This window comes from Haliotis rufescens, unplaced genomic scaffold (genome assembly GCF_023055435.1).
Source record: "Haliotis rufescens isolate VD_foot unplaced genomic scaffold, xgHalRufe1.0.p SCAF_68, whole genome shotgun sequence".
Classification (NCBI taxonomy): domain Eukaryota; kingdom Metazoa; phylum Mollusca; class Gastropoda; order Lepetellida; family Haliotidae; genus Haliotis; species Haliotis rufescens.
Window position 1 is genome coordinate 32,499 of NW_025964359.1, and position 144,179 is coordinate 176,677.

General features: G+C 41.3%; 8 protein-coding genes across 8 annotated transcripts; 2 read left to right on the plus strand and 6 right to left on the minus strand.

The window, feature by feature from the left end:
• Positions 1-9,432: 9,432 nt before the first annotated feature.
• LOC124146128 lies at positions 9,433-30,521 on the minus strand. Its single transcript, XM_046516255.2, has 9 exons — positions 30,424-30,521; positions 23,289-23,627; positions 21,635-21,731; positions 20,841-21,014; positions 18,862-19,044; positions 15,598-15,818; positions 14,213-14,364; positions 13,221-13,387; positions 9,433-11,098 (listed from the first exon to the last, which is right to left on the minus strand). The coding sequence occupies exons 2-9, from the start codon at positions 23,571-23,573 to the stop codon at positions 11,046-11,048; spliced, it is 1,332 nt and encodes a 443-aa protein (XP_046372211.2). The 5' UTR covers positions 23,574-23,627; positions 30,424-30,521; the 3' UTR covers positions 9,433-11,045.
• Positions 30,522-49,496: 18,975 nt separating this feature from the next.
• LOC124146097 (protein starmaker-like) lies at positions 49,497-54,001 on the plus strand. The gene is made up of 3 exons (XM_046516181.2): positions 49,497-49,506; positions 50,218-51,312; positions 53,847-54,001. Exons 1-3 carry the CDS (start codon positions 49,497-49,499, stop codon positions 53,999-54,001), a joined length of 1,260 nt encoding a protein of 419 aa, XP_046372137.2.
• An 8,901-nt stretch (positions 54,002-62,902) lies between these two features.
• Positions 62,903-63,433, minus strand: LOC125376014 (E3 ubiquitin-protein ligase XIAP-like). Its single transcript, XM_048387185.1, has one exon. The coding sequence runs from the start codon at positions 63,431-63,433 to the stop codon at positions 62,903-62,905; it is 531 nt and encodes a 176-aa protein (XP_048243142.1).
• Positions 63,434-63,963: 530 nt separating this feature from the next.
• On the minus strand, positions 63,964-64,950 carry LOC125376019. Its single transcript, XM_048387196.1, has 2 exons — positions 64,790-64,950; positions 63,964-64,691 (listed from the first exon to the last, which is right to left on the minus strand). The coding sequence occupies exon 2, from the start codon at positions 64,595-64,597 to the stop codon at positions 64,274-64,276; it is 324 nt and encodes a 107-aa protein (XP_048243153.1). The 5' UTR covers positions 64,598-64,691; positions 64,790-64,950; the 3' UTR covers positions 63,964-64,273.
• An 870-nt stretch (positions 64,951-65,820) lies between these two features.
• LOC125376015 lies at positions 65,821-68,718 on the minus strand. Its single transcript, XM_048387186.1, has one exon. It carries the CDS (start codon positions 68,716-68,718, stop codon positions 65,821-65,823), a length of 2,898 nt encoding a protein of 965 aa, XP_048243143.1.
• A 1,746-nt stretch (positions 68,719-70,464) lies between these two features.
• Positions 70,465-70,923, plus strand: LOC124152374 (baculoviral IAP repeat-containing protein 5.1-like). The gene has a single exon (XM_046525299.2). It carries the CDS (start codon positions 70,465-70,467, stop codon positions 70,921-70,923), a length of 459 nt encoding a protein of 152 aa, XP_046381255.2.
• Positions 70,924-80,600: 9,677 nt separating this feature from the next.
• On the minus strand, positions 80,601-96,054 carry LOC124146127. Its single transcript, XM_046516254.2, has 4 exons — positions 95,801-96,054; positions 89,735-89,806; positions 86,720-86,836; positions 80,601-86,278 (listed from the first exon to the last, which is right to left on the minus strand). Exons 2-4 carry the CDS (start codon positions 89,793-89,795, stop codon positions 81,495-81,497), a joined length of 4,962 nt encoding a protein of 1,653 aa, XP_046372210.2. The 5' UTR covers positions 89,796-89,806; positions 95,801-96,054; the 3' UTR covers positions 80,601-81,494.
• Positions 96,055-105,375: 9,321 nt separating this feature from the next.
• On the minus strand, positions 105,376-125,848 carry LOC124146126 (alanine aminotransferase 2-like). The gene is made up of 2 exons (XM_046516253.2): positions 124,173-125,848; positions 105,376-106,445 (listed from the first exon to the last, which is right to left on the minus strand). The coding sequence occupies exon 1, from the start codon at positions 125,629-125,631 to the stop codon at positions 124,177-124,179; it is 1,455 nt and encodes a 484-aa protein (XP_046372209.2). The 5' UTR covers positions 125,632-125,848; the 3' UTR covers positions 105,376-106,445; positions 124,173-124,176.
• Between the last annotated feature and the right edge of the window lie 18,331 nt (positions 125,849-144,179).

A 144,179-nucleotide genomic window follows, 5' to 3' on the forward strand; every position in this document is an offset into this window, starting at 1 on the left:
ATGTACGTGATGATGAGCATTGTTATGTATTTCCTGTTCTTATGCAGTCGCTCCATCAGTTAGTTGAACGTCAAAACATAAAACATTGATATCGTCTGTAATATTGAGACACTGTTCCTGATACCATTTAACAAATCCAGTTTTCGCTTGGTGGCTAAGTTGAAGGTCTATGGGCACAGAATCGTTCAAACAATGTTAGGTTTAATTTCTATTTTCAATAATGGGTGGTTGCGTATACAACTACCCCAATGTCAACACGATTAATCATAGCACATTCTCCCTCCCAGCGTAGACAATATACTATTCAGTCTTACTATGGCCTTCCGTGGATTCCAAGTGATCATATTCAGTAAAGCCTTGTTATCCGTTTGTCGGAAAACTCTCCTGAACGATTCCGGCTAGAAATCGCTGTGGGAAATGAGTTTCCTTATCGATTTAGGTGTGCGGCTTTTCTCACGCAGAGGTTTGATCTCTTAAAAATAATGCTCATGACATCAATCACTGTCTGGCCTAGACTCGATTATTTACACACCGCCGTCATATAGCTGGAATATTGCTGAGTGCGGCGTTAAACAACAAACCAACCAAACCAAATCTTAAAAATTATATCTTAAGTTTACACATCTGTTTCAATGTAAGACACTTTTTGACCACAAACAGGTCCCTAAATTCCTCAATCATGTGTATAATGCAATTACTTGTAGTAACATTAATTAGTTTCTACTTATTCTATTTTCATTATTCCTGTTAAATACTGCCATGTTTACATGTTAAAAATAAGTATTGTATAAAGTTGTATCTCATGTACCACCTTGGGTGTTTTTTGAGAAATAAATGAGTTGAGTCAAAACGTCTATAATCAAGGGATATATCTCCAATTGTTAATCGGACCGCCTCCGTGGTCTAGTGGTAAAGCGTCCGCCTGGAGAGCGGAAGGTCTAGGGTTCCATCCCCGGCCTCGTCAAACCAAAAGACGTTAAAGGATGGTACTTGTTGTTACCCGTCTGGCGCTCGGCATTTAGAGGCTAAAACAAGGAATGGTCGGAACGGAGTCAATATACTGTGTCTGAGTGTTAAACTGAGGCATGGTCTCTCAGTGGGCTCGAACTATAAAAACGAAATTAGTCCCAGTTAAAGCACACACACACGTGCGTGCACGTCGCTACATAACTGCAATATTCTTGGATGCCATGTCAAACCCCATTTCACCCTACCTCACCAATTGTTAATCAGCACTATTTCACTTTCAACGGTACCACCCGGATTAACGTGTTTTTTCGAAATGCCATTCACAGTTATTACTTTTCTTGAATTTGGTTTACATGTGAACTGATTTATATTGGAGAGACACAAAAGACACGAGTCAGCTAATACAGATCGGGCATCAACAGAAATGTTTCCACTCCATCCTATGCATGAAAGTTAGAATATCAGCGAAAATATACCATCCATCTAATAGCCTTAAATGCAGTTGACCTTTTAGCATGTCCAGAGAAAAGCATTGGTTTCGACTGTTGTGTACAGCAATGCTATATGGATGTTATGACAAAATATGTATTCAGTTCGTTTCCAGCATCCCAAAGACGTCGGGGGGCACGGGTGCGAGGGGGAGATTCGCTGTGCAGAGTTGCGTCCCTTGGGCACACCAGAAACTTATGATTGTGGGCTCGAATACCGGTTCGCCCCAATTATGTTTCTAGGTTTGTCAGCACCATACCCGTGCTCGTGGGTTTCACCGAAGTGGTAACGTCTGAGAACTGCATCACTTCGGGCTTTCCTCCCGCCGTGATATAACTGGAATACTGTTAAAAGCGACGTTAAATCCAACACACTCACTCACTCACCCAAAGACGTCGATGCAGCCATAATCACAAGAAACGACGAAGGCCAAATGATACCATTCACTTGGAAATGTGTTGGCTCTCCTTCAGGAACCATTGGATCTTTCCAAAATAAAAACGAGACTATACTCTGTGTCATTAAAGTATAGAGACAAAACCCTTTCAATATCCAATAGCAATCTCTGCATAAAGCAGAGTCGATTGTACGATTCTGATTATATCAAGAGCATGAGTTTATGAATCACTATCAAATAGTAATCATACCAGGTGTTCGCGAAAAGGTGAGTGTATCCTGCCCCACGGGTGGCACCCGTTACAAACACATGCAAAGTCAAGTCAAATGTTCATCCTGAAACAAATATAGTACAAATCAAAAGAGGGAATTTTTCTTGTCACTGATGCGTCAAATTTGTAAACGTCCTCCATACGTCTACCATAACACTTTTTGAAGGCTTCACCGAGGCCTTGAATGTTAATGTTGTAGCCTTGATCAAACAACTTCTGAGCTGAAGGCTCTTTGATATTTTGGGAGAAAGAGCAAGCTCGATTGTACCTCAAACGTGGGGAATGGTAGACCCCAAAGGCTGGAACTGCTGGTACATTGCTTGACATGAAAAGAATGTTGACTCTTGGAAAGTTGACGTCATCCCTCTTGTCATACAGTCTTGTTGAGAGTGTTTGTGACTCTGAATCTTTATGCATCGATCTGAACATGAAACAGATAAGGCGATCTCACTGGTCTCCTTTATTTCTAGAAAGAAATAAACGACTCCAGCAACGTTTCCTGATAAGTGGTTCTACAAACAGTAAGAGCCCCACGGTATCGACAAGAGAGTATAGTTCTTGATATAGCTTTGAAACTTTTGGCCAAACCAGAAACAGACTCCACTAAATCAGACAAAGACCGCATGTTCTTGAAATTTGAAATTCGCAAACAAGCGGATTGATGCCTAAATTGAAGTAACATTCTCAGACCAAAATCAGTTTCACTTTAATATACCACATTATTTCAAATTTCAGGAACCAACAACAGTTTTATTTTCCTATACGAACACCATTTTATCCAGGTTCTTCAGTTATAGGAACTTGTTGCAGAACGTGATGTAAATTCCACTACTTGTAAGGCACATCATGACAGGTGACGTCATTGTTGACAAAAGCAACCTTCGGCAGTTATTCAAATATGGACCAAAATACCGTTAGCAGCCTCCTACCAATTGGGATCTCATCTGTAAAATCAATATGGATGCTGTCGCAGCATATGACAAAAATGGCAGGAACCTGTTGAAAGTCTTTCAGAGTGGGGGATGTCAGCGCGTCATTTGTGGAATGCATCAAATGAAAATGAGGAAACAGTATTGGAAGAAACCCATTCTGTTCCAGCCACCTGTCATCCAAAATCTGTCTGCCCAACATGAAAAGTTTAAAGTTTGTTCCCAATGACAAGTGGTTCAAATAACATAACTACTATACGTAAGCGTCACTACATTAATTGATCGACCAAAGAACTTGGTATATCAAATAATACCACATATAAGGCTCGACTCCACTGGGTCCAGCAAATGTGCCACCAAATCCCTGTCTCAAACATGAACTATAATCCCTTATACAATCAAGAAGCACTTTCTGTATATTCACAGAAAGTATTTGAGACTAGTGGAATTGATGCCATGTGGATTTTCAAAAACTCAAAGGAATTGCTTGACTTTTTACAATCTCAGAAAAGAGCCAAGTTCAATTCTGTCAAAACATTCAATTTTTAACTTGGTACACCAATATGCCACCCACATGTCGAACTAAGTGGAAATTTCATTCCTTGATCCATGGGGATTTTGACCATAGACACAGTGACATTTCTATCTTCCGAGGTTCAGTTCAATTTGTCAAAATTGAAAGCAAATGCCATCTCAAGTTTACTGAGAAAACAAAATTTGAAATGATGGACTTCCTCATTGAAAACGACCGCCTCCGTGGTCTTGTGGTAGAGCGTCCGCCCGGAGAGCGGAAGGTCCGGGGTTCGATCCCCGGCCGCGTCATACCAAAAGACGGTAAAAGATGGTACTTGTTGTTACCCTGTCTGGCGCTCGGCATTAAAGGGGCTAAAACAAGGACTGGTCAGTATAATGTGTCAGAGTGGGGTATTCATGTTAAACTGCGGCATGGTATCTCAGTGAGCTAGCACTATAAATCGGCATCAGTCCGGACTAGTACAAGCAGCCACACAAACACACACACGTACATGCACGTCGCTTTATAAGTGCAATAATCTTTGACGCGACGTTAAACCCCACTTCACCTCACCTCACCTCACCTCATTGAAAACATTCATGTAAAACTTTGGGGAAAGACATTTAGGCAAGAAGTAGGCATCCCCATGGGCAACGGTTGTGCTCTCCTTGTTGCTGATCTGTTTCTGTGTGCATATAGATCAGAATTTCTGCTCGGATTGGCAAAGTATTCCCTTCCACCGATTAACCCATCTGCTCGGATTGGCAGAGTATTCCCTTCCACCGATTTACCCATCTGCTCGGATTGGCAGAGTATTCCCTTCCACCGATTTACCCATCTGCTCGGATTGGCAGAGTATTCCCTTCCACCGATTTACCCATCTGCTCGGATTGGCAGAGTATTCCCTTCCACCGATTTACCCATCTGCTCGGATTGGCAGAGTATTCCCTTCCACCGATTTACCCACCTGAACTAGATATAAAGGAGACCACGGAGCCAACCTCATCTGTTTCATATTTGGATGTGTGCATTGCAGGTACAATCAAGAATGCTCTTTCAAAGAAGATTTCTGAGCGCGTCATATAAGAACGTTTCATCAAAGTTACAACATTCAAGGCCACAGTAAAGCTTTAAAAACGTTTTATGGTAGACGTGTGGAGGACATTTCTAAATTTTACACATCAGTGATAAAATGATGTCCGATGCAATTCCCTATATTGACTTGTACCATATGTTCCCGTGGTTTTTCAGGTTAGCAATTGACTTGCCTTTACATGTGTTTGTGACGGGTGCCACCGGTGCATACCTTCATCTTTTCGCGAACACCTGGTAACATAATTATTTGATAGTGATTCATAAGTACATGTTCACGACATAGTCGGAATCGTACATCAGCTCTTCTTTTGATGTCTTACGAATATGGAAATGTTTTTGTCGCACTAATTTAAGTCTATGTAGAATTGTTAGATTGTTGAGGATGGGTTGTAATCGTTATAGCATCAATGTTAGCTCATGTTTAAAAGTTAAGATGATAATGCAAACTAACTTGGGTAACTGAGGTTCGATTTACTACTTACAGCTGGATTGTCCAATGTACATTTCCAAACTGTAACCTGGGTGAAATTAAGAGTGAGTGAGTGATTGAGTTGAGTTTAACGCCGCTTTTAACTGTATTCCAGGTATATCGCGGCGTGGCACCTTAATCTGTGAGGAAAGCCCAAAGTGATGCAGGTCTCAGACGTTTACCGGGCGGTCGGGTAGCCTAGTGGTTAAAGCGTTCGCTCGTCACGCCAAAGACCCGGGTTCGATTCCCGACATGGGTACAATTTGTGGAGCCCATTTCTGGTGTCCCCCGCCGTGATATTGCTGGAATATTGCTAAAAGCGGCGTAAAACCATACTCACTCACTCAGACGTTTACCCCTTCGGTGAAACCCACGAACACGGGTATGGTGCTGACAAACCTAGAAATATATTCGGGGCGCCGTAGACGACTTGGCCATCCGTGCCCCCTGATATTAAGAAATTTATCATTCATTAGTTCGCTGTAAAATAATATAACGTTACGAAAAAGGTACTTACTAAATATTGTTCATCATTCTAAATGTAAAAAACACACCCATATGTTTCATATACTAGTATATTAAGTTCATTACTTACATAACACAAGGGCGGTTGCGGTAGCCTGGTGGTGGAAGCGTTCGTTCGTGACCCCGAAGGTCCGAGTATACCCCACATTTGTGCAATGTGTGAAGCCCATTTCTGGAGTATCCCGATCTGATATTGCTATATTTACAGTCAACATGGTCAATGCATTATCTACTTAAAAATATATTTAACATTCATTTGAGTGACACTGTACTTTATGTCTGCTGCATTCACTATTACAAAGGAAGAGTTGTGTTCCCCTTTGAAGACATTAAATGTAAGCTTCAATAACTCATTATTATTAAAACCTTTACCAACGGAAGCTGAAAATCAGTGTTGTTCAAGTATTCGTACTTTCGGTCATGAGGCCTTTGTTCTGAATACAGATAATTGTCTGTCTACCTGGTCCATTTAACCATGAAAAATATATAATGTTTCTCAATTGAAGCTTTTTTTCATAACCACCATCTGGCCTCAAGGCTTTACTGATTTTACTCATTTTGTCTCAGAAGGCAAACAACGCGTGTCAGCAACCATGTCAGAGTAGTTTAAACAAAGAAAGATACAATCCGAGATTGTCAGGTCGATTGAAGTAACATCAAACCTGCTCGGGGTTTTATAAAATATTGACAACCCTCAATCATTACATAATGTTTTCTCGTGCTCTGAAGTGAAGCTCTAATATTATGGCAAATAGGAATTAAATCAGATAAAAGCTACCGGTCAGGTCGCTTTGACATTGTCTCTCGATTAAAATCATTTGGACTTTTTTTAATTGTGTTATCTTTGAAATATTATCATTAGGTAATATTTTGGTCTAAAACGATTTCCATTGGAATTCGAATTAAAAGAGAGAAGAAGGTGTAACTGTAATAGCATCAGAGGTGAGGTGAGGTAAAATTGGGTTTAACGTCGCGTCCACGATTATTGCACTTATATAGCGACGTGCATGCGCTTGTGTGTGTGTGGCTGCTTGTACTTGTCCGGACTGATGCCGATTTATAGTGCTAGCCCACTGAGATACCATGCCGCAGTTTAACATGAATACCCCACTCAGACACAGTATACTGACTCCGAGCCGACCAGTCCTTGTTTTAGCCACTTAATGCCGAGCGCCAGACAGGGTAACACTAAGTACCATCTTTTAACGTCTTTTGGTATGACGCGGGCCGGGGATCGAACCCCGGACCTTCCGCTCTCCGGGCGGACGCTCTACCACTTGACCACGGAGGCGGTCCACAAATGGTAGAACAGGAACTCGAACGATGTCGCCCCGGGAGCGTACACCATTCAAGTTGCTGTTAACAATGATTAGTTGTTGTGCCATCCCATTTTATTGTTTCATGGCAGTACTGCCGTGCGGCTTCAGGCAACAACAATTTACTTAATAAAACTCCATGAAATATGTATCATTTTAACCCAACGGCGTGGCAAGTTCATATAGCTGGAATACTCCTGAAAGTAGCGTAACACAACAAACCAACGCTATGTGCAGTTGTGTCTGTACAATAATACAATAGTAGCGCTAGGAGGTGTTGTCGAGGAGTGAGTGAGTTGGGTTTAACGCCGCTTTTAATAGTATTCCAGTTATATCGCGGCGTGTCAGCTTAATGTAATCACAGCCCGATGTGATGCAGGTCTCAGACATTTACCACTTCGGTGAAACCCACGAGCACAGGTATGGTGCTGACAAACCTAGAAACATAATCGGGTCGAACCGGGATTCGAACCCACAATCATAGGTTTCTGGCGTATCCAAGAGACGCAACTCTGCACAGCGAATCGCGGCGCCTTAAACGACTGGGCCACCCGTGCTCCCCTGTTGTTGAGGAGGAATATATGGCAATATGCGTGAGTGATCGGTGCTACCGGTAGGGCAGGACATGTTTACCCTATTTGCAAACACCTGGTGTCATCATTGATTTTCAGTGATCCATTCATATAATGTTCACCGGTAATTGCTCTTCGCCCAATGGAATGTATTTCGTCGGATAATCGAGACTGGTTATTAAATGACGTTGACGTTTTATATTTACTTGTATTGACACCTATTGTATTTTGAAAAAAGTGATCACGAATACAGTGTATTCTCATCACAAACCATGTTTAGTGGAAGAGATCACCTGACACCTGACACCTGACACCTGACACTTCCACGTATTTCGTATATACCGAAGATTGAAAACCTTGCATCACGAACGCAAGTGTAGTCCATCTATATTCAAATGTCCATCTTGTAAGAAAGTCGTTTAAGAGTTCTTAGATTTCTTCTCAGTATCATATGTGTTATGACCTTGGCGGTTTAATATCCTGTACACTTGAATCGGGTTTGGAAGTGCTGATCTGTTCCGGGGTTATCTTGCGAGTCAATAACTTGTCACGTCGTAGTCACGGTTGGCCCAGCCGTCAAAACCCGGATTTCGCCGTGCAGAGTTATGTCCCTTAGGCATGCCAGAAACCTGTGTCACGGGTATATAGGTTGGCCCAGCCGTCAAAACCCGGATATTCGCCGTGCAGAGTTATGTCCCTTAGGCATGCCAGAAACCTGTGTCACGGGTACATAGGTTGGCCCAGCCGTCAAAAGCGCCGGAATTCGCCGTGCAGAGTTATGTCCCTTAGGCATGCCAGAAACCTGTGTCACGGGTACATAGGTTGGCCCAGTCGTCAAAAGCGCCGGAATTCGTCGTGCAGAGTTATGTCCCTTAGGCATGCCAGAAACCTGTGTCACGGGTACATAGGTTGGCCCAGCCGTCAAAAGCGCCGGAATTCGTCGTGCAGAGTTATGTCCCTTAGGCATGCCAGAAACCTGTGTCACGGGTACATAGGTTGGCCCAGCCGTCAAAAGCGCCGGAATTCGCCGTGCAGAGTTATGTCCCTTAGGCATGCCAGAAACCTGTGTCACGGGTACATAGGTTGGCCCAGTCGTCAAAAGCGCCGGAATTCGCCGTGCAGAGTTATGTCCCTTAGGCATGCCAGAAACCTGTGTCACGGGTACATAGGTTGGCCCAGTCGTCAAAAGCGCCGGAATTCGCCGTGCAGAGTTATGTCCCTTAGGCATGCCAGAAACCTGTGTCACGGGTACATAGGTTGGCCCAGCAGTCAAAAGCGCCGGAATTCGCCGTGCAGAGTTATGTCCCTTAGACATGCCAGAAACCTGTGTCACGGGTACATAGGTTGGCCCAGCCGTCAAAACCCGGATATTCGCCGTGCAGAGTTATGTCCCTTAGACATACCAGAAACCTGTGTCACGGGTACTAATCTCAAATTCACCTTGCTTATGTTTCTTGTATCGACACCAACATATTAGACCTGCATCACTTCAGGACCTTCCTCCCCCATCCAAACTCACTCACTTGTCATGGACAATTTTCGAAAATTCAAAATGAACTAGGGAGTGAGTGACTTGAGTTCAACGCCACGATTATATAACAAAGTGAATGTTTAATGTGGCAAGAAAACCAGGACCGATGCAGCCCTTAGACGTTCACCGGTTTGGTGAAACGCACAATTAGGGTTATAATGCTGATAACCCAGGAAACCCAATTAGAAATTATCTTCGAACTTAATATCACAGGATCCTGGAACGCCTATGGGAAGCAACTCTACTAAGCGCATAACAGCCACTTGAGCCCCCTTTCTGTATAAAATCACTTCAAAATTCATGATAAGTGATTAGCGATGAAGTCGAAAGAAAAGTCAACGAAACAATGGGCAAGAGCGCAATATTTATTCAAGATACCTACCTGATCAAAAGATCAAAAACGGATACAACAGATCATATAGATGCTGGATCAAATAGTCACATAGAAAGACAAATTGAAACTTAGAGACTCAAAACTGAACTGGTACAAATAATATTTATTACTAAAACACTTGCCAAAACAACCTCATCCCCACTTTTTCAGAATGCCCCATAACTTTACATTCCGGAAACATTCATGAACCATTTTAAGTTTATAAGCACTTCTGATTAATGACATACATCAATACCAGTTTTTGCAAAACATATATAACCAATGCAGTTCAACTATGAAAAACCTACTTCCTAATCATATCATTCAATATACACGTTTGTGTACATAAATATAGCAAATCACTGTGAGGATTAGGGGTCAGAATACAAACAAACAAATATATATATATACACACAATGTAGGGCTAAACTTTCATCTAAAACTGTACGAAAGCCTTTTTGTTCTGAGAACATAAAATGCGACCGTCACTGAAACCTAATCAGAGATAGAGAGAGAGACTTATCAGACGTGGCTGAGACTGAAATATCTCACACATAAAAGGCGATCTTGAAAAGGTGGGTCTTCAGTTAGGACTTAAAAGTACATTATTGTTGATGTGATCTGATGTGAAAAGGTAGCTTGTTCCTTGTTCCGAAAGAGCGATTGCTATGCGGTTTTTTATGCGTGTAGACTGAACTTGCAGCAAGTGCTGATCACTGAACCTCAACTATTAAGATGGTTGGTTCTGATTAAGCAGACAGGTAAGTTTGTCAATTTACACATTTGAAGACAAGGACCGACTCCTTGTTCCGTATCAGGTTTTGCACAGGCTGCTAGCGCAGTTCTTATGTGATGAATTGAATTAAAACGTTTTCGTTTTCCTGAAGGTCTTATGATTGACGAAAAAAAACGACGAAAATGGGGATCGGGTTGTCAGGCTCTTTGACTTATGTATCTTCTTAACCCGGGGACGGTCGGGTAGCCTAGTGGTTAAAGCGTTCGCTCGTCACGCCGAAGACCCGAGTTCGATTCCCGACATGGGTACAATGTGTGAAGCCCATTTCTGGTGTCCCCCGCCGTGATATTGCTGGAATACTGCTAAAAGCGGCGTAAAACCAAAACTCTTAACCCAACGCTGGGCACGTTCATATAGCTGGAATACTCTTGAATGTAACGAAGCGGCCATAAAATGTCCGAGTCCCGTGATGCATAACAAACCAACGCAATGTACAGTTTTGTCTGTACAATAATACCCTAGTAGCGCTAGGAGGAGTTGTTGGGGAGGAAGAAAGAAGGTGCAAATGAAAATATGGCATCTATTGGTATCTTAGTGTAATAAATACAAGATGGCTGTCAAACGGCCACTGATTTTCCAATATAGATATTAAGTGCAAGAATATATTAGCAAAGTTGAAATATTTACAAAAGAAACTGAAGACAATGACTTACAACCGAAAAAGGACAACATTAACTGACATGGCTCCTCGGGGGACGGTCAGTCTGGTGGATATGCTGTATAGGTGTCTCTGGTCTGAAAGCAGGCGTGGTTGTGACGTCTTCGGGCTCGCCCATCCAATGACATTACGGCTCTCAAACTAGTCCGACCCCAGCTTCACAAGGATGGCCATGGCATCAGCTTTCTGATATTCTGAAGTATGGCAATAGTCAAATGTCATTTTCTCAGTACTAGAAAGGTCCAATAGGTGGTAGTGGGCCAACCTATTCCGTTTCTTTCTGTTTGTTTTGTTTGTTTGTTTGTTGTTTAACGTCGCACTCAGCAATATTCCAGCTATATGACGGCGGTCTGTAAATAATCGAGTCTGGACAAGACAATCCAGTGATTCATGATGAACATCAATCCACTCAATTGGTATACGATGACATGCATCATCAACCAAGTCTGCAAGCATGTGGGCCTGACCACCTGACTAGTCGGCTCGGAGTCAGTATACTGTGTCTGAGTGGGGTATTCATGTTAAACTGCCACATGGTATCTCAGTGAGCTAGCACTATAATCGGCATCAGTCCGGACAAATACAAACAAACACACACATACACGTCGCTATATACGTGCAATAATCTTGAAACGACGTTGAACCCCATTTCACCAAACATCACCTCTCATATATAGATAGTATTATCCGAGTGTATTTCCGTATCGTAAAATGGCCCAGTCGTCTAAGGCGCCGCCATTCGCTGTGCAGAGTTGCGTCCCTTGGACACGCCAGAAACCTATGATTGTGGGTTCGAAGTACGCGCCCTGATTATGTTTCTAGGTTTGTCAGCACCATACCCGTGATCGTGGGTTTCACTGAAGTGGTAAACGTCTGAGACCTGCATCACTTCGGGCTTTCCTCCCACATTAAGCTGACACGCCGTGATATAAATGTAATACTGTTAAAACCCAACTCACTCACACGTATAGTACATGTAAATATTATTTATTAGGAATACAAAAATCATTATGATTGCATAATGCATATTGTTTATTCCTAATGCACGATATTTACGATAAGGAAATACAAGGGTAATAATGTCATTCTTAAAATAATGACGCAATGAAGACGTAATTTCTCTCAATAACTGTTACTTTAGAAACAGCGTACGAATACAGTTTTGAGTGAACTGCCCAATCAAATAATCACTATTTCATCTAGCGCCAAGCGACAACATTTTGGAAAACCCCATCTTAGTTATTGGTAACATTAGTCAATAGTTTCCTTAGAAAGAAGGCATAGCATTGATATATGGAGCTTGAAAGTACTTTTTACAAGGCGACCTCGTTTGCATATTTATCGGATCATGATACCAAGCTTATCTGATTGAGTGAGTGAGTGAGTATGGTTTTACGCCGTTTTTAGCAATATTCCAGCAACATCACGGCGGGGAACACCAGAAATGGGCTTCACACATTGTACCCATGTCGGGAATCTAACCCGGGTCTTCGGCATGACGAGCGAACGCTTTAACCACGAGGCTACCCGACCGTCCCGCTTATCTGATTGGTTTATCGCATCTGGAACACAAGCCTTTATATGATAAATAGCTTTCGTGGTACAAAAGAGGCGAACCTTGAAATAATACTTCATATATAAATCCTATGTGAAATTGTTGTCACAGAGCTGGGCTAGTAAAATTGTGGACACGAAAACAGTTCTTTCACAGAGTAAACGTTTTACGTAACGCGTTCGTCCTCATTGCATGTAGCCGACGTCGTACTGTTGGTTGGTTTGTTTGTTTGTTTGTTGTTTAACGCCGCACTCAGCAATATTCCAGCTATATGACGGCGGTCTGTAAATAATCGAGTCTGGACCAGACAATCCAGTGATTAATATTATGAACATCGATCCACGCAATTGGAATCGATGACATGCATCACCCAAGTCAGCGAGCCTGACCACTCGATACCGTTAGTCGCCTTTTACGACAAGCATAGTCACCTTTTACGGCAAGCATGGGTTGCTGAAGACCTATTCTACCCCGGAATCTTCACGGGTACTGCCGCAGGCTATATTCGAGAGGTCATAGTTGTAGATTGAAACCGATTGTGCAGATGTGTGGCTCGAATCCCGCGTCCCTAATGGTCATATACCTGGACCGGACTGTTGCTGAGGGCGACGTTAAGCAACAAACAAATCAAGGTGCACACGGGTTAGACTCCGATCTGAGGCCTCGGAATTCGTATGGAGATATTTTTTTATCAGCTAGAAAACCCGGGCAGATATTTTTTAATAAGAAAATAAATATGAAAATATGATATATGTCATCACCTGATGCAATCAAACTTTTCCCAGAAATTGGTGAATACATGATCGTCGGTCCTTTGGGAAACATGTACGAGGAACACCTTGGCTCTCTATCCAGGACTACTAACCATCCGCTGTCTTCTGCACACTTCCCCAGGAAGTAGTTGATGTAGAAGCGACGAGTCTGCCAGCTACAATGGTGAGTTAAGAATCATATATATTGTGACTGAATGGTGGTTTACGCCGCGGTCAGCAATATTCCATCCGTACCACGGTGGTCAAAACAGATTCGAATCTGTTTAAACAGTGATTGATAGCATGAACAATGATTCACGCCGTCGGGGTACGATGAAACGTCACCACCCGAGCCTCATTTTAATCGGTACATTGGATCATCTGGATCTATTTGGACCCGGAATTCCACTGGTCAACTGTCTGATGATCTACCAGTATAGTGGTAACCTAACAATTAAAGTTAGGGCACCTCGTGTAGGGATAGGGCGTACGGGTGGCCCAGTCGTCTAAGGCGCCGCGATTCGCTCTGCAGAGTTGCGTCCCTTGGGCATGCCAGAAACCTATGATTGTGGGTTCGAATCCCGATTCGCCCAAATTATGTTTCTAGGTTTGTCAGCACCATACCCGTGCTCGTGGGTTTCAGCGAAGTGGTAAACGTCTGAGACCTGCATCACTTCGGGTTTTCCTCCCAAAAGCTGAAACGCCGTGATATAACTGGAATAATGTTAAAAGCGGCGTTAAACCCAACTCACTCACTCACTCACTCGTGTAGGGATATCAGGATTATACTATTGCTTGGTTATCCCTTGGCGTTGACGTCTTGTATTTACATAGAAGACACACTGAATTTACTAAATAATATCAGCAGGCACATTTGGCCAAAACATCAAAACACCAAAACAAACTGTGAATCTATGTACCATTACCAATGCTGACGGTTGGCTATTTCTGATTTAGACACAGCGAGCACAAAATCGTACAATCTAGTTTTCGGTACTTACCCAGTTATCCGGAAGATGGTCGAGGAAGAGAGGTCGGACCAGCTTGATGATATCACCCTTTTGGAGTTAAACCAGCTCTCCTTGTTCGAGTTTTTTCCATCAAATACAATCACTGCTTTCACCTGGGTCTCCGCTATCAGTAGAATTTTCACCTGAATGACATTGAACCAATGAAGTAAAATCTCTCATATTTGTAAACAAAACAGATTCACCAGATTTCCATTACATTTAATGGCATTAGCGTTGGCGTAAGTGTCAACAACCTTCTCGGTAACCAGCGGCCTAATTAAATTAAAAACTAGCTGTGTTTACGAGGTCCTGGTCTGATTTTGTATATGACCTCCATGAAAGTCATCTTGAAAATGATTATTTATGGTCTTACATTTTAGTATATGAGTACATGTATATGTAGATAGATTCAGCATATGATTTCTTATATTATTATTGAGCTTTCTTTACCCTTGGTACTTAAACCATGCCCTTCATTATACATTTTCTCAAAATACATTATAGCACAATGGAAGCGCTGGACTGGTGAAAATTCGTGTCTGCGCGCGTGCGTGCGTGCGTGTGTGTGTGCACGTGGCTGCTTGTACTAGTCCGGACATGAGAGGGTTTGATAGTATTAGCCCGCTGAGAAACCATGTCGCAGTTTAACACGGACAACCCACTTATACACATTATACCGACCAATCCTTGTTTAACCCATTAACGCCGAACACCAGGCAGGGTAACAGCAAGTACCATCTTTTAACGTCTTCTGGTAAGACGTGCCCGGGGATCGAACCACCGACCTTCCGAACTCCGGGAAGACGATCTATCCACCAGACCACGGAGGCGGTCCATCAATTCAGATGACGCTTTGCATCAATAATAATCAATGATAACTTCCAGAAAATAATCCCTTAATTAGCAATCGTACACACACGAGTAATGTCTATAAATATCTAGTTTAGTTACTTTACATGTAGTATCGCACAAGGCCAAATTGAGCAATTTTTCAATCTGTTTTAGACCCGTGAAGGTCCGGGGTAGAATAAGTCTTCAGCAACCCATGCTTGCCGTAAAAGGTGACTTTGCTTGTCGTAAAAGGCGACTAACGGGATCGGGTGGTTAGGCTCGCTGACTTGGTTGATGCATGTCATCGATCCCAATTGCGTGGATCGATGCTCATGATATCAATCAATGGATTGTCTGTTCCAGACTCGATTATGTACAGACCGCCGTCATATAGCTGGAATATTGCTGAGTGCGGCGTTAAACAACAAACAAACAAACAAAACAAACAAATCAATCTGTTTTATATCGCAGGGGACAAAAACTCGAGAGACGAATGAACAATAGTTTTCCCTGTCGTGAATACTTTTTAATATTATTTTCATTACCTGAATTATGTTAAGAGAGGTCCATTCGTTGAGGGCCTTGCTGCGGAAGTGAAGGTCACAAGGGAGAGAACTGTTGAGTGATCGACATCCGGGCATGACATCCTTTCTGTCCAGGGGGTGGTCATGGTAGACGGAACTGTTCATCCACACATCATAACTAAAGACATTGATGCCCGCTGATATCCGGAACACAAGTGCCCATCCGTCGATCAGGACCACGTCTTAAAGGGCAAGTAAACGCAACATAGCATTTTTGCAGATTTTAAGTATTTAGGGTATACTTAACCGAAAATGCTTGACCAAAATTAAATTTGAAAAAGGGAAAATAGCGTAAAACAGACGATAAAAAACGCCAGACGAAAAAAAAGACGACAGAACTAATCGTCACCCAAACGGAAAAAATCCGCCACTGAGGCATTTAGACGGGTTCTCGGTGTTTTACGCGCTGCGTAATATCAACGATCCGGCCGGCGCCCAGTCTGCCTGGTGGTTGAAAGGGGGCTCTTCCTACGTCATTCGTCACCACTCGCCCCTTTCCGTATTCGGCTTGTCCCGGAATAACACGAGTTGGTCACGAATGTTCCTACGTGTCCAGCACCTATTTCAATCGGTACAAATTCACCCCAGCGTGGAGATTGGTAAGGCACTAGGGGATTAAGAGTGGCATCTCCCATATGACATGTTCATAACTATGTTCACATACACTGTACTGAGTGAAAACTTAACTGTACAGAATGAAAATATATATCAATAAGTGAGTGAACATATTGACAAAATATTATGATCTGGGGTATAAAAGGAATTACAGACAAGAAACAGTATTCAACTGCGAATAAGCTGATCTACAGTCTATTCCCAATTCTAAGAGGGGTAGGCAATTAGTTTTTGCTGGATACAAGCTCATGGCAAAGACCTGACGTCAAACTTCCATTCACTTGAAATGTTCACACAGAAAATGCCCGACCATCATTAACACCAAATGACTTTGTCACAAAGCACATTAACATGTCATTGAGCAGTAGGTCGGCGTCCACAAATCATCTAGAGGGGTGGCATCCAAGTCTATTCAAATTCATTGAGATACTGCAGGGTGATGGGGCCGTCACACCATGACGTTCTGGTCAGCGTTCTATGACGTTTGAGGAAACGTTGGTAGTCGCCCATGGTCGCTGGGATAGCGCCAGAAGAGCGTTGTGTGAACGCTAGTGAACGTCGGTGATCGCCGGGAATCGGCGGAGAACGCTGGTCCGGAAAAAAAGTTTTGAACATGCACAAAAGTTCTCACTGAGACCAGCGTTCTTCAACGTTTAATTTTAAACGCTGGAGAACGTTTAAGAACGTTCGTGGAACGTTTTACTAACGTTCGCCGAGCGTTGCACGCGTTCGGCTATCGTTAGTCAGTCGTTACTCTAGCGTTACTTGGTTGTTACTAATCATTTGCTTTGCATTGAACGACTCACTGGCGACCTGTCAAAGACCGCTGAACGGTCCCCTAGCGCACGCAGCGTGTGACTAAAGTCAAACACGCCAGCAAGACGCTATTCTGTCGTTATTCACACGTTAGTCACACGCTCAACACGCTCGTCTAACGTTGACAAATCGTTCGTCGCGCGCAAGTGGCACGTTAGCACACGCTAATGGTTTTCAGGGGTATCTTACTTGGTCGCTGTTACACGCTTCTCGTGCGTTAGACACATGCTAGTCATGCGTTAGGCACACGTTAATCACAAGCCAGATGTGTCATCCTCATTCTAGAACGCTCAAAAATTGAACGATTGAAATGTTCAGAGAACGTTGACCAGAACGTCATGGTGTGACGGCCCCTTGAGCAGGATAATACGGCGATCACAATCAAGTTTTGTTTGATGCCACTCAAGAAGAAAACACCTAGCCAATGCCCTTGAGAGGGAGTAGAAACAACTTCTTGCCAACCAGAAACCAGTGAACGATTATCACAATGCTGTTTAACTACTAGTTGGACTTTGTGAATTATGCAAGTTTGATATGAGAAGAAAAAACGTAATTTCTATTGTGTATCTTTGTGTCGGAAATCGTTGTGTATGATCTTGACGCCCGCAGCCCACCTGTGATATTGTATGATGTTTTGCCGCTACTTTTTGAAAGAAATCTTCAGTTGCAATTTAAAAAAGAATTTATTTACTCCAACACTGTGTGTGAAAATATATTTTTGATAATGATTAATTATCCCTATGGTACGCCTATGATATTGTATGATGCTATGCAACCACTTCTTGCAAGAACTCTTCAGCTGCAAATTAGAAGAAGAATGTTTTCGATCCAAAATCGTGTGTGACAATATTGTATGTCTCTTCGGTTATTGCTTGCTATAGTCCGCCTATGATATTTTACAGTCGCTTCACTCAATATGGCGTTAGCCCTTCGCCTGATCATGTTTACAGGTTTCATGTGTGTATGTATGGATTGGTAGACGGATGAAGTATTGTAGGTAAACATGTATATATGTATACACTTTTGTTTTTGTTACAAACGTAGTGACCATAGGTACAGGTACATATCTATCTTAAGAGGTCAAGGGTAATTACTAAAAAAATGAAAGCACCTCTCTCTCTCTCTCTCTCTCTCTCTCTCTCTCTCTCTCTCAATATAACTAATACTGGTATTTCCAGGTATAAACACTGGAGAGTGATCTCCCTTCCACAAATTACTCTTTTCAAAGTCATAAATACTTACTTTAAGGGTATATTAGGTTATACTGAGACTTTGAACATGAATTCAGTTATTTCGCGGCATGTCAGCTACATAAATATTGCTTCAAAATTACCCAAAAATTATTAAATGACATTTTAAAACCTGTACAGCAACATTTCAGCTTAAAAAAATCTCAAATAAATGCAGTTGTCGAATTCAAAACATGAATACCATATCCACATGTACCTAGAAGTCATACAACGTACACAAGTTCATAGCTGTCATCACAAAATAGTTGATTTGTGTTCAAAAAGTATTTTTCTATGTCTGGATTGCCGTTTTGGGGATCCCCATCTCGGACGAAAATGTCTTTCTTATGTAGAGGAGATTAGGGTAAATGATAAATAAGCCTCGCTTTAGTGATCGCAAGACAAACCACAATTGTGTTCTTTCTTATTACAAGGTGTATCACAATAACGTTATTTCTCATAATAAAAATACCCATTAATTGTGCCTGCCTTTTTAAAGCCATGGGCTCTGAGTTAATGCTTGACATTAACTCTTAACGAAATAATATATATTGCCAATATTTACCAGTTTCACATTGCTTTTGGATTAGGATCCAAATTCCAGATTGGGAACAGGATGTTGTTTTCGTCTTGGTTCCCCCAGGGAACGACATCAAGGCTTCACATGTGTACGTAGCCGTGCTGCCGTAGCGTGTTGCAGTGTAGTCAACCGTCGCACCTGTCATCGCTGGTGGAATTCCACAGTCAACTAAAGGAGGTATTTGTCAATAAATGAAAAGTGACAAAATCAACAACTGAATAAGATCACGAAATGAACATGTATTTATGTGTGTTGCACCCTCTAAATACCCCAACGCGGTGGCATATTTACACCGATTGTTAATCCGATCAGAAAAGGCGACAAAGCCAAGATTTCATTAATCATAAGAAATCTCTGCCAAAAGCAGAGTCCTTTGTACGATTCCGACTACACAATATGCATGTGGTTAGGCATCACTATCAATTAGTATGATACAAGATTTTCGAAAAAAAGCGTATCCTGTCTCACCGGTCGCGTATGCTGGCCGAGAGGGGACATCGCTTTCTCGCTTTATCGCTTTCTCGCTCTATCGCTTTATCGCTTTATCGCTTTCTCGCTCTATCGCTCTATCGCTTTATCGCTTTCTCGCTCTATCGCTTTCTCTCCCTATTGCTTCTTTTAATGACTAACCATAGTCATATGAAGGAATCGGGTGTTCTTTAACTTCTTTTGAATAGTATGTGCTGTAAATCTTGAAATTAACGTTAATTATAAATGCAAAAAAATTAGCGTAGACATAATTACCGTATTCGACGTAATAAGTGCCCAGGGCGCTCTCAAGAATAATATTTTTGCGGAAAAAAAAAGTTGAGTTGAAAGATAAATTTCGTGGTTTATGCTGACAGCCTGAAATGTTTATGTACGACAGACATATTTTTCCCGAATTTAATTGCCCATAATTAAGTGTGCATATAACGCACGAGTGCGTATTATACGCGAATAAATAAGTCTGGTGTACATTAATCAATCGCAAGGGGTGCTAATTGGGATTGTTCACTAGCCAATATTTTAGCAAATATCGCCGTGGGCGTTGATTAGAGCGGGGCGCTTATTACTTTCGAATAAGGTAATTATACTTTGCATTTATGTCTCAGAAATGACTGTTGATAAGACGGCCTCACTGAACACTTTGAATAGCGGAAATACCAACTTGAATATAAAACCAATCAACTATCTATTTCCACATTACGGTTACTGAGAACAATATGTCATCCAAAAATTAGAAATTACATAAAGGACATCCGGTAGTATTTACCATTGCTTGGGTGAGGACTTCCACTTTGATGACATCTACTCCGCAAACAGAATAAACGTTGATATAAGCGTTGTTTTTAGGAAAACACTATTGCTTTTTAGGAAGTACGTACTACTCAGCGCTATTGAGCGGTGTTATTTGCTATTTGTTTTGATAACTTGGCCTGGGGGCGGGGGATCAAATAGCTAAATAGGGTCACAAATCAATCAAATTCTTTTTTACGCAGAAATACGTGGATTGTTATAAAAGCACATATGTCTGTACTGTTAAATTATATTTCAGTAGATAGTGAGAAAATTTCAACATTCCGTCCATATGTATAATTTGAAATGCGACTGGAAAAATCTCAGCTCTCTTTTATGATTAAAACCAACAAGAGGGAATATTGCTATACCGCGAGAAAGCGATAGAGCGAGAAAGCGAGAAAGCGATAGAGCGAGAAAGCGATAAAGCGATAAAGCGATAGAGCGATAAAGCGAGAAAGCGATAGAGCGAGAAAGCGATAGAGCGATAGAGCGATAAAGCGATAGAGCGATAAAGCGAGAAAGCGATAGAGCGAGAAAGCGATGTCCCCTCTCGGCCACCATAGTCGCGCCCAATTTCTGCAAAAATAAAACGCTTGCTACAAGTCACCCCTGCATTGTCCCGGTAATCAGTTAATAGTGGTTTTACGAACGAAGCTTTGTAAAAATACGCGCTTGCTACTCACGCTCTTGACAAGTCACCCCTGCATTGTCCCAAGTACCATCCGTTGTGCATGTTCCCTCTGCTGGCCCCGTCACCTCGTAGCCTACATCACACACCAGCTGGCGGCGTGAGAGAACAGTGTTGCCATGGTAAGTCATGTTGCCTTTCTCTGGAGAGGCAGTCACCGGGCATGTTACTACAACAATAATACTATTTTTAATAGCACATGTATGACAACTATACTGTCATCAACCAAAAGTTATAAAGCATAACATTGTTTTTGTTCCATACGAATTCAGAAAACTGTGATTATATTATGCTCAATGGTAGTTTGTGTAAACATATTTCTATTATGATGGATAGAAGTTCTCAGATTACCTTGCCTATCATCAGGGATAACATCATTCGGGATCGCGGTGACTTTTACATATTATTTATGTCGTTGGCTCTATAACGAATCTCTTCCATTTAACGCCACAATGAACAGTATTTCTGTTACATCACGGGTTGTAAAATGAGATGAAGTCTTTTTAGTACGGTGTTTACATACAAAGACTAATATTCATAATATGAGATTCGATCCAACGATCATAGCATCCTTGCACGACTAAGGGAAGCAACTCTTCGCAGCGCCGTACACGACTGGGCAAACCAATATTTAATTATGGCTGTGGTTGGTATGATACGGCCAGGGATCGAACCATCGACCTTCCGCTCTCCTGGCAGGTGCCCTTTCCAGCATACCACGGAGGCGGTTCTGTTGATCAGGAAACACCACGCATACGTGGTCGCGTCACCAATGGATGGTCTACTCACATATGTCCAGACAGATGTAGGAGGTGCCAATCGGGATGCACTGAGCATTGTTTAGGCAGGGGTTGCCGTCACACGGTCCGTGAACAGCTGTTCCTAACTACAACAGAGGGAATTATATTGTAAACGATTACCTAGAATTTGTGTTTTAACGAAATTATAGACTAAATCCATTTTTTGTCTTCCTTTGCACTTAACGTATATTCCGATTTCAATTATATGTTGTCCCATTAGATTGTTTTAAAAAATATTCTAGTTCTAGGTACGTTTGTGAATAAGTAGGTGAGTGGGTGAGTGAGTTAGGTTTAACGCCGCTTTTAACAGTGTTCCAGTTATATTTCGGCGTGTCAGCTTAATGTGGGAGGAAAGCCCGAAATGATGCAGGTCTCAGACGTTTACCACTTCGGTGGAACCCACGAGCACGGGTATGGTGCTGACAAACCTAGAAACATAATCGGGGCGAACCGGGATTCGAATCCACAATCATAGGTTTCTGGCGTTCCCAAGGGATGCAACTCTGCACAGGGAATTGCGTCGCCTTAGACGACTGGGCCACCCGTGCCCCCATGTGAATAAGCGAGCTCGGTTTGACGCCACCTCGAACTGTATATCAGGTATAGCGCGACGTGTAAAGGAAAAGTCCAAATAATGAGGTCTCGTAATTACCGCATGCTGATTTTTTTTTTCAAAATTCGGGCCACATTCGGGAGGGAATTTCAAATTGACCAAGCTTTGTAAGAATGCCGTTCGAATACTTAGAATGCGCTTCGAACCCGCCTCGAATGATTCTTGCACATTCATAATGCAGCTCGAATGTAGTTGGAACACAGTAGGAATATTTAGAATGCAGTCAGAATATTTAGAATGCATTCAGAATGCAGTCAGAAGTTTGAGAATGCACTTCGAATATCCAGGAATAAACAAAGAATTTTCATTCCGACGGCATTCCGGCTCATTCTGCCTCTAGTGTGACTAGGGTTTTACCGCTTAAGTGAAACCCGTGAGCACGAGCATGGACAAAAACAAGAATCGTCATTAAGGCGAACCTGACACTCGAACCTACGATAATAAGATTCTGTCGAGCAAGGAGAAAAACGAGAATCGTCATTAAGGCGAACCTGACACTCGAACCCACGATAAAAGGATTCTGTCGAGCATGGACAAAAATAAGAATCGTCATTAAGGCGAACCTAAAACTCGAACCCACGATAATAGGATTATGTCGAGCATGGACAAAAACAAGAATCGTTATGAAGGCGAACTTGACACTCGAACCAACGATAACTGGATTCTGTCGAGTATGGACAAAAACAAGAATCGTCATTAAGGCGAACCTGACACTCGAACCCACTATACTAGGATTCTGTCGAGTCCACAGGGCGCAAACCTCTATAACACATTCGACGAATACGACCTAATCGTAATCAATCAATATCCCTCACTTAGTTCAATGGTCAGGTTCGTTGACTTGGTGTAAGCATGTCATCGATCTAAAATTGTGTGGATCGATGCTCATGATATCAATCACTGGATGTCAGGTCCAGACTCGATTATTTACAGACCGCCGTCATATAGCAGGAATATTGCGGAGTGCGGCGTAAAGCAACAAACAAACCAAACCAAACCAATTAGTTCAACAATTTTTAACTTAACCTACCTTACAAATACTATCAAAGATCTTTCTCTGAGGTTCCTGTTGTTCTCCTCGCTCAGCGTGTAAGGCGCAGTCCCTTCTTGAGACATCATAGGTCACGGAGTTGCATTTGGGGATATATTTACATACATGCATACACTGAAGCAGGTTGTTTGTCTTGATAGCTTGGTGCAGAGGTTGAGCGGGGGATACTGCGGACCAGGAGACTGTATCGCAAAGTGATGCTGTAGCCGCTTCACAGTACAACCACAGCAATAACAGTACGAAGAATGCATAAACCCCCGCCATCTGATTGTTAGTAGCGATGTTGGCTGGGCCTCTCTCTCTCTCTCTCTTATGTATCTGAAATGATAAATGTTAATAATTCTAACAACATTTTAATTTATAATCGAAAAGAATTAATTGTAACATGCACACTAGATTTTCAAATATATTTGCAAAAGAGAGCAGCTTGTCTTAAGACAAACAGCAAATATATTATTATGATGAAAAAACATCGTAAGCATTCGCTTCCATTTGCTCATTGACAAAACGGTTGGTTGGTTGGTTTGTTGTTTAACGCCGCACTCAGCAATATTCCAGCTATATGACGGCGGTCTGTTAATAATCGAGTCTGGACCAGACAATCACGTGATTAATATCATGAGCATCGTTCCATGCAATTGGGATCGATGACATGCATCAACCAAGTTAGCGAGCCTGACCCAAGATCCCGTTAGTCGCCTTTTACGACAAACATAGTCACCTTTTACGGCAAGCATGGGTTGCTGAAGACCTATTCCATCCCGGATCCACGTAAGAAAATGTTAATTATATAACCATATATTCAGTTGACTGATGTCTAATATTATTTATGCTTAAAACACGTTCAAATAGTGGTTTTATTATAGCTATACATTGCAGTTCAATCATTTTCTCTTTGTATTCGTAATTATCATGACATGTACATGCATATTTTCCTCTTTTGATTTTAGCCATGACGTAATCAAGAAATAATGAAAACATAACTGCTGATTCTCACGCTTATCATTTTCAACTTGCATTTTGAAATCCAGATATCAGTCAGTAGGCATTGGCCAAACTGATATAGTCGATATTGGTTTCATTACCTTGTGTGAATATTAACCTTTTAATAATTGAACATATTTTGACATGGCTGAGTACAGAAACTCGATTGTCTATTGTGTAAACACAAGACAGAATGATGTTTATGTTGATGTGATGGCTATGATATTTTATTCATGTTTAGCATCATGATATTTCTGTTCATGTTATTAATTTGAGGAGGAAATTGTTTTAACAGTTTCATTATAATAATTAATGAGGGATACCAACAGTCCGTATGAATCCCATCCTTAATGTGTTTGTGTTGTTATTGACATATCTATGTAAAGCAAATCAACTCATTAGTTAACGGACGCCATAGTACCATGAAATGTCATCCTCGTGAAGGTCACTCCAAGACACAATGCTTGAGTCTGTGAAATCGAAAAGGCACTGAGTGAACTGAATCAATTTTGCCATAATAATTAAGCGCTGAAACATTAGCAAATGAGAGCGACTGTCAACGAACTGTTTTTGCAAGTAGCATGCATGAAGTATAAGTCCATGTATTATCAAAAGGAGTATTGCTATGGTAGTAGACGCTGGCCTGGGACACGCATTCGTAATATCCTGCCCATTGACTATGTGTGTTGTCGTGTTTGGTTACTTGAGGAAATTCCTTACCATTGCATAACTTCAATCAAAATCACCAACCGGCGACACAAGAGCGGTTTACAGTTACCGCTGGAGCATTTGTGAAACATAAGTTTACAGACATTATTCTTTAAAGATAGCGCCAATACATCCACTATTTAATGAGGAGCTAGGGTTTTGTAAAAGACAACTCATTTGACGATTGAAAAGGTGACAGAATTGTATGGCATTTGGTATAGTTGAACAGATAATAAAAATCAGCAACGTCTCCAATTTTTATTGTCAAAGTGGACTGTAGCTATTTGTTAATTCTCTATTTGATTAATTTTATTTCAACTTCCAACTGGAAGGGCAATAAATAATAAGAAGTCCGGTCTTGAGATTTGTATTTTCTTTTTAACGCCGCAATATCCAACTATGTCAGGGCTGCCTGTAAAAAATCGAATCTGGACCAGACAAACCAGTATCTGATAGTATGTGCGTCGTCCCACGTTGGTATTTGTTGTTACCCTGCCTGGCGCTCGGGACCAGTGTATAAAACGGGCAATGGCTGCCCGACGTCAGTATAATGAATCTGATTATTACACTCTTGGTAATTACGGCAAATGTGAGAAGTACTCTTTTTTGTCCTAAGTGCGTCATTCGAATTGGGCAGTCGGTAGCACTGTGTACTCGAAATCAGTATAATATGTCTTAGTGAGGTATCCATGTTAAACTGAGTGGGGTATCCGTGTTAGACTGTTGTTATCAATTCACATTTTTTACATATAGAGCTGTAGCTGTGAGGATTTGACTTGAAGACAATGATTTTCGGTTGCACCGTCCTTATAAGATGTCGCTAATATAACGCACCCCGTACACCACAATTCGAGTTGTGCAGTGAACATACAATACAAGTAGACACCCTTAAACACTTCCTCATTTGGAATATACAGTGAAAGCTAAATGGTTGGTTTGTTGTTTAACGCCGCACTCAGCAATATTACAGCTATATGACGGCGGTCTGTAAATAATCGAGTCTGGACCAGACAATCCAGTGATTGATATCATGGGCATCGATCCACGCGAGCCTGACCACCCGATTCCGTTAGTCGCCTTTTACGACAAGCATACCCCGGAATCTTTACAGGTCTGAATGATAAATGAGCTAATCCATAATAACCAGTGTTGTTTGGGAGTTTTTGGAGATCCATATGTTTTATTCACGATTATCAGACGCTGAGAATGAAGAATATTTTACAAGATCGATGACATCCCCGTAGCTTTTGCGTTGTCTAGATACCAATGTCGTAAGGACCTAGATGAAGGAAAATATCTAGCGGAACATAATCGGGGTTTCCTGACTAATGGCAACGTGGCAATCAGTTCCAGCGACGCGTTGCAGCCGGGGATCGACCCAAACTTCCGATCAATAATCCGCTTAAGAATAATACACTAACGCTCGAAAACAGAATACAATATGTGAAGCGCATCGTCTTTTTTAGACGGCAGGAAACGTGTGATGTGCATGTACACTTCAAATGTACCTTTGAAGAAGTTACTGTTTTCTCCGAATCTACCAGCGGCAAAGGTTGTTGTGGTGCTGTTTCCTTATTTATTACTTTAAATGGATACTAGTAGGTGAGCGAGTGAAACTTGTCCTATAGGCATTCAGCACACTGCTTTATGACCTTTTCATTTCCGAAATTTACGCCAGGTGATCGCTGTTTATAAACAAAGCCTAAAATCGATCAGTGTCGAAAACTGACACACTGAATGTTATCTTTGAAGCAACGAATGACGTGACTTGCCGTTGCACGTGTTTGTGACGAGTGCCACCGTTGGGGCAGGATACGCGAATCTTTTCGCGAACACCTGGTATCATCACTTTTTGATAGTAGTCCATAAGCACGTGAGTTCATATAGTCGGAATCGTACAATCATTATGGATTCTGCTTTTCGCTGCGTCTATGGCTATGGCGACGTAAATTGGGAACTCTAATCAACAAAAATGAAATATGTTTTGTCTTGGAATTAATAAGGAAATGTACATGTAGGCATCTTTGCGAGGTTACATTGGTAATTGTGACGAGGCTTTGGTAAGCCATTTGGTTGGTATTCTGCGATTTTCGTTTACACTATCTTGACCTTAACACAAACTGATGATTTCACCTGAACATTGCTTATCCGCTAACGTGTGTTTATTGGCCTATAAACGGAAAGTCTTATGAAAACAATGACTTAAATTAGTGTTGTCTACCTCTTATGTAAGACATTCTCAAATTTAATGAACTAGTATGATCCTCAGACACTCACTCACGCACGCACGCACGCACGCATGCACGCACGCACGCACGCGCATGTTCATGCACGTCGCTATCTAAGTGCATTATCTTAAAACCCCATTTAACCTCACCGAAGAATATGATTACACTCACATGTTTCCTCATCTCAACTACGAATGTACATAGTACAAAGGACTCATTAAAGGACCTGGATTGGTTGAACGTAATAAATCTCTGTGGTTTTCTCTCACTTAGATACTTTCAAATAAGTTCAGTAAGTTAGGACCCAAGTCGTGATACCCTGCTGCAAAACCTCATTCTCAACTTGCTCTGCTAATCCTAGACTGCACGATTCCTGCTTTAGAATCGACCAAGTAGTGACATTTCGGGAGTGGTATCAAACCTAACGAGGCACACATAAAACTACATGTACCCCGAGTGATACTGCTACAAAGAATTTATCTTACCGACATGTTTTGATATGACATTGTAAACAAATAAAGATATTCAAAATTGATAGAAAACAGCTGTTCGATTGAGCTGAGGTTAACTTATGCTATGTCAGATGACATTCATTGGGTTTTTTTGCTTCAAAGTGGGGTATAAAGGATTTATTCTGCCTCTCAGAAATCAATGCGCAGCTTGTCTTGTTCGTGGCGGGGTATAAGTGATGTATTTTCCCGCTTAGAAATTTATTTCCCTCCATGGTGGGATACATAGTATTTTATTAAGATCACGTGGACCAATCATATCACATCGTTCTGACATGGAGGTATGATGAAATATTTTGTCAAGATCACGTGGACCAATCAGATCTCATCATTCTGACATGGAGGTATGATGAAATATTTTGTCAAGATCACGTGGACCAATCAGATCTCATCATTCTGACATGGAGGTATGATAAAGATGGTTTATCAGTTCCATGCGCAAACCGGAGTTGGCAGTAAGTAGCCTTGTTCTAATGTTGCTCGTCAGGATGAAGACGACAATGGCACAATGTGTAAAGCGTATGATTGGTGTCCCCAAGCTGGAATATATCCGAAAGAGGAAGAAAACACAAGTCACTCATTTAAATCTTAAACATGTCAAGGTATAAGATGACACGAAACTAACTAGGTGATATAACTACCTATTGTGAGGCTAACATTAAACTTGGAATCTTGGTCATTCTCCAATCACCATTTTAAATGCACCATGTATTTCGTAAAATCAATATTTGAGCATTCTGGAGAATAATAATATTTATTCCGATTTTAACTGATCAAATGTGTCTTTCTTCAACGTGTCCGGGCAAATATTATATTTAGCTGTTGACAGATATATATAGGAGGAAAAAGGTAAAACAATACCAAAAAAGTGACCCCTACACGACATATTCAACACTAAATAGAAGACTTTCTTTGACTGACCGGTGGGTAGCATAAGCTCACCTTTTTACGAACACCTGGTATAATCACTATTTGATAATGATTCATAAACACATGCTCATGACATAGTTCGAATCGTACAGTGGACATACGTCTGTCGGCAACTCGGCAAGACTTCCACGAGTGGCGGAAGTTGTGTTTCTGTTTCACGTGTATTTTACAGCGACCATGCCAAATTAGGGTCTAAATATTTACGCCCTCACAGTTGGCAAACACTGATCTCAAAAACGGAACTCCTTCCACATGTACAGGAGTCCATCATTAAGCCACATTTCTTGCAATCTGTAATTGGTCCAACACTTATAACACAAACAAAACCATTTCCATATTCATGAAAAATCTCTGTCAAAAACGGGGGCACGGGTGGCCCAGTCGTCTAAGGCGCCGCAAAACGCTGTGCAGAGTTGCGTCCCTTGGGCACGCCAGAAACCTATGATTGTGGGTTCGAATCCCGGTTCGCCCCGATTATGTTTCTAGGTTTGCCAGCACCATACCCGTGCTCGTGGGTTTCACCGAAGTGGTAAACGTCTGAGACCTGCATCACCTCGGGCTTTCCTCCCACATTAAGCTGACATGCCGCGATATAACTGGAATACTCACTCACTCTGTCAAAAACAGCTTGTACGATTCCGGCTTTATGATGAGCATGTGGTCATGAATCACTTTCAAATAGTGATGATACCAGGTGTTGGCGGAAAGGTGAGCGTATCCCCCCCCCCCCCCCCCCCCCCCCCGCTGGCATCCGCCATAAAACAAAACAAGGCAGTTGGTACAAGGCGAGCGAAGACCTTTGACCTTCATTATACCGCACAACAGGGGCACTAGTGGCCCAGTCGTCTGATGCGCCACAATTCGCTGAGCCGTTACTCGTGCCAGAAACGCATGATCGTTGTTTCGAATCCCGGTTCGCCCTGATTAGGTTAATAGCTTCGTCAACACCATACCCATGTTCGTGGGGTGTCACCAAACCCCACGGTAAACGTCTAAGACCTGCATTAAGTCTGGCTTGGCCTCTCACAAGTAGCCGTCTCATCATGGTGTGACTGAACGTCCTCTAAAAGTGACGTTAAACCCAACTCACTCACATATTCGACCATGACGCTGTGATTATGAGCGAGAAAATGTTGTTTCACACTTATTAACAGCGTTTCATTATGACGACACAGTAAATGTTCGTGTCTGGACCAGGCAAACAAGTGGTTGATAGCATGAGTAACTTTCCATACAGTAGAGGCAAGGTCACATCCTTCATTTCATTTTTAAAAAGTACAAGCCCCCGGTAAAAGAACATGAGTGTCAAGTTCAATATTAGATCAAATTGTTGACAATGTGCTTTCGAAACGGTTAGGTTTTTCATATAATGTATGGAAGGTGGCGTAAAAACAGATAAAGGGATCTAAGCACTCCCGGTATTAAGCGTTGTTCTGGAGTAAGACGCATAAATATTTTCGTTATTTTAGTTAACGTTTGGTCTCCAAAACTGAACTGGCGAGTGCTACCGGTAGGGCAGGGAATGACTACCCTAGCGAACACCTGGTGTCATCACTGATTTTCAGTTGTCCTTTCATATAAATTCCACAGCTATTTGCCCTTTACGCCAAGTGGAATCTTTTTCGGCAGATCTAGGCTTGTAATTATCTTGCATTGACAATTCATGCTTAAGCATTCTAACTAAACTTCAACCGGAAACCATCGTAATACTAAGTTATTTTCTGTAGTGTATGATTATTAAAATATGGCACTTACCGCGATGTGTGAAGCACCAAACTTCAAGAACAGAGAATCGCTGCTACCCGCAGGACGTAAGTTTGCATTATTCTTCCCAAGCCTTCCCTGTGCTTCACGCTTCATGATATCATTGATTTTCTCCGTACATTAAAATGCTCTACCTTGTAACATAATAAATATCAGATCAAATACACTATTATCGCACTAATGGTAAACCCTGCTCGCATTCTATCAACATACAAGTGTTTATAATTATCCAATGCACTTGAAAACCTTGATATTGATGAAGCAATAAACAGGGTGGAGCAAATACTTTGACTTCAGTCAGGAAAGAAGTGACAAGATAATCAATCTTGTATACTAAAATTGATTATTTTCTTTGCTAGAATTTCAACAGATTGAGATTGAATAATTTTTATAGGTAAGGTGTCATTTCGTTTCTTATTTTAGTGACCGTCCCTATTGGTTGCAAGGAAAGGGTTACAGTTCTTGTAGGGGGGGGTAGAGAAGTCCAAGTCGCCGTAATTCAATTCCTAGCCCACGATCGTGGTCGTGGGTTTCATCGTTACATTAGAGTGACACGCAGCCAGTTTACTTACATTGTTCGCAAAACCATAAACACTAAAGGGGACCTCTACATGTTATTTTGCTGTTACCAATCACGTACTCAAATCAAAAGTAAATGTAACAGTGAAAATATTTGGACTAAGGACAGTTAATAATGCAGATGATTATACATGCATTACTGTCGCTGTTTATAACAACAAACCACTTTCCCAAGACAGACCTGGGCACCGATGACGTTTACTGCGCAAACAATTTTAAAATATAAACAGCCGTGAGAAAATGTTCAGTCTTATTGAACCCCTGTAAACATTAAATATTCAAAGGAAAGGAGAATGGTCTTGAGTGATAGGATAATTTAGATCAAGACCTGTTTCATTTGCCCCTGTACATAAATAGTTATTGATCGACGTATCTAAGAATGTCAATGCCCTTGGCCCCATGACAAGACATGGGGATCGTTTGCAAGATACAAATCAGTTGTAGACATTGATTACGCTTCATCATGTGAATGGATGTACTGAAACGAATCAACACCTCTAGTAACTAGATCTTGGCATCGAAAATGTACCCCTTTCTAAACGAGGGTTGCGTTCCTCTGGCGCGCAAGGATTCGATGGTTATAAGGGTCGAATACACGATTCACCACCATACGAACATTTTGGGTTTTCTTCACCATACCCGCGCTCTTAGGTTTCACCAATGTGGAAAACATCTGAAACATGCGCCATTGTGCGCCTATCTTTCCTGTAAGAATACCCTTGGAAATAGTGGACAAGCGAGACATAAACATCTTTTTGTGAGGAATGTTTAAGAAATTACTATGGTTATAGTTATAGCAATGTGCGCATGCGCAGTTGGTACAAGCACGCCGTATTTCCTCTATTAAACGCTTGGGCGTCTATTAATTTCGCGCAAGACGTTGAACGGCGTCTTTTATAGGCCGGCGTCTATTACAGTTCCGGCGTCTTGTCGGTTTAATGCCGGTACAGACACGGTGACCGCTCACTACCTTACCAAACACAAAAGGTACATTTGCACGAAACGGTCATTATTAATCTCCAACATATCACTGTGACAGTATTCTATTATCTGGACAGATCGTATGGCCCGGCGTCAATTAGAGGGCAGCCGTGTATTGGATGAAATACGGTACATGTATACACACTATTATAAAATATGATGCAACATTTTCTCAAAATGTTATTCGTTTCTATTTCACTGGAACTGAAAAATAAGTACACAAATAAGTAGTTAATGACATGACACTCCTGGATCAGAGGGGTGGTCGGGTAGCCTAGTGGTTAAAGAGTTTGCTCGTCACGCCGAAGACCCGGGTTCGATTCCCGACACGGGTACAATGTGTGAAGCCCATTTCTAGTAGGATCAGTGAGTGAGTTGGGTGTAACGCCGCTTTGAACAGTATTTCCGTTATATCAAAGAATGGCTGCTTAATGTTGAGGGGAGATACAGATCTTAGACGTTTACCAACACGAGTTGGTGCTGACAAACATAGAAACCTAATTAGATCAACCTAATCATTGGATTCGAACACACTATCACAGGTTTCTGCCACGCCTTAAGTGAGTGAGTGAGTGAGTTGGGTTTAACGCCGCTTTTAACAGTAGTCCAGTTATATCACGGCGTGTCAGCTTAATGATGGAGGAAAGCCCGAAGTGATGCAGGTCTTAGAAGTTTACCACTTCGGTGAAAACCAAGGGTATGGTGCTGACAAACCTAGAAACATAATCGGGGCGAACCGGGATTCGAACCCACAATCATAGGTTTCTTGCGTGTCCAAGGGACGCAACTCTGCAAAGAGAATCGCGGCGCCTTAGACGACTGGGCCACCCGTGCCACCATCACGCCTTGCGCACGGCGACTTGCGGCGCCTAAGACGAATAGACAGACTATCCATGCGCCCGACTAAATTATGAATGATGACATGGAATTCCATCCTCAGCTGAGATATCTTCGCATTCTTTTACAATAAATAAATAATGAACCATCCATACATGTTGAGGAAACTGTGCACGGAGAAAATATATTCTGGATTGAAATACAACACAGCAAGAACAAAATGATGCAGACACTGTAGCAGCTGAATGATCGGACCATAAGAAAATGTCAACGGGACCTGAACAACATCTGTTACGATGACGTCAGAAGATCAAAATGGAGTAGGGGGTCAAACGACAAAGTCACAAAGTCAATAACGGGTATGACCACCCTGTGCGTGAATCACAGCAGTGCATCGGCGACGCATTGAATCCACCAAATGGGCATGGAAGGCCTGGGGAATGGCCTGCCATATCCTCCTCAAATCCTGTGCCAAGTCACGGACGTTATCTGGAGGATGTGGAAGACGACGCAGACTGCGCTCCATTTCACCCCACACATGCTCTATTGTGGAGAGATCTGGAGAAATTGCAGGCCATGGCAGTAACATGACATTGTTATGGTGAAGGAAATCCATTGCGACCCTAGCCGTGTGAGGACGAGCGTTGTCCTGTTGAAATGTCAATCCCGGGCCATGAAGTTGCAGGAAAGGAATGACCACAGGCCTCAGAATCTGATCTCTGTAGCCAACACCGGTGAGATTGCCCTGAACAACCACCAAAGGGGTTCGGTGCCGTGCTGTTATCACACAGCCACCTCCAAAACGATTCCTCTCCTAAATACAGTTGCGTGCATAACGTACTCCCAAACGCCGGTAGACACGTTGGCGCCCGTCACTGTGGGAAATGTTGAACCTCGATTCATCCGTAAAGACAACATTTATCCACCATATTCGAGGTTAGCGAACATGATTTCGACCCCATCTTAGACGGTTGACTCGATGACGGTGTGTCAGGATGGGACGTATGGCAGGGCGTCGTGGTCGAATCCCGTACTGACGTAAACGATTCCTGACAGTGTTGGGATGGATACGGCGCAGTCCAGGAATTGTCTGGGACGTCGTTACTGCCGTTTGGAACCTGTGTCGGAGATGTGTAACTCGAATCCATCTGTCCTGTCTTGGCGTCGTTACTCGGGGACGTCCTGAACGTGGGTTGCCGGCAACGTCATTTGTGTTCTGATAACGCCTCACCAATGCCGATATCGTGTTACGATGGCATTGGAAATGTGTTGCCACCAGTTGTTGCCTCATTCCCGCTCGGATCATTCCAATGGCTTCATGACGCTGTGCAGCTGTCAATCTTGGCACGATTTGCTTGTGATATGCTAGTGTCTGCGCCTGAGAAGTTTTGAATTTTTGAATGACCACAGATCATGCTTTCCAAAGTGACAGCGAATTTTGAGTTGCACATGCTGTGTACAGCTGCACAGGATGCACGTGCAGTAACACATTGCACGTCCATAGGCCCCCATCAATGACGTCATATCGCATGACACCTGCATGAGCGTTTGAATGTCTCCAATAATTGCTGTGTTCAAACCTATCTTTCATATATGGACGGTGTGCCCTTATATCTATATTTTCTCCGTGCACAGTTTCTTTATGTGGCAAGTATACTATATTGAATCTGACTAGCCATACAATTTCATTCCACCTAACGATTAAGGTATGTATTTCTAAAATTTCATTTTTTTAACAATTGACTTACCTTTGCGTGTGTTTGTAACGGGTGCCAACGGTGGGGCAGAACATGTTCATCCTTTCGCGAACACCTGGTATGAACAGTGAACACTTTTTGACAGGGATTTATAAACACATGCTCATGAAGAAGTCGGAATCGTACAATAACCAAAAAAATACCCGGGAAGATATAGTACAAGTCAAGAAAGGGAATTGCATCCTACGTCGTTTTTGAAACATGCGTCAAATTTGGAAATGTTCTCCACATAAAACGTTTTGAACGCTTTGCTGAGGTCACATATGTTGATACATTGTGTGTAGTTAAGAGGCGACTTACGGGATCAGGTGGTTGGGTGCGCTGACTTGGTTAAAGAATGTCATCGATTCCAATTGCGTGGATCGATGCTCATGATATCAATCACTGGATTGTCTGGTCCAGACTCGATTATTTACAGACCGCCGTCATATAGCTGGAATATTGCTGAGTACGGAGTTAATCAACAAATAAACAAACAAACATAACACACTTACTGAAACAACAAACCAACTAACCAACATCGCCCAAACGCATCGTTTTGTACTTTTTTCACATTTAAAACGGATATTTCGAAATTGTCACGAATTAAGGGTCGAATAAAATCTGCATGCACTACTTCGCACGTGGTTTTCTGGGAAATGACGTGTAGTTGTGTTGGGTATAAAAGGATGGTATTCTTTCGGTAAACTGTCTACTGTTGCTTGCCAACGATATGGATCTGCAAGTGATCGCCCACGATCTGGCAGACCAGGGATCACAAGTGCAGCTCAGGACAGGCTCATCCGGGTCTTCCATCTACGTCATCGGAATGTTACAGCGACTAACTGGTCTGCGTAGGGTGTCGTTGGGTGTCGGCGCAATATGTAATCGTCTTCGTGAGCTTGGACTTCGAGCCCGAAGTAGTATTGCGGTGCTATCCGACATCAGCAACGGACAACTAGTTATATATAATAAATATACGTAAAAACCTAAAGTGAAATTAAAACAAATATATACAAAAACTACATCGGCCACAGTAGTGTCATGGTTTGTGTGTGTGTATGTGTGTGTGTGTGTGTGTGTGTGTGTGTGTGTGTGTGTGTGTGTGTGTGTGTGTGTGTGTGTGTGAATTAAATTCCTTTCAATCATTGACCACCAGAGGGAGCTGTTTCAACAGGACAACGCTCGACCGCACACAGCTCGTGTCACGGTGGACTACCTTCATAGTGCCAACATCAATCCCTGCCCTGTCCCCTCGAGATCTCCAGATCTCAACCCAAGCGAACACCTCTGGTATGAACTCGATCGACGTGTACGTCAACGTCAGAACCTGCCGCAGGCACTCCAACAACTTGCCAACGCGTTACAAGCAGAATGGCGCAGAATTCCGCAGGACAGAATTCGTACACTTATCCAGTCAGTGCCGAGGAAATGCAGAGCCGTGATACTGAATTAAGCGCAACCTTGTGGCTTTATGTGACATGACAATGAACAGTTTTCAATGCCTTTTTACGACAACAAATGACTATCGAGCTCGAAAATTTCCTGTTTGTATCTATGATATCAAAATAAATATATCGATTTTATTAGGTACAATAAATTTGATGAGAGATGATGGTTGATGATGAAGACGATTCATGACGATGATGATGATGATGATGATGATTGACGATGGTAATGATGATGAAACAATGGCCACAGGTATGGTGTCAATAGTTACAATCACTATTGCAATATAGGCATAACTCTGATTTGTCATTGCGTTCGTTTCATACATACATTTGTCGTCATACAGTGTGGAAAACCTTGCTTCTTTCGACATAATTGCAAAAGTAGAGTTCTTGTGTGGAATATTTTACCCCGAATGCCACATCATGGCCCATTTGAAAGCTAAAGATGTCTAATTTATCATAAACCCACGTAGACATTACTTTGAAAAAATACGACACACTTTCAAAATCCTAAACTATACACGTTCTGCAAAAGGAGAAAGAAACTATATTACATGCTGATTATAAGTTATTAAAATGAAGAATTGTAAGCAAAAGCGACAAAACCCTTCCCATTTTTATAAAACAGTCTCTGTCGAAAACAGATTCCGACTATATCATGAGCATGGTGTTACCAGTTGTTCGAGAAAAGGTGAGCGTAACCAATCTCTGTCGAAAACAGAGTCGATTGTACGATTCCGACTATATCATGAGCATGGTTTTACCATTTGTTCGAGAAAAGGTGAGCGTATCCTGCCATACCGGTGGCTCCCGTCATAAACATACGCAAACGCAAGTCAAAACCTTTAGAAAAAACACGGGAACACATGGGACAAATCAAAACAGGCAATTGCTTTGGACATCATTTTTGTCACTAATGATTTATATTTGGTGATGTCCTCTACCATGATGATTGATGATGAAAACGATTCATGATCTGATGATGATGATGATGATTGATGATGATGTCGATGATGATTGATAATGACGATGATAATGATGATGATGGTTATATAATTGACGATGATGATATGCGACCTTGGCTGCAGCTAAGCCATTCCCGTTATCCTGAAATAGTGTCATTAATATGTAAACGTTTCCTTTGAAACTGAGGTGAATGTGACATTCTCCAGTTTTCATGTGTAGCATGATGTCTCCCTATATTCTGTTAAGCCTGATTCTCATATCATGGACCCTTGCATTCAAAGACTGTCCGTGGAACCTGAGACAATTGTATTCTACTGATAGCCATCTGAATTCCTTCTACAAAGCTGCAAACGTTCCAAGTTTAATGCACTGTGCACATATATGCCTCTCAACAAACCATTGTGATGGAGTGGTCTTCGGAAGGTCAAATTGTGAAATGTTCACAAGCTTGATACCTGCACCCCTCGGTAGACGCTGTGACGTATTCCATGTTAGAAGGAAACAATGGCCATAGGTATGGTGTCAATAGTTACAATCACTATTGCATTTTAGGCATAACTATTAATTTGTCATCGCGTTCGTTTCATCCGTACATTTGTCGTCACACAGTGTTGAAGTCCTTGCTTCTTTCGACATGATTGCAATAGCAGAGTTCTTATGTGGAATATTTTACCCCGAATGCCACATCATGGCTCATTTGAAAGCTAAAGATGTCTTATTTAATATAGGCCCACGTAGACATTACTTTAAAAAATACGACACACTTTCAAAATCCTAAACTATACACGTTCTACAAAAGGAGAAAGAAACTATATTTCATGCTGAGTTATCAAAATGAAGAATTGTAAACAATTTGTATTAACCAATCTCTGTCGAAAACAGAGTCGATTGTACGAATCCGACTATATCATGTGCATGGTGCTACCAGTTGTTCGAGAAAAGGTGAGCGTATCCTGCCTTACCGGTGGCTCCCGTCATTAACATACACAAACGCAAGTCAATTGTTCACCTGACATAACACGGGGACATATAGTACAAGTCAAACAGGCAATTGCTTCGGACATCATTTTTGTCACGAATGATTTAAATTTGGTGATGTCCTCTACCATAAAACCTTTGAAAGTTTACTGAGGCCTTGAATGTTGTAGCCTTGATCAAACAGCTTCTGAGTCATATGACGCTCTTTGAAATCTTGGTAGAAAGAGCATGGTCGATTGTATCTCAAACGTTGTGAAATGTAGACACCAAAGGCTGGAGCTGCTGGAATATTGCTTGACATGAAGGGAAATTTGACTATTAGAAGAAGAATCATCCCTCTTGTCTTACAGTCTTGTGGAAAGTGTCACTCTGAATCTTTATGCTCTGATCGAAATATGATGAGGCGGTTCAGGTGGGTCAATCAGTGGAAGAAAATTGGCTACATTGAATGATATCAGATCATCGATATACCTGAAGCTTAAGGTAAACCTCTCGGGCAAATTACCTTGCTTTGACTTTGTCAATCCGAGCAGAAATTCTTAATCATATTCATAAAGAAACGGATCAGAAAGAAAAAAATGCCCATCGGGATGTCTACTTCTTGCCTGAATGTCTTACCCTAAAGTGTCCCGTAGATGTTATCAATGAGACAAGCATTTCACATATTATTTTCTCAGTAAATCTCAGATGGCATTTGCTTTCATTTTTTAAAAACTTGACCTGAACCTCTCCTCATCTATGTTTACGACGTTTTACAGCAAAATCCCCATGGATCAAAAAATGAAGTTTTTCATGTGGGATAGTGGTGTACAAAGTTGAAAAATCAAACGTATTGACATAATTTAACCTGGTTCTCTTCTGTAAAAAGTCAAGCAAATCCTTAATATATCGTCTCTTGCAATGTGAAGTCTTTTAGATCATGAATTTTTGCTTTGTTTCAGCGATTTATCATGCACCACATACAACTTAAGATGAAACAAAATTCCAATCTGAAAAACAAATGGAGGATACTTGATTATAATTGCAAGGGAACGATAGCTGGTCAGGCATCATTCCTAAATGCGTCTCTGCCTAACAATAAGTGGAAGACAAGTCTTCAAACGACGATAATCTAAATTACAAGAATAAAATAGCCTCTACGTTGTCTACGGATGATAATATCAATAACAAGAGAAAGATGCATAAAAAGAATGATGTGCCCTCCCCAAATAGAAGTTTGAATAATAAACAGATAGAGGTAGTTAGTCTGGTGTCCTCTTCATATGGTATTCATCACACCACCAATAAGAAGAACCCTGATCAGAAGTTCACCTTGCAAGACAACAGGCACAACCACAAGAGCCCGTTTGTCGATCAGGTCTCTTCAAATAGAGATATGAATAATGGCTATATAAAGGTAGATGATCTGCTGTTCTTAGAAAATGACAAAAGATGCAACACAACAAAAGATGCTGATCACAAATCGTCTACCACTAACACCTATAATTACAAAACAAAGACAACTTATCAAGCATCTTCATCAAATGACAATTTGCAGAAGAACCAGAAAGAGGTATCTGATGACGTGTCATCCCGTAATGATTACCTGAATAAAAAAAGAATGGTAGCTAAAACTTTAAGGTCACAAAAAAACAAATTAAAAGACAACCGGAGAAAGAAAGTTGAAAATATATCCTCTTCAAATGACAATCTAAACAATGACCAGAGAAAGGAATCTGAAAATATATCCTCTTTACGTGATAATCATAAAAACAACAAAAGAAAAGAAGGGGAAAATGTGTCTTCTTCTGATGATAATCTGAAAAACAAGAGAAAGGCTAACGACCATATGTCTTCTTCAAATGATAATCTGAATATCAAGAGGAAGGCTACTGGCCATGTGTCTTACTCAAATGATAATCTGAAAAAACAAGAGAAAGGCTAATGACCATGTGTCTTCTTCAAATGATAATCTGAAAAACAAGAGAAAGGCTAATGACCATGTGTCTTACTCAAATGATAATCTGAAAAAACAAGAGAAAGGCTAATGACCATGTGTCCTCTTCAAATGATAATCTGAAAAACAAGAGAAAGGCTAATGACTATGTGTCTTCTTTAAATGATAAAATGAAAAACTACCAGAGAACGGTAGCTGACAATGACAACTTTAATGACAACCATAACATGTTAAAGATGGTTTATGACCAAACAAAGGCAATTGAACATGTGACATCTTCAAACGAAAGGCTCAACAACAGGGTGAAAACTGTTAATGAAGCGTCCTCCCAAAATTTAATTAATTTAATAACACAAAAAAGGTAGTTAATGAAGTGTCTTCTTCAAATGGTAACTCGAATACCAACAGGACGAAAACAGTTGATCAGCGGTTATCCCAGCAAGACAATAAGATAAAGATGGTGGATAAAAAAGTATCTTCAGGTACCAACCTGAGAAACGATGAGAAATCCATAGATGACCACGTGTCCTCAACATATGATACCCTTCATAACACAAAGACGACGACAGCTGATCAGAGGTCGTTTCGAAATGCCAACCTTAATGACAAAAGTAAGTCAGCTGGCCATAAGTCTTCTTCAAGTGACCACATTGATACAGATGAGAAAAACTTGTCTCCTCCGGGGTCTGCTTTTAATGACAAAATCACAGCAAATAATATTTTGTCTCCCGATACCAGTCAAAAAAGACAGATAGAAAGGCTCGGACATGGTCGACATCACAAACTAGAAAACACAATGGTTATGCAGGTTGTTAATGAATCCATCTCCACTGCTCACATTTCTAAATCGATGTTCATCTCAAAGTCAGTAGTAGTCATGGCTACTAATGACATAACAGTATCTACAAAGGCACATTGCCCGCTGATGCCACATAACAAAATACGCCCACAGCCCACACACAAGATGACAAAAGGTAAGGAAAAACAGATTGAAACAACGTCACTGAATAATACATACAATATAAATAAAGTTGTTTTGTTATAATTTGATTTTTTTTAAAACAACTTCAAGTGAACTTCATTAGTCATAAGTGTTCTTAAAATTACGTTTGTTAAGCTCAGATGGTTTTCCCTTTGTGAACGTGTACAACTGATGCACATGTATAACTGTTTTCTCTCGTTATAAAAACAACGTGCAAATGGTTTTCTTTTAATAATGGTAGGCATATATCTTTTCCCAGAGCTATGTTCTCAGCATGATGGATATACCTCGTCACCCTGGAAGCGTCTTCCGCGTAGGGTAGATTTCATTTGCCGGAACAGGAAATAGTCACTGGGGGATAAGTCTGGGTTCGAACAGTGACATCACCCACCCTACAGCCCAGACTTAGCCCCCAGGTGAAAATCCCCAAGTGGCGTCTACAGCTTTGGTGCAACCTTGGTTCCTTTAAACCAAGGAAACTAGAAACCAGAGTCACGTTAAGGGGATCTTGGTACAGCCAACTTGGCGTAGCGTATTTCCAAAATTTCATGTTTCTATGAGGAACCCGTGGCGATGAGATCGTCCACAATTAGGTGAGCTTTGACCAATCCAATAAAGATGGCTGTGTTTCATTTACTTTAGCATCTGCTGGCCAAGATTATAATGCATACAAGAAAGATGGAACTCATTGGACACTGCGGACATTTGATTGTCATACAATTCAGTTTCAATATCTCTAACGCAAATAGCTATGAAAACTTAATTAAATAGCTATTATCGAAACTTGTGATAATGTCTGTTGTTTAATAAGCATGTCTCGTGTTGATCATTTACAGGCAAAATAACCACCTTTGCCTTCCTGATGAAGCGATTCTGGATTGGTCTTCAGGCACTGAAGTGTGGAAGCAAATGGGTAGATGGTAGCGACATGGTTCTAAACTGGTTTCCTAAACACGCGATAAAGGATGCGTGTATATGCGCACGAGCTGATCCTTTCGTTGGAAGGAGATCTTGCAAGAAAACTGCAGATGCTTTCATGTGCGAGATTGTGTGAAGATCGTGTACATCGATCTTACGAGGAAAACACGTTTCTGTTTGTATCTAAGCTTTGTTTGTTTGCGTTTAACGCCGTATTCCAGCTATATGACGGCGGTCTGTAAATAATCGAGTCTGGCCCAAATAATCCAGTGATTGATATCATGAACATCGATCTACGCAACTGGGATACAATGACATCCATCAACCAAGTCAGCGAGCCTGACCACCCGATCCCCTTAGTCGCCTCTTACGACAAGCACAGTCACCTCTTTGGGCAAGAATGGGTTGCTGAAGACCTATTCTCCACCCGGATCTTCATGGGTCTAAGTAGTGACCTAAACCACATTCTCTAACCCCTTTATTAGTAAATGGTCTGTCCCTTAAGAAAAACAATGGTGTGATAGTTGTGTATACGTTTCTAAGAATGTGTATTACACATTATACATTTGAGACATTTAACTTTAGTGTCCGCACATGATTTTTATTATTGTTGTATCATGCATACATGTACACTACATATACACATGTATATACTAAAATAACTTCATAGCAATTTAAAGGTCACTGTGATCGGTGAGGTCATTACTAATGCGAGTCATGGTTAATCTTTCACGATATAATATTTAGTCTGTATGTATTTATGACATATATTGCCAAACAGTTTTAATTTATTGTTTGCGACGTATTTGAGTCATTATTTAAACAGGTGAAATAAATGAGAGCACATGCATACATGTTCTATGTTATTTTAACGTATTTGAAAGACAGCATGTATATTTTCTTCTTACTACAAGTACAGAAAGATACCGATGGCAAAGTTGTGTCTTAGGTGTACTTGCGGCATATTTTGATAGTCGTTTCGAATCCAAGATGGTCCCTTGGTTCGTCAGCTCTATAAAGCTCCATAGTAGTAAACGTCTCTATCCCACGTCCCTTGCCCCACTTTACCCCCACGTAGACTTGATACGCCATGACATAACTTAAATACTGTTCAACCCTGACTCAATCTCCGACAAGGGTTAAACTTTGATCAGTTGACTGTGTTAATCATTGTATCGGTTCACAATTCATAGTTGGTTTTTGCTTTATATTTATTTGATTATGTGTTGTCCACAAACAATCTAGCAAAAGGCCAACTAAATAACTGACGTCCATTCCTGGACTTTGTTGGTGATTCAGGATGGTCAATACATAAACTGACAACCTTTAGACATATACCTTGTGCAAAAACGACTCCTGTAAGCTGGATACCCGTGGAATTCCGGGGTAGAATAGGTCTTCAGCAACCTATGCTTGCCATTAAAGGCGACTAAGCTTGTCGTAAAAGGCGACTAACGGGATCGGGTGGTCAGGCTCGCTGACTTACAATTACAATTACAATTGCGTATATCGATGCTCATGATATCAATCACTGGATTGTCTGGTCCAGGCTCGATTATTTACAGACCGCCGTCATATAGCTGGAATATTGCTGAGTGTGGTGTTAAACAACAAACAAACCAACCAACCAATATATACACTGACAACCTTTAGACAGATACCTTCTGCAAAAACGACTCCTGTGACCAGGGCCCACTTGCACAAAGCGACCTTAGCGCTAAGACTTTTGTAAGCCTATGTTAAAGTATGGGAGTTACGATCATCTTAGCGCTAAGATCGCTTTGTGCAAGTGGGCCCTGGAGATATTTCTTGCTACATACATGTTGTTGCAAGCACATTTTTTTAATAAACGTATATTCATCCTCGTTTTTATTATCTACTTTGACAAGTTCCAAAAGGTGTAGCACTAGCTATGCTTCGTATATGTACAGACAATTTCCATTTAAAGAGCCTACTAATATGAATTGTTAAAATGTAGTTCAAAAGATGTCTTGTCGAAACTGTATAGTTTGCCTGAATAGTGAGTGAGTGAGTTGGGTTTAACGCCACTGTTAACATTATTCCAGTAAATAAATAAATCACGGAGTGTGAGCTTGATGTGGGAGGAAAGCCCGATGTGATGCAGGTCTCGGACGTTTACCACTTCGGTGAAACCCAAGAGCACTGGTATGGTGCTGACAAACCTAGAAACATAATCGGGGCGAACCGGGATTCGAACCCACAATCATAGGTTCCTGGCGTGCCCAAGGGACGCAACTCTGCACAGTGAATCGCGGCTCCTTAGACGACTGGGCCACCCGTGCCCCGTTTGCCTGAATAAAGCATGTGGATATGTAAATATCCCACAATATAACTTCTGCATTGTATTTATCTTCATTACAAGGTACATTGTGCTTACATTATTGATTCCTAAACGCGAAGGTTAACACAGAAATCGGTACATAAAGAACTAAATTGTGAAATAAAAAATAACTACACAAGATCAATGAACAATCAACAAATCAAATTGAAATACACAGGGTTAGGTTTACAATCATAAAGATACAACACAACAGATGACTCTGCTAAATGAGACACGTGCTCCGTTCTTGACTCCAGGAATTGGTGTTAAAAACAGGCAGACAAGTCGGTGTTTTCTGATAGGTATCACCTACATACTGGGTAAGTAGATATTACACAAGTCGTGAAGAAGGCCTCGAATCGCCACTGGAGACGGTCCCGGCGATGTCGTGGTGTCAGAATTGGCCCTCGGTGTGGCCTGTGACAGTGGAGGTTTCTGCTCGTCAATGTTCGACACACGATGTCCGCTCTAATGTGTCGCTGGTGAGTCCCCATGGTCTGTCGAGCAGTAACACAGCGAACTTGAAGATGCTGTCGCACAATCTGACGATCCTGACGTCGGGTGGTGACCCTTGATCTTCCACTACGTGGTCGGTCATCTGTAGTGTAGCCTGTATATGGTCCTTACGTAGGCTTTTGAAATGCATTGGCTACTTGCCGGGCGGTTTGTCCAGCTTGCAATCGTCCAAGGGCTTGGTGTAGCTGATTTCTTGTCAATCTTGGCATGTGGTAGCAATTCAGTAACTAATGAATGTTATCCGACCTGGGTGGATTTTTATAGGGCAAGAAATGGGGGAACGCATGTGAATTTCAATTTGCACGGAACTCACGTGCATCGGGTTACCATGGCCGTTGCCGTGATGCGTTTGGGCGATCGGTTTTAATGTCATCTGCTTTGTTTTTTTCCGGACAAATTTCAAATTTCATTTTTCCGGACAAGGTAATGTTAAATTTTAGAAACCTTGTCAAAAGTTATCCAGATATTTGAATGTAAACTCTTCATGCAATGTTACTTGGGGTGACGTTTCTTTTACGGTTCAGTATATTTCCCAGATGGATAAATTACTGAAAGGTTATTGGCAGAATTGGGGATAATTAGAGTTAAAATACGATTAAATTGTTTGATAATTGTTCATGTAAGGATGTGCTCCTTGAGAGTCTTCGGAGAATCATGTGTTGGAATCACTCGATGGAGAAAATTCCAGAATATTAAATAACAAGGAAACCTATGTAGCGCAGTAATTGACATTGTCAGTCTCATTTGAAAGGATATACGTCGCGAAGAATAGTATTACACATGCTATATAATGTACAGATTACTCGGGGACTCCGCAATAGATAACGTACTGATTGCGGCGAGTGTAATTCAAATAATGAATAATAAATAAAGCGACGAAACCCTTTCCATATCCAATAGAAATCTCTGTATAAAGCAGAGTCGGATGTTCAAAGTGTGTCTTAAGAGTGAAAATTATCTCAATTCAGAATTGAAAATAGACGTCGCTGTTGAAAGGGTGGTGTAAAATGGATTCAATGTGAAGAGGCGAGATGATGTTTAGTATATTATTGATGTTCTCATCTTTCATAACGCTGTCAACGTGCATATCGACGCGGGAATTAGTTCAGATTGAAGACGAAGAATAAGATGAGTCCAAACGTCTTAAGTCGGTTATGAAAAAAACAAATGCGATTACTTATAGAAATCATTTGGTGATTCCTACTCTACTACAAGTCAAGTCCAGCAAGCAGGAACAGCCTTCGGAACACCAGACTGTCATACCATACTGATCCAGACTGTCAAGCAAAACTGAATTCGTCACCACTCGCCCCTTTCCATCACCTGCAAGAAGACTCGTCCCCCTAACGATGAATGTTATGTGCGAAAATACGACAAACCAATCAGAATGATTTCAAGTTCTTCGTCAAAGAATCTCTCAAAAATAATTTTTGATTTTACATATGTCTTGCATCTAAAAATATACCAAAGACACAGTTAAATGTGTTCAATCATACTGTATAATTCAGCACGTCCCGGTGTGCTTTAAATTGCATCTGAAATATATATAATATATGGGGAAAATGTGTGAACCATTACGCAACGAGTTGAAAATTGTTTTAGGTATGCCCGTTTGAGCTAAGACGGAACCCGGTCGCAAAAATGGCCACGAGAGGGGCACGAGTCGCTATTCGACTTGTCCCGGAATAACACGATTTGGTCACGAATGGCAAAACTGGTGCGTGCGTCAGTTTGAGCCAATCAGAAGGCAGGGTGCCCTTTGCGGATTTGTCAGACTTACTTCCGGGTTCAATGGATGAGTCTAAAGCGATATGCCTACAGTTTGTGCTGTTATCACTCGCAATATTCATTACGTATTTCTAGGATCAGCTGTATACCTTTACAAAACCCATACGGTCGGGAGAAAAGTGGAAAAGGCGGATGAAGGGCTCACGATCAGTTCATCACCATCTTCTACTACACCTACAAAGAGAATACTACACTCGTTCTAGTAAGATACCATTTTTACGAAACGAGTGGACTTTCTATGGTATCTGACCGAGCGAACTGAAACCGGTTTCAAAATCTGGTTGCGCATGAATATTGATATATGCCCAAATATGGGCATTGTTGATATTTCTATGCATATGAATTAACAACATGCGCCTGCAGTTGTGTTTGCAAACATAACAGCACCGACACTCAGGATCCTTCTTTGAAGAATTTCTGCAACTTATGGCAATTCAAGCGCCATGTTGTTAGTACGCTGGACACCTATAAGAAACTTTGAAAATCACATTAGCGCCGCGCTTTGAATATGGGACCAACAGTCGGTCGCTCGCACGGACGGGGTCCCGGCTGGTTTCCTTGATCTATCAGCTGAATTTATATCATGGCCGTGTCATATTTGAAGAGGGAAATCAGAATGTTCGCCAAAGACGTCCATGTTAACTGTACGACCCTATATTGAAGACGTGAAAATCAACAAACTCAAGTCTGCTTGCCTGTCAGTGACAGCTTCGAACGAAGGGCAAGGTCACCACCGGCATAAGAAAAGACAACTGTGATCTACTCAAAGCGTTTTACGCTGGAGATAGGGAATGTTATCATTCACATTTGGGATAAATTTGGGCCACATAATCAGAAGTCAGGCACACTTCTAAGGAGTTTTCGAATAATTTGTATCGGAAATGTTCCCTTTGAGTGATCTGGTCGTGCAGTCGTGAACAAATAACTCCCGAAACAGCAAACAGTGCCATAAAATACGCTTCCAAGGGCCGGACACTGATGGCAGAATCGGATCATCCCAAGTAAGTCTAGATATCTGTCCAGATAGTTTAAACTGACTTTATTTCACCACGCTTATCCTTTTACGTTAAATCAAATTGAAAGTTGCGAAAGTGGTCGGGTGCGTCACGCTCATGGGGACCCTTGATCTATTGATCGGTAGGCTAGTCGTACATTGTAAATGGATATACGAGCTATCCTATTTGGTTTAATAAAGTGTTTGTAAACACCTCTCGCTTTCATGAGATTGCTTCAGTTCTGACTTGTAGTTGCAAAATGAATGATGTCTCGCAATTTGTTATGAATGAAAAAAGTAGTCCCGGTGTGACAGAGGTCACGGTTATCCAATCAAAACGAATAAAACTAGGTCAACCCTGTACGACACACGTGTGACGTACGGATTTAGTATCCTACCACCTGTATCTTCACCACGTGGGTAATACATGTACGTCTGCTCTTAGGTAAGAATTTTTCGACTTTTCGCACTTTTACGCAAATGTATATTCAATACGAGAAAATCACAAGTAGCAGATTTAGGATTTTGCACATGTTATAAACAAGGATAATGCTTGTAACAACAAAATCATTTGCAAATATCGGTCATTGAGTTAGCACGCCATATAGCTGAAACGGGACACGCGTGACAGTCGTGACCTACTGTAACGAAATATGACAGTGATTTCGGTCAGTGCAGATCAATATCGTTCCATTATTTAAATAAAAGTGCAATCAGGTGTCCGCTCTCTTATATATTATTATTTTTGACACAGCTGTTTAGATATGGTTGGGTTTTTTCAAAATCACAAAAAAATAAAGCTATCTACTATTGTAAATTACTCGAGCACTGATATATTTTAAACATTTAAATATGGTCATTGTCAGTGGTTTTCGTTCATGCTAAAGCTTTTTAATTTAATTCACATAATGTGTCATTAAACTGTATTTCAGCTTTTCTGTAAATGAAAGGAAGCATCCCTTTCAAGGTTAGAATGAAGAGGAAAATTATGTGAGAAGAATAGTGATTTGCTGGAATATTTTAACAGAATAAAATTAAAATATATTTCTTTGTTTTGAGATAATTATTTGTTACGAATGTTATTCATAAAAGCTATTCACTGGCAGTAGATATTTATTTATATACATTTTAATGAAATAATGCAACTGTTTAAACAACTGTATTACTCATTATAATTAAGTTTCTGGCTGTTATTCTTTAAGTAAACATGGTTAAGTGATGATATAAATTATAATCTAATCACGTAATCTTTAATTATTATTGCAGTCAATTATTCAATAGATGCGATATCAAAGTCAGATTAATATTATTTAACTTTAGGACTGGGTAAAGAAATGGTGGTATATTCACCAGGTGAGGAATACATGAGGAGACTCAAAGTGAAATATGTGATACTCTTTTAACCATAAACTCTAAATTGCAATATACATATTTTATCATCCCATTAGGTTTCTTCAACAGACACCGATCCAGCATAATTTTTGCATCATGCCATTATTGATGGTGGCTGTTTGTGTGCTACTCCGGGTGTTTCTAATATCGCTTGTCAGTGTACTTTGAGATTTCCTTGGAGGAAAAGTCACTGTAGTCATCAGAACCGGTGCTTGATACAAATCTATTTTGTTGAGTACCATGTAATAATAATACGTTATCCATATAAAGTGTCATTTAGTCACTCTGTGACAATACCTTGCTGCTTGCGTTACTACAATACAAGGTTGAAAGACGGTACTATACTCGATTTTGATGAATTGCCCAAACTCAAGGACGTCATAAATTCCATTAATGATGGTTTCTGTCTGTGTGCTACTGAGGGTGTTTCTAATATCACTTACCAGTGTCCTTGGAGACTGTCCTTGGAGGATAAAATCACTGCATTCGTCTTTTCGCAGAACAGGTGCTTTCTTCAAATCTATCAACGTTCGTAGTTCGATGATCTGTGTCAACATCTGCCTTTCAACACCGAGTTGCAATGTGCACTTTGTAAACACCAGTTGCAGGAAGTTTGAAGGTTGCAGCACTCAAGGGATCCTTTGCAATATTCCATGTGCGAAAGACAGTATGGTCACAGGTAGGTATGTTAGATAAATAATAATAATACTAATGATAATAATAATGATAAAAAAATAATAATAATAATAATAATAATAAAAACAATAATAATGTAAAATGTGTGTAATAAAAGCGACAAACCCTAACCATATTCATAACAAAACTCTGCCAAAAGCAGAATCCACTGTACGATTTCGACTATATCATAAGCATGTGTTTATGAATTTCTATCAAATAGTGATGGCACCAGGTGTTCGCGAAAAGGTATCCGACCATATCATAATGTGGTGTGGTACATCAGGCACATTTTATCCATGTCGGGAATCGAATCAAATCTTTCAGCGTGAGGAGCCAACGCATTATCCACTGTGTATAGAAATTATTAAAACGTCCTCAATGAAGTTTGAATGAAGGGAACAAATGGTTCAAAATTTTGAGTACGAGTGGGTTTTAACGTCAGGTCATTGTGTTTTCACATTCTAAATGTCTTTTTATATCTTAAGTATTTCAATTTAACATGACTTAAGAACCTGATTATTATGTCGTGGGTATACTACATTACAATGGACATTCATGAAGTGAGTTGATGTTAATATCTTGTTTCTGTTTAAGCAATTTGTATCACAAAAGATCAAACATGAAAGTCATGATACCAAACATGCCGAAGGGAAAGAAACTGTATTCCAATTTCCATTATCTTTACATATGATTAATACTATTAATATTCCAGGTAATTCAGTACCTGACGGACAACTCAAGATTGAGAGTGTCGACAAAGCAGCATTCACAGCTGGATTTAACACGAACCTTTCTAATGGCGACCATGATATTGATACAACCCAACCATTTAAGAACCCAGACTTGCGAAAGCTCAAAGATGATTCCATAACATCAAAGCTCGACCTAACAAATTCAATCAAGGCGTTTGGAGAGGCAGAAAAACCAGCTAAACACATAAGTGATGAGAAGACAACCAATAACATTTCCTTTCATGATGGTCGTACGTCCTCTCCAAATGGCAACCGAGATACGGCCACAGGGAAAGATGCTGATCAAACATCTTCTCCAAATGGTACACAAGATCGGGACACAGAAAAGAAAACTGATCACATGTCCTCTCCAAAAGGCAAACTAGAGGGGGACACGGGAAAAGAAGCTGATAACAGGTCCTCGGCAACTGACAAACCAGACAGTGACAAGGGAAAAGAAGCTGATAACAGGTCCTCGCCCACTGACAAACCAGATAGTGACAAGAGAAAAGAAGCTGATAACAGGTACCCGCCCACTGACAAACCAGATAGTGACAAGAGTAAAGAAGCCGATAACAGGTCCCCGCCCACTGACAAACCAGATAGTGAAAAGGGAAAAGAATCTGATAACAGGTCCCCGCCCACTGACAAATCAGATAGTGAAAAGGGAAAAGAAGCTGACAACAGGTCCTCGTCCACTGACAAACCAGATAGTGACACAGGAAAGGAAGCTGATTACAAATTTTCTGCAATCGACAAACTAGATAGGGACACGGGAAAGGAAGCTGATAACAGGTCCTCTCCAACTGACAAACCATATGGGGACGCCGGAAAGGGGGCTGATAACACATCCTCCTCAACTGACAAACTAAATAGGGACACAGGAAATAGAGCTGATCACACATCCTCTCCATCTGATCATCTCAAGCAACACCCAGGAACCAAAGATGATTTCATAAACCACATGGGAAGGGTTGCTGATCAGATGACTTCAACAAATGGCAATGTCCAGGAAATACGTGGAAATACACCATCAATCATAAGAGCTAAAGATGAAGAATCGACACAGAGAGGAGGTGTGCTATACATTCACGATGAGCCAACACAAGCTATGACTAAAAATAACAAACTAGTTTCGACTTTGAAGCCTGACATCAATGTGTCATGCCCCCTGTGGCCACAAGAGGTCTTACGTAAACAGACTACGAGAGTGATGACTAAAGGTATAAACTAATGATTTACAAGAAGCTTAAGAGATTTTGCAGTTTACATCTGTACGTTCCATTGCAACAGTCAAAGTTGGTTCAAATCCCCTGATATTCAGCCAATAAGGTCACACATATTGATATTTTAAAAGTAATAAACTAAAAAGAATAATTGCGATTTTGTTGCGAATATCAGTTCTCCTACATACCTTTAGTGAATATCCGAGAGAGAGAAATTCGTAGTGTTGTTGCTTTAAGTGTTTGACAGGTCACCTTCTGTCTTAGCAATTTCGGCTGACCTGTCCCTCTTTGGGACTAATATGTCTGAGTAGGGTTCACATATCTATTGTGAGTTTGGTATTCACATAATTTCTGTTTTTGCATTGATATGATTTCTATTTTCGTATATTGATATAATTTCATATTTATCTTTGGCTGCTCTGTTTATATACGTTAGAGTAGCTGTCCATCTCTCAGGAATAGAGTTAGTTTGGCCTTCGCTATTGCATCTCTTGGCTTTAGGGGATCTATGACAGATAGCGTGTCTAACTGTAATTCTTGTTTTAACCGAGCCCGGCCTGGGGCGTGGTCTTGACATTCCAGTGACAAGTGAGCACTGGATTCAGGTTGATTGCAAGATGGACAAACGTTGTCATAGTGCTTTTTGTGACCGAGTCTGTGGCGTGAGATCGCAATTTCAACTTTCATTTCATTTGAGTATGAGTTTGGCTTTTGGTGGATCTTGGGTTGAATTTTGTATAGCCATCTGAGGATCTCCTGGCATTGGAGTTTAAGTACACTTAGCGAGTCTGATAGGACGACTGCCTTTGCTTCCGGTAGTTCCGGTATGAGTTTGAGTGCATGCTGAATTGCCTCCAATCCAGCAGTGAATACTGACTGACCATCAGGCAGGCGAACCGAATGTGCTTAGGGTTTGGAGCTGTGGATATGGATCCCGTAACCAGCACTGTTGTCGATAGGATTCTTGGATCCATCAATGTATATATGGGCCCAGCTGTCCCAGGTAGTTTGAATTTTAGTGATAGCTACTGGTCGTAGTAGGGTTGGGTTGTCTTTTTTAGTGACTTCTGATGTTAAAGCAGTGTCAACTTTGGGTGTTTTTAAAGTCCGGGGAGGGTGTAACCCTTTGTACTGACTTTCTGGAGGCTGAATGTCATCACAATTGTGACTTGGGATGAGTTCTCTTACTAATATCCCAGATGGCTTTAGTGAGGGATTTTCGTAATATTCGTTAAAAGTATTTAAATGTCCAAATGAAAGTGCTGAAATCGCAAGCTCCGTAATCGGCTTCCAAAACAAACATATTCGGGGGCGTGGCCTGAAGGTACACGTGCAGTGGTGCGTGACAAAAGTTTTCATTGGCTGATATGGATAAACTTATACATTTACGGTTTCTGCTATTTCAGTTAATCCCACAAAGTAACAACATTGCGAACATTGTTGAATGTGTCAAGCGTCACATTTGCTTATGATATTGTGAATAATTAAAACAACAATTAACAATCTGTAACTAGCATTATATATCTAACATCAGGTTTGGGTATAATAGACCACTGGCCGTGAAAAATAATCCCCATCGTGTTTGTTTAAGCAGTAACACATATATAACGATTTGCGACGCAAAAATGCACAAAATAAAAAAAAATGGACAGAGTAATCACTAAACTCCAAACAGGACACACCAACCTAAATAACCACCTAAAAAAATTAAAAAAACACACTACAGGTAACTGCCCACACTGCAAACATCTAGAAACCCCAGAACACGCACTCATCCACTGCACACACAACCTAACACATCGAACCGCATTACAAACCACCCTCAATCTAAACAAGGCTCTCACTCTAGAAGCAATACTAAACCCACAAAATAAACTAGAAAACTTCAAGGCCTTAGGCGTATTCTTAATCAAAACGGAACTAATAAAACGCATATACTATAAACACTATAATCTACCAAATCAAAATCACATAAACAAACAAACATCCACCATACCCAGCTCCCTTAGTTCAACTCCCCAACCCCATCGGCATCTATTCCAAATCTCAAAATTCCCAAATTCTATATAAGCAACCCCTAAAGCCCCCTCTTGGGTTGCACAGACCACTTTCGCCCCTTTCGGAAACACATTAAATGGCCTGGCCGGGCCCGTGTGCGAAATACGCATCAGTCGGAAAGCGCACGTTAAATCTCCAAAGTAAGTAAGTAAGTAAAAATACACAATAGGTAGGTTTTTCCTTCACATGTCCAGTTAACATGATTAATAGTCAAACTAAATGGGAGACAGCTTCGGGTGATCGTTCACGGGTTTCTGTTTGGCAAGACGTTGTCTCTTCTCCCACCCCTTTTCCTTCTCCCTCTCCCTCTCCCTCTTCCTCTCAAGGGCATGGTGTAGGTTTCAACACTTCCTTCTTCTTCTGGGGTGACATCAAAAACTGCTTCCACTGTGATCGCAGTACTATCTTGCACAACCTGCAAGATCTCAGTATACAGATTTGGATGCCATCCCTCGAGATGTTGGCGTCGATGCGCTGCTGATCTTCATTGGTTTGGGGACGTACATTTTTTTTGCATATTTCAGCTATCGGGCAACAGTGGGGTCAAAATTGACAATTTAAATTAGATAGAGTTATTGAAAATCATGTAAATATATCCGTTTGAAAGTTATGCAAAATGAAAATATGAATCGCTTCTGCCTCTTCTGGGTAAATCGATACATACTAAATGGTGACACCCCATATTTAGAATTATCTGATTTTTTGGTAAATTTATATTTGGAACAAAGCTGATGTTCACTAAATTGTTTTTCTTTTAGAATCGTGCTCTCGGCATGAAGGGTATACATACCTCCAAGACACAAAGATATGCATTAAGTATATAAAGGAGCGCTATACCTGGTTTCAAGCACGCAAGCAGTGCTGGAAGGAAGATGCTGATCTGGTAAAGTGGGATACAATAAAGAAAAAAAGAAGCTGCCACAAATTCTTAAGAGAAATAGGTACGTATGAGTTGGACATAAAAGCGCTAAAATGCTTTTGATATTCGTTTATCTGTGAGGAAGTAGAGTTTAGTAAGTGTGTTATGTTTGTTTGTTTATTTGTTGATTAACTCCGCACTCAGCAATATTCCAGCTGTATGACGGCGGTCTGTAAATAATCGAGTCCACACAATTGGGATACGATGATATGCTTTCAACCAAGTCAGCGACCCAGACCACCCGATCCCGTTAGTCGCCTCTTACGATCAGCAAAGTGTGTTAAAGAAATGAGGAAGAATCTGAAGAGTATGGGAAAAGATAGAGAGCGTCAAGTTGACAAAAGAAAAAGGATATGCGAAAGGATCACAATGAGTTTAGTTGAACTACGAACTAGTCAGTGGGAAGTGTTCCTGCCAAAGGAGGGGGGGGGGGGGGGGGGGGATCTTGAAAGGAAAACACCAAACGTTCGGTGTAGGGAGGAGGGAAAGTAGAGTATGAGAGTGGAATCGTTCATGGTAAAGGATGGAGGCATAGGTATCCGCGATAGGTATGCAGAGTAGCGAGGTAGGATACAGCATTTGGGTTATTGCCAAGGAATTGTACATGGTAAACCTCGTTCGTGAGTGAGTGAGTGAGTTGGGTGAGAGGGAATTATATTTTAAATGATTACCTATACTAGAATAGTATTTCAACGAAATTATAAACTAAATCCACTTTTTGTCTTCCTATGAATTTAACGTATATTCCGATTTCAATAATATGTTGTCCCATTGGATTTCTTTTAAAAAATATTTGAAGATATAGGTACGTATGTGAATAAGTGAGTGAGTGAGTTATGTTTAACGCCGCTTTAAACAGTATTACAGTTATATCGCGGCGTGTCATCTTAATATCGGAGGAAAGTCCGAAATGATGCAGGTCTCAGACGTTTACCACTTCAGTGAATGGTGCTGACAAACCTAGAAATATAATCTGGGCGAACCGGGATTCGAACCCACAATCATAGGTTTCTGGCATGCCAAAGGGACGCAACTCTGCACAGCGAATCGCGGCGTCTTGGACGACTGGGCCACCCGCGGCCCCACGCCTCAGTAAGTAATATTGGAGTAACATCGACGCGGCCTATCGATAATTGGGATGGGTCGAATGAATCATGGGTAGATATGATGGGTAACGTCTTCATCAATGATATGCAATCAACCAAGTAACCGAGTCTGACCATCTGATCAAATTAGCCCCCTTTCAAAACAGACCAAAGCGTGCTGGGGACCTCTTGTAGCTCTTGTAGAAAAGTAAAGGACAAGGTAACACAGAGTATGGAGTAGAATTGGGTTTATGTTTTCAAAAAATGCCTCCTGTTTTTTTTACAACAAAACATTGTTCGCTTGACATGGTGGGTATAAGAATATTGAAATATCAGCTCCTGTTTCCATTTCATTTGTTCAAGGACAGTCAAACACGTATGTGTCGAAGTTGAAGGGACCTACGGAAATACTTCGAGTTATCCTAGGTTGATAAATAAAGAAGGAAGGCTTTTGTTTCGATAAACCCGGAAGTTCGACAAATCAAAGTTCGACACAATGGTGTTTGACTGTATATATATCATAGTTATTATATAAATATATGAATATATAAAGGGGATCGAAAAAATATCCTGTCACACAAGCACGCACGTACACACGCATTATTATTTAATGGTCGGTCGCTGAGGTGGAAAACTGTGGAGGAGGACAAAAGGCATCGCTCTGATTTGGATTGTAACTATTACCACTGGTTGATTCAGTTTACAGATATGCTTCTCATAGGGCGTGGCATAAACTTTATTTCCGTCTGTTTAGACGAGATCCGTACCTTCGCAATCCCAAAGGTCTACTGGATCGGTCTGCAGTTACAGCCGTGCGGGAACAGGTGGGTAGATGGCAGTCCTTTAGAAACTGATATTTTACCAAAGTACAGCAAGAGAATAGCATGTGCAGGTGCCCTAACTGACATTTTCCAATGCGTTGCTAGGAGATCCTGCAAGATACGGGTTCATGCGTTCATGTGTGAGATAGTGAGTGAGTGAGTTGGATTTACCGCCGCTTTGAACGGTAATCCAGTTTATCATGGCGTGTCAGCTTGATGTGGGAGCGAGCTAATGTCATGAGCATTAATGTACATTACATTACAAACTCATTATGAAAAAGAATAATTAATAACTGGTAAATTGTTGCTGTTTTCTTGTTGTTGATGTTGTTATTATTATGCACAGATTAAACTATAAAATGCAGCAAAGAGGGTTTGGGTGATCCTGGCACAGTCAGGCTGGTTAGGCTCATCATCAGCTCAGGGCCCTTGACCCCTCTACACGCAGCCCAGACAGCGAATGGGACTTCTCCCAGGAAACGCTGCCTAAAGTACTCATGGAAATGGAAAAAAACCTGTTTTGCTGGATTTAATAATCGACACAAAGCATTACGTAGATGTAAATACGAAATAACAAAACAACTGGAAAAGTACTAGTCTGGATTTGCTAGTTTTATCTTAGTGCTCAATACAAAATGTACTTTACAGGAGGTAATTTGTAGGCACTTTCAACATTCAAAAATGAAACTAAGTCCAAATTGACATGGCAGAAACAGGCTATAGGCATTATGCAAATTAGCCTGGAAAAAAATTATCTAAACAACAATAAAAATAACAGCTATGTTTATGTACATAATAATAATGACATGTAAGTTGTTGTTTGAGAAGGGAATATGTTACTTTTACGTTCTTATATTTTGACGATGATTCACTATCCCACAATGCCACTCACAAATCACTAACCACTGACAAATCACATGCTAATGGGTTTCAAGCACCTGTTTTCACCTGTCGTCAAGGTGTCATAGGTCATGGACATTCACCTTGATCTACTAACACCTGGTTATGCTCAGTTTCACAATAATCTGTTTTGTTCATATTTTTACACACTTTTACGTGTAAAAAGACATAAAAACCTTTGATACGCTGTATTTGTGCCAAGGCCCAATTAGTACTAATTGAGTTGTTTGAATATTTATATATTTTGTATATCAACTGCATTTATTTAAAATCTGAGATCGAAAAAACAGGGGTTTTTTTCATTTCCGTGAGTACTTCAGTCAACCCAACCAGAACTTTTCGGCGAATGTGAAGACTCCCCAACCTCTGCATTGCCCAGATTGTCAGAAGGGCTCTATTCCTGGCAGCAAACCCGGGTACTCTCCCAATGTCAGTCTTTTGTCTTTTGTCGTTTTGACATTGATTGTCCTGACGAACATAATGTCAAGCAAAGTTCTATACAGGATATTGCTTTCCTTGTTTCATTTAGTTTAAGTTGGAACCGGTTTTTCTTTTCATGATTTTGTTTATTACCCTTTTGTGGTTCATTGTCTTTGGAAGCTGTATGAAGTTCCTCCAATGTTCGAGCAGCACCATACACGCAACATTTAATGACATGCAAAGAACAGTCCGCATTAGGAGTGACAGAAATAACGTCATTTAAGCTATCAAGTTGATACTGTGGAAATGATTGGTTAAATTGTTTAATTGGCCTCCGTTTCTCAATCGGTAAATCACAGATTTGATTATAGAATACCATAAACAAAATATACAATGGGTCATCAGAAAGATCGTTGACAGAGAAGGGTCGGATTCGGGCGAAAACTCAAAATCTTCGAGGCCGACATCAAGGATTTCATTTGTGAGCCCATGTGTGTGTAATCAGTGACTGCATCAGGTAATTTGTGGAGAATAATTCGGACGTTCATTTGCAATATCGGGTCTGTTACTGTTTGAACTGAGGGTTCATGCAAGGGTGCCTGACGAGTGTTGGCAGCTAGCTCACCAGGTTCACGTCGCAAATATAATTTAGGTCGCCGGAGCTTGTCACGGATGTTTTGTTCAGATATGCATACATTGGCATGGCTTTGTCCTCATGCTGCTGCAACAATTTGCCATTTACTCGTAGTATTTCAGGTCACCTGTGGACTTCGGTTTTTGCGTCCAGAATGTTCTTGGACGCGTTCTGTGCCTCCACTTGGGACAAGTCCCATCTCTAGTTTGGTTGGTTTGTACACCGGAAGGAGGTTGACTGTGCGGCGGAGTTATAACATGAATTTCTTCACTTTCTCTAGTTTTGAACCAGTTTCAGGGGGTTAGCCCTAACTGGGTGATGTTCGTTTAGTTCAGGGGACTAAATACTCCCTATCTAGGCCCACCACCTTATAGTTGTTGTTGTTGTTGTTGTTGTTGTTATTGACCAATGCAGCCTTAAGCTGTGTACCGATGTCTATTTGCTGGAACTATTCCGAAACAAATTTAACTAGCATAACAGCCATATTGAAAATCCCATTTTATGCAAGCCTCCAATGACAGTTGGCTTTTCGTGTTTATACATTTGGTGTTATCTCAATATCCTTTTTTCATTAACTGATCTTTGATTTAATCGGGCAAATATGGCAGCTGATTTGAAAGTGGCCTTTTTGCGTACTACTCCGCAGTTCATTCCTGTATGCATCTGTATTCAGTCCTCGCCCATGTTTGTGTTTAAAGTGTACCTGAAATGATCTAACATAGGATATCAGGCTTTCTTCGAAATACGGAGCGATATTTGACAATGTACAAAGACTGGGTAAAATGTTTTCTCAGAGTAAGTAGCTTTATACATAATTATATAAACACATGATCTATTTCAAATGTTTAGTGTCAGCTTCGTATACAGAATGAGACCCGTGAAGATCCAGGGTAGAATAGGTCTTCAGCAACCCATGCTTGCCGTAAAAGGCGACTATGCTTGTCGTCAGCGGCAACTGAGGGGATCGGGTGGTCAGGCTCGCTGACTTGGTTGATGCATGTCATCGATCCCAATAGCGTGGATCGAAGCTCATGATATCAATCACCCGATTGTCTGGTTCAGACCCTATTAGACCTGTGAAGATCCGGGTTAGAATAGGGCTTCAGCAACACACGCTTGCTGTAAAAGGCGACTATACTTGTCGTAAAAGGCGACTAACGGGATCGGGTGGTCAGGCTCGCTGATTTGGTTGATGCATGTCATCGATCTCAATTGCGTGGATCGATGCTCTTGATGTCAATCACTGGATTGTCTGGTCCAGACCCGATTATTTACAGACCGCCGTCACATAGCTGGAATATTGCTGAGTGCAACCAACCAACCAGGATGACCATCTGTTGACTTGATGTTGTGTCTATCTCAAATGCTATGCTTGTCAAAATAACGTCAGCTATGTTCCTTTGTGTGTAATTGTGGCTTACTTTTCTGAATAAAGCATGGCAGCACAACAACCCTTTGAAAGGCATTCAGAAGTGCTACACATAAGGCAGAGAATTAATGGATGGCGACTTCTTTATTATGAGGAACACAACGTTTCGGAGTTTATGCATACTCCTTCATCAGGTGAATGAATGCTATGAGGCAGAGAGCATATGATATGTGTACATGTAAGAACAACAAAAGTAATAAGATAACAAAAGTCGGACACTTAACAAGGGCAGCGAACTGATAATTGGCGCTGATTGGTTATTAGCAATAGACAATGGAAGCCAACACTTTACAGTAATTGACGCTGATAGCAATGGACTGTTGGAAGCCAGGATTAAATTATCACTGATTGGTAATTGGCAATGGACAATGGGCAAACGGGAGGCCGGGGGTAAATAGCACTGGCATGTCATTTTGGCATATTAGAGTGACATGTGATGTGCAATAACCAGTTCATGGTTCAAATATGTAATACGCCACGAGTATGTTATAAGCATTAAGTGCACTCCTGGTTATGTTAAAAAGTTCTAACGTGAACTAGTCAGCTCGTACATAGACTCACAAAATGGCTTAGGACCCATTTGAACCATCCTCGACTTTCTGTGTATGTCTATATATTCTATTATAATAAATAACATGGACCCATTTGCAACCAAAGCTTCGTTTCTATTTCACCTATGTCTAACGTAGCACGGGATTTCTCTCCGTCATGAGTGTAATTTAACTTGACGTCATGTAATTTGAATCTGACTCAAAACGAAGCTGATTTAGCGAATGGTCCAGGGTATTTATCACAACAGAATGCAGATATAAAAAACATTTCCAATTGATAATCGATGATGCATTTGCACATGTCCGCATTTATTTTGCTCGTATACGTATACTTAAAAACGTAAAAGTAAAATTCTCTTTTATGAAAATATATGCAAGAGCCTCAACACCTTTTCGTCGTATAGTACTATTTCTATACGAGACTCGCGTCTTATTATTTCGATCTTTTTATTGACGTGGATGGTCCTGCTGGTGGAATATCCCCTGCGGAGGCGTCAGGTTGCAAAGCAAGTTTAATTTCCTTGAGCACACGGCAAAACACATGTTGAAGCCAATGAAGAATGAAATTATGAAAACAAATGTAGCTGTTTCACCCTCAGGATTCATACTACATTGACAACAGTCAAACCAAACCGCCTGAGCAGTTTTTGGAGTGGATGGTTAGTGAAAATGAAAACAAAAGTTTCTCTTCATCAATCAGAGTCCAAGATGGACTTAGTGAACGCCATCTTGCACGTAGCAGGAGATATATACTGAGTCAAATTAAAAACTTCACATTTTTAAAAGTAATCAGTAGTAACGTACATCGGTAATGGACCACTCAGATTTCTGGGACCGCTCAGATTTCTGGGACCAAGATGGCGGCACATCCGTTTCCGGTCACGTGACCTGCGCAGTGCATGATGGGTACCTGCGCGCGCATGCAAGATGGCGTCGCATCCGTTTCCGGTGGCGCGCATGCAAGATGGCGTCGCATCCGTGTCCGGTGGCGCGCGCATGCAAGATGGCGTCGCATCCGTTTCCGGTGGCGTGCGCATGGAAAGAGGGCGTCGCTTCCGTTTCCGGGGAGGAGGAGGAGGGATAGGGGGAAAACCCGGAGGAGCGCCCGTACGAGGGGGAACAAGATCGACAGGGTTGTTGTTCTTGTGTTGTTCTAAAAATAGAAATAGACGTGGGGTGGTGGTGGGGGTGGTGAAGGGAGGGAGGGAGGGGAGGGAGGGAGGGGAGGGGAGGAGGGGTGGGTTCACGGTGTGGTGGGGGTGGGTGGGAGGGTCGTCAAAGCAAAGGAGGAAAAGCTGTCTTTCGGGAAAGATGGGTGGCCCTGAAAAGGGCCGTTGGAAAACAAACTGGAAACTGGAAACTGGAAACGGCAGGAACACTGGAACACTGGAAAAACTGCAAACGATGGGAAACGGGTAAAAACAGTGGGGGCAGCATGACCCATGCGTTAGTCACTTTGTTCAGAGGATCTCACTTCTCCATCCTCTACTTCCATCTCATCCTCGGACGGAAGGTGTCGTCGGCGCTTTGAAACGTGTTTTCGTGAGGGGGACCTGTTCCGTTTTCTTTTCTCTAGACGAGGTGTGATGCCTACCCGGAGTTGTGTGAGACATTCTTTTAGGTCGAGGACATCGGAATGCATGTCTTCGATGAGATGAAGCACTTGTGCCACGGGTGTCACGGGTGTCACGGGGGCCACGGGGGTCACGGTTGCCACGGATGCCACGGGTGTCGACGTGGACGGTGTTGCTAACGTTTTCTTTCGACTGGGTTCTGGACAATCTGCAGCGAAATGACCCAGGGCTCCACAGTTGTAACAGCGGTCCAGGCGATGGGGAGTCTTCTTTCGACGGGGTTCTGGGCAATCTGCAGCGAAATGACCCAGGGCTTCACAGTTGTAACAGGGGCCCTGGTACTGCTTCTCCTGCTTCTCCTGCTTCTCTTGACTGTTCAGCTTCGGACAGACATAGTGACGGTGACCTTGAGTGTGGCACTCGGTACATGTCACTTCAGGGCAGTACAGGTAACTGTGACTGTCGGTCTGGCACATCCTACAACTGTATCGAGCTGACATGATGGGTTTCATAGAATGCAGTGTGTGTGAGTGGCTTCGCTCTTGTTTTGTTTTTATAGGAGAGGCACTGACACCCTGCTTCCTGATTGGTTCCCCAGGCAGCGCCCCCGATTGGTTCGTTCCGGGGCCTGGCCCGCACCTCGGTTTTCCAAAACGGACCGACCCCTGTGTTTCTTTTCCATAGGAAATGGATTTTACCATGGGAGAGAAAGCACAACCCCGGTTCGGCCAATCAGAGCCCCGCCCGGTCCGAGCGCCGCTTCTGATTGGTCGACCACCCAGGCTTCGGATTGGTCCGATTTCGATCCGGTTTTTATCGGGGTGTGCATTTCGATCCTGTTTTGTTTTTTTCTTCATCCTACAGACAACATAACACGACTATGCGTTTTTAACAAAAAATTTAATCCCCCTGATCACATGAACCAACACCACAAAACAAAAGTCACAGGATGAGGGGGGACATCCCTGTGATTTTTGTGAACACGAGGGAGGGGTGACCGCGAGGGTAGGAACGTCTGACCACTTTGAAAAAAAAACAAAAAAACGTTGTCACTTGGGGTGAACAAGACACTCGACTCTTCGTTTCCGTGCTTCTTGGGACACCAAACGTCTGTATTTTTCGTTCACTTCTCCATCAGGACAAAACACACACAAGTATTCGCAGGGGACTTTGGCATGCTTCAGATGTTCTTTCCAGGGTTGGTCTGTGGCTTCCCATTGGCGGAGTGCCACACCGCAGCAATAACAGGTCACACAGTCCCCTCGTCCTGGATAGAAATAGCCAGCCATGGCCATGTCATAAGGGGTCTGGGTCATCTGTTGAGGCCACGTTTTAAAAGACCTCAGACGTTCTTGAAATGAATCATAGTGGGGATGAGAAGGTTGACACAAGGTGTAAGAAGGAAAAGGTCTCTCCAGAACGTCACCGAGTCGACACCTGTCGTCCATCAAGAGTGTGTCGTCCATCAAGAGTGAACGTTTTCTCGCTTCTTGTTCTCTCGCCTTTTCAGACACCCACTCGGAATCGGTGACGACATCTCGGGAGGATGACATGGCATTCATAGAACGTCTTTGCTCCATGATGACGGTGACTTCACTGAAAGAAGGTCTGAGGGTTCGCCTGCTTTTATGAAACTCTCCACCCTACACCCTTCAACGGAAGGTCATGACTTTAGCTTTTATGAAACTCTCCACCTCCTCCATCTCCTCACGTGACGTCATCCTGTGTTTGGGTTGACGGACACACGGCATGATCCATGACATGATCCATGACATGGATATGACATGGCACACGGGGAGGGGTGTGGGGATGGATGCGTCCTGGAATGACTGACACCAGGCAGCTGATCTTTCAAGCATGGCCTTTCTCTTTTATCTATTTTTATTTTAATGTTACACTTTGGTGTGCACTGACATGACAGAGGCACAGACAGACAGACGGACAAACAACATCGACGACATCTCAACTCAACCTCTACCCTCGGTTCGGCACTCTATTGGAGTTGAGATCAATCAAGACACAAAGAGTCAGTTCAATCAATCACTGTTTAATCATGAAAAAACCAATCACAACCGGATACAATGGAAATACGAAAAGTCATTGGAGGAGGGAGTGCTTTGCATGTCCCTACAACCACCACAACAACAACAACAACAATAACGCGACAACGTTTTCCTCTTCCATCTTCAAGCTCTTCCATCTTCAAGTCCCTAAGAGGTGGTCCTCCCTCAAACCTGTGAGAGGCCCAACCGTTCAACACGTACAGTCTATGGCCTCCCTGAAACAGACATGACACATCACTTGATCACGGTTGCAGCTGGCGTGTTGACAAAGTTCTTCGAGTGAAGAGGAGGATCACCATAAGATGTGATCCTCAGATGCGATAGGCATGTCATCATGTGTCACTATGCTGTCATAGGTCAACATACTATGAGCTCCAGCTCACAGGCATGACACATCACTTGCCCGCTGTTGCAACTGATGTATCTTAACATGTTGTTGTGTCGGCAAACACGACATTCGCGTTGTAGGGGAGTGAGTTGAGCTTCTCCATAAGGATCCAGGTCAACGTTGTCATCATCATCATCGTCGCAAACCATGGGCGTACCTGTGGAGTAGACATGAACCTCTTCCGGGGATGCTGGTGACCAAGAAGCCTCGAGCAGGGGAAGCGTGTCCAGATCCATGGAAGGGAGAGTGGCCACCTTGAGCGCTTCATGATCATCGAGGTCACCCGTCGCCATCGTCACAGGGGCATTCGGTGAATAGATGGGCTCCCGAGGGGTTTGTTCCCACCACTGTTCTAGCACGGACTGGGCTGAACTGACATCAGGGGTCCTGTCAATCATAAGGACAGAGTCCATTTAGGATAGGCATAGGTCATGCATATGAATCACATCAAGAATGACTGAGACAAAGAAGAGCAGGGTACTTACAGTTGTTCTTGAGGAGAGATCTTCAGAGATAATTTCTTCCGTGATCGTCTTTTTGCAGGCGTTGCAGGTGTGGCAGGTTTCAAAAAGGATGTCCCCCTCGTGTCGATGTCTGTTGTCGCCGCAGTCGTGGTTGCTGTGGCTGCTGTGGTGGTGGTGGTGGTGGGGACTGGCGCTGTGGGGGTGGGGGTGGGGTGGGGGTGGGGGGTGTTGCCGTTGCTGTGGGGGTCACCACGGCTGTGGGTTTGCGTGTCTTTTTCTTCTGGATCTTCTTGATCGTCTTCTTCGATGTGCCTTTCTCGGGTTCAGTCAGCTTCCTCATCTTTGAACGTATCTGGTCGCACATCAGGTTGTCGCCCTTCGCACGTAACTTGGCGTACGCGTCGTCGGTCTTCATCTTTAAACACAGCAAGTCGTACACTTCACCCCACAGTTCAGCAGTCATGTTACCGTTCCCCTCTCCACTGCTTCCTTGGCCACTCATGTCGCTTCGTGTCTTGTCATTCAACCGTTTCGACATGTTGTTCGACATGATGTTGTCCGGATGTTCTGTTCGTTGTTGTTGTTGTTGTTGTTTCTTTCCAAGTCTTCACGGAGGTACGTCAACACTTGATGGTACTCTCTCCAAACACGCGTTTCTTCCAGATAAAACGCCAACAACCAACACAACGTGAGGAACATCAATCAGAGGGGACGATGTTGTTGCTTGGTCCGTTCAGTGAAAAGTGATGACCGGAGAGCGTCGGTCGTATTAAAAGCCACGGAGGTCCTGCTTTCTGATTGGCCCGTTCCGATGTCTGACTTTCACCTTGGTTTTCCAAACTGGACCGACCCTTGTGTTTCTTTTCCATAGGGTTAGGCTTGTAGCGTGAGAGAGAAAGCACAACCTCGGTTCGACCAATCAGAGGCCACCCTCGCCCGAGCGCGGCCTCTGATTGGTCGATCATCCAGGCTTCGGATTGGTCCGATTTCGATCCGTTTTTTTCTGTAGGGATCCATGTCGATTCAGTTTCGATCCGCTGTCATGAAAAATTTTAGTGAAAGTCGTCTCTGTACCCAAAGGGGAGCGTGTCTACAGGTAGCCCTGTGATGTCGTCGTAGACGAGACGTCGCTTGTCGTACACGGTACGATAGTCTTTTCGGGTGGGTCGGGTCACGAGTGCGTTTTCGTGCCGAGGGCCTTTTCGAATGATCTGATGAGGGTAATCCAAACTGATTTTCTCCTCCTCTTTCCCAGGCCGTTGTCCCAGTATCAGTCCTTTCATGGTGTCAAAGTTGAGATGGCGTTGGTTTCGGTAATTCAAAGTGAACCCTCGCACTTTGCAGGTCGTGCGCGTTCCATCGGGTCTGGGGTTCATTAACTCGTAGCCATAGTTTTTGGGGCCTCCCGACACAAACGTCTTGATGGTGTTTCCGTCCAGTTCATCCGTAAACTCACCCAACGAATGACCCAGCTCTGGATTCGCGTCGTGGGGTCGATGAATGTAAATGACGCTGTCCGTGTCAAAGTACAACACCCTGTGGTCCACCAGGGCAAGGGTCTCGTACAGCTTGAGACGTGCTTGGGCGGTGACCCAAGCAGCGATGGCGACGTTGAAATGAGAATGAGGGGTTTGGAATTCTTTCTGCTTGGTATAGGTCACTTCCACCATGTGTTCGTTGACAACGACCACATCCTCGATGGTATTGCGTTCATCCCTCCACAAGGCAAAGTACTGTACAGTATCGTTCATATACACGTTCTGACTGTAGTCTACCCGTTGCCCAAACTTGCCCCAGAGCGAATTCAGTTGCATCTTGGCAATCGTGCGACGTCCTGGATTTTTTTCGATGCGGTCCTTGTCCAACCCAATGCCTTCTTTGTCGTAGATCTCCTGGATGTACGCGTTGTGATCCGTACATCCTTCGGGGTATCCGCTGGCTTCGAGCTTCTCCTTGAAATGTCGATCGATGTAAGTGTCAAAGAGTCCCACTTGCTGGGTGTCGGGGTCATGCTGTGCAAAGGTGTCAAAATGCCAAACGTCGTAGATCTGAAGCACCCGGTAGTCATACTTCTTCACGGCTTCCTGGAGTTCTACGGTGGCGTACGTCCCCACCCATGACCTCTCTTCGTCCGTGTGCTCGCAGGGGGAGTCTGACCGGGTATCGGCACACGTGCGGCACAAAGGACAGAGCAGTTTGCCACCCGATCTGTAAGGCAGTAGCGGATGGTAAAGTCGTTTCGGGGGTAGGACACGGCATTGGATCAGGCCTTTCAGTTCAAACAACGTGTCCACAGGGGGTTGATGGAGAAGGGTCGGGTGTCCCGTGGGAAACGCTCCGGTCTTACAAATGTAGGGATAAAGGGAACAAATATCGATGTACTTGATGGTTTCACCTTCTTGGGCTTCGTAGCATAATCGCGTCGCATTGGTGCGTCCTCCATAGAAGGCATCGCGAGGGTTGAGCGGCCCGGGGACGTGGATACAGCGGGGTCCCTGCAAGAAAGCATGCAGTGCGGAGTCCTCCCGTTGCATTTTCGTAAACTCGTGCTCCCACAGGGTGACGATCCGTTTCACCTCAGGGTGTTGACTCAAGAGACTCAAGCGGTAGTGGGTGTCGGTGTAACGGGCTCCCAACGACGAGCCCAGGACGGGATGCGGTTCTCCACGTCGGGTCTTGTGACAGACCTGGCACCCATGCCAGAAACAGCCCAGGAATTCGTAGACGGTGCCTGTCGCTGGATCGTAGCCATCCACGGTGTACCGATGTTGACCCCCTCCACACGTGAACTCTTTTTCACCGCCATTCCTAGCGTGCTGGAGGTGCAGATGGGGGTGCGTTTCCATCAGATAGTGGAGCCAGTGCATACAGGCCTGGGAATAGTTTCTCTTGGGTTGGTAGCCTTGAGATGGGAGAATGGCGATGGTATTGGGTTTCAGGTCGTGTTTTCGGAAGGATTTGATGGTGAACGCTGCAGCTGTCATCACTTCCACAAAGGGATCCATGCCCACCGAGTGGATGGCGTTCTGTCGGAAGTCGGCGCATCCCCGTCTCAAAATGTCCACATCGCTTTGGCAGTAGGTTAAAAGTTCTCCTTGTAAGTCGAACAAGGCTCCTTCTTGCACTTTTTGGGTATGCCACTGGAGGAAGGCTGTGCGTTCCGCGGGAGACATGCCATCGGGATCGTACGTGACGGCTGGTGGATAGGGACCTCTGTAGGTTTGGTTGACTCTCGTATTAAAAAAGTGTGGAAAGTACCCTTTCTTCATTTCTTTCAGCCCAAAGCTCTTGGGAAAGGCTTTCAGGGGGTAAGGGATGAAATTTAAGCTGTCTTCGAAACATAACCGTCCCAGGGTCATTTGCAAAATTTGTTGGTCATGGCGAATCTTGGTGGGGAGTGTCACCAGGAGGGGGGACAGACCCTTCAGGACTAAGTGTAAATCATAGGATCGTGCATTATGGGCCATCACATAAATGCGATCCTCCTTCGTGACTGTATGGCAGGAGGTGTTCTTGTTCTTTGGCTTCTTTGTTTTCTCCACTTCCATGACCTCTTCCCCCTCTTCCCCCTCTTCCATCTCCTCCCCCTCTTCCCCCAACTCCTCCCCCTCCTGCTGGGGTGATGCCTGTCGTTTGGAAGTGTGCTTTCTTGAGGGGGTGTCATCCCGTTTTCTTTTTTTCCCCAGGTGAGCTGTCGTCCCCTTGCGTGTGCTGCCCTCCTCTTCCTCTGGGTGGGGCTTCTTCTTGGGTATTTCAGACAACGTGGTCAACCACACACACACATCATGTCGCGTGGTGGGGCCTCGAAACACGATCTCACGGCTGGGACCATACCCTTCTTCTCTCCATGGACAGTGTTCGCACAAGTTCTTGCTCACTTCACTGATGCATCGTCCACATCCTAGTTGCACCACGCACAAATTTGGAATGTGTTCCCCCGTGTCTTGCATGCATTCAAAATCGTAGAAGGCGTATTGAACATGGTCTCGTAGGGGATGTTGTTCCTCTTCCCCCTCCTCCTCCTTCTCCGCTTCCTCCCCCTCCTCCCCCTCCTCCCCTTCCTCCTCCTCGTTTTCTTCACGGAGAGGCGTCATGTAACAGCGATGATCTGGGGTCATGGGTTCTCGGCACACAAAGCAGGGATGTTCTTCATCGAAGCACGCGTGGTGAGCCATGGGGGTCTCCAAGACGCGGACCAACTGAAAACAGTTCGGGCACCTGTGAATCGATTGACAGGCGCTGGGTTTTCCCTCTGACGGTGACTGGAGATGCCGGGTGTAACACATTGGATTGGGGAACCAACCTTGACATGTCAAGCAAGGGATCCCGTGCTCTTCCTGGGGTCCGCAATAACTAGAGTAGAAGCAGCGGTAACAGCGGTATTCCTTGGTGCAGGGATGTTTTTCGGGATGGTCGTAACGTTTGTCACAGCGTTTGCAGTAATGGTTAGAGCCATAAAAAGCGGGCATGGAAGTGATGATCATGATGGTAGAGATGCAGCACGGTGGCGTGGGGTGGAGTCTCATCACACTTGTACAACAGTCTCTGACCCACCTCTTGACTGTAGACTTTCAGTTGATAATGCAGACGGGTCAAGGCTCGTCCCACGCGTGCGAGGTCGTCCAGACCCCGACAGGGGCCTTCGGGCAGGCCAAGGCTTCGAAACAAGGCCCGTGCCCGTATGCCTTGAACGTCGACGCGATCCGTTCTCGTCAGTCTCTTTCGCTGGGCGGTCCATGCTGGGGTCAGAGGGTGAGGCTTGTGGGCATAATGCTGTGCCACCACCAGGGCCCGTCCCAAACAGGATTGATCTTCGTTCTTGATCCGTACGATGCACTTTTTGCGTGTTAAAAAAGCTTCGAGTCCAATCACGTTTTTCAGCCGGGGAGCACCACTGCCCGATCCTACCCTGTCGGGATCTGCGACGTGTACTAAGGTCACATCCATGGTGGCATCGATGTTCAGGTCTTTGTTGGACTGTTGGACTTTTTCCACGGCTTGCAAAATAGTTAGCCCATGGAGATCTTCAAAACGTCGAAAGGGTATCCGTATGGGTGTGTTCAAAGCGGGATGATCGATACCTAGACCAATACGATCTCCCTTCTGACCTGATATCTGTTCATAAAAGTCATCGATCACCCTGTCAAATAAAGCTGGCAGTTCCATGGGGACGCGTTCCGGTGGTACGGTGTTCAAGTAGTCTGGGTTGAAAGTCAAACAATAGGTATGATTAGCAGTTCTTAACCGTCTGGAGCGGGTGATATCTTTCCTCTCCAAACGATAGGGCGTACTTTGGTTGCTCGTCATGATAACGATGTGTATCTGATGAACGTCTGTACTCTAAGAGGTGCTGAACGTCTGAGGGATGGACAACCCTTCCCCAAAACAGGATCGAAATCGGACCAATCCGAAGCCTGGATGGCCGACCAATCAGAAGACAGCACCGACCAATCAGAAGACAGCACCCGAACCGAGTTGTGCTTTCTCTCCCATGGTAAAATCCATTTCCTATGGAAAAGAAACACAAGGGTCGGGTCGTTTTAGAAAACCGAGGTGCGGACCAGGCCCCGGAACGAACCAATCGGTGCGCTGCGTTTTGGACCAACCAGGAAGCAGTGAGTTTCGATCCGGTTCTTCCCCTATAAAACAAGCGTGGATTCGAGTGGGTCAGTGTATGTTACATAAAATCATCTAGAATGGCTGAAACAAAGAAGAGTGGTACGACGACGACAACGCGTGGCGAAGATGCGGTGATGGATAGTGCAGAACCTCGTGAATGCTGGAGTAAGAGTCATGCCGAGGAGGCGGTGTCACTGCTCAGTCAAACACCATCGCACTATTATCTACGCTTTGAAAGAAGGCTCGCTTCGTTTGAGACGTGGCCCACGCAAATGTATCAGACTGCTGAAGAGATGGCCCATGCGGGCTTTGTCTACACTCAGGGTGCCGATGGGGTGTGCTGTTTCCAATGTGGGGTGCGGCTGAGACAATGGGCACCCCACGACGATCCTTGGGCGGCACATCACAAGTGGTCCCCAGACTGCGACTACCTCAAGCTAACCGGGTTGGTGAAACACCAGAAGAAGCTACAACTGCACTATCTCTGCGAAGAGAAACAGAGGTACACGAATGACGTAGCACGGCCGGCTGCCTAGGTTTCCCGTGTCCTGCGTACCCGTTCAAGTTCCCGTTCAAGTTCCTGTTCAAATGTTTTTCTTTTCTTGGTTGGACCCACAAGTGGACAGCAGCAGAAAAGTTTTTCTTCCCCAAAACGGCCCTTTTCAGGGCCACCCATCTCACCCAAAAGACAACTTTCTTCCTTTGCTTTGCTAAACCCTCTGCCCCTCCAAAACAAAGAACCCACATCCTCCCCCTAGACCTCTTGGAGGCACACGTCTAAAAATACAATACATAGATATAAATAGATATTAATAGAGTTAGATCCATAGATCCATAGAGACACGTAGTACACCGCGTCAAACATCACGTGTGCATGAACACACGCGTCACAGTACGCCTGTCGACCTACACGAGTGTCAACACCTCGGTATCCTTAAATAATAATAATAATTTGAAAACACACACGTACAGGGTACGACGTTTGCATGGCAACACACAGTACAACCATGACGTTCACATCGCGACACGAAGTGCATGACGCGTGCAAACGTCACGCAGGTGTATCGATTTTTCTCTATTCATCTCACTACGACACGACTCGATACACACACACACAGGACACCACGTTTTGACTGACCACACGTTATTCTATGCATCAACGTCAACGTCTGTTTGAAGACATACACACACACACACGCACACATGACATTCCGATTGGCATGGGAGTGACACCACGTACATCGCGTAGGCATTCCCACGTTCATGTCTACCTATGAAGGTCCACCTTCCTTTAGCATTCAGACGACCGTCTACCTCAAAAAATATCAAGGCTACCCAAGAAGAAAAAAAACGGATCGAAATCGGACCAATCCGAAGCCTGGATGGTCGACCAATCAGAAGCGGCGCTCGGACCAGACGGGGCTCTGATTGGTCGAACCGGGGTTGTGCTTTCTCTCCCATGGTAAAATCCATTTCCTCTGGAAAAGAAACACAGGGGTCGGTCCGTTTTGGAAAACCGAGGTGCAGGCCAGGCCCCGGAACGAACCAATCGGAGCTGCGGGCTGGCGAACCAACCGGGAGGCAGGGTGTCAGTGTCTCTCCTATAAAACAAGCGTGGATTCGAGTGGGTCAGTGTCACTTGTAAAAATTGATTGAAAAGAAAGCATCATGATGAGTATCAACAACAACAGCAACAACAACAACAGCACCAGCAACAACTACCCCCTGAAAGAAAACTGGGATTTAGAGATTGCTACAGTGGCACAACCTTTGCCCGGGTGTAAAGAAACATTACCATCACCACCACCACCATGGTCTCCAGCGTGGCAATGTGCCCGGTGCCATGGGGGCCTGCCCGTCTATGCCCTTGGTACAAGGGTACGGGATGGGACTTTCGAGTGCGTCTACTGTAAGACCATCCTCAAGGACACCTACGTGCGTCGGTTAACGCACACCAGTAGGTGTCCTGTGAGGAGACAGATGAAAGTCCACCCGTGCCTTTGTACCATGGGATGCACAACCATGTGAGCATCAAAACGGCCCTTTTCAGGGCCACCCATCTCTCCCGAAAGACAGCTTTTCCTCCTTTGCTTTGACGAGCCTCCCACCCCCACCCCCCACCACACCGTGAACCCACCCCTCCTCCCCTCCCCTCCCCCTCCCTCCCTCCCCTCCCTCCCTCCCTTCACCACCCCCACCACCACCCCACGTCTATTTCTATTTTTAGAACAACACAAGAACAACAACCCTGTCGATCTTGTTCCCCCTCGTACGGGCGCTTCTCCGGGTTTTCCCCCTATCCCTCCTCCTCCTCCCCGGAAACGGAAGCGACGCCCTCTTTCCATGCGCACGCCACCGGACACGGATGCGACGCCATCTTGCATGCGCGCGCCACCGGACACGGATGCGACGCCATCTTGCATGCGCGCCACCGGAAACGGATGCGACGCCATCTTGCATGCGCGCGCAGGTACCCATCATGCACTGCGCAGGTCACGTGACCGGAAACGGATGTGCCGCCATCTTGGTCCCAGAAATCTGAGCGGTCCCAGAAATCTGAGTGGTCCATTACCGATGTACGTTACTACTGTAATCCTATATATGATATACAACGGACAAATGTATCAGAGAAGGTAATTTTTAATCATTAATGTCCAAAGAAGGCTTTTAATTAACGGTGGTAACCATAATTTGTTCCAAGCACCTACGGTATTCGGTAATAACATCAACAGTTTAAATCCCAAGCACGAGAATCTGATGGCACACAAGTTCAGTAGCGTGTATGGCCACCATGTGCGTTGACAACTGCCACACAACGCCTCCGCATGGACCTTGTGATGCTTGTGAACACATGATTGGGAAGACGACGCCATTGTTGCTGCAAAATGGTGCCAAGAACTTGCAAATTCTGTGGTTGGTTCTGGAGAGTGCGCAGACTTCTGCCAAGAGCATCCCAGACGTGTTCGATGGGATTGAGGCCGGGAGACCTTGACGGCCAGTCCATGACGTTGACTCCCGCTTTCTGAAGGAAATTCCTTTGCAAAATTGCTGTGTGGGGTCTGGCATTGTCGTGTTGGAAGATCAAACCGGGTCCATGTGCTGCCATAAAAGGCAGAAGTTCTTGTGCCAGTGAGTGAGTGAGTGAGTTATTATTTAACGTCACATGGGCAATATTTCAGCCATATCGTGACGAGTCTTGTGCCAGTACCTGGTCGCGGTAAGCAGCAGCGTTGAGGTTGCCACGGATGACAAGAAGCCTGGAACGTGCATTGCCACAAAAAGCACCCCAACCCATGACACTTCCGCCTCGAAATCTGTCAACTTCCTGTACACAACACTGGGTGTAACGTTCATGACGGCGCCTCCACACCCTCGCCCTACCATCAGCAAATCGAAGATTAAATCGGGATTCATCACTGAAGACGACTTGATTCCAATTCCTCTGAGTCCATCGTAAATGTCGCTGTGCCCACAATTGACGTTGACGTCTGTGTAATTGAATCAGAATTGAATCAGTATGGCTGAAAACACGTGCGGTATTATGGCCACGTGACCAGTTGCACGTGAAAAAACACTTTTGCCACTAAAGTGCTGTGCACATGATTTTGATCGATTCACCTGCACAAAAAAGGGTGTTATCTGAAGACAATACGTGTCCATTACTGTTTAAATACACAATAAGGGCCCACAATGATAACTGGTCAAAATGTTAAAATTTTAGGATTGTGAAGTTTTTAATTTGGTTCGGTATATATTACGGAATAAGTAGCTGGCAGGTGAAAACATAAATACTGCTGCTTTTCATAGACAGAAATGTAAATGTAAATGTAAATATGGATTCTAGTCACGGATGCGGAAACAAATACGGATATGGGAAAGGGACAATGGTTCATGTGAGTGAGTGGGTGAATATGGTTTCACGCCGCTTTTAGCAATATTCCAGCAATATCACGGCGGTGGACACCAGAAATGGGTGTCACACATTGTACCCATGTCGGGAATCGAACCCGGGTCTTCGGCGTGACGAGCAAACGCTTTAACCACTAGGCTACCCGACCGCCCCAAATGGTACATGTGTAAATGTAAATGTAAATATGGAATCTAGTCACGGATGCGGAAACAAATACGGATATGGGAGAGGGACAATGGTACATGTGTAAATGTAAATATTGAATCTTGTCACGGATCCGGAAACAAATATGAGGGCGGAATGAAGGCAGCTGTGATTCAAGCTTTACTCGTCAACAACAGATGGCTTAAGCCGGGATCACATCCATCCCCGTATCCGTATCCGTGACACACATCCGTATTTACGTCTACACTTATTTCCACACGTATCTTTGGCTTATTGCTTGCTTGTCGTGCGATGAAGGGAATTACACGGGGTTTTAGACCCGTGAAGATCCGGGATAGAATAGGTCTTCAACAACCAATACTTGCTGTAAAAGGCGACTATGCTGTCGTGAGAGGCGATTAACGGGATCGGGTGGTCAGGCTCGCTGACTTGGTTGATGCATGTCATCGCATCCTAATTGCGTGGATCGATGTCATTGATGTCAGTCAATGGCTGTCTGGCCCAGGCTCGATTATTTACAGACCGCCGTCTTATAGCTGAAATATTGCTAAAAGTGACGTAAAACCATGCTCACTCACTCAATGTTCTGTTGCTGATACGGACATGTTTAGATGCCTCAGTGTAATTTCTACAAAGGCGATTTTTGCTCAGACGAATGTGGGTTGAAACTGATTAGTGCAAATGGCCCATTACCTGTTCACACGCCTCGCAGTCGGCACTCACGAAACATATGTAATCCAGTAGCATGTACACAAGATGGCTCAACCGCTCACTGACTCATAAACCACGGTAATCGACGTAATTAGCGCCCCGCTCTAATAAGCGCCCACGGCGATATTTGCTAATATATTGGCTAGTGAAGAATCCTAATAAGCACCCCTTCCGTTTGATCAATGTACACAATACTTATTTATTCGCCTATAATACGCACTCTTGTGTTACATGCGCCCTTATTAATGGGCAATTAAATATATCTGTCGTATGTAAACATTTCAGACTGTCAGCATTAAGCCACGAAATTTACGATCTTTCAACTCTTTTTTCACCAAAATAATATTCCAATAAGAGCCCCCTATTTCTAAATTTGAGAGCGCCCTGAGCGCTTATTACGTCGAATACGGTACATGTTTTCGTTGGCTGCCCTGCACACATGCTATACTTATCAATTTACTTAATCGCACACCACTGGATCACCACGTCAAATACACAAGTCATGTAATTTATGTTGAGATGTTTGAATTAAAATCATCTCATTGTAAAACAAGTATTTGTCACAAAGTGACGAAATGTCCCCCGCCTGTATATACACCATAGTACCAAATATGAAGACAATCCAGCGATTAGTTCTTGAGATATTGCGGCAACACCGTTTTCCAACTCCAAAAACAGATTTGCCTGCTGTGACCTTGAAAATGGGGTCAAGGTCACCCAAACCGACTGGTGTCTACGGAGTCTGTATATACACCATAGTTCCAAATATGAAAACAATCCAGTGTTTAGTTCTTGAGATATCGCTGCAACACCGTTTTCCAACTCCAAAAGCAGATTTGCCTGCTATGACCTTGAAAATAGGGTCAAGGTCACCAAAACCGACTGGTGTCTGCGGAGTCTGTATATACACCATAGTTCCAAATATGAAGACAATCAAGTGTTTAGTTCTTGAGATATCGCGGCAACAAACAGGTGGGACGTACGGACGGACGTACGGACGGACGGTCGTGAATACTATATCCCCCGCTTCGCGCTTTCGCGCGGCGGGGGACAATGACAGACATGGGGACTTTGAGGTTAGCTCTTTCCGAGACAGAGGGTAGTTTCCAACCTTGAAGTGACTGACGTCTTAAGTGAATAGTTCAGCATCTGCGGCGCACACGCGAATGTATGAAATTATATAAAAACGACAAACGGAAGCGTCAATAAAGTATTGTACACTTCAAAGCCACGGCCATTTCGCCGCATGCGCCTGAAACCTCGAGGCGAAGCCAACCTATCGTCCGATACAGCCCTAGAAGAACAAGTATGTACAAAAGGGAAAGTGTCCCTTTAACACGAGATGATAAGCTACACGGCTTCCATGCCCCAAATTGACGAAGGTACTTAATCTGTTTGGAGTGAGTGAGTGAGTGAGTGAGTATGGCTTTCCGCCGCTTTTAGCAATATTCAAGCAATATCACGGCGGGGGACACCAGAAATAGGCTTCACACATTGTACCCATGTCGGGAATCGAACCCGGGTCTTCGGCGTGACGAGCTAACGCTTTAACAACTAGGCTATACGACCGCCCCTAATGTGTTTGTAACTATCATCACGATTTGCAGTCATAGTGGTTTTTTTGCGATTTGCAGTCATTTTTCGTTGGACCAGCAGTTGGCTCCCAATTTCCCTGTCTTTGGATAATAACACTCAGACGTCTACTCAAGTTTAAACATGTTTTATTTACAAACGCGTGAAATTGATCGGAAACACATTATCACACCCAAGGAAAACCCTTTCCAAAACACATTTACGAACAAAATAGTCACAACAATAAATAAGCAAGTAAATAAACATAGATAAGAATAGAAGAATTATTTACAACATTGGCGTAATCAAATCTTTTAGTTCTTGATACATATTCATTAACATGTTTAAAGGTATATCAGCACCATACCCGTGAACGTGGGTTTCACAGTGGTAAACTCACTCACTCACTTATCACGGAACAATATTGAATACAAGTTCCTTTTCTTTATTATTAACAGTGCATTGCCATCAAACAACCGATATAAATCAACGTTCACTTTTTCATCAGCAGTTTGTTTAAGTGCTTGCATGAGGTTAATTCTATATACAAAAAGTAATGTGCATGTCATTAAATAATGAAACACATGTTTCCACAACTCACACATTTACATTTGGGATCATTGCTAAAACCATATCTGAATAGGTCATAATTCAAAACCTAACACATACCTCAATATAGTGTGATTATTGATATTCTTCTGGTGAGGTGAGGTGAGGTGAAATGGGTTTAACGTCGCGTCCAAGATTATTGCACTTATATAGCGACTTGCATGTACGTGTGTGTGTGTGTGTGTGTGTGTGTGTTTGTGTTTGTGTGGCTGCTTGTACTAGTCCGGACTGATGCCGATTTATAGTGCTAGCTCACGGAGATACCATGCCACAGTTTAACATGAATACCCCACTCAGACACAGTATACTGACTCCGAGCTGACCAGTCCTTGTTTTAACCCCTTAATGCCGAGCGCCAGACAGGGTAACAACAAGTACCATCTTCACGCGGCCGGGGATGGAACCCCGAACCTTCCGCTCTCCGGGCGGACGCTCTACCACTAGGCCACGGAGGCGGTCGATATTCTTCTGGTTTCATACAATGGTACCAACTGCATCAGTAAGCATGTCCTTAAGATATGAAGGTGTAAGATTATGACAACAGATTAGGATAAGAAAGACGCAATTACAGCGTTAGAAACTAACAGTTTTAAACCACTAGTCCTTATAATGATAACATATAGCAAAACCCTTAAAAATGGCAAATTTCTACTAGTCCTTATGATACCCTAACTATTGGGCAGTTTGGCAAGGACTATAGGACTAGTGCCAATTTCTAACCCTGCAATTAACGGTTATCTCTTCTCTCTGCCAATGACTGCCACCCAATTTCATAATAGAAATTCTTAAAGGGGATATATTTTGGAAGACCTGTAACTATTCTATCAGCTTTCAGTAGAATGTTGTGTTATTCACATTGCTGCTGTGTACACCACCCAATACCTCGAAGGAAAATGTTCTATGTATCGTGCTCTCATCCACCTTCCTACTGTAGGGTCATATATTTGTGCCTTTGCCCATTATGATACAATGAAACTAAAGATACATGATATTTACACTGCGAAATACATTCATTATAACCAAATTGGAATGTTAAAAAGCAAGTCCATGCCAAGCATCTACCAATTTTAGACAGAAAAAGAAGTAATTATAGTAACTAGATTCTATGTACATGCTTACATTTGTGCGAACATTGCACATTCAGCCGTTTTGCAGTGTTGCCTCCATGAGACGAACATTGTACAAGGAATGGGCTCTATTCACATCCTTGGTTTGGGCCGACGTGTTTATTACTGAAAAATTGCTACAGGATCGCACGAGTCAAGATCAGTTTGCACCGCGAAACCGCATTATCGGTGGTTCGAGAAGGGAGCTAACTCCGTTTGCTTAATCGAAAGTTTGAGGTGGGCGCACATTCGAAACTAAACGCACTTGTTGTTGAGAATATGTACTACGTAAACAAACCCGCATTACGAACTGCTATTTTGTCTAGTTTAAATACAAATTAGGACTTATAATTGGATTAGAATGTACAAATGCGAAGACGCTACAGCAGAACTCACTTCCATGAACATCGCAAAACTAGGTTGTGGGGTAATTAATATTCATGAGTTATTCCTTTCATGGAACAAGTTTTCGGAAAAGTTTGAGGTGATAGGCTTTTATCAAGTCCCGAGTTCAATTCAAGTGTAGACATATTTCCAGGCTTATATCGCCACCAACACTTATGTTTAGATTGATGTGTTATACTGGAAAAAGTAGAATGAGTGGTATTGCCTATGTAAATTTAATTTGAAGTAGATCTAAGTTTCTTGCTTTGCAACTATTTTTGCAAAACTATTATGGAACGAGTTTGATCAGCTATGATGACGTTATTCAAACTTCAAAGACTTCGCGTGCCTTTCGTGGAATTAACGTCACACTAAATAATTTACAAAGACATTTCCCATCAATATTACAAAATGAGAATAATATATAATGCTACATACCCATGCAAAACAATTACAAATGTGAGCCCAATAAATTACTCAATGAAGCCCAGCGATTTACAAATGTGGGCCCACCTGTTTCGATCACTATATGACGGAAGAAGCGGGCCCACATTTTAGAGATGGTTATAAGTAAGCCAAGCTAATGAAGCTTAGAGATTTATAAATGTGGTCCCTCCTGTTACAATCACTATGACGGAAGAATGTCTGCCAGGTAGGCGATATACAAATGTGGGCCAGCTTGTTTCGATCACCATATATGACGGGAACAATGTGGGCCCACATTTTAGAAAATGGTTATCAATAATTAAGTGGAATTTCGTGATTAATAAATGTGCTCCCTCCTGTTGCAATCAATATGACGGAAGAACGTCTGCCCGCATTTAGGAATTGATTATCAGAACTAATTAAACAACCTTACGATGCTAGGCGATATACAAATGTGGGCCCACTTGTTTCGCTCACCATATATGACGGGAACAATGTGGGCCCACATTTTAGAAAATGGTTTAGTGCTGATAACCAATCTAAGAAGATGTACGGATGGAAAGATAAAAATATAATGCATTCAAACATATAATTAAGAATACGTTTTACCTTAGGGATAAGCTGGGCATTTAATAGCTGGACCAAAAACAACGTACAGCGTGGGTGACGCCATTTCTCGCAAATACGAAAACAACGGAGATAGCTCCCGTTTGAAATTCGAGTGACCTCCCTTTCCCAATATGAACCACTGATAATGCGGTTTCGCTGTTTGCACATACATATACACACAAGGACATCTGTATATGTAAAAAAGCAAGTCTATCAATCATTAATGAAAATAAGGCAGATACTTCCTTAGCGGGAATTAGTTATTTGTGGGTCGCTTCTTTAGTCTTCACTGCAGGATACATACTCTTAAACGTTGCAGCTAATATTCATTGGATGTGCAATCAAATAGTGTTTGACCATATCAACATAGTTTGCTTTGTATATAAGGTTTTATAATAAACAGATGAATAACTAGGTACCTACCGGCACTTGCAAAAATAGAAGCAAACCCATTTCCCCATTCCATCAAAGCATCTAAGTCTTAAACTACGACCATTTATGAATACACAATGCCATAGCTTTCATAGCTTACGGCCATGGGAGCCGTGCCAATTTACATTTGGCAGAGGGATACTCAAAGTGCGTGATCTAGACTACCAGTTGTCGGACTTTCATTTTTGTGGAAGCCTCGATGGCTGATTGGGTTAGATCGCTGACTTTATGTGCTGGCGATTAGGTGCCTCACTCGTCGGTTCGAATCCCGGCCGGGACTCAACCCAAAAATGTACGAGAATCTGTACTTTACTAAGAAAGTGTTATCCCAAATAAAAAAATTGTTACATTCGACCATTTACTTTCAGTTCAAATATATCATTTCCTGATTTCGACCACATTCAACACAACTTCCTGAGATCCAACATTTACCAAGATTCAGGATTAAACAAGTAAAAGTGCAAGAGTAACTGGCAATGAATGATACAACCATTTCTCGTAATAACCTCACAGATGACTTTGATATTAGATAGACATGAGATTTTAAATATTTTCAATGGCTGACAGATTTGGAGAATCGTAAGTTTAGGCAAACCACTTTTCATTATTTCAAAACGTCATTGGAGATTTATTTTGCAACAATAGCGACAAAAGTAGATACAAGATGTTGAAATTCGAAACTAAGCTTCTATAAACTGACAACCTGCATCACTTCGGGCTTTCCTCCCACATTAAGCTGACACGCCGCGATATGACTGGAATAGTGTTAAAAGCGGCGTTAAACCAAACTCACTCACTCACTCTATATACTGACCTATATGATCTTTATTCATGACGAATGTAGGCCTCCCGCGCATGTTGCTTTATACTGACAATATTGTTTCTTTTCTCTTACTGTCACAGTACCACATATACTACTCTCACACACAACTGGATAACTTAGCATTTGACTAATACAGATTGGGATTTGATGTCGCCATTCTTAGTTTCAAACAACCTACGACTCATGCACAGTAACCCGACTTAGTTAATACAGATTTCAACATTAACAGTAATGGTAATACAATATTTATGTTAATGCAAATCAAAACTCTATCTTTTCTCCTTTCAAAAGCTAAGACAGTCCGACCCTTTCATGTGAGGGTCTGGCATCATCTGTAATCATACATTGATTCAGTAATGTTTACAGTAACTCGTGCTTTTCCACCACAGCTCCACATGAACACTGAACAGTTTCTTTATCCATCTGTATCTCTGTTTTCTTTAAGCAAACCAAGCATTGGTGTTTCGTTAGTTCCTGAACATTATAAGCTTCATTACCATGAAACGAGAACGCAAGGTAAAATTGAACACGTTGTCCAGCAAATCTAGTTCCAACCAAACCAGCTCTAATTGGAATGAAAAATACCTTAACTGGCACGGAATTCTGTCCGAGGTCTAGGTCTATGTATCCAGACAACCGGTTGCTGTTGGGGTGAGCAATCGTTCCCTTGCAGACCAAAAGGCTGTGTGGAGTACTCTGTATGTTCCTTCCTTCAATCTGAGCAGATAAACGGCTTCGGGGTATTAGACGCTTAATGCCAGAGTTGTTCTTTCCAAGCCATTCCTGGGGATATCTTGGTTTTGAAACAGATTTGATGAATTTGTCCATATCGTCCTTTAGCATTTGGGCTTGAACGAGACTCTCACTATTTCCTTTGCACTCTGCTGATCCAAAGCCAACAAGGCTCAACACGACAAAGAGGTAGAATGTTGATGTTGGGCTGTGAAGTGTTTCATACCAGTATCTGATCTTGCTGAGAACATCTTGTTCTGAATACGTGCTGGGAAAGTGTGGGTGTCGTATGGCAACAAGCCATTCTTTAAAGTCTGACTCAAGCTGCCTCTTGCTGAAGTCCCCCATCACTGATGCGTCTTTGAAGTTCTCTTCATAGAGATTGATGAACTCAATTATATCTGCTTCTGGAATATTACTGATCTCAAACACACTGTGGTGACCTTTTCTGGTGTATTTGAGTTTGTTTGCAGCTATCAGCAGTCTCCTTGATGTCACTGACATATTGTCAAGTCTGTGAATGTCAAACATATTTCTTTCAAACAGCTGATCGTACCAAAGGACGGCTGAATGAAATGTTTGATCAAGATTTCCAGGGTCAATGAGACTGTAACATTCAAGAATCATATCTTCGATATCAGTAATGCTGTCCATGATAAACTCTGCTACTGGTTCGCCATGACGACCATGTTTGGTTAGGAAGCCTGATACTCCACCGTTAGTGTAGTTTCTGTTGACAAAATCACATACTTGCAGGCGAACGCGGATTTCACTGGAATATCCATAACACTCTTCATAACCTGAAGGTGCATTTTGCCTGCAATGTGTAAAATAGCTACAAGCTGTATCTGCATCTCTCACGAGTTCTTCAATTCGAAGGTTAAATTCTCCTTCAGTTGTCTCAGTTTCTGGTTTGCTACCTTGGCTTCTTCCCGTGTACTTTCCAACACGACGTTGATATATGGTACCATACATGTGGTATATGTGCATCAATGTCAGCTTCCTCCATTCCTCTGTTACAGAGGTAAGTGGACCATCGTTCCATTTCTTGCACAGATCAAGGGCATCTTCAAAACATCTCTCTGCCTTGTCCTCTTCTTCTTGTCGGCAGTGTGCATAGAAACGTCCAAGATGAGCAAGGAAATTTGGATCATCGGGAAAAGAAGATGATAGTCTCCTAAGAACTTCTAGTCTTCCTGTGAATGGTGAATTCATGTCAATGTCACATATCAGTTGTGAAAAAAGAGGTCTTTTCTTAATTTGAACTTCATTTTCTCCAACATCTTTGTTATCTCTGTAAATGAATGTCCTCGTAAGAATTTTGATTATATTGTGAGCTGTCAAAGATGACCTGGTCCTCCTTGAACTAAACATGGAAATAAACTCAAGGCAAAACTCCTTTAGATTGTGTTTAGCCTTCTTGCTTAGGGTTTGAAGCCTTGTGTCTTGTTTGGTGCTTGACCGATTCAAAACTTGTTCCAAAATTTCCTTTGCAAGGTAGTAATTGCTGATCCGTATGTTCTTTTCCCGACCATCGGATGCATCTTCAACAACAAACTCCATGATTGGGTATGGAAAGTCATCTATACATACATCAAAGTTTGACTGTTTTCCCAAAAGTCGAGCAAACACTTGACATGGCATGGACGTCTGACCATAGAAATATACAAGTGACAGGTAACCGAGGATCTTCTGCCATGACAAAAGGTGCCTTGTGGGGTTTTCCTCCAACCGAAGATACCCTTTCACATATGTTTCTATTCCTCTGAACTCGTGATGATACACTGCCATACCGAATTCATACATCACATGATGCCTCTTTTTCTGTTGAACATCTTTGCACATTTTGGATAGTACCTTTTTCCTATTATCTTCTTGACATCTTTCAAGGAATTTGAAAGAAAGGATTTTGGCTTCGTCTTCTGTTACTTCTCCTCTTAACCAAAATTTGTTGTCTTTTGGACGTTGAAGTGGCTCTTTTATTGCATAAGGATAACGTTTTGCATAGATGACAATGATGCATCCTGATTTCAATTTCTTCATAATTTGCTTCACACGAGGTTCATCTTCCCCGTCAATCAAAAGAACAACTGGGAGGCCAGAAACATCGTACAGATATTGTATTTTTGCCAAAACTTCCTCAATCAATATGCCAGGCCTCTGTTTAAGTTGACAACATGGACATATCTTTCTCAATTCCCACAATATTCGTTGCGCTAGTGTTGTTCCTCCAGCACCGGGGGCATGAAATATTGTGACAGTAGCACTTCTAAATTCCTTAATGAGTTTCTGCTCTACATGTTCAATGATATATTTCATGATGTCTCTTTCAACATCAACGTGTGTTGTTCCAAAGGCGTATCTGGCACACCAGTGAAGTGACCCCCCCTTGAAGAAACAATCCACTTCTTTTGTCAGTTCTTCAACATCAGCTTCCCCTTTAGTGTACGGACTGGACAAGTACAGAACCACTAAGTCCTCACGTAGCCAAGCTGCATCTTTGTCTGTTACATCAGCATGCATATGACTTTCTTGCTTTGGAAGAGAGTAATCCATTTCTCTTTGTTTCGAAATCTCTTTCAGCATGTTCCCCACAGATAAACAAAGACTTTCCAAATCAATCTTCAGCTGAACTAAGTTGGTATTGTAGTCAGATTCAAGAAGCTGTAAAACTGACTTTCCAACGCTTGAATTTAGTTCTTGTAATAAGCAAACAATAATCTTTGGTTGAACATGGAAGTGGTCATTTAACTTGCACAGGAATTTGTAGACGCACTGGGCTTGTATTTCATTATCTGGCCATAGTACAATTAATCTAAGCACTGTATAATCTTCTGAAAATCTTGCCAGGTTAAGACAAGTGCTGTTCAGATTTCCTTTGACAAGCTGCAACCATCCATTTGGGTTGTGTGAAGTTTGGGTGTCTGGTATTTCACAAAGTCCACGAAGACATATCCATTGGGTGCCACTTTCTGTAATACCCTGTGGGGAATCTTTCCATGTCGACACATGTAGGTACCTTTTCCTCTTTATAACATCCTCCAAACATGAAAGCAAACCTGAGTGTCTACTAGACTCCTCAAAGTCGTACACAGCTAGCCATGACACGAGTGCCAAATTATCCACATGTCTTACTGATTCTGGTAAACTGCCTGTAATCAATACAAAATGTCCCTTTTTGAAGTAATCTACTGCAGAACAAAAATCAGCTGTTGTCACTCCTCTCTTGATTGTTGCTGAGTATTCTTCATCAGGATACTCAAAATCCCCTTTATCTATTACTTGTCTGGTTGTTTCTGTATTTTCCTCCACAGACATCTGACCAGTTCCACCAAACCACTGATAAATCTGGCCTGTCAGAAAATCCTGTGGCAGACTGAGTCGATTATGTCTCCCAGACCTGACCCACAACTGACCTGCTGTAAGAGTCAGCTGGTTACTATCTGTGAAGTCTTTAGTAACAACTGAAGGCACGCCTTGGCCATAGCTGCTTTGAACATCAATAATACCAATTACTTTGTCTTGGTAAACTACTTCTTTGTACTTGAAATTAGGCATCATCGAAAAATGATCTTTGTTAAAATAAGCCTGATAAAAATCATCACTTGATCGAACCCGAACTCCTACCACAGAATGTGGTTTTGTCTGATTCAAGCACACTCCAATCACAACAGATGATGTGTGTCTTGAGGGGGTATTCCATAGAGATACTATATCCTGCATAAAGATTGCTTGTCCATCCATGTATATTGATTCATCTGGGTAAAACAGAAGTACATCACTTTCATCCTTCCTCAACAAATCTCGAACCATAAACCTCTCTGAATTGTATATTTCCTCTGTGCCAGAAGATGTTGACTCCTCTTTAGAAATAGATTGAGAAGTTTCTACACTGTGGACTTTCAGAACCGATTTTTTTTCACTGCGTTTTGATTTTTGTTGCTGCCATGGCTCCGAGTTCAAGTTTTCTTCATCATCGTCATTTTCTGTTGCATATCCAGAAGCTTCACCAAGTTTCTGAACCTCAACTTTCTCTTCTGTGCACTCATTTCTTGCTTCTTTTAATGGCAAGGTCGATTTCGGATCTGAATGAACACTTGCTGTACATGTCACACTTTTTCTTACTTCCTTTGAGTCCTCAGATTTCTTCCTGTCTCTCCATTTCAACCTGATTGTTTGTTTTCCTTTTGTAGAGTACATGTCATAATATTCACTATTAGTTTCAATAAACTTTCGAAGAGGTGCTCCATATGCATCTTTAAATGACTTGACAGTGGAACAATGTCTTCTATATTGCTTTGTGAAACGCTCTTCAACAATTTTCATAGACATCTCTATCGCTTTTTCGGAACATGTTGGGTTTATTATGCTATTTACCATACCAACAAACACGTCATTCTTGCTTATTCCTCCTGAAAAGAAAAGTAATGATGATTGGTTTCTTTGTAAAATATCGTTTCGTGCATCATACTTTTAAACATGTTAAAACTAGATAAATATTCAAACAATTTACATTAGAAGATATATTATCACCATCTATTGTCATTTCTATGTCATGTGGGATACCGCGATAGGTATATGCTTGTCATTAGAGGCAACTAAATGGATCGGGTTTGGTGCCTTGGTCCATTGCCTGACATCGTATCTCAACGCCTTGGTACATTGCTCATAATACCAATAACTGATTTCTTAGGTATACACTTGAATATTCACAGGCCGGCATGATGAACCTGGAATATTGCTGTCTGCAGCGTAAAACCACAGACAAACACACATCATTTCTAAGCTGAAGTATGTGATACTGTAATGATTATCTGTGTACATACGTTTAAATAATACAAATATTCTCTTACCTTGTGTATCGTCCAGTAACGATTTTCCTTCTTTGAAAACTACATTTCCACTTCCGACTTGGACAATACCAGGGTTCTTCAACGTGATGTAGTTATTGATAGTTTCACCTCTTTGCTCTGTAATACACAACACAAAGAGAAAACTACTTGAAGAAACGTTTACAAGCTTTGCAAGTATTTAGATCAGTAAAATAATTTATGTGGAATACTTGTCACTTCATGATCATTTCTATAAAACACATATATCAGACAGCGACAGGACAATATATATTTTCTAGTGTTTGTTGAAATATACTGAACCGCAAAAGAAACGTCACCCCAAGTAACATTGCCTGAAAAGTTGTCATTTAAATATCTGGGTAATCTTTGTCAAAGTTTCCAAAATTTAACATTCCCTTGTCTGGAACGTGAAATTTGATGATAAAAAAACAAAGTAGATGACAATAAAACCGATCACCCAAAGGCATCACGGCAATGGACATGGTAACCCGATGTACGTGAGTTCCGTGCAAATTTAAATGAACATGCGATCCCCCTTTTCTTACCCTATAAAAATCCACCCAGATCGGATAACATTCATTTGTTATTGAATTGCTACCACATGCCCGGATTGACAAGAAATCAGCGACACCAAGCCCTTGGACGATTGCAAGCTGGACATACCGCCCGGCAAGTAGCCAATGGATTTCTAATCCACGTAAGGACATTATACAGGCTCCAGCAACGGTGCCAGACCACCAACACTACAGATGACCGACCACGTAGTGGTAGACCAAGGGTCACCACCCAACGTCAGGACCGTCAGATTGTGCGACAGCATCCTCAAGATCGCTTTGTTACTGCTGTGGAAACTGCTCGACAAACCATGGGGACACACCAGCGACACATTAGTGCAGACATCGTGCGTCGACAATTGACGAGCAGACACCTCCACTGTCACAGGCCACAACGAGGACCAATTCTGACACCACATCATCGCCGGGACCGTCTTCAGTGGGCACTGGCGCCACCAGCAGTGGAGAAGAGTCCTCTTCTCAGACGAGAGCCGTTACTGTATCTCAACAGCAGATGGCAGAGAGAGTGTCTGGCGACGCCGCGGGGAACGTTATTCGGATGCTTGTGTTGTTGAGAGAGACTCGTGGGGTGGTCCGAGCATCATGGTGTGGTGTGGAATTGGTCTTGCACAGAGGGGCGGCCCTGTGGTCTTCCAGAACATCGGTCTAGGGAGAGGCAATGGTGTCACAGCAGCTCGGTACATGATTAAGCCTTGAGACCACACACCATACCTCATTTGGCACTTTCAGCATGATAACGCCAGTGCCCACACTGCGAGAGCAACAAGAGACTTCCTCCAGCAGAATGGCATCAGAACCATGCAGTGGCCTGGCCTCAGTCCCGATTTAAATCCCATTGAGCACCTGTGGGACGAGATTCAGAGACGGCTGAATGACGTCCGACCAAGGTCGACAACTGCAGCTGAACTGCGTCAGGCGTTCCTCAGAGTGTGGGCTCAAATGCCTATGGCCACCATCAACCGCCTCATCCATTCCATGTATCGACGTTGCACGGCAGTCATCAATGCACATGGCGGACACAAGAGATACTGACTTGTGATGCCATTTCCTCAGAGACTAGTGTTGTGTTTCACTTTAAGAACATATGACACTTTAATTTCAACCTTGATGATCAGTTTTGTCAAGTTTCATCTTTTTAATATGTCTCAAAGTATGTTTACAGTGTTTGGACAAATAAGGTTTCTCATATATCTATCCATGGTGACGTTTCTTTTGCAGTTCAGTATACATATTGCATACCTGCACTGTTGTCTGCTGGGTAGACAGTTCATGTTCACATGAAAAGTTTATTCTGACAGCTTATGTTTAGCCCCCTTTTAATATTGAATGATTTCGCGTGCTACCTTTCTTGAATTGGTTTACAAATGTCTTCAAAATGTATTTAGTCTCAATATATTTGTATAGGCCAAATCGTTTCGTCGACAAACAAAACTGATATTGATTGTATTAAAATCTGTTAGATGAAACAAACGTGTTAATATGTTAACAAATGAGTGGACAACCAGAAAAGTGTTTACACTCATTTTGCATGTCAGTCCATCTCTACTTTTCATGAATGCCTTAAACGTTCAATGATTCCCTAAACAGATCCCACCAGAAACGTATGCTATTTGTACAGCTGACCTCAGCAGCATTCATATTCAAATATGATCCCTTTGGTTCACACTCAATGCATTAGATGTGAAATTCAGCAAATCAAATACGTAAGTTTTCAGGAAACACTTGTATGTAATAATACAATTTGAAACAAAAACGTCAAATGCCTCTAATTACCAAAATAACGGTGTAATATGCACATCCAGTCCGGTGAGTAACTTTAAAACAGACAGGCCCATGACTCAGAACACAATCATGGGTGACAAAGTCTCTATAAACTGTCAGTTAATCATTGAAAATCGTTCTTATCAATGTATGAATGACCTTGATATTCGAGATGACATTGACATTGTGAGACTGTTTTCAAAGAATATCAAGCATAGAAAAATGTTTAGTTTGCTCATGAATTAAAACCAAGTTTTTTTTCTGAATTTTGAATGTATTGGAATTTTTCATCTCTAATGACCTTGACCTCTGAATGTCATACAAATTCCAAATCTATTTCTGTTTCACACCCTCATCTCTGGTAATATTGACCTTATACAGAGGTCACGCAAAATCAACTCAGACCCCACTCTAAAGATCAGTGTGCATTAAGTGGCACTATACCAAATGTAAGAAAAGATCCCCAACAGGGATACTATACAGGTGGGATGAAAAAATTTGCTGTAAATTCTTGATACAGAGAAACAAAACTGCAGACGCTGCTTTGTTAGGTCCAATACATCTTGATTTGTGGATAAAACCATATTTCAAAAAAGTCCTCAAAATACTTTGATACTGGATGGTTACCATCAAGATTACTTTATGGAGAAGATCTTCGCTTGTATTATAGTGCACGTACCTATTTTTGTATCACTTTCTTTTTGACGTGGAGATTTTTTCTTCGTACGACTCTCGGCCATGTTCGTTTTATCTGGAATAAAAAGCAGAGGCTAGTTTGAGCTGAAGTGCTAGCTAGTAAATGCATTATTATACCCCGTCCGTGCAAGATGTCGTTTCCAGAGCAGATCTATTTTATTGGATACACGTTTATTATCGAGTATTAGTAACCAGGGGCGGACCCCCTGAATCCCGCCTATGATTCCACCACCGACAATTATTTCAGTCATTTTATGGCTCAATCTGGGATAGGTTATTGTTTGACCAAAAATCGTTTTAAGTTAGATGAGGAGCACATTTTAAGAGAAATTATTTTTAGTGTGATATTGTCAGTTTAAGTTCATTTATTTGTTGTTAAATAACTATATTTCATTCTTCGTTTGTCGTTCTGTAATATATGACATTCCATGGTATAATGATGGATGGTTTTCTTTTCAAAAGAAGGGCATGTAACAAGCTAATGCCTGCCTCTAAACTCCCTCTATTGATCAATGAAGTACATATTATTATAACTGTTTACACGGCAGTATTAACTGAACCAACCAGCACTAGACAGTACAATTTTAATACATAACATTCATTGGTATAGAAAAGAAATTTATCTTTAAAAATAATGTTTTGACAATGCTAAGCGTCAATCTACACCTGGCACATTTTACACAAGAATAACTGTATAACGAATTGGTTTTTATTGATAAACATCCATTTTATTTAGATTTACATTACTTGTATACCCAAGGGAAACAAAGACAGAAGATTTCTAAAAAACTGGCGTCCAATATCATTGCTGAATGCACTTTACAATAATAGAATGAAAATGACTTTAAACTAAAATCTAATTCATGATAATCAAACCGGCTTTATTCCTGGAAGATGTATTAGCGAAAACACAAGACTTTTGTATGACATTATGTTTGAATGTAAAAGACTAAATAGACCAGGAATGTTGTTTCTGATTGATTTTGAGAAAGCGTTTGATATCAAGACAGTATATTTCCAAGGCATTAGAAAAGTATGGTTTGGGGCCTTAAAATGGATAAACCTACTAACTAATAATGCATCCTCCTATGTAATACAAAACGGTCATATGTTTTCTTCATTAATGAAAGAGGATGCAGACAAGGAGACCCAATATCGCCATATCTTTTTCTTTTTGCTGTAGAAATCTTAGGCTGTATGATAAGAGACAATAAAAATATTAAAGGAATTGTATTGAATGATAAAGAGTATAAATTAGGTCAGTACGAAGATGACACACAATTATTCTTAAACGGAGAGGCAGAAAGCCTGTATGCAGCAATAAATATACTTGATTGTTTCTCCAAAATGTCTGGACTTAAAATAGAAATTGATAAAACAAAAGCCATATGGATCGGGTCGAAAGCAGGTAGCTCAACAAATATTTGTGAAGATTTAAAAGTAGGCTGGCATGTAGGCAATTTTGAAGTGTTAGGAATTATTCTCAACCCCAATTTGCAAGATCTATGGGTTATCAATACCCGAAAAAGACTTGAAACAATAAATAGGCTATTTGCAAATTGGAGAAGAAGAAACTTGACTCTTATAGGTAAAATTACTGTTATCAAGTCATTGGCTCTCTGAACTCTTGTCCATATTTTTATGGCACTGCCAAACCCCCCCCCCCCCCCCCCAAAAAGATTTTATTACAAACTTAAATAAAATTGTGTTTAGATTTTTATGGAATGATAAACAGGATAAAATTAAAAGTCAAAATCTGAAAAAAAATTATGCTGATGGTGGGCTTCCAATTTTGGACATTAAAATATTTATAGAATCACTAAAATTATCTACATTAAGAAGATATTTAAAAAAGAGTACATATGATAATCCTTCAGTTTTTTCTTTCACTGATATGATTAATTTAGGAGTTTATGCTGATAAATATTTATGTGTGAAAAACCCTTTTTGGAGAGATGTTTTAAATGTTTGGTGAAATTATGGCAGAAAATTTACAACAGATTCAGAAAGATTTCCGAAATTCTATAACAGCCACTATAGCTAAATCACCAATTTAATCATGAAAACTACATAATTAAAATTGGTTTGAAAAGGGTATAATGACAATTAAGCACTCATGTAATGAGAATGGATTTCTGCCATTTGAAATATTAAAAGTACGTTATGTTATAAAGGGTACAATACTAGGTTATAATAAGGTTAAACTTAGTATACCTAAAGAATGGAGAGACACTGTCAATCATTATATCCAAATACCAATATATGACTTAAATCTTAGTCCACAATTGAGGGATATATTTATACCCGTTCAAGGATCGAGGTACTTTTATGATAGACTAATTACAATAACAAAACCACCCTTAGTAAATGGAAAATGGCAGTCTCTTTTTGACGATGATATTCCATGGAAGGAAGTTTATTCAAACTTCAGAAAATGTACTAAAGATACTAAATTGATTGACTTTCAGTTTAAGTTTATCCATAGAATAATTTACACCAAAAAGGAATTATTAAAAATGGAACTATTTGATAATGATATTTGCTCCTTTTGTGATTTAAATGGTGAAAACCTTATACATGTATATTGGGAATGTGAATATGTTAAACACTTTTGGAGCAAACTGGAAACCTTTTAAAACCTTGATATCAATACTAGGATCTCACTTACCAAATACTCAGTTTATCATATAATGTGTAGGTATCTCGGCAGGATAAAGCCAACGGATAAAAACGATATCCGTTGGGGTCATATGCGGATAGAGATGCAAATATCAAAGGTCAAGTGGGGACTACTTTCACTGTTTATAAACAAACATGGCGTCGCCCTCGTCATTCGGCGATCAAGTCAGAATTAACCATCGGGAATCTGGATAAACTACAGGAATATTTGCTATCATTATCAAAAGAACAGTCTAATATACTGAAAATCCGTGTCTAACTGTGACGTAGCTAAGGCATTTTATAAGTTTTGGCAACTTTGGAGATATATAGAGGATATTTAATGTGTTTTCTCAAATACAAATATTTGAGAAAACACATTGAATTTTCTATTTATTATATACATGTTTTATTTTTATTACTTGCAATTTATATATTTTTTCGAAAACAGTGTCTGATAAATTACCAAGTTCTGCCTGTCGCCCCTTTACCACCGCCGTAAAAAGGGTTTTGCGAAAAGAATACAGTTCGTGAATAAAACTAGCCCTGTTAATATATGTTATGCGAAATATATTATTTCATATCGAGTATTAAGTTCCGTGGACATTTTTGTTTGTCATAATTAAACATTCCTGTTTAAAATGGATAACTCTTTAATGTTTTGATTCAGGAGAAAGTAGTTCCGGCACCTTGTTTATATCAGTCACTAGTGACTGATAACTTGATCTATCGTCACTGATAAATAGAGGATATTCAATGTTTTTTCACAAATACCACTTTTATCTCATCGAGTGAAGTGGGGAGAGTCTAATATTTTCACGAGGGAAAATATCAGACTCTCCCCACTTCACGAGATGAGATAAAAGTGGTATTTGTGAAAACACATTGAATTTTCTATTTATTATATACGTTTTATTTTTATTACTTGCAATTTATATATTTTTTCGAAAACAGTGTCTGATAAATTACTAAGTCCTCCCTGTCACGAGTGAAAATATAAGACTCTCCCCACTTCACGAGATGAGATAAAAGTGGTATTTGTGAAAACACATTGAATTTTCTATTTATTATATACATGTTTTATTTTTATTACTTGCAATTTATATATTTTTTCGAAAAACAGTGTCTGATAAATTACTTAGTCCTCCCTGTCGCCCCTTTACCACGGCCGTATAAAGGGGGTTTGCGAAGAGAATATAGTTCGTGAATAAAACTAGCCCTGTTAATATATGTTATGCGAAATATATTATTTCATATCGAGTATTAAGTTCCGTGGACATTTTTGTTTGTCAAAATTGTTTTTAAAATGAAAACAGAAATCATTTTCAAACAGCGATTATTTTATTGGCGTAGGAATACATAAACAGTTAGTACTGTGACCATGTAGAACGATCAGCTGAGCGCTCTCCAGGCTTACACAATCCGCCAAATTTGATCAAATTTTCTCACAGATAAGTATGAAAGTTGACATAAACACATTTATAGAAACCCGAACATTGTAACTGAAACATTGTTGCTTGCTGTCATGAATTAAATTAGGAAAGTTCAATTCTCGGAAAATTCAAGCGGGCGCTTCTCGCCTCGGCGGTACGTCTGCTGTCGCCAGTTGTGCCTAATGTCTGGCGAAGCTTGTCCGGCGCAAGAGTTATATTAACATTGCCATAGATGTTATTTCCAGACATCAGACTCGTCAATAAGTTCCTGTGGTCAGTTGAAAAGAAGTTATGCACCTGCGGTTGAGACTGAGTACAGTCGGCATCTGACGTAAACAAAGGGGGATAACTCAGTTAAATCAGTACTTTTAAAAAATCGGGCAAAGCTTTCGCGCACCTGGCTACCCGCCAGGTCTGGGAGCAATACTGCCATAAACTTCAACCCCCATCCCCCAGACACAAGGACAACTGTCACAAGCGTGCAATGTCTGACCCTTTCCCCATGTTGAAGCATATTGAAAAAAATTTACCTTGTACTTACCTTTTGATGAAAAAAACAAAACTCCATTGCAAGCATAAGACATTAATACAACATATATCCCCATGTTATGGGTTTTTGGACGCTGAAGAAACATTCATAGTTTTCTCGCTAATCACATGAACAACTGTAAAACATCTCATTCACTTACAGGCTAAAAGACAACTTTATCTAAAAAACAAGCCATCAGCTGACTGAGAGTATTTACAATTTCTGTGTGACGCCACACCCCACGTTACAGTGCAAGTATTCGTGATAGAAAACGTATGATGTCCGAAAACCTATGCTGGTGAAAGCTCTGATCGAAAACAGGACAATCAGCGACGGTTGTCCGGGTTTCGATCATATTTTTCGGAGTTGTTTTTTTAATTTTTGATTAATTTTTTACGCGGAAGATGATTTGTTCCGAGGACTACTGTTTTAGAAAACGCGATTTTCCGCGTTTCCGCGGAGATTTCACATCCCTGCCGGGTTTTAATATGCTTTATAAATGATTTAATCCCGTGTTGAGAGCTTACTGTAAATCTAAGTTTACGTATTCATGACAACTGTTTACCATTGCGCAGGATATCGGTTACTTTGTCCTCTTGTTATTTCTCCACGCTTTTATTATTTTCGTGTATAAATATGTATTTTTGTAATATACATATCATTACACATACATTCACCAAACAATACTACTGAAAACAAGTTAAAGGACATCCGATCCTTTTATATGACTATAGTGAGTGAGTGAGCCGCTTTCAGCAATATTTTTTGCAATATCGCGGCGGGGGACACGAGAAATTTGCTTCACACATTGTGCCAATGAGGGGAATCGAACCCGAGTCTTCAGCGTGACGAGCAAAAGCTTTAACCACTAGGCTACCCCACCGCCCCTCATATGACTAGACCCGTGAAGATCCGGGTAGAGAATAGGTCTTCAGCAACCCGTTCTTGCCGAAAGAGGCGATAATGCTTGTGGTAAGAGCTAGGTGACTGACGGGATCGGGTGGTCAGGCTCGCTGACTTGGTTGAAATACGCATGTCATCGTGTCCCAATTGCGTAGATCAATGCTCATGATGTCAATCACTGGAGACCCGTGAAGATTCCGGGGTAGAATAGGTCTTCAGCAACCCATACTTGCCGTAAAAGGCGACTATGCTTGTCGTAAGAGGCGACTAACGGGATCGGGTGGTCAGGCTCGCTGACTTGGTTGATACATGTCATCGATCCCAATTGCATGGATCGATGCTCATGATGTCAATCACTGGATTTTCTGGTCCAGACTCGATTATTTAACAGACCGCCGTCATATAGCTAGAATATTTATGTGTTGTTTAACGCCCTTCTCGCCAATATTCCAGCTACATGACAGCGGTCTCTAAATAATCACAGGCTTTAGTTTTATGGTTTGAACACCAATGTAGGTCGACTCACCTCGGAGTAAATGTTGTTCTTCGGGAAACGTCTCGTAACAATCAGTAAGCTGTGGAGTGTCTAAGGATCCCTACTTGTGTTCTACCAGACCACATGAACATGGCCGTCTTTTGTGTGATACCCCTGTACTTGGAAAACGGCGGCTTTTCCAAGTAGTTGCTCGAAAAGTTATAATAGGTTTTCATACATGGAGACGGTAAAAATAGAACACGACTGCAGCTCTGATAAACAGCTGGGTTACATTGACCGCAAAGTCGTTTGCAGCCGTTACACTCAGAGGGTGTTAGATTTTAAAATGGATTATGTTTGAATAGTGATATGTGATACTTGGTGGCGAGGTTCAAGTAAAGAATGGTGCATAACAGTGTACGTGTCACATGTAGGAGGGGTGTGTGTGTGTTAAACCTAGGCTATGTTTAAGCAGTACTCATTGCTAGTAACATAAAATATGGAGCGATAGGGTAGCCTAGTGGTTAACGTGTTGGCTCTTCACGTTAAATGACCGGGTTTGATTCATGGCTGCATTGTGTAAGCGCAGTACTGGTGTCCCTCGCGGTGATATGGTTTGGGCAGTAATAAAGGAAGTGTTAAACCCTAGTCACTCACTACGGTGCTTGTGAGACAACACGTCCACGTATTTCTCTATGGAATACAAATCCCACGAATGCAGTACATGTAGTAGAGTTCTATGTTTAATAATACGTTTTAAATGAAAAAGTAGTTTTTATCCCTTTGCATTTCCAGATGGAATTAGCTATTTCGATTTTTAAAATGTCCCAAATACCCTAGATATATCAATCGAAATATATTTTGGATATCACCTAGTTTTCCAAGATCAAAGTTAAAACACTATTATCTTTTAGACATTACCCCAGAACACATAATGCTTAATGTTTGTTTGTTGTTTAACCCGCACTCAGCAATATACCAGCGATCGGCGGTCTGTAAATAAACGAGCTTGAACAAGACAATCCAGTGACTGACATCAGGAGCATCGATCCACGCAACTTGGATGCGATGACATGCATCAACCAAGTCAGCAAGCCTGACTACACGATCCGTTAGTCGCCTCCTACCACAAGCATAGTCGCCTTTTACAGCGAGAGTGGGTTGCTGAAGACCTTTTACTACCCCGGATCTTCACGGGTCCATTTTAATGCAATATGGTCATATGGCCTTGAATACAATAAACATCTTGAATCTTGATATAGGGCATGACAGTTGGTGATGAAAGACTAAAAGGGATGGGGTCGTCAAAATAACATGACAATAGGTTGTACCAGGGAGTCTAAATAGTTTGTATAGTTTGTATCTCTGGTTATACCCAAACCGGAAAATATGAGGGTGGGAGTCAAGTTTGGTTTAACACTGCATTGAACAGTATTCAAGTTATTTCATGTTTCCACTTGATGTGGGAGGAAGTCCTGAAGTGATGCAGGTACTAGACTGCCCCGTCATGGTGACACACCAGCTTGTGCATGGTGCCGACAAACCTAGAAACATCAGTAGGGAAACATGGGGTTCGATCGTATCCCAATAACGTGGATCGATGCTCATGATGTCAGCCACTGGATTGTCTGGTCCAGACTCGATTTCTTGCAGATCGCAGTCATATAGCTGGAATATTGCTGAGTGCGGGGTTAAACAACAATAAAAAAAGGGGTTCGAAACCCACCATCATAACTTTCTGGCACTTGTTAGGGGTTGCAACACCGCACAGCGAATATACAGAATATTTGATGACTTGGCCACCAGTTCTCTTTTTAAATTACGATCACAGACCTGTAAACGACAGGAGGATCTATTACTTAACTGTGTGTTCTGGAATAGTCGCTCTAACAGAACATACACATTATTTTTGTTAAGGTGAACTTCAAAGCGCCAGAAGACTCAAATTTGTCCATGTTTTGTTAGCAAACTTACCATAAGCATTCTCGGTTTAACATAAGTTTCTCGTTTTCAAATGGCCTTACTAGGATGGAATTGTTTCTTTAAGCAGTGATCATAATCAGTTCCTTCCAATAAATCCATCACTGATTTTATGAAAACCTGTTTCTGACATGACTTGGAATAAGAATTACTGGATTGGTTGCATATTAATGGTGAATTTGTTTATGTGTGCATGGAATTATTTACAGATAAAAAGGAATGTTTAAATATATTATACTTTTCTCTATGATTCTTAGAATCCATCTTTGAAAAGGTACAGCATAGCCAATCAATTTTTGAAATTCATTAATCATCACAAGAACATCTGACTGAAAATATTGGTAATGCATTGATTTTATTGTTTGTTTGTTTAATGCAACCATCAGCTATATTCCGGATGTAACACAGTGGCCTGCCTGGTTACTGCTGTCTGGCTTTGTACCAGATTCTCCACAGGGCAATACACCCCTGACACCATACCCTGACTTTGCTTGGGGAGCATCGGTGGGCAAGTCGTCCATGGCGCAGCGATTGCTGTGCAGAGTTGCCTCCCTTGGGCATGCCAGAAACCTATGATTGTGGGTTCGAGTCCCGGTTCCAAGTTCGTCAGCACCATACCCATGCTGGTGGGTTTTGTCAAAGTTGTAAACGTCTGAGACCTGCATCTGAGACCTGCATCATCATCCCACATTCAGCTGACACATGTGACATAACTGAAATACTGAAGAAAGCGGTGTTAAACCCCACTCACTCACTAACTTTGCTTCAGAATACTGCAATATCTGTTTAAGATATCATGTTCAACTAGGTGGCCTAGTGGTTAAAGTGTTTGCTCGTCATGCCAAAAACGAGGGTTCGATACCCAACATGGGTACAATGTGTGAAGCCCGTTTCTGGTGTCTGTAATACTGTTGGGATTTTATTAAAAACAGTAAAACCATACTCACTCACTCACTCATAATAAATGGCCAATAGTCTTTAATGGGGACTGTTCAACAACCACATTTATTTGAAATCCATGACAATATTTCATCTCTCAATTTCAGTCCAAGTTTTATACTCACCTTTGAATATAAACCAACATGGCTGATTATCAAACTCGAACTATGTTTACATATGACATGGCTATAAATTCAACTTGGTTCAAATCTCTCCATATTGTTCAAGTTTCATAATCAGCTTTCAACCCTGATGATTATGTAAGCCATGTTAATAAAGACCAGTTGAGCAAATTCATTTTGAAGTATCAATAAAGACTCAACATTTGTTAACTTAAAAGCTTTATTATACCTTAAACATGTTAAAACAAGTGTGGAACAATCACTTCTATTGTGTTATGTGGGTATACACAAATTGCTACTGGTAATATTACAGCTATATGTAACAGGATCTACAGGTTTTGTCAAAACAAGTAACTTGAGACACATTACTCTCAGGACATGTCACCAACAACTGTCAACAAACACTTAAATCCCCTTGCATAGTCTGGGTACATCAATCACACTGATAACAAAGCATATTCAGACTGATCAATATGATTCTTAAGTTTGTTAATCAGGATCATGAACTTTGTTATTCCAGGCGATTTTACTCGGGATAGAACTGTCTACCTCACCTTGGTTTCACTGTAGTCTCGCAAAAGACATGATGGTACCAGATAGAGGAGTACATCTATGAAAAGACTGCCACATTTACACTATCACCAGAATCATGAAAATGAAATTTCTATCCATAATAATACTCCTTTGTCATATTTATTCCCATCACTGGATTCCTAAAGCAAACATGTCAACATGGTGAAGGCAACGGAACTCCTTGTATATAAGACACTTAATGAAAATGAAACGCTGACCTGAGTGGTAACTATACTCAAGTAGAGGACAGCTTTCAGCTGCTTATGAAATCCATCTCCAATAAGGCTGCATGTGCACTGAGCAAGCATAAGGATGCAAGTGCACTGATCAAGCTTAAGACTGCAAGTGCGCTATGCAAGCTTGAGGCAGATAAGCAGATGTTGATTTACACAGCATACAGAACCACCAGTGACAAGTTTTACAAACATGCATGCAGGGAAGAATAGCATGTAGTACAAAGTCTGCTCCACACAAAGACTCAGTGCTGCCAGTGAGTGAACTGGGCAGTTACAGCATATTAGTCTTACCACCCCGTCCCAGTGTCACCCAGGTGGCAGACAACTTTGGTGTAACCAACGAGCTCAGGTATGTTACTGTTTGTTTGTGGTTTAATGCCGCACTCAGCAATATTCGAGCTGTATGACGGCAGTCTGTAAATAATCGAGTCTGGACCAGACAATCCAGTAATTGACATCATGAGCACCGATCAACGCAATTGGAATACGATGACATGCATCAACCAAGTCAGCAATCTTAACTCTGCTTATCAAATACAAGCACAGTTGTGATGACTATGTCATGTATCTGTGATGCTTATATCATATGACTGAAAGACATCATGTCAAAACATTCCCATCAACAAACATTAAAATGTGTTTGAGCAAATGGAAATGATAATTTTGGATTTTAAAAAGTTGAAAAATATCAGGAATATGTTACAAAGCAAGGAATGAGCTGGGCTGTACACATATCACCATATTCTCCATCAGCATACATTGAAAAACGTCTACACTACAAGTTACAAAGCCGACAAACCTTTTTGGGTAGTATCAGTTCTATGATCAAAACTTTCTCCATGTCTTAGCGCCAAAGGCAAGAGGGAACATATCATAACTATGAGCTATATGACTTAAGATCATGTTTGTTTGTTTATTTGTTGTTTAACGCCGCACTCAACAATCTTCCAGTTATATGACGGCGGTCTGTAAATAATCGAGTCTGGACCACACAATCCAGTGATTGACATCATAAGCATTGATCCACGCAATTTGGATCGATGACATGCATCAACCAAGTCAGCAAGCCTGACCACCCGATCACGTTAGTCGCCTCTTACGACAAGCACTGTCGCCTTTTACAGCAAGCATGACCAAAGGAGGGATTACATTGCCATGAGACCATTTGGAACAACTCAAAGAGAACCAACTTCACCCTCATCGCATGTAACATGTCTTGTCCTGCTAGTTTTAGGACACTGTTGCAAGGATTCCTTTTGTCCTCTTCATCTTTAAGAGTACTAAGGGCATACCCTTTCACTATAATGTAACAGTAATAGTTACTGACAAGTCATCATTCCATTTCAAAAGAACTTCGCCCCCTGTTTTCCTAAAAACAACAGTTTATATGTTTATTCTGTTGACTGGCATTAAGTAAGTTCATCAACAGTTCACTGATTGGTATGCGGAGAAGGTGTCAACTTGAAGGCAGCCGACAAGACATGCTGTAGATCTGAGGATAAGTGTGATGAAGCCTATCAGTGTGCGTTGGGATGTTTGAATGACGACTTTATATACTTGCTACACTGCTGCTCATTAAACATGATGTGGAATATACGGTTGTTTGTGTTTATATTCAAGTTGGTATTTCTGCTATCCAAAATGTGCCGTGAGCCCCTCTTATTGTTGATAGTCATGTTGGCGACATAAATGCGAAGTTCAGTTAATGCAAGCAAAGACCACACGCATTTAATTCAAGCTCGCGTTAATTTCAAGATTTATAGTAACCAAGTTTACATTTTTTTGCCCAGAATTACCAAAGGAGCATCCCACTTTTAAACAATTACTTCTCTTATGATCATGCGTAATATCTACCTAATCTTACAATAAATTACAAATCAGATCACATGGTTTCAGTGATTACCCAAGTGTTTATATACTGATAGTTATCATACACCAACCAACATGTTGCAAATATTGAAACATCACCATGATTTTAAATTATGTACAGACAGAATGGTGTAGGCTTGCTACAGATGATGATGGTCACTAGATACTAATGAAGATGCCACTTGATTGCCATTTTGGTGTCACTGTTTAATCAGCCAAATAGTTGCTCCACTCAAAACAACGGTCTGATAAGTAAACATGAATAGTAATGACTCATTACCTTGACTAAGATGATAAGTATGAATTATCTAGAATCTAAAATAACAATGTGCTTCATGTTATTTCTTTCAATACTTTTCACTTTCGGGAAAAACTTTTTCACACCCACCAATGAATATACATGTAGTACTATATTCACCATGAACGGTCATTTTTATTTGAATAATTGCAAAACATATCAACATCATGTAAATATGAAAAAAAGGATGGTTGGGTGTTCTATAGTTTTGCATACAACATGTATAAAGAATAATGTCTTGAGTATTCAGAAACTTGAAAAAGATGGGTCATATGAGATATGAGATAAGTTGGTAAAACATCGTAACTGCAGATGGAAATTGTATTCACTGCATATTTTCAGATTACACACATAACACATCCTCACAAGCATTGACAGTAAGTTGCTGTTATCCAACTTCAAATAAGTACATAACATATAATCATTGGTATTATCACTTTACTAATCCACTAAATTTTCGAGACAGAACTTGTAAACAAGTATAAAACAGATGAAGCATAACTTTTTTCATCTCCCATCATGATTGGACTATGCATAGACTCGTTAGTCCAGCCAAAATGTAACTCCATAATAACAGCCTAGTTTGGCAAGGGTGGAACTGGACTTTTATAGTCAGTTAACTCTCTTGCCTCGGGAAGATGAATTCTTTTTTACCACCAATTGACTTCAGTTTCAACTTATTGGCTGACAAACCACTCGTTTGGGAAAAGCATTGACCATGGTACTGACAAACCATGTACCATAATTAGGGACTGATTTGATGTTCGGGGAGGGGGGGCTGGAATTTTATCCCCCAAAATATTACCCCAGAAAAAGCTTGAAAAAATTAATCATGCTTCAGGCTGATGAAAAAAAGGCAAATTGCCTGCAATAAAAAATACATTGTTGCAAATGCTTTTTAAAAAAGATTATTTTGGCTAATAATTTTAATCAAAAAAATATTTCTGGTTTTGCAGCTGTAGCTGAAAAAATATCAAGTCTCTATTAAACATCCCTCCCAAATATTAAATGGTTGATCCCCCAGAAAGAATTTCAGATTCAATCAGTCACAGCATCTTATACCACTGGGCTACCCAATGGCCCCTCAACACTTCAAACAGAACATGGTACAGTGTCAAGTGCACTAGGGTTACCTTTCCTAGAAACACAAAACAGGTTGTTTTTCTAAATAATTTGAATAAACGAGGAGATTGAACCAGAAATGGAATTCATCAGCAACAAAATGTAAAACATATAATGAACAGAACAAAAAATACAATCCAATAAAATTAAGAGAATAGATTGAATGTAATATGACAAAATTATTTATATTAAATCAGCAATTTGGATCTCCATCCAAAAGAAGTGGGGGTAGAAATTAAGTATATTTTCTCATCTTAGATCATCTCTGCTACCTAAAGACATTTCAGCTCTTAATTGATAATGGAAAGTCACATGGATGAACTTGATTCCATAATTTCAAGACAAGGTTTGAAAAGAGTTGGAAAAGACACCCTGGACTTATTAACCACCGCAGCTTCATTTTGAGGCTGATTTGAATGTCATGCCGCTAAAAATAGCCATCCAATCAAATTACACTGATGACCAAGAGGAATCCTGGGACAAGCTCGTGATAAGATAGGAGATGTTCATGTCACTTCTGATACGAGGCTTAGGTAGCGATTCAGTCAAGGGTAGTATCAAAAATAGAATTGTATATAATCGAGAACGTAGCAAACATGGCAAAATAGGTAAAATCAACAAAAATAGCAAAGCAAAAACACAACATAGCAAAAAACATTAAGGAGATACATATAAAGAACAAACTATGTTATTAACATATATCTGTGAAGTCTTTTCATATCATGCAAAAATAATCTCAGAACAAGCTGAAATAAAATATCAATCAGTGAAGGTCTACATTCAAAAAACTGCACTAGGACATGGCAAAAAGACTCAGGTTTAATAACTCTAAAAGAATCTCATCATGTTTGAAGCATAAGGATGTAATAGAATCACGGGTGCTTTCCATCCTGACAAAAAAAAGTAGAAAGATTCTGTTTGGTATTTTGAAAGAGTGTTTCTTACTGTTCATAAACATGTTCAATGATCATTGTGAATAAAGGCTTTCATTTCTATTCTATTTCCTCTTTTGTACTACTGAGATAAATGAAGCAATGAAATCTAAAATTGAACGAAATCTTCAAAAAGTATCAACATTATATGAAATGTCATTAATTGACAATAAGGTCATAGCTCATTGGTGTTTGGTGATCATTCATAACAATAATCATGATAACAGGATAACATTGGTCTTTCCATCACAAGGCTAGCAGAGCTCCAGATAACTTTTTGAGCAATTGAGTTTTCACTCGAAGGTTTCCATTTTAATTTGTTTTTTTCATTTTTCATTGGGTAACCAATATTTTTTCACTCATCTTTTCATCACTCTATTGGGTTTTTCTCAAAATGAGTAAGCATTTAGAGATTTAAAAAAATGAAATAATGATTTAGATGTATATAACGGTCCTAAATATTGGCTTGACTCGGAAAGTAAATTAGCTTGTAATTGTGTTTGGGAAATTAGCTCTGTTGTACGCATGCTGAAAAAACTTCATTGGGTATTTACGCTTGCTGTTTTCAAACAATTGTGTTTTCCATTCAATGCATGGGTTTCTGTACGCAAGGTAATTGAAAGTAATTTGGTTTTGAATAGTTTGAGGGGTATTTTACGTAAATGCGCAGTTTTTCTGTAGCTCTGGCTAGTCTGCTTGAAACAGTTTCAACTAAACCTGCACCAATATAAAGAGAGTAACTTTGATTCACACTGCCCTGCACATAAATTCTGTGATTTAAATACATGTCAGCTTAATGTGGACAAAAAGCCCAGATTGACACAAGTTACAAACTTCACCTTGAGGAAACAACAAATGTATTAGCGACTGTGTATTTTTAACCAAGGTGTCTGGGATTGGAATTGAGGATCAGCAGATTCTGGCATGGCTAAGGGAGGCAACTCTGCATAGCAAATAGCAACACTGATTCGGCCACCCATGCCCCCTAGTATTAATAGTCAGAGGTCAGGTGAGAGAATTAAAAGACACATTTAACTCCCATTACAACATGAATGGTACCAGTCACTTTGTTATTGTCAGACATGAGACTAAGCTTATTCAGGTTCCAATAATTCATTGCACATTCATTAAAGACACGTCAAAAACTACAAAAAATCAAAACATTACAATTGGCATAAGTGCACATGGGGTCATATTGTATATAACAATGATATATCAACCAACAAGGTGAGTTAAAAACAAGATTATCAAACATATCTTACATAGTATTGTACATTAAAAACTACCTGATATCTAGTTAGCATGGTTAGTAAATTACCGTCTTCAACGTAATAAGCACACAGGGTGCTCTCAAAATTAGAAATAGGGTTCTCTTATTAGAATATTATTTTGGTGGAAAAAACAGTTGAAAGATAAATTTCGCGGTTTATGCTGACAGTCTGAAATTTTTATATACGACAGATATATTTTTCCAGAATTCCCTTACCAATATATTAGCAATTATAGCCGTGGGCGCTTATTAGAGTGAGTGAGTGAGTATGGTTTTACGCCGCTTTTAGCAATATTCCAGCAATATCACGTCGGGGGACACCAGAAATGGGCTTCACACATTGTACCCATGTCGGGAATCAAACCCGGGTCTTCGGCGTGCGCTTATTAGAGCGGGGCGCTTATTACATCGAATACGGTAGTTGTTATTGTAAGTCATACTGACATCTACTTGGAGTATTCAAGTTGAACATTTACTACAAAAACTACATGTAATTATACATTCCACAAAACATTCTAACTACTATTAACATTATGAAAACTATGTAAGGCATGCACTGTGTTCAAATCTCCAACCAGGCCACCTCCTGGTCCAGCTGTGTCATAAAAAGAGACATTAAAAGATGGTACTTGTTGTTACCCTGGCTGTTGCTTGGCATTAAGGGGCTTAAACAAGGACTGGTCGGCTCGGAGTCAGTATACTGTGTCTGAGTAGGGTATTCATGTTAAACTGTGGCATGGTCTATAATGGACTGGCACAAGCAGCCCCACACACACATACAAGTGCATGCACGTTGTGATATAAGTGCATATGATTTAACAATCTTAATGCTAAACCCCATTAAACATCCTGTCACATCTACTATTGATAATTTTCCTCTCGTTATATGCTTTAAAACCAACAACCCACAATTTTAATGCCTACAATACCAAAGCGCTGTATCATATAAACAACATTACTTTTCAACAAATTTATAATCATTATAACGCCATTTGCCCCCAAAATAAAACAAAACATGAATAAGTACCAAATTCCCAAGGAACCAGTTGTGGATATTATTTATTATTTATTTAGGTCTGAATATGATAAATATCTTTAGCCCATATCTAATAATTGTTTTAGAAACAACTCCATTAATCTAGAAAATATGAACACTGCATATGATATCTGAATAAGCTTAATAATATTATAATACAATTCTTGGTGGCTTACACCGGCTACTTTCACTAACTAACGGAAGTGTCTGTAAAATCTTCATCTTGTCCCTCGAAGTCCAGACGTACAGATTCTATCAGCTACCTCAATGATAACAACTCTACTTCCACTTATCTCCATGTTTTCTGGAACTGGTTCGGCTGAAACATGAAAAAAACATCATTAAAACCGAAAAAAACATCATATAAGCACTGCATATATTTCACAAAGAAATGTTAGAGTCTAATGTCTACATACAATAATCAAACTTCCCAATATTGCAGCTATATGCATAAAATGACGATGGCCTATATATAGTAGAGTCTGTACCTGACAATCCGATGATTGCAATCATGAGCATCAATCTACTCAAATATATGATGACATCCATCAACCAAGTCAGCGAGCTTCACCAGCCTTTCCCATTGGTCGCCTCTCACGGGAAAGCATTGTCACCTCTTACGAGAATGGGACCTGAAGACCTGTTCTAATTCAGTTCTTTACAAAGGTGCTCACACTATTAAGATTACACTTACTAATGATACATATTTAACAAATAACAAGTATTTGAAATACTTACAGTAAATGTTTGAGACAGCCATATCCTACTTTTTAATTTGTCAAATTACTAAATAACTTCTTTGAGTGGCATTTACATTCCTTGTAATCCGTGTGTTAATCCCATACCCATCAATCACTGTACATCAACCCTATCTCTTGTATAAACTTATTTATCATAACTACCTATCAATCAGTGTACATCAACCTTTTCTGTTATATAAACATCTATCTATTGTTATGTATATATATCATGCTCATACCTAGTTTGTACATCATTTGCTTGATAACGGTGTTAGAATCTACACCGAAACGTCGCCCAATTGTAATAAAGAAGTTGCTCATCCATAACAATTTTGTCTTAGTTAAATTACTAAATACTTCATATATAAGAATGACTAGGTTGATAGGTTCCTAAACATATTAAAGAGGTCATACTGCACACCAGGGTTACGGGAAATTTAAAATCCCAATCAGACATTTCCATTTAGGCCATGCCCCCATCAAATAGCGTATTTTAGTACGACTTCTCACACATATTACAAGTTGTTACTTTCAGTGTTCCCTCGTTATAGCGCGCTTCAATATAGCGCTAACTCGGTTATAGCGTGAGGTAAAGCATGGCTCCCAAAATTTACTAACATTTTTAACAAAAGTTTTCCAATGACACGATGTTTTGCCCAATCTCAGAAAACATTATCAGCTGATCACCGCGATCACGTTATACCTGAAATACCAGTCAATAAATCTGATAACTCTCATCAATTATTTGGACCCCGTTTGTTTTTTAAAATGTCCGGACAGAAAAATTTAAATGTCCGGTACGCAATATTTCAAACAGGACATTTGAGATTCCCAATCGGACATGTCCGGCGCATATGACCGTTTCCGGACCCCTGCAGCACATATAGCTGGAATGTTGCTGAGTCTGGCATAAAAAAACAAATAAACACCAAACAAACTAGTTCCAGCAGCAGAGGACTATGACTGAGAGAAAGGATGGACGTATGGACATTCGGACCACCATCTTCTGATGAAGTTTGTTTCATCACAGACCTATATACAAGTCCGTGGTTTTATGATGAATGGAAATTGTTTTCAAATCTATTGTCACTACACGTGTATTTTGTAAAATGTTGAAGAGAAAAAAACCACAATGACATTAAAAAAAAGCTACAAAATCACTCTTTCTAATATTACATTTTAAATAATTTTATGCATAGATCTGGAGTGTCTGCAGACTATATGTAAGTAAAACCTCGATCTCGGGAAAAGCCCTCAGAATTTCCCTCCCTCAAAATATTTTTTACATTTTCAGCCAAAACCTTTGAGTTGTGTGTTAACTATGGCAATATTCCAGCTAAGGGTAAATTTACGCACTGAAACTCTGATATGCAGCGATACATGGCCTTTGATATACACGATATATATTATAACTTGTAGCCTCCAGCTCGTGGTATAAAACCTAATGCGGGACACATAAAACCATATGTACCTCGAGTGATCCTGCTTAAACAAATTTATTTTCCAGATATGTTTTTAGGTGACATTGTAAAAGAATTAACACAAATTAAAAATTGATAGAAAACAGCTGTTCGATTAAGGTAAGGTCAACTCGGCTATGTCATGTGACTTCCATTGACTCGAAAAAGCGTGTGGCTTTTTACTTTGAGGCGGGGTATAAGGGAATTATTCAGCCCATCAGAAATCCACATGCAGCCTGTAGTGCCCATGGCGGGGTATAAGAGATTTATTCCCTCACTGAGAAATTTATTACCCTCCTAGGGGGCTTACACAGTATTTTATCAAGATCAAGCGGACCAATGAAATCTCATCATTCAGACATGGAGATATGATAAAGACCTTTATCACATCACATGACGATACAAAATATCTCAACAAAACAATAACCCTATGCAGCATGTGACTTTAGCAGCTAGTCCGAAGTCTGGGTCTAGTAAAATTTCTTCCGGTCTAGTAAGCTTTAGTCCATAAGTCCATAAATTGTACATTAACACTATGATCTATTGAAAATGACGTTAAGTGACAGGTTAAGGCTAGTAGATTGTCATGTTTTGGGCACTGACTGCCCTATCTAAAGAGGGTTACATGCAAGCTTGAAAAACTGCCAGTGGACTGTGAATCAGCTGTTTTGGGATCATTTTGGCTAACAAGTTCTTTTTTGCTAACAAGTTCTCGTGGTCATCTTTACAAAACCCGCCTTCCAAATCTTTTTTGCGCGTCTACAATATGACATTAGAAACTTTCATTTCACTTCACTAAGGGTTTCAACTTTTATGCGTTGCTCTTTGGGACTGCAGATTTGGGACTGAACAACAGCCTCTGAGAAGGTGTTGATAAATCCCTGTACGCTCAAAAAATGAAATGATTTATTATGAATCTTATGTATGTATATGAAAATGAAAAGAATGTACTTGAATATAAGTCAGTGAGTGAGAATGGTTTTATGCCACTTTTAGCAATATTCCAGCAATATTACGTCAGGGGACACCAGGGCCCACTTGCACAAAGCGATCTTAACGCTAAGATGATCTTAACTCCCATACTTTAACATAGGCTTACAATAGTCTAAGCGCTAAGGTCGTTTTGTGCAAGTGGGCCCTGAAATGGGCTTCACACATTGCACCCAGGTGGGGATTTGAGCCCAGGTCTTCGGTGTGACGAGCGAACGCTTTAACCACTAGGCTACCCCACCGCCCTATTTGAATATAAAAAAGAGGCAATATTATAAGGTAGCGAGGCCTATCATGAATAATGCCATAATAGACCATGATGTGAATATTTTGTGTCTGATGGTTAAGATGGCTGAAGGAGTAACACAAATTCTCATAAACAGTGGGATCACTGTAAGCCTATTTGTCCTCAGGCTCCAAGTTAATCAGTTAACTTGGGTAAGCTGGCTTAACCTTGATAACAACGTCAGTGTTGACTACAGTACATATACTGGTTATTATCGTTACCATATTCCCTCCATTAAGCACCCTGCTACCAATAAGCGACCCATATATTTTCTTCCACATTTGTTACAGAAAACGCAGGGGTGTATTATTGCCAAGTGAATATCATCAAAAATGTTTTGGTTTGAACCAAGTTTGTTTATACCGCTCTATCATTGAAAAGAAATTGAATTTATGTAAGGCTTTATTTAAAAGCATCTCTTTGTCATGTTTCTAAGCACTCAGGGTGCTTATTGTAGCAAATACGGTGTGTCACTGCTAATCACAAGATTAGGCAATATGTCATCAGTGTTCACAGTCAACAAATATTCAGCAGAATAGGAGGTAAGTTTCAGCTTAATGCCGCTTTAAGTAACTGTACTGTATTTCAGTTATGTCACAGAGATATAGATAAGCTTTTGGTTAATTGGGTATTTTATGCAGGGTTTGATGATTTTGATTTGGTATTCACAAGTTTTAGAGGGTAATCAAATATTTTACCTACATTTGGATATTTAACTTTAAACCTGTTTTGTAACAATACCTGTAAATCCTCTAAAACTATGTGAATAGTAGTTTTAGAGCTGGGACAAGTCCAAATTTACTACCCGGGTACCCACCCCCCTATTACCCGACCCTACCAGGCTACCCGCTGTTGTTCTCAAGAGATAGGTACAAAATGTCCGATTGGGAAATGTTTGACCGTATTCCTGTCAAAATGTATTGAGATACACGTATAAAATGATTTGGTCATGCATACACTGAAGTTGACTGAAGTATTATCTTTATGCAAACATATAAAGTCAGAAGGAATGGGTGCATTGTCGGAAAGAAATGTGATCATTTGTCACTTATAGTGTAGCCATAGAGTTCTAGATAATTTTTGCCATTAAATGATATAATCACTGTGACTAACAATGGGTCTGGGTTGTCCTGTGGGTACCTGGGTCCTACTCAGTACCCACCTGACCCGAGTACCCAAGTTACCCGTACCAGTCCTAAGTAGTATGTATACTTGTCTGCGTCTGCTTGCGTCTCCCTCTCTGGGAAGCCATTTTTTGTTTACACAATCTATCATTGTAAGAAAGGCGTTATTGTTTTAATTACCAATCAGCAACTAATTAAGATACAACATGTACATTGACTAGGCACGATGTGCTTTTCAATTGGCATCTATCCGTATGTTTGACGCTGAAGCTTTTCCGAATGTAACTGTTGGTAAGTGAATTTGGTGATTGGCTGATACACAATCATTTTATCTATAAGTTGTAACATACACAATTGTTTTATCTAATATACGCATTAATTTTATTTCAATAGCGTACTTAAAGGGTTTTTGCATATTTGATACACAAGTATTTGATTTGTCTGCGTATTTCAGTTTATTTAATGCGTAGTTTACGCAAATACTCTGCTTATCTCGAGCGCTGATGTCATCATGTGTCCTCTCATGAGTGAAACCAACAAACAAGTCCCTGAGGCACGCCAGAAACCTATGAGTAATATCTTGGGTTCATTGCAAATTTGCTCTGAATATGTTTCTTGGTTTGTCAGCACCATACCCGTCCTCGTGGGTTTCACCGAAGTGGTAAACGTCTGAGACCTGCATAACTTCGGGCTTTCCTCCCACATCCAGTTGACAAGTGGACGCACCATGATATAACCATGACAACTGAAATGCTGTTCAAAGCAGCCTCACACCAAACTCACTATCACACTCATCTTGTTCAAAAGCATATAAACATCTAACACGTCTTAGAAAAGGCTCTGAAGTGGATTTAAAATACTGGTTATCTGGGATAAAACAAAAGTGATTAATTATTTTGTGTTAAAGAATTGAGAGGTGTTTTCAAGCATTAACACTAGCACCAAGACACTGTAGCATCTCAGTCACATTCCGAGCTGAAGCTTGTCGTTAAACCTTGAACATGCCGAAACACCAACTAAGGTTAGAATTGGTCTTCAGCAACCCATGCTTGCCCGTAAAGGCGACAATGGCTAATCGCAAGAGGCGACTAACGGATTTGGTTGTCAGGCTCGCCGACTTGGTTGATGCATGTCATCGTATCCAAATTGCGTAGATCGATTTGCATGATGTCAATCACTGGATTATCTGGTCCAGACTGGATTATTTACAGACCGCCATGATATAGCTTGAATATTGCTGAGAGCGGCATTTAACAACAAATAAAACCAACTAAAATGAAACTGAAGTCACACCATGCTTAAGGGTGTCAAAACGACTTGATACCAGTGATGATCTTTTAGGCGAGAAAGGACAATATGATATCAGTGTAACATTCTTCGAACAACGTGCATGTCACAGATATCCACACAAATCTCTAATTTGGAACGGATGTTTCTGAGAAGCAAATACTAAGTTTACCTTATATATATTTCATAAACAATGACAAAAGTTTAGCATTTTTAGAGTGCAAAATTTTCAACTCAAAACTCACTCTGTCACTTCCGCTCAATCAATACTGAAAGAAGTTACAACATGTTACAGGGGCGGTCGGGTAGCCTAGTGGTTAAAGCGTTAGCTCGTCCCGCCGAAGACCTGGGTTCGATTCCCGACATGGGTACAATGTGTGAAGCCCATTTCTGGTGTCCCCTGCCGTGATATTGCTGGGATATTGCTAAAAGCGTCATAAAACCTTACTCACTCACTCACTCACTTACAATATGTTACTACAACGTGTATAAGGTAGCTAGGCTTGTAACCCTTAAACAACTGGATGTCCAAAATAAGATGTACCGGTACATATTTTCGTCCCAGGTCGAATCATAAAAATATAAAGATTCCAATTTGAAGTAATTGTTTAGAAACAAGTTTAGAGTTACCTTCCATTCTAGACAAGGATCTTTCACCAATTGTCATAATTCACTGTGTTTTGAAGTTTTCAAGATAAATTTTTAACAGGTTTTAATGAGATTATTTTAAGTACCTTATTTACATTAATAACAACAGTAGTTTTTCAACATTTTAGTTATTTCTGGTGACTGGAATAATAGAACATATCTTCCCATTGCAAGGGAGTTACTGACTACAAAAGTCGAACTAGGCTGGAATTATGAAGTTATATTTTGACTAGACTAATGAGCCTATGCATAGTCCAATGAAACCCTCGAAACAAAATCAACATCCGGTTCGTAAACTGCCTTGAAGATTTTGGTCAATTGCAAGATATGCAAAGAATGTGTACCACCAACTCAGTGCCAAAAGATATTTTTCAAATCTTTTCCTGTTTTTAAGTTTGGTGCTCATGTGATTTGATGTAATTCACAAAGTAAGACCTGTTTTTTTTTAAAATAGATCTTGATTATCAATCAGATGATCTTCAATGGGCAAGTGATATGAGAGGTGGAATCTGATTGGCCAATAGGAGGGACATAGAAGTGACATAAGTATGATCAACCCCTGAAATTACAGCGTAGTTCGGCAAGGGTGGTAACTAGACTTTTACAGTCAGTTAACTCCCTTGCCTCGGGAAGATGAAAAGAACACTGCTTGGCAGCTTTTCATTTTTTCATATTTTTTTTCACATTTCAATTTCTGTGAGCCAGTAGATTTGTAAACCAACTTTTAATAAAAAGTCTGACCTAAACTGGATTTGGTTATGCATGGTAAGATAGCAACAGAAAGTTGAGTTTTATGTTATCTGTCTTCATATCTGAGCATATGCTGAGTTTGTATTTAGAAGTCAATTTAGACGTGTTGAAAGATTGTTGAGTATTTGGCAATCAGCCAAGAAACAGCTATAATTCAGCAAATTACAACCCGGGTCTTCTAACTTTTAGAGTTTCACTATGCCTGGGTTGTTTAACCATGCGTGAGTGGTTTCTCAATGGCTCAGAGCAATCCTGTGGCCTGTGGCCTGTGTCAAATTCATAGACTGCGCCACAACAACATGAATTGAGGGAGCATTGGACTAGGCCTGTAATGATTCACCGATACCTACGATATCATCGATACTTATAGTCTGATTCCCGTGCAACCTTTCGAGTGGAGTTGATTGGTTCAACTGTGTCATATGGCTCTGTGACGCAGGGATAGCATTATGCAGATGGCTGTTACAATGAATGCTCATTCCAACCGTGACAAACAGGTCTGGTTGTTGATGAAATATAGTGATAGCTAAATAGACAGATTTTTTATTCATGCACCGATTGTCTTTAAATGTAATATCCAGTTATGTATGACTGTTTAATAATCTCATACCAACATTGACTGGAGTAGGTCCAATAGTTTTTCAGATATTGTAGTAAACGTCAGTACCTTAAATTACCTTCCAGACTATAGGTTAACACGATACTTGAATCGGCAGTACGTGAGATTGCAATGAACCATAAACAGAACAGGAACTAATAGAGTTACCTCCCATAATGGCAGAAGTAGCATAGCGCCACCTACAAGAATGGCAGAACATAAGGACATAGTGACTGAGGACACACCGACTAACTGTTACCATGGTTACGTTTAACAAAATTCCATCATTTAAAACTGGTTCTTTTCATGAAGTTTTCATTGTTAAAGATTTTGAGATCACAATTAATAAATGCATGAAGATAGAGGTTTTAGAGCTGTGATTTCATCATTCCTTACAATCGTGAGTAGTATCGTCAGTCTGTATCGGGATACAAATTGTATTGCAAGGTACCAGGCGATATTCATTTCTCCATGGGACAACTGACTTGGAATCACTTGCGTCATGAAGGACACAGAACCATCAACAACACTGAGGTGGGCACAAGAAGATTACTTCCCTGAGGGAGCAGCCTACTATGGAGGTGAAACTTTTGAACAATGAGATATCTCTGTTGGATTAAACTGATAGAGTTGCACATCTTCTTGGAGTGAGTGAGTGAGTGAGTGAGTGAGTGAGTGAGTGAGTGAGTGAGTGAGCGAGCGAGTGAGGTTTAACACCGCTTTCTGACAGTATTCCAGTTAAATCACGGCGTGTCAGCTTAATATTGGAGGAAAGCCTGAAGTGATGCAGGTCTCAGACGTTTACCACTTCGGTGAAACCCACAAGCACGGGTTCAGTGCTCACAAACCTAGAAACGTAATCGGAGCGAACAGGGAATCGAAACCAACAATCATAGGTTTTTGGCGTGCCCAAGGGACGCAACTCTACACAGCGAATCGCAGCACCTTAGACGACTGGGCCACCCGTGCCCCCACATCTGCTAGGAGAGAATGCTTGACTCTTATTAATCTAATGCTTGTTGTGAACAATGAAGTGTCTGTGTTGAATACTTGTTGACAACATTATTCTTGTGGTGGTAGATAGATAAATAAATGATGAAAGAAAAAACAATTGTCTTTTTTGTTCAATTTTGTGCACCCCTATTAACAGTAAAATGGGTTGGTCAACATGCCTTCTTTATCTAACCCGCAAAGTCACTCATCCCTGATTATACCTGGGTTGTCTAAAATAGTAATTGCTACTGTTTACCTGTTTTTAAAAATTAGATGAAGCAGGTTGATACCATCCACCATCTCTATATTCCGTATATAAACAAATACACAATACTGTCGAAATTTTAATTTGTAAAGATTTCAACATTGTTTTGGCTACACTCACATACCATGCATTCCAACATTGTGAAATTCATGTCATTAGATAATTCAGTATTGTAAACACATGGCAAATCTGACATGTGAATAGTCACTAAACATGCCTCTGTGCAAAATGTATCAGTAGACTACCATATTTACCATACTAAGCGCACCACTCCAATAAGTGCCCCCAACCAACTATCAAACCAATCTGTAAGTAATCTTTATAACATGTATATTAATGTATCAGTAGACTACCATATTTACCATACTAAGCACACCCCTCCAATAAGTGCCCCCAACCAACTATCAAACCAATCGGTAAGTAATCTTCATAACATGAATAACATGTTCCCTACAAAGACGAAAAATTTACATGACAGTCCATAAGAGTGTATTTTATGGATTTTCACAAAAAACAGCAGCACTGAAGGGGTATGTAATCGCCTTGTAACTCTTATCAAACATTTTATTGACGTTTCAACTGCTTCTTCACTTCATGTCAATCTCAGAAAACAAATTTATCTTGAGGTCGCCCCCCCAATTTTCTAAGCATCCAGCGTGCTTATCATGGAGAATAAGGTATTAACATATGTACGGACTATGATTAGCTGAACGTGTGTGACTCAGCAACATTTTCCTAGTGTCTGGCTCCTAACGTGGCTGACAAACTTGCCTGACAGAGATTTATGTAGGATCCCAAAGTGCTCTTAGCAGTCATATTGAGGAAAAACTTTTTTTTTTAAATTGGGATTTTATTAATGTTTTTATTTTCCAGAAGTATTAACATGATTAATATGATTAAATACAAAGCTTTTAAGCATCTTCCTCTAGATCATGTTTCTTGTCCTGTTAGCAGTGAAATACAAGGCACCTTGACAAAACCTTATCATTAGTTCTAACCGATTTAACATGCATTGGCAACCGGTCTGTGCACTGGACTTTTCCAGTTGTGACTGCAAAATGTCTGATTTGAAAAGTGCAAACCGGACATTTAACATGTTTAAAAATTTGCCAACTGGATATTTTTGAGAAAGTACTTGCAGGACATTACAACCTGACTTGATTGGTCAATAAGAATGTGAAATTTGAGATAAAATATCAATAGACATGATGATTTACCATTTAAATTGTATTTCCTGTTCTGCTAGGCATTATTTTATATAAAGAAATTAAGATTACCATGTGTATTTTCTCATAAACTAAGCCAAAATAGAGACCACATGATCACATTTTTTTTACCAGTCTACTGGTGATTCGGTTAAAAAATACTGAATAATATATCTTCAAAGAATTTTGATGCAACGGTCGGAAGAATTGTATTTTATCAAAAATCATATATTCCAATTTCATGTTATTTTAGTTGCAGCTTTTATGATATATAATTAAAATAATCATAACAATGACTGTAGCAGTTTGGAACAGCTGATTGCTATTGCCAGATCGGTTTTATATATGGAACAATTTGACCTGTCACTGTAAAGACTTCCCTGAGGACTTGCGAAAAAGAGGTCATGTTGAGACATAATAGTCAAACTAGGACAAATATGACTTTTACTGAGTCAAAGTGTGGCATTTATGATAAATGTATCAATTCTCTGTCAACTAAAGTTCATTTCAGGCATCAATATCGGTAATCTGACCGTGGTTGTTGTAACATAAGTCCAAATATACAATGATCCTGTACACGTTTTATAACCAGATAGTGTAGTAACAGGATTAAATTGCGTAGTTCAGTACAGATTTATTGATGTGGTATTTTCAGGTGTTACATGCTCAAAGTGAGTCAGTGAGTTGGGTTTAACGCCGCTTTTAATAGTATTCCAGTTATATCACGGCGTGTCAGCTTAACATGCTTAATGTGGGAGGAAAGCCAGAAGTGATGCACGTCTCAGACGTTTACCTATTCGGTGAAACCCACGAATACGGGTATGGTCCTCACAAACCTAGAAACATAATCGGGGCGAACTGGGATTCGAACCCACAATCATAGGTTCCTGGCGTGCCCAAGGGACGCAGCTCTGCCAGCGAATCGCGGCACCTTAGACGACTTGGCCACCCGTGCCCCCTACATGCTCACAGTAATGTCTCAAGACCCGTGGTGGTGTTTCAAGAAAAATAGTGTGCACTATACTCAAGAAAATACAGAGTATGTTTTGAAAGTGACCCTTGCTTTTATTCTTCTATTATCTTATTCATACAGGAACGAACACTAGTCACTGTCAAATATGAAGTGGGCATGACCAAATTACAAATGTATGGTTTCGCAAAAATCTACCAGCTCTTTGGTTCTACATTTCATGCAGACAAATATTGGCCTCAGAGCAGATCTGGTAATCCAGGATAAGTGTGAACCAACTCACAAAACATGTCTGAGACAAGATGGCTGAGCACAGAATTTGAGCAAACATATTTGGTTTGTGACAGGTAGAGAGGGTGCATGCATGTTGTGCATACGCAGGTCATGACGATGAAATTGACAACGCTCCCATGGACTCACGTGTTGCTCACAATCGTTTGATGAATGACATGACACTATTCATTATTGCTCACTGGGGTAAAAACATATTCAATTTAAAAAGCAAATGAATTCCCTTACTGGTCAAGATACTTTTAAATTGCTGTTATATCTATTAGGGCTGTTACGATTCACCCACACATTCGGTGAATCGAACCGTATCCATTCATGGATTGAATTCGTTATTCGTGGCCACTAGAATCAAATATTTATGAATATGCAATCATGTGCATTTAAATACCCTGTACCTACAAATATCCAAAAGATATTATATGCTAGGATTTCTTCAAAGACGACACTCTTATAATATTTAATTTGACAGTATTGGGGTCACTGGTCATTGTCGCATTTGAGCAGATACTAGTACCAGGATAAGTGCATTATATAAATGTATAATATATTAATAATTAACAAACTGTGTCAAATAATTTATGTTATTATTGTTTCACTGACTACAACAAGTAATACATCAACTGCTGACTTGTTATTGTATTCGTGAATTAATATTAGTATTTGTTACCCTGTACTCGTGATACGAATCGTATTCGCCTCATAGTGTATTCATTGCATGATTTGTATGATTATCTATACAAATTTGCTGTCACTGTTTCGCAGTCATCGGGCACCTCACAAAAGCACCTACTATTAAGTGCTATTGCACTCGCCATCAGAACTCATTGTCAGCCGAGACACGACATGCGCATATCCATCACAATACTTGTCGTGGACCACCCGCTAGTAACCCCTTTCACAATGCAGCCCTCTAAGTTCATTTTTTTGTTAGGGAGCCGAGCGACTCCTATCATGAATATCTTAGGAGCCAACAGATATCTTACACAGATATCGTCACCAGTTATGCTTACTGTTAGGTAGCCAAGTGGCAAGCAGTAGATAAATTTAGGTCACCAATCATAGATTAAAGTCACATTTGGACACCAAAATGGTTGTTACTTAGAGGGCAGCATTTACGGTACACACCAGTGGGTGGTCCTCATACAGTCATACAGGGTTAATTGTCAGGTCACAACTCAACTTATCCTGGCTTACCAGTAGTTAGATGGAAACCGAAGTCAAGATCCATTTCCCTTAGACTGTTATTGAGTATACAATACTGCACAGATATGGAGCATGTATGATAGGCATCACAGGTGTCTGGTGTGGATTCCTAAGGCCTTTGATTAATTCATGTTGGTTTACACGTAAAAGAGTCTGATTGTCCAAACCTTTGTTCAGTGGTTGATATGAAATGAGATTAGACCCTTCAATGTGTTTAATCATATGGGAAATGTTTTTTAGTAAAAAGATGGGGTCAGTAGGAAGAGACAAAATAATTCATTATTCTGATCACACTGCAAGTAATTTTTAAAAATGTTATCATTGGTTATTCATGCAAAAAAATATCTGTGAAGCTAACAACAGTATTTGAGTGAACATTACCATCTTCCTGAGGCAAGGGAATTAACAGACTACAAAAGTCCAGTTTCCACCCTTGCCGTACTTAATTATTAGGCATGGCTCGATCGCAGCGCTACCAGTGGCTATGAGTTATGTCCCTTCTATGTCCCTCCCAGCCTGTTTCCCGGGGTATGCTGCGCTGACGCTACACTGACCCAGGCAATGACTGCATAATGCCTGCCTCCACTAGACGAACAAACATGGCGGATGCGACATGTATTTACTGTAGAAAAACGCTAGAATGGGTGGTTAAAGTTTTTTCTTAACGTTTCCATGAATGCTCTTGCAATGTATACCCCCAAGAATAATGTCCATTGTTACTTTTAGTGAAAGAAAACATTATTTAAGCTGTTTTGAGACTCGAAAGTGGTCGTCACATCGGGGAAATGTAAACAATGACACACACACCATTTTCAACAGTGATATGTGTGTTAATAATTCATGTCAGCTCACTGTTGTCACGAAATCGTATACATAATACATGGAATTAAACGACCATGTTAATGAAATACCATTAGCATCTACATTGACAGGTATTTGCTGTACAGATCCTGTAATCAACCGATATCTGCACGGTGGTTGCCATGTTGTTTATGAACAGATGAACCGGATGTCGATGTGGTTAACACAATTTTGATAGGACTATGCATTGACTCGCAGTCCAGCCAAAATGTAACTCTGAAATTCCGGCCTAGTTTGGCAGGGGTGGAAACTGGACTTTTATAGACAGTTAACGCCCTTGCCTCCTCGGGAAGATGACATTTACAGGTCATTGATGATGTATCATATTTGTCTGTGTCAGCACGGCCAGGCTGGGAAATATGTTTAAATTGTTTTCATAAGTGTGATAGTCATGATTGGTATTTATAATCAGATAATATAAGCTTAAAACACGTGTTAAACTGAAATGTCTTTTTTTTCCTGACATGCTTTGTAAAGGTTCATCATGGTTCATGTTCATGGATCATGTAGACATATGAAAATGAGTTATAAAATAGATTATTGCCAAACATTAAACCTGATAAATTGATATAGGAAACACCAGCCTTTCAGTTAACAGAAGTTTGAATTTCTCATTTATTTTTCAAGTCATTTCCAGAGATGATTAGAAACTCAACACATGAAATGTTATTAATGATAAATACATTGTAGACACAGTTTGCGGCTTCAGTTACAGATGTTATTGGGAATTTTACAAACGTTTGAACATTTTAGCGACTGTGCTTATAAATCTTTCTTCAAAATTTTGGACACAAAAATAGCTCCTATTTTTTCCTACGGTTTGGAAATATTTGGTTTTGCAGAGGCAAAAGAAATTGAATCCGTACATTTATACACTTGTATAAGATTTCTTGGTGTTAAAGTGAGTGAGTGAGTACGGTTTACACCGCTTTTAGCAATATTTCAGCAATATCACGGCGGGGGACACCAGAAACAGGCTTCACACATTGTACCCATGTCGGGAATCGAACCCGGGTCTTCAGCGTGACGAGTGAACGCTTTAACCAATAGGCTACCCGACCGCCCCTCTTGGTGTTAAACACAGTACTTCTAACGTAATGGTTTATGGTGAATGTGGTCGCATGCCCTTGAATATATATCACTATATGAAAATCATAAGATATTGGTTAAAATTACTAAAAATGCCAGAAAGTATATTACCAAAAGAATGTTATAATATGATGCTATTGTATGAAAAGAATGGAGATCAAATTGGGCAAACAATGTTAAATGTCTACTGTATAAATGTGGGTATGGTTACATCTGGGACAACCAATGTTTCTTAGAGAATCATGCCATGTTCATATCGAAAATACGGCAGACGCTTTTTGACATGTACTTTCAAACATGGAGTGAGTGAGTGAGTATGGTTTTACGCCGCTTTTAGCAATATTCAAGCAATATCACGGCGGGGGACACCAGAAATGGGCTTCACACATTGTACCCATGTCGGGAATCGAACCCGGCTCTTCGGCGTGACGAGCGAACGCTTTAACCACTAGGCTACCCGACCGCCCCTTTCAAACATGGAGAATACTGTAGATGTTTCTAGCAAACGCGAATATTATTGATATCTTAAAATGCAAATATGTGCAGAAAATTATTTAACTGATGTAAATATAAGAAAATGCAGAATATCATTAACACAATTTAGATGCAGCTCACAAAGGTTAATGGTTGAAGTTGGCAGGCATAAAGAAAAACCAACATGTTTAAGATTATGTAGACAATGTTCTTTAAATGTCGTGGAAGATGAATTTCACTCTTTACTTGTATGTTGTTAATATGCTAATATAAGTAAAAAATATATTGAACAAAAATACTATGTACTTCCAAATAAATACAAGTTTATCTCTTTAATATCACATGTGAGCAAAACGGCTATACAAAATCTATCTCTATTTATATATCATGCCATGTTATTAAGAAATGAATCCTTGTAACATTTTTAACTGCTTCCACGTTGTCATGATTCTGTACTATGGGCCTGTGGCCTTACAGTTATATATGATTAAACTGAACATAATATATAGATGTTATATGTTAATCAGGACATGATGGAACGCCATGATCATGCCTAAGGTCATGATTTGAATTTAAAACATAATAAACATGCATGTATTATTTGTTAGCAAGTAACAGATGCCACCTCGCAAGTTAGAATTGCTTCACATTGACGCTCTCTCTTGAAGGACCGCCTCCGTGGTCTAGTGGTAGAGCGTCTGCCTGGAGAGCGGAAGGTCTGGGGTTCGATCCACGGCCGCATCATACCAAAAGACGTTAAAAGATGGTACTTGTTGTTACCCTGTCTGGCGCTCGGCATTAAGGGGCTAAAACAAGGACTGGTCGGCTCGGAGTCAGTATACTGTGTCTGAGTGGGGCATTCATGTTAAACTGCGGCATGGTATCTCAGTGAGCTAGCACTATAAAACAGGCATCAGTCCGGAGAAGTACAAGCAGCCACACAAACACACACACGTACATGCACGTCGCTATATAAGTGAAATAATCTTGGACCCGACATTAAATCCCATTTCACCTCACCTCACTGGTCAAGTGTTCCACTATCTATAGACCTCTCAAATGGAATATAGGTCCACAGGAACCTATGCTTGTCATAAGAGGCGACTAATGCATCGGGTGTTCAGAGACTTTGTTGACTGCTTGTCAACGCATATCCATTAAGTGATGGCACAGATTTCATTATTTAAAGACCACAGTCATATAGCTGGTACATTGCTGAGTGTGTCATTAAACAACAAACAAACAAACAAACAAACAAAAACTGTCTATGAAGTATGAATAATGGTGATGACGAGGACATAGGTATCAGAACCACTGGGCTAAGGGCCATCTTTTACAAACAAATGAAGGATCATATTTTTAATTCTGAAGTCAATGGACAAGGGTGTCGTTGTACAAAGCGATCTTAGCGCGAAGGTGGCCGTAACTCCCATACTTTAACATAGGCTTACGACCATCATAGCCCTAATGTTGTTTTGTACAACGGCACCCAGGGCCCTATATCAGAAAACCATCCATGCTTTGTAACTCGCAAACATTTATCTAGGCTCCAAACTAAGTGCAAATTGTTCAAAATTGTCATTTAAATATTTCATATCTGAAATTCAGAGGTATATCAAGTTAGAATCTGAACATTACATTCAATGCAATGATGTAAAACTATTCATCAAAGCCTCTCACTCAATGTTGGCCCTCTTGTCAAATACATGAAACCTCCAAGAAGCCATATAATAACTTATAACATCACGAATACGAATTCTGAATTTTTTAATTCCTATGTGGGAATTTTTTACTGACATTTATTGCTGGCTTGGTGCCAAATATCAGCCCCTGAGCAGGTGCAGATAAATCTTTCAAGTGTTGTAAATCTATGTTACTATTGAAGGATATTAGGAAATAAATAATATGACTGTCACAGTACAACTGCTTTGTAAAGCACCCGTGGGGATTCCGGGCATCGATATACTGTATTCGACGTAATAAGCACCCAGGGCGCTCTCAAAATTAGAAACAGGGAGCTCTTATTAGAATATTAATTTTGTGAAGAAAAAAAAAGAGTTAAAAGATAAATTTCATGGTTTATGCTGAGAGCCTGAAATGTTTATATACAACAGATATATTTTTCCAGAATTTCATTGCCAATAATTAAGGGTGTATATAACACATGAGTGCGTATTTTACGCAAATAAATAAGTCTTTTGTACATTGATCAACCAGAAGGGGTGCTAATTGGGATTGTTCACTAGCCAATATATTAGGAAAAATCACTGTGGGCATTTATTAGAGCGGGGCGCTTATTACGTCGAATACGGTAGGTCCACAGCAATCTATGCTGATAGTAAGAGGTGATCAAATGAACTGGGTGGTCAGACTCAGGGACTTGGTTGATTGCATGTCATGTATAAATTGTGTGCATTGTTGCTCATGATGTCAATCACTGGATTGGTCCTGACCCAATTATTTACAGACTGCCATCATATAGCTGAAATATTGCAGAGTGTGGCGTTAAACAACAAACAAAACACACAAAAAGCATTGTTAAGATCCAGGCCCATTCTATCCTGACACATCTGTACTACCATAGGGGTTAGTGAGTGAGTGTGGTTTTACGCCGCTTTTAGCAATATGCCAGCAATATCACAGCGGGGGACACCAGAACTGGGCATCACACATTGTACTCATGTCAGGAATCGAACCCGGGTCTTCGGCGCAGACACTAGGCAACCCGACCGCCCGTACTACCATTGACCACTTATAGCTAACACTCCTCAGTCATAAACCACTGCTGTTATGGAAGGAAAGAGCAAGTTACCTGTTTACTTATACTTCTCGAGGAACTGAAGGTGAAAGGTGCGGAAATGCTTCAACACCCGCTCAATCTCTTCCAGGGGAGGAAGGATGGTTGTGCGGAAATGGTAAGTTCCATCCTTCTGTGCAAACCCACTCCCAGGAACGGTACAGATTCCAGTCTCCTCCAAGAGACTGAAACAGTAGAACGCATCTGGCGCCTTGTTGTTCTTCTTTGCTTCTTCGACAGCTTTGGGGGGCAAGAAAATCTGTGGGAAGGCATACATGGCGCCTTGAACCTCATTGCATTTGATGCCTTCAATCGAATTAAAAGTATCGGTCACAAGGCGAGCTTTCTTCTTGAGTTGTGACAAAACTTCCTCTTTTTCTTTAATGAACAGTTCATAAGATGGTTCCCCTTGTACTGGAGGGTTCGCGACGACATCCATGACGGCTTGTCCTGAGATGGGCGGGCAGAGTTTGGCAGAGATGCTCTTGAGATACTGCGTCCTGACCTCTGGGTCGAGGTTGATGACCTCTGCATAGCCTCCTCGGTAGCCACACTCACCCATGAAACCTTTCGACGCCGACATAAATGACGCCAGTTCCATTTTGTTGTATTCCGGTCCCATTTCCATGAGCACTTTTTTGAAGGAGAAAAACTCACTGCCTTGTGCATAGACGTTATGCTGATACACCTCGTCAGCCAAAATAAACAGGTTTTCTTCTTTAGCGAATCTGATGACAGCCTTGATGTTTTCCTTGGTCAGGACTTGCCCTGTTGGGTTACCAGGATTAATAATGACAATCGCCCGTGGTTTACAGTAGGGTTTAGCTTCAGCAATAGCTCTCCTCAGCTCGTCAACTTCCATACCCCAGTGCTTTTCTTCATCCAGGTAATATTTGATGGGGTAGGCACTGTATTCTGCAATGGCTGCTGAGTATAGTGGATACTGTGGCACTGGGATCATGATACCTGCTTGGTCGCTTCCACCCTTTCCTGTCAGCAGCAGTGTCAAGATAGACTTGATTCCATCGCTGGCTCCTGTTGACATGATAATGTCATCGGGACTGGAAGGAAAGCCATCTCTCTGGGTGATGTAGGCAGCAATATCCTGTCTGATCACTGCCACTCCTGCGCTATCACTGTACGACCCAATGCTGGCTCCCCGACATCCACCCAAAATACGCCTTGCCCGGCTTTTAGCATCTTCGGGGAAATCCTCACTATCGAGCAGATCCGGGTACGTACATAATGCAAGCACCTGTCGTATAAACTTTATCGGTTTTTGTCCGGTTGCATGACAATCGCCAATATTTGCCTTTACCACCTTTTCAAAAGGTTTTTGGGCTCCGTTTTTTATTTCTTGATCAATTTCATTAGCCCGTGCGACAATAGGTCCCCTGACCGCATACTCCATAAGCTTGACATTCGGGTTGAGTGTTTCTAAAGTCAAAACCTTGTCTGTTCCGTGCGAGCCCATCTTGTCAATTTGATGTTGCACACGATGCAGAGAAAATTACTTACTACTTGCAGTCGGTTGATTATGTCTATTTCTTACAGCCACAGTCTTTGGTGTCTGACTTCAGCAGCGCACCGTTATTATATGAACCTGCCTTACACAACCGGCACTATTTTCGTCCCGACACGAAGCATCCGAGTGTTGTTTCGTCAGCTGAGCAAGGGCGGATAACTCTAATAGATGTAAAGCTACGGTTCACCTTCATGGAAGGTCATTACACAATGTGTGGTAGGCACGTACAACTGTGTGAAAGGATTTATTACGTGCGTGTCCGCGTATTTGGCCTGACCTGTACACCTGTTCACCGCCAACTCTGGAAATCTAGAGAAAGGATGTCATGGTTTATTGTCAACAACGCCTGGTGTAGATTGATCATGCCACGCCCCCTTCTCTGTGCCAACGAACTTGCATTGATCATTCAACGCACACTGATGTATGTTTCATTTAAATTTAACTTTATATGATTTGTTTAAACGCGTTACAATTATGGAAACATTTGAAAGCTTATCAGCTATGTGGGGTGTGCCAGAAGTCGGAAAATGATAAAATGCAGTCTTTTTATGTTATTTTTTTTATCATGTAAAAGCATATAGGCAAATATTTCAAATAATTTTGAGCTTATATATTCGAAATATATTTTACCATATTAACGAAGTTGCTCTAATTTTAACAATGTTTTCTGTTTTAAAGACGTTATTTATCATCTTATTACGGGTCACAACACAACTATCGTCATTAATTGTTAATACAAAATTAATTGAAATATGTGAAAATGCTACAGATGAAAGGAACACTTATCGACCGGATGGCACAGATGGTTGTAAACAATTTGTTATAGGGAAAATGACTGTATTCAAATGAATCATTATTCATCGCCGTCTGTACGGCGTGAATCTTGTGATTTGCCTACACCAGTCGAGCCTGTCTTCCAGCACGCGTTGAAAGGTATCGGTGTTCTGTAGACATGAATATAGGAACGAGTATGCATGCATGCATGATGCAATGTCTACTGACAATTGCTACATGGTAGTGAGAGCAGATGCCACCTTAATTGTATGTTTAATTAATGTACAAGACATTTGGCAAAAGAATATTGTCTCACAAAGTCACATTATTCAAGTTTAGTGGAACTCCGTCCTTCTGGATCTAACATAAAGCGCGATTTGTCCCAGTCTTGACAAGGTTAGAGCTATACACATTAAAACCTAGCTGTTAGCAAGCTGCTGTAGGTCCAATGCATAACTTTACATTGCTATTTTCATTATTCTAGCGCATTGTTTGTTTGTTTGTTGTTTGACGCCGCACACAGCAATATTCCAGTTATATGACGGTGGTCTGTAAACTGGACCGGATAATCCAGTGATTGATATGAGCATCGATCCAAGCAATTGGGATCGATGACATGCATCAACCAAGTCAGCGAGCCTGACCACCCGATCCCGTTAGTCGCCTTTTACGACAAGCATGGGTTGCTGAAGACCTATTCTACCGCGGATCTTCACGGGTACATTGAGCAGCCTTTCTCGTCAGCTGTTATTATTATCATTTTCATCATCATTATTATTGTTGTCCATCACGGCATGAGAGCTGAACGTGAGAAAAGACCAAAATGAGGACGGTCGTGGATACTAACCTCTTTGGTGAAACCCTCGGACATGTTGCTGACACACCTAGGGTCAAGAATCAGGTCGGATATGGGATTCGAACCGCGATCATCGAATCTTGGCACGTCTAAGGGACACAACTCTGCACATGACAGTACGTTTACCATGGCCGCACATTGAAATTCAGTTTTTGTATGAATGACATTGTGACATGTGAGTGACCGGCCAGTTTATGTCCACGGGATGAGTGAAGCCTTTGTTGGTATTCATTACATATTTGGGTGCCTATAAACAATGACAAAAAACAAGTGTCTAAAAATTATATACTTGTGAATGCTGAATGTGTACACCAGAAGGCCAAATATCATATATATAGACTCGAGTGTATATTGAGTTCACACATTAAAAAGCCGTCTTGAACAGTATTCTTTTAAAACACGGCGTGTCAGCTTCATGATGGAGGAAAGCCTGAAGTGATGCAGGTCTCAGACGTTTACCACTGTGAAACCCACGAGTACAGGTATGGTGCTGAAAAACCAAGACACATAATCGGGGCGAATCGGGATTCGAAGCACAGTTAGAAGAAAGTGAAAATATTGATGAAATAGACATGGATATGCACAGCCTATTTACAAATGCACATACTAAATTAATTGTATTGCATATCTGCAAATACATGCATTTGTGTTGATGTAAACAGATAATTGGTTTCTGTGTGTCACACCGCAGTCAGCAATATTCCAGCCACATGTAAACCACGTCGGCATGTAAATAACAGTCTGGGGTTCTTACTACTAATAATGTTAATTTAGTCGCTTCTTACGACAAGCAACTAATAGAGTGCTAAGAACCAACCTACTCCGAGCCCCTACAGATTCTTGTGATCATGTTGACACACACACGTGCGTCATGCATGCAACCTTCCCTCTGTGCCTCGTTAAGTAAAGAAGAACTATAGGTGCGTCTTCGTTTAGTCAGAAGGAACATGTTGCCATGGCAACTGGCAGAACGTCGTGCCTCATACTGATGTTCATTACACCAGAGACCATAAAACAGATCGTCTGTCATGTGTGACATGTGGTATTCATATCTCGAATAGATGCAACACCTGTGTGATACGATAATATGCAATTATCATTGGGAAAAGACGATATCACCATAATATATATTTATGCTATTAATAATTATTCTTATTTTTGTATGTGGACATGCGCTGAATAACCCATATATGTTATATCCTATAGGTGTACGGAGCTTCATAAATGTAAATGTTACTCGAATGTTTTCACGGTAAAAGTACCAACAGAAGCAAAGTGATGGTAGCTGGAGCTAACTGGGCGACCGACTAAGGGAGGTTACTCGTGCAGTATTGTTGTGCCATGCTCACGACCCTGTATCGTCTGTGTGAGACGTCAAAGTGCAGCGATTTCAAGGGATGGCTAAATATACTTTCTTTCTTTTGTGATATATAGATCGAATGACAAGCCAGTACTGGCTCAGTTTAGTGTCGCTCTGTGGTACAGTACTTCAGGTTTGACATTTGTACATTAAGAGCATTGACAAAATTAAAATTTAAAAAATGACAGTGTGTGTGTGCGTGTCTGCGTGCGTGCGTGCGTGCGTGCGTGCATGTGTGTGTGTGTGTGTGTGTGTGCGTGTTTTATCGCCGCATAATCACATGTATCTACGTGTAAAATATTTTGGGAGATGCTCATATATCAATGTTTTTACTCATATGGACGTACGTTTGTTTGTTTGTTTGTTTGTTTGTTTGTTTGTTTAACGCCGCACTCAGCAATATTCCAACTATATGACGGCGGACTGTAAATAATCGAGTCTAGACCAGACAATCCAGTGATTGACATCATAAGCATCGATCTACGAAATTTGGATACAATGACATGCATCAACCAAGTCAGCGAGCCTGAGCACCCGATCCCGTTAGTCGCCTCTTACGACAAGCATAGTCGCCTCTTACGACAAGCATAGTCGCCTCTTACGACAAGCATAGTCGCCTCATATGGAAGTCGACCCCGAGTGGTCTGTGATCGAACTCCTCAATGACGTAAATCATACAGGTCTTTAAACTCCTCAACTACTAGGTGACCCAGTGTCATTCATCAAAACCCAGACACCCTCTTGTAGACTAACACCTAGTCTCTGAAATAAACATTTCCTACAGAAAAAACAGTTGTTAAATTACCTTTATAATATATAATGAAAAGGAGCCAAGAGACTATTCATTTCACTGCAGTAATCCAGACTTGCCCACTATCATAGACTTGCATGGGCTATTTTGGATATATCTGTTTCAGGGTCTGTATGACAGACTAATGTTCGTGACACGTAAATCTTTTCAGTTTATCCTTGTTTTGTTTTTTGTAATAACTGCGTATAACTGTTTTGTTGTTTGTCATCATAGTTAATAACTGTTTTGTTGTTCGTCATCATAGTTTATAACCGTTTTGTTGTTCGTCATCATAGTTTATAACTGTTTTGTTCTTTGTCATCACAGCCTATAACTGTTTTGTTGTTTCTCATCAGAGCCTGTAGCTGTTTTGTTTTTTGTTATCTTAGCGTATAAATGTTTTGCTCTTTGTCATCACAGTATGGGTTAGACTAACAGCATGGAAAATATTATCCAATTTGATTTTTGCAGGGATTAGGATTTTTCTCACTTTGTTTCTTATCTGATAGAAAAAAAAATGTTGAAGCTCATTTAACATCCAAAACTGGCCCCCACAGGAGATATCACTTGGGTGAGATCAAGCGATATCTACACTGTAGATATCACTGGAATGAAATTGCATCACAATGCTTTGCAGACCATTGTGACGTCATTGGTTACCATGACGTCACAATCAAATGATATCACTAATGGCTCTGCTACTAAAGCTGTAAGCAGTACTTTTTACACTTAGACACTGCTTATTTCTCTCTACAAACTGAAAAAGTTGAAAGACAGATGTTGGATGATAAATAAAATCTCCCCCTCGTGTCTTTTGACATCAAATATATCACGAGTTGATAAGGTTGATATATAAGGGAGATTCGCTATATATTCAGCTTCGATAACGAAATAAATCATAAAACTGTCTGAATATCACGAGTTTTATTTTTAACATATAATAACAAATGCGGGACATGAACGAGTACTGCTACACATCAAGGTGAAGTTCAGACGGACACAGCATCGATTTCATACCATCTCTTACATTAATCCTCACACACTTGCTAATCCAAACACTTAAATATTACTGTTGAATTGTATGTAAGAAACATGACTGCAAAAAATAAATATAACTATTAAACCCTGTTCTGCTTTCCAAATGAACGAATAATTTTGCATATGAAAGTGTATTGCTAAGTTGAAGGCATAATAAGTCAGCTTGTAACTTCGGGCTTTCCTCCCACATTAACCCGACACGCCGTGATTTCACTGAAATACTGAAATACTGTTCAAAGCGACATTAAACCCAACTCACTCACTGTACAGCAATTATTTCTTCAGTAGTGAGATGCGGTTGGTAGCTTTGTGGTTAAAGCCTTCGCTCGTCACGACTAAAACCCGGGTTTTATACCCTACACGGGCACAGTGTCAGAAGCATATTTCTGGTGTCCTTCGTCGGAAAAATGCGGGACTTATACAAGCGGCCTAAAACTACATGTACGCGCTCTTCAACAGTTACTGAAGCTTACGTAAAATATATTCAGAAATCTTTGCGCAAGAAGTTGCTTTGAGGGAACATGTCTCCTTACAACTGTAATATCTTGTAGAAATGCTGGAATTCAATTTTTTAAAAAGAAGCTACAAAACCCTTTCCATATTCATAAAAAAAATCTCTGCCAAAACCAATGTCGATTGTACGATTCCGACTAAATCATGAGTATGTGTTGACGAATCACTATCAAATAGTGATGACATCGGGTGTTCGCGAAGAGGTGAGCATATTCTGCCCAACTGGTGGGACCCGTCATAACACACGCGAAGGCAAGTCAATACGCGGGAACATATGGTACAAGCCAAAACAGGAATTACATCTGATATCATTTTTGTCACTGATGCGTCAAATTTTGAAATGTCCTCCATATGTCCATCGCAATACATTTTGAAAGTTTTACTGAGGACTGGAATTTTGTTACCTTGAACAAACAACTTTTAAGCAGAAGTCGTATGGCGATCTTTGAAATACTTGTAGAAAGAACATGCTCGATTGTGCCTCAAATGTAGTGGACAACTGTAGAAACCAAAAGGCTGGATCTGCTGGAATATTGCTCGACATTGGTTTAACATCGTGCGTAAGTGCGAGCGTGCGTGCGTAAGTGCGTAAGTGTGTGTGTGCCGCTCGGACTACTAACGATTTTATCATGCCAGCTCACTGAGATACAATGTCGCAGTTTAACATAAATACCCCCCTCAGACACAGTATACTGTGGCGGTCTCGACATAAAGAGGCCGTTGACTATGAGAAAGTTGAAGCCATCCCTCTTTTCATACAGTCTTGTGGAGACGTCTTTTGGTCACTCTGAATCTTTATACACAGATCTAATATGAACGGTGGCCCATAAGAGACAATGGAGTCTGTTTTTCAATATTTTGATATTTCACTTACTGTTATCGTAACCTTTTGCAAATTAACACGATTTACCATACAAATGTGTGATAAATCATGAATAAAGAAGATATTGAATCGCTGAAAAGTGAAGCGAAAATGTCAAAAACTAAAATGAAAATGTCAAAAACAAAAACGAAAATGTCAAAAACAAAAGTTTTTGACATTTTCGCTTCACATTTCAGCGATTCAATATCTACTTGAAAGTACATTTTCCATGTTTTCGGTTGTTTTCATACATGATTTATCACATATTTGTATGACAAATTGTGTTAATTTGCAAAAGGTTATGATAAAAGTAAGTGAAATATCAAAATATTGACAAAAAGACTCCATGTCCCTCATGGGCCACCGTAAATATGAAACAGACGAGGCAGTCTCACTGGTCTCCTTTATTTCTAGTTCAGCTGGGTAAACCAGTGGAAGGGTATTGGCTATTTGATGGTTATTAAACGATATCAGATCATCGATATACCTGAAGCTGAAGTTAACTTCTTGGCCAAATTAACTAGTTTTGACTTTGCCAATCCGAGCAGAAATTCCGATACATGTCCACAAAAAAAAACATCGACAAGAAAGGGACACACTTGGTGCCTGTGGGGATGCCTACTTCTTTTATTAATGTCTTAGCACCATAGTTTGCATAGATATTATCAATGAGGAAGTCCAGCATTTCTCAATAAAGTTCATGCCATAAAAGCGTTTTTAAAAGTATATTTGATATGTTTTATAAACAGGCTCCTTGTACACAACGTTAAAACAAAGGAAAAACACACTTGGAACAAATGTCCCAATTTATCATCGGCCAGGACACTAGCTGCTTCAGGAGGCTGGTGAATAACATCAACGATTACAATGAAACATCATACTGTTTTTACTGTTTAATTAACGTTTGCACAAAAGTGCTATGCAAACATATCACTATTCACGTAACTAAGAGCATTTGTTGTTTTTGCTTCCAAATTGCTACAAACGAAACTAATCATGACATGAACGTATATTTCCTTTTATATATACTATTTAAGAACATATTGATTAATATAGAAGAGGCGTGTGATTATCAATTATATTGAAGATAAAATATTATATGGTGATTCGTGTTTTGAATACTTTTCTAAGGAAAACCAATCACATATATACAGACAGGGTCAGATTAACGCAGCTACGACGCAAGCGCGTATCATCTAATGGACGTGTCTTTCCTTCTAAATATACTATTGAATAACATTCTGACTGATAAAGCAGATATTATTAATTCTGATGACGAATGAGTTGTATATATACTTGTATATCCTTGTAAGGAAAACCAACTACATTCTACAAACAACGGCACAACATACATGTGTCATATAAAATAATACTCAGCAGTGAAATGTGCATGATATTAATAAACAACTTCCATTTTGTACAAATGTAAACATTAAAAAACAAGGAGACGCCTTTGCAATATTGGTACAGATGTTAACAAAATCAATGAAAAATTAAGAAATGATAATCACAAAAGACAATACAATTGGTAAAATAAGTTGCAGTAGCAATAAGTGACGGGCCCTACAATATATGTCAGTACACTCACGAATGTACGGGACCCTTTTAGGCTCATGTCTTGAAACAGGCCTGCCCCTGTTCTTGAATCCGAAATGTTTGGGGAAGCTGGTAGGATTTCGATGGCTTCAGACAGGTATTCCATCATCACTTGGTAAGTAGTTAAGACGCAAGACGCAAGAGGCCGCAAAGATGTTTCGAATGGCCCTGGTGTTGTCTTTATACAGGTACTTCTCGAAACTTCTCAAACGATCAAATCTGTCATGGTTTTTTTCAACAACATCCAATGGTAGTAACCAAGCAGACCAAGGGTAACTACGCCCAATGAAGACCGGTAATTGCGTACTTTGCATCTCCGGAAATCAATTCCCGACAGTGACGTCATCAGCAACGAATGCCTAAGGGCATATGGTTAATCGACAGACAGTGGTCAGGCGACTCAGGGCTCAAGAAATTAGGGCTTTCAGACCTTACAGAGGACAGTTATTGACAGCGCAACATCGTCATCAGAGATTGAGATAGGCCTGAACTGTACGCCGTTGGCAGCGACGTGACTGGCAGAGGGTCGCCTTCACAGATTAAAACCGGTTCTGCCTGTTCAGAGAGTGTTTACTAATCATAATCATAATCAAGTTTATTTCGTAATTCAGGCCACATGGCCTATAGTACAGATGTATAAATAATATTTTTAGGTCACACGTCCATAGTGTTACATCTCTGTCGATCTCATTTTTAATAATTTATATAAACTACCAAGCGTAGAACATAAATATCACATGATTTAAATAAATTTGCAAACGTAATATTACCTTCATAATATTTCTGTTATAAGGTAAGAAAAAAATATTTCTCAAGTGAATATATTTCTTACATACAAAAAAGACATGGTATTCACCCTCTACTAAACGAAGGTCACATTCTTTACACACTAAATGAATATATTCTTTACCGCATAAGGGGAGAACGAATGGCGGAATGTTGCATTCTCGAGGGCCGGCGAGAACGCCACTGGTCATCGTTAACGGAAATTAGACAACTCAGCTTATAGAAGGATGACACTTTTCGTCCGATTGTTCTACCATTTCCACAACAGCGGCCACGTGGTGTCCTTTTTCAGCATGACAACGCCAGACCCCATACAGCCTGAATAGTACAGAACTTCCTGGCAGCCGACAAGGTCTACGTGTTGCCCTGGCCTGCACGCTCCCATGACATGTCCCTCATAGAACACTTCTGAGATACCATGGACCACATCCTCCAACCAACCGACAAGAACTGACCCAGGTCCTCCATGAAGAATTTTCTTTTCGGAGAAATTTTAGCAGGGTGTGAGGTGAGGTGAAATGGGGTTTAACGTCACTTATATAGCGACGTACATGTACGTTAGTGTTTGTGACTGATGCCGATTTATAGTGCTAGCTCACTGAGATACAATGCCGCAGTTTAACATGAATATCCTACTCAGACACAGTATACTGACTTCGAGCCGACCAGTCCTTGTTTTAGCCCCTTAATGCCGAGCGCCAGACAGGGTAACAACAAGTACCATCTTTTAACGTCTTTTGGTATGACGCGGCCGGGGATCGAGCCCCAGACCTTCCGCTCACCGGGCGGACGCTCTACCACTAGACCACGGAGGCGGTCGATGTTAGCATGGAGTGGCCATGCACGCTATTTTAATGTGACGTGTAATTGAACTTGAGTGATTTTATTTGTGTGTGCCCTTTGTCCATTACGTTGAGAGCTTGTTTTTGCTAACCCACCTCAGTTCGGGCAACTTTCATGCCAATATCTGATGCTGTACATGTATAACTGTCATTATATATGTTGATTCCGGTGGAAGTTTTATTTCCCTTTAATTTTTTTTTACCTCATGCACCTATCTTTTGTGGATTTTAAACTAAAGTGATTTAAAACTATGATAAAGTTTTTTATGTTCAAAATATTGCGACAACACTCGACATTTTACCAGCGCTTCAGCCATCTTTCCAACAGATTTCTTTTGATTTAGCGTGTTTGTGTGTGTGTGTGTATGTGTGTGTGTGTGTGTCTGTCTGTCTGTATGTTTGTGTGTGTGCGCGTGTCTTTGTGTGTGTGTGTCCATGTGTGTGTGTGTGTGTGCGCGTGCGTGCGTGCGTGCGTGCGTGCGTGCGTGCGTGCGTGCGTGTGTGTGTGTGTGTGTGTGTGTGTGTGTGTGTGTGTGTGTGTGTGTGTGTGTGTGTGTGTGCGTGTGAGTGCGTGTCAATGTGTGCGTGCGTGCGTGTGTACGTGCGCGCGCGTGTGTGTGTGTAATCCGGTGTAGAATAGGTTCCCAGTTCTCCGTGCTTTGGTCATGAACCGGTGCCACTTGTACCCATAGTAGTACTACCAGTAGTATAGTAAGCAAACTCGTTCAAGAAGAGGCCTATTTAAATTTGTGCCAATAAATACTCCTCAATACTCTTTTGAGCTGTCAAACCCAGCGCTGTACGAACTATCTGGTGAGTCAGCTATGTGTAACATTATTTCAGTATAATCTGCTCGATACAACAAAGATCTGAGGACATACCATTAGAGGTCAGGTCAGAACGACCTTTCGTGAACTTTGATAGACCAATGAAATGACCTGAAACAGGAAGTTAAACAATCAGAAAGCAGCTTTCCCGAGGTTAACGGCACTATTTTCGAAATGACTTCGATTCCAGGCTAGCCTTTGAAAAATATTTTGAAAGTTTTGAGAGATTAAAATGTGAAAACTGAACAAAAGAATTTCCGGAATGTCTAATAGAAGGTTTAGATTGTATGGCAGTATTTCCCACGAGTTATGGACAAATGTTGATCCCATTGTTCAAAGCGAGAGATTTCCAGCATTCGGAATCAGTCGTACAGCTCGTATTTGTCGTTCGAAATGCCCTGTGTTTCGAGGTTGCATGATCAGAAAACACATTCGGACTTTCACTTTCGCAATCCCGTAAGCGACGCTCTGATTGGATAGATGAAAGGTCGTTCTGACGTGACTTGTAATGGGATGTCATCAGAACTTTGTGTAGCGGTAGCGATCTCTAAGTGAGTGAGTATGGTTTTACGCCGCTTTCAGCGATATTCCAGCAATATGACGGCGGGGGACATCAGGAATGGGCTTCACTCATTGCACCCATGTCGGGAATCGAACCCGGGTCTTCGGCGCGATAAGCGAATGCTTTAACCACTAGGCTACCCGACCGCCCCAGCGATCTCTAAGACCTTATTTTACTGAGATTGGTTCTGTAACGGAGTGTCAGTTTAACGTTTAGGGATTGGTCAAGTGACGAGTTTGTAGACGTTTATAAATTTACAACTTTCTGATGAAATCTACCAATACAGATATGGCGCTGGCATAAACTGACCAAATTGAGGCGAAGCTAGGAGTCGAACCCGCGAGAGGAAGGGCATTACTGCGCTTGGGCACCCATGCCTTAATCGAAACCTTCAGAACACGTATGCCGATTAGTGTGCAATAACAAACCGGTCAAAACGAGAAATACAAAAACATTTTCCGGACTAATGCAATAGATTCGGTGAGGTGCTTAAATGTCTAGTGCACTTGGGGATGCCGTTCTATGTGGCGCCACGTTGCGGAAACAGATCTTATTACAAACTTAAAGAAACTGAGACATCAAAGTATCACATGATGTTTTGTTCAGCTATCACTTGTAATTGAATTCCCTCAACCGTCCTCGACAAAAACCGCCTATTGAATTTGTACTTGTATTAAAATAAGGCGATGTTGTCGTTTCGTGTGAATATAAAGTTAAATTAAAAAAAGCTTCCACACAGAAAACCCCTCGGTAAAGGTCAACGATTAGGAAAAAATATTTTACGCTTTTCAACTTCTACGGAAAAAAGGATATATTGTTTGAACTGTTGTGATCACTCGTGCCGTTCATTCCCAGAGGCCACGGAACGATGCGAGTGATGTCGAATGAATGTTGGAACAGAGAAAGGTTGTCTGGGGAGATGAAACACTGGTGCCATGATGTGACAACGGGCGGATTTACGTGAACAACCTAACGCTCTTCGAGATCCTGGCACACAAGCATCAATCACAGTGACTCCATATACTCAAAGTTTATCTAACAATTCATTCAAAAGAAACGGAAATATTTTATGACGCTTCTTTGAATTCGCACTTACCCCCTTGGTTTCATTTTGTATGTTTCTTGCTGAACGCCGCACTCAGAAATATTCTACCTATATGACGCGGCCTGTGAATAATCGAGTCTGGACCAGATATATCAGGTACTGGTGAGCACAGTCTGAGTACGATAACACGCGATCAACCAAATCACCGACAAACCCAGGGTGCTGGTGAGCGATAAAATTATTCTATCCTGAAAACCCCGCGGGAAAGGGATATGCAAAGACACTTTCATTTAAAGCTTTTTCATAAAATTATGTCATAAAAAACTGTGGAAACACTGTAATTTAGTCTCGTTATTTAAGCTCTGTGGACAATAATTTGTGGAAACGTCCATATATGATTAATAGGATATTACCAACGATTCGTTGCTCCCAGTTAAAAGACCGCCTCCGTGGTCTAATGGCAGAGCGTCCGCCCGGAGAGCGGAATGTCCGGGGTTCGATCCCCAGCCACGTCATACCAAAAGACGTTAAAAGATGGTACTTGTCGTTCCCCCGTTCCTGAGGCTAAAACAAGGAGTGGTCGGCTCGGAGTCAGTATACTGTGTCTGAGTGGGGTATTCATGTTAAACTGCGGCATGGTATCTCAGTGTGCTAGCACTATAAATCGGCATCAGTCCGGACTAGTACAAGCAGCCACACACATACACGTGCATGCACGTCGCTATATAAGTGCAATAATCTTGGACGCGACGTTAAACCCCATTTCACCTCACCCCCAGTAAGAATGTCCGAGTTACCAAAGGATAGTCATGACAAGGATCACAGAAACAGACATTTTTTTTAAAGTTGAAAGCATTGTAAAATATTGTGAAATCTATAACTAACATTTTCCCTTGTTAGTTCTAGTGGGCCAAAATGGGCCCTTATCATATTCTGTCCTTTTCGACAATTCACCTTTGTTGTGTGCTAAACAACCCTCGACAAGTTGACGGGTTGGGTGGAGAATGGGTGGTGTGTCAAGGCAGATCAATAGATACAGACATTACCAGAGCTGTCCTTGGCTCTAGTTTCACATTAAATGAGAGATTAACAGGTCATGGGGTTACCTCCTTATCCTGTCGGTCTACATGTAATTGAATGTTTCGTCAATTAATTTTGCTTTGGACTTTCCCGTGAATGATAACAACAAACTTTACATGGTTTAGTTTGTTTCCACAGCAACTGTATTGACTAAAGGATATGTTGGCCACTGATTTTCAATTTACCAAGACAGGTTGATGAAATTTGGTATGTGGCATGGACGCAAGATCTCTTCATTCCTCAACTTTAAACATCAGTCTGAGCCTTATATTCAAATGATACTTGACGGAAAACGTGCGCATTTGACAACGTTGTTGTCATTAGAGGACCCACTCATGTTAAACGTGTGAAACAAATTTAACCCAGAACCTAAATTTGCAAAGCTAAAAACCTTGAAAAACCACCAGTCTTGAAATTTATTCATGAGATCATTTCGAAGATAAATACAAACGCGTAGATTCCATCATGCCATTGTTTGAGCTGAAACGTTTAATTAACATGCTGTATTCCTGTTGAGCACCTAACAACAGCTTCAGAGAAAGTAGTCATGCACTTCACCAGCAATGGAGCAGCCGGGCGAGACTTCTCTAGGCTGATATCAATAAAACCCTACGGCAAATTTCGCTTCTTTTGTTTATTTACGTAAAGAGGAGGGAAACGATTATTCCTAGAATATTCCAAATCTAATATAGAGTATCAAGCGTTCCCTAGAGTGAAACCTCGTTAATCCGGACATGGTTGTGAAAGCGTCCGGATTAACAAATGTCCGGATTTACGAATCACTGTATGACGTAAAACTTCCAAAATAGATCCTGGATTAGGGGGATCCTGGATTAGGGGGATCTGATTAAAGGGGCTTCACTACAACTACACAGATAATCCATGGAGATAAAGTATTACCTTATTATCCCAACTTCAAGAAAACAGGGTCCCGCCGAGAAACAAGACCAAGCTAAAGCTTCAGCTCAACTGATGAACAACCCCACCCTAAGGCTAATGTGATGTTATTACGTTTCTTGGTACCACAATGGCATTAAGACCAAAGCTAAATCTTCAAACATCTGTGTGGTCAAAATAGTCTTCTGGGGAATTCTTCAGGGTTTTGACTCATAACTTCATTAAGCCCAGCAAAGCCAAGAAGGCAAGTTACAAGCATGTGATTTTAATAGAGAATTACGTCTAACAATCACATGAGTAACCGTCCATTACCGTAATGGCCGCCACGTAGTGGAGTTGCTGAGACCGGCGCTGCGACTGGTGCGTGCCTCGAAGGCATTCTCCAACAGAGCTTGCTAAAGACACATACCCACCGGGCGTGAAGACTGGTAATGCCCGCCCATTGCCCTTATTAACCTGACTGTCACTCTTATTACACGTTCTGCCCGTGCATGCGTTTCCGGAGCTAATGGAGGTGGTAATCTGTAAACAAAGAACCTTCACCTTTCTGTGTCGACTCGACATCCGGGTCACTCACGCGCGTCCACATTGGATACCGTCTTGTGACGGATGGTAATCCGTTTTATGCATTTGAAGGCATGTCGGGTTAGGTTTTGCATTTATTTAACCCAAGTTATATGGTGACACTGCGCTTGAATTTCCTTCCAGGCTTTCGTACACAATATCGTTAAATCTGCGACGGCTTAAGCCGAGAGCAGAGAGGAAAAAACTGAAACTAAATAAATGTTCTGATGTAATTTTTTCAGTTTTTTAGGTTTGTGTTTTACGTTTGAACCGTTGGCTGTAAATCTTAAATGTCCCTGCTTCTTAAAATGATTCAGTCTTCTGAGGAAATACGTTGTTATTTTCTTGTTCTTCCTTATAAAATTCGCAGAAAACCTCTTCATTACATCCCACTATTCTCCACAAAGGTTACCCTCTACCCTCATCTAACCCCACACAGGTTACCCTCTACCCTCATCTATCTCCATAAATGTTACCCTCCACCCTCATCTATCTCCACACAGGTTACCCCCCACCCTCATCTCTCTCCATACAGGTTACCCCCCACCCTCATCTAACTCCATACAGGTTACCCTCCACCCTCATCTATCTCCATAAATGTTACCCTCCACCCTCATCTATCTCCACACAGGTTACCCCCCACCCTCATCTCTCTCCATACAGGTTACCCTCCACCCTCATCTAACTCCATAAAGGTTACCCCCCACCCTCATCTCTCTCCATACAGGTTACCCCCCACCCTCATCTCTCTCCATACAGGTTACCCTCCATCCTCATCTAACTCCATACAGGTTACCCTCCACCCTCATCTAACTCCATACAGGTTACCCTCCACCCTCATCTAACTCCATACAGGTTACCATCCACCCTCATCTCTCTCCATAAAGGTCACCCTTCACCCTCATCTATCTCCACAAAGGATACCCTCCACTCTCCACCCTCATCTATCTCTACACAGGTTACCCTCCACCCTCATCTATCTCCACACAGGTTACCCTCCACCCTCATCTCTCTCCATACAGGTTACCCTCCATCCTCATCTATCTCTACACAGGTTACCCTCCACCCTCATCTATCTCCACACAGGTTACCCTCCACGCTCATCTCTCTCCACACAGGGAACCCCTCTACCCTCATCTCTCTCCATACAGGTTACCCTCCACCCTGATACATCTCCATACAAGTAACCCCCCACCCTCATCTAACTCCACACAGGTTACCCTCTACCCTGATACATCTCCATACAAGTAACCCCCCACCCTCATCTAACTCCACACAGGTTACCCTCCACCCACATCTACCTCCATAAAGGTTACACTCCACCCTCATCTATCTCCACACAGGTTACCCCCCACCCTCATCTCTCTCCATACAGGTTACCCTCCACCCTCATCTAACTCCATAAAGGTTACCCCCCACCCTCATCTCTCTCCATACAGGTTACCCCCCACCCTCATCTCTCTCCATACAGGTTACCCTCCATCCTCATCTAACTCCATACAGGTTACCCTCCACCCTCATCTAACTCCATACAGGTTACCCTCCACCCTCATCTAACTCCATACAGGTTACCATCCACCCTCATCTCTCTCCATAAAGGTCACCCTTCACCCTCATCTATCTCCACAAAGGATACCCTCCACTCTCCACCCTCATCTATCTCTACACAGGTTACCCTCCACCCTCATCTATCTCCACACAGGTTACCCTCCACCCTCATCTCTCTCCATACAGGTTACCCTCCATCCTCATCTATCTCTACACAGGTTACCCTCCACCCTCATCTATCTCCACACAGGTTACCCTCCACGCTCATCTCTCTCCACACAGGGAACCCCTCTACCCTCATCTCTCTCCATACAGGTTACCCTCCACCCTGATACATCTCCATACAAGTAATCCCCCACCCTCATCTAACTCCACACAGGTTACCCTCTACCCTGATACATCTCCATACAAGTAACCCCCCACCCTCATCTAACTCCACACAGGTTACCCTCCACCCACATCTACCTCCATAAAGGTTACACTCCACCCTCATCTATCTCCACACAGGTTACCCTCCACCCTCATCTAACTCCACACAGGGAACCTCTCTACCCTCATCTCTCTCCACACAGGGAACCCCTCTACCCTCATCTCTCTCCACACAGGGAACCCCTCTACCCTCCACCCTCATCTATCTCCACACAGGGAACCCCTCTTCCCTAGTCTATCTCCACACAGGGAACCCCTCTACCCTCATCTCTCTCCATACAGGTTACCCTCCACCCTGATACATCTCCATACAAGTAACCCCCCACCCTCATCTAACTCCACACAGGTTACCCTCTACCCTGATACATCTCCATACAAGTAACCCCCCACCCTCATCTAACTCCACACAGGTTACCCTCCACCCACATCTACCTCCATAAAGGTTACACTCCACCCTCATCTATCTCCACACAGGTTACCCTCCACCCTCATCTAACTCCACACAGGGAACCCCTCTACCCTCATCTATCTCCACACAGGGAACCCCTCTACCCTCATCTCTCTCCACACAGGGAACCCCTCTACCCTCCACCCTCATCTATCTCCACACAGGGAACCCCTCTGCCCTAGTCTATCTCCACACAGGGAACCCCTCCACCCTCATCTATCTCCACAAATGTTACCCTCCACCCTCCTCTATCTCCACACAGGGACCCCCTCTACCCTCATCTATCTCCACACAGGCTACCCTCCACCCTCATCTATCTCCACAAAGGTTACCCTCCACCCTCCTCTATCTCCACACAGGGAACCCCTCTACCCTCATCTCTCTCCATACAGGTTACCCTCCACCCTCATCTATCTCCATACAGTTTAACCTCCACCCTGATACATCTCCATACAAGTAAACCCCCACCCTCATCTAACTCCATACAAGTAAACCCTCCACACCATCTAACTCCACACAGGTTACCCTCTACCCTTATCTATCTCCATAAAGGTTACCCCCCACCCTCATCTATCTCCATAAAGGTTACCCTCCACCCTCATCTATCTCCACACAGGTTACCCTCCACCCTTATCTATCTCCATAAAGGTTACCCCCCACCCTCATCTATCTCCATAAAGGTTACCCTTCACCCTCATCTATCTCCACACAGGATACCCTCCACCCTCATCTATCTCCATACAAGTAACCCTCCTCCCTCATTTCTCTCCATACAGGTTACCCTCCACCCTGATTCATCTCCATACAAGTAACCCCCCACCCTCATCTATCTCCACACAGGGAACCCCTCCATCCTCATCTATCTCCACACAGGTTACCCTCCACCCTCCTCTATCTCCACACAGGGACCCCCTCTACCCTCATCCATCTCCACAGAGGTTACCCTCCACCCTCATCTATCCCCACAAAGGTTACCCCCCACCCTCGTCTATCTCTACACAGGTTAGTTACCTCTACACTAGTCTATCTCCACACACGGAACCCCTCCACCCTAGTCTATCTCCACACAGGGAACCCCTCCACCTCATCTAACTCCACACAGGGAACCCCTCTACCCTCATCTCTCTCAACACAGGGAACCCCTCCACCCTAGTCTATCTCCATACAGGGAACCCCTCTACCCTCCACCCTCATCTATCTCCACACAGGGAACCCCTCCACCCTAGTCTATCTCCACACAGGGAACCCCTCCACCCTCATCTATCTCCACACAGGGAACCCCTCCACCCTAGTCTATCTCCACACAGGGAACCCCTCCACCCTCATCTATCTCCACACAGCGAACCCGTCTACCCTACTCTATCTCTACACAGGGAACCCCTCTACTTAATATTTAAATTGTGCCTTTTAACCATCATCTTTCACCATTCATGTCGGTCACGGTTATGGAACATCCACCAAAACCATTTTCTTTATCATATCCGCATTCACCTTCAAAGACCAATGGCTATTACAATACATTTAAACCAACACCAACCAACACCCACCTTACTTACACAACACACCTGAGCCAACAGGCAGCACGCCATTTACGCTATGTTGCCCGTCTCTACGGAGGAACACTGTGTATGTTTTTCCCACCAAGTATGGCAATAAGTTGCACAACTCGGCACACGCTGA

What these genes read in the sequence shown, in the direction of transcription:
- LOC124146128 (XM_046516255.2), bottom strand. Translation starts at nt 23,573, where the DNA reads ATGGCGGGGGTTTATGCATTCTTCGTACTGTTATTGCTGTGGTTGTAC. An exon ending in CCAAAAGCAATGTGAAACTG is followed by an intron (nt 15,819 to 18,861) that starts GTAAATATTGGC and finishes TTGCCCTTTAAG; the next exon opens with ACGTGGTCCTGATCGACGGA. An exon ending in GAAAAGTTTGATTGCATCAG is followed by an intron (nt 11,099 to 13,220) that starts GTGATGACATAT and finishes GCCATACTTCAG; the next exon opens with AATATCAGAAAGCTGATGCC.
- LOC124146097 (XM_046516181.2), top strand. An exon ending in AGAATCGACACAGAGAGGAG is followed by an intron (nt 51,313 to 53,846) that starts GTGTGCTATACA and finishes CTTCCTCTCAAG; the next exon opens with GGCATGGTGTAGGTTTCAAC.
- LOC125376014 (XM_048387185.1), bottom strand. Translation starts at nt 63,433, where the DNA reads ATGGAGCAAAGACGTTCTATGAATGCCATGTCATCCTCCCGAGATGTC.
- LOC125376019 (XM_048387196.1), bottom strand. Translation starts at nt 64,597, where the DNA reads ATGGCGACGGGTGACCTCGATGATCATGAAGCGCTCAAGGTGGCCACT.
- LOC125376015 (XM_048387186.1), bottom strand. Translation starts at nt 68,718, where the DNA reads ATGCAAGACACGGGGGAACACATTCCAAATTTGTGCGTGGTGCAACTA.
- LOC124152374 (XM_046525299.2), top strand. Translation starts at nt 70,465, where the DNA reads ATGGCTGAAACAAAGAAGAGTGGTACGACGACGACAACGCGTGGCGAA.
- LOC124146127 (XM_046516254.2), bottom strand. Translation starts at nt 89,795, where the DNA reads ATGGCCGAGAGTCGTACGAAGAAAAAATCTCCACGTCAAAAAGAAAGT. An exon ending in AGAAAGTGATACAAAAATAG is followed by an intron (nt 86,837 to 89,734) that starts GTACGTGCACTA and finishes TGTGTATTACAG; the next exon opens with AGCAAAGAGGTGAAACTATC. An exon ending in GTTACTGGACGATACACAAG is followed by an intron (nt 86,279 to 86,719) that starts GTAAGAGAATAT and finishes TTTTCTTTTCAG; the next exon opens with GAGGAATAAGCAAGAATGAC.
- LOC124146126 (XM_046516253.2), bottom strand. Translation starts at nt 125,631, where the DNA reads ATGGGCTCGCACGGAACAGACAAGGTTTTGACTTTAGAAACACTCAAC.